Source organism: Lissotriton helveticus, chromosome 12 (assembly GCF_964261635.1).
Source record: "Lissotriton helveticus chromosome 12, aLisHel1.1, whole genome shotgun sequence".
Taxonomy (NCBI): Eukaryota; Metazoa; Chordata; class Amphibia; order Caudata; family Salamandridae; genus Lissotriton; species Lissotriton helveticus.
The window spans coordinates 153,616,592-153,760,770 of NC_136073.1; the positions used below are offsets into that span (position 1 = coordinate 153,616,592).

The window sequence follows — 144,179 nt, forward strand, 5'->3', positions numbered from 1 at the left end:
ACGCATTGCTTTTAGTACGCTGCTGTTACATCGCATGCACAGTAACGCCGCATGCGTAGGGGGCGGGCGGCGCACTTGGAGCTCGTCACGGCGGCCATTTGCTCCTGTGAGGGGTCTGCTGCTGCTTTTCCGGGTGCCACTCTCTGCGCCTGCACTCCTGCCTGCCAACAAGGGGGGAAGCCGGAAGGGGGAGAAGATTTGAACAACGCATGGTCAGAGGCAAGTGGGGCTGTGTAGGGGCTGTGTAGGGTCATGCAGGGGCTGTGTAGGGTCGTGCAGGGTTGTGTATTGTGTTAGTGTAGTGTAGAGTTGTGGGTTGTGTACTTGTATTAGTGTAGAGTAGAGTAGTGTCGGGGGTTGTACAGGGTAGTGTTTGGGAGTAGGGACAGGACTGGGGCTAGGGGCAGGGTCGTGATGGGGGTAGTGTTTTAGGGTTTAGGGTAGTGTTGTGGGGTTAGTGTAGTGTAGTCTTTTAGGGTTTAGGGTAGTGTTGGGGGTTGTGTAGGGTAGTGTTTGGGAGTAGGGATAAAACTGGGGCTAGAGGCAGGGTTGTGCTGGGGGTAGTGTTTTAAGGTTTAGGGTAGTGTTGTGGGGTTAGTGTAGTGTAGGGTTTTAGGGTTTAGGGTAGTGTTGTGGGGTTAGTGTAGTGTAGGGTTTTAGGGTTTAGGGTAGTGATGTGGGGTTAGTGTAGTGTAGGGTTTTAGGGTTTAGGGTAGTGTTGTGGGGTTAGTGTAGTGTAGGGTTTTATAGTTTAGGGTAGTGTTGTGGGGTTAGTGTAGTGTAGGGTTTAGGGTAGTGTTGGGGTTTGTGCATTGTAGTGTTTGGTGTTCGGGACAGGACTGGGGCTAGGGGCAGGGTGGTGCTGGGAGTAGTGTTTTAGGGTGTAATGTAGTGTTGTAGTGGTAGTGTAGTGTAGTTTACTGTTTTAGTGCTTAGTGTAGTGTCGGGGGTTGTGATGGGTAGTGAATGAGTGTAGGGAGCGTAGTAGGGGAATGTTTATGTTAGTGTAGGGGGTATTGATTTAGGGTTTTGGGTAGTGTAGTGGTGTTTCAGTAGTGTAGTGTAGGGTAGTGTAGTGTTTTAGATGTGTAGGGTAGTGTATGTTCTATGACATGTTATTCCGTGTACTATTTTTATTACCTGGCAAGTTTTTACTTAGCATACATTAACACTTTCAAAGTAATGGTGTGCGAAGTAAAAACGTGCATAGTAACGGTTATTGCTAAGTAATAACCACTTAGTAATGGCATGCGAAGTAATGGCATGCGAAATAACATGTCATATTCCCAGGCATCGATGCTGGGTCCGTGGAGGAACGCAAGCACAAAGGGCAATTGTCACCCCTTGGCCTCCCACTGGAGTCTGAATGTCTTTGTCATGACTCACTTGTACCTGCGATTCCACCCGGCCCGCTGGGACATTGAGTCCATGATGGGCGAGGATGAGCTGGTGAAGATGGCTTAAGCAGCCTTCTTGGTGCCTAGGTGCGGTGGGGGAGGTCAACTGACCATCTCATTGGAGGCCAGAATTGTTCTTCCCCCTGACCTCTACCCTGCTGGACTCTGAACATACTCAGGACCCTGCAGTGTCACTGCCTGCCTTTGCAAGCTCTACGGCCGTGGGGTCTCCTGCCGAGGAGAGAGGGGGGAAATGGGGGAGGGTGAAGGTGAGGGGGAAGGAGCAGAGAGTTTAAAGTAGGAAAAGGTAGAGAGGCAGAAGGGGTAAGCGCAGACAGAGATATGAAAGACATCCAGACGGTTATGGAAAGAGGTAGAGAGGCGAGGAGAGGGCAGATTAGAAATAGAAAGAGTGATGAGAGAGAGTGATATGATACAATTGGGGTAACGAGAGTGGGACAGAAGTAGCTACAAACGGGAGAGAAAGGTGTGTGCAGGAGGGATCTCGAGCTTAGAGATGTGAAAACAGAGAGTGTGTGTTTGAGAGAAACAGAATAAGGAGATATTTGAAAAGAAATGCGTGGGATGCTGGTTTGTGTGTGTGCACCCTTGAATATTGAAGGATTGCACCAAATGCAACCAAGTAGGAACATTAGGAATATTATGATATTAAGAAGCTGCAAATATTACAAAACAAGAAAACATGAACATTTGGTGTTTCACCTTCATTTTGTATAATGAGGTAACACATTTTGTTTGGGTTGATACATTTCTTACATGTTTTGTTCTGTTGCACAACCGGTGTAAGTGCCAGAGTCTCTCTCATCCTAGAGCACATTATTAGCCGGAAAGTGCTACAAGTACTGTTGATGGCTTGGCTCATTCAGGGTTTTAGTTGTTAATCTACACATATGGAAAGTTTGAGACCACTATCCAGGACAATGCAAAGACAACATGAATACTCAATGGAATTGTTTGTGTATCATGCTTAACTCCGCCTCTAACCCCGCCCACTAGCCACGCCCCTAGCTCAATTTAATGAGTGCCTGCACTTATTTTTTCCCATTTAACCCCTTAGCTGCGGCGGCTATTCCGCCGCAGTGCTAAGGGGGAGGGGGGGCAGCGCGCGCTCCCGTGCTCGTCACGGAACCGCTCCGTCACGAGCCTCTGGTGAGCTGTGCTTGTTACGGAACGGTTCCGTCACGGCCCCGCCCACCCAATAGAACCCTCAGCGCAGGCGCGGAATCCGTGCCGCGCAGGCGCGACGAGCGGGCCGTGACAGAACCGTTCCGTCACAAGCCTCGAGTGGGCTGTGCTGGTGACGGAACGGTTCCGTCACAAGCACGCAAGGGGTTAAAGCACTGTCTTAAAGTAAACACAAACAAGGTGTTATGACACTCCTCACCCCTGCCCTCCCGATAGCAGCTTCATCCAAGCTTCACCCTCCCTCCTTTTATGTATTGTGCTTAGGTATCCCTTTAAGTTGTACTGTATTTATCAGCCGTCTGCACTTAAGAAGAGTGTGTTTTTCACCACCCCCTTTCAATATGTGTACTGTGCAAAATATAAAAATGTAAATAAAAAACAAATTACAAAGCAATTGATTTTGTATAGACGAAACCTATTGGTTTTGCCAATGCTTGTTTTATTTTCTGCTTATAGCCGTGGCTGTGGGTGTGTGCGTTTTTTATTGGTTCAGCTGTTATGTCAACTTTTTCTACGTGACATTCTATGAAGCATTACAAACGTGCATACAATGTTTCATCAGTAAGCGGCCACGAGCTTTCACAATCCGTGCGAGTTAACCCACCTTTTCCACACTGTTTTCCTCCTGCTTACTGAATTCATTTATATTTCGTGTGCAGCAAATAATTATTAAGAGGCGCAATGGTTTAACAGAAATCAATGTTAGTGAAATACAGATATTTAGAAAAATATAATAAAAATCTGGAGATGCCGGGGATTGAACCCGGGGCCTCATACATGCGAAGCATGCGCTCTACCACTGAGCTACATCCCCTTACGTAGTGACGTGCTCAAGTTAGATGTATTGAGTAAACAGAAGCTGCAATAGTGTCATTGTTCAATGATAGTGAAAGAGACCTGGGATCAGAGACCAAGTACTAGATTAGAAACGGATCTCACTCTTCTTTTCTACCAAGCTGAACGAGAAGTGTATGTAGAATTAAACAACCATTAGAAAAGAGAGATAGCGCGCCCATACAATAGAATAATAGAAATACAGAGGGCGCCCTCTCCCGTCTGCTTAAGAACATGACATAATACTTGGTATCCTTCGAGATTTGGTTATCCCATCTCCTTCGCCCGTCTTTTGAAAATAAAGTTATATGAAGAGACACAGCAGCAGATCTCAGGGTTACATTTCTTTACAGAATGTTTTTAAATGTGTAGCTTTTACGGAGCTCCCTGGTTCCCGAGGTCTTTGCATGAGTAGTTTCGCCCAGACTTTTGCTTTGCGGTCTGTGACTTGTAATGAGAATGATTTCCACTCATGGATTTTCACTTGGAACGCTCGAATCAAAAGACACCCCGCTGGCTGATACTTGTCTAAGTATAGTGTAATTTGGAATATAGGGGCATATAATCAAGCACGGCGATACAATTATCGCCGCTTTAGTGGCAGAAAACTGCGCGATAATGGGTTTATCACAGCTTTAGCGGTCGTTTTCTGCCGCTAAAGCGGCGATAATTTTAACGCCTGTCCTTGATAATATGCCCCATAGTTTCTTACACACCGCGTTCCCTTCGGCACCTCCTTGAGTTGACACCATGGACATTCATAGTTCTGAACTTTAAAAAAAATACTCCAGGACGCAACCCATAAATTGGAGATCAAGAATTGGCAGGGTAAAAGGAGTGCTGTTATAAGGGGATGAGCATGAAAAGCATAGTCTATCAGTCAATTTACAAACATCTGCTGCAAAGAAATTGACAACAAGGACAAATGTTGCAGCAAATCTGTTCTAGATGACTTAATTGCCATAAATAGGCTACATTTTAAAATATTTTTTAGGGTCAAGACAACTGCTGCAAAGATCTTTGTGAGCTCTGTAATTTTGAGTGGATTATAATAGTGGTAAAATAACTCTGGTGCTTGATCCAGTTCTGGAAGAGTTCTGTGCTTTGTGCAGTCAGAGTTTTAACTCAAAGTAACATAGAGGGTTACTCTGTCTAATGCAAAGCACATCATGTAACATGCAAATCACAGATTTGTATTTTATTTAGATATGTAAATGGGCTGCTGCTTTTGACAATCAGATCATTTTGTTATTGCAATCCTAATATAGCACAGTGATCTATTTACGGGCATCAACGGGCTGCAAGACATGGGTTTACATCATATTGTTTTTTCCCAATCTGTTGCAAAGAAGGGTTGCCTTGGAACATGACAAAGAATTGCTAGTACAGACAACCACAATCACAACCTTACGTTTTATATCCTGATTTAATGTTTCTCCAGACCATTCACTCTTAGCATATCATTTTTACAACGTTGGACAATATTTGATTCCTACCCCTTATCACCATCATTATCCTATGTACTATTTCCATATGGACTTACACACTTGTATTATTTATTGTGCCTCTGTGTGCGATGTAAAGCGCTCTGACACCCTAGACTGGGATGAGAAGGTCTGTAAAAGAATTAAATAAAAACATTTGTAGGTACCATTCGAGGCATTAGTTGGGTAATTACTCATGCGCACAGATAAATCTTGCATTCTTACCATTGTAGGTGTTACTCAAGCCATTGAACCATTTTCATCTCGGCCCCCCCCTGGGGCCCAGGCAGCCCAGAAACAGTGTTTGCATTTGACATTTCGACCACAGCCCTTCTCATTCAGGGCATAGTGGGCGAGTAAGAATGGATCTCACTGTGGGGGCCAGGCAGGGCACCGGGTGCCAAGCGGGTGTGGGGCACTTATAACGCACATGATTTAGAGCTGGCAAGGTGCAGGCGGGCTGGCCCAGCTTGCTGTCCTTGAGCTTAGAGGCTGTGTGGGAGCGCTCATGCCACTCCTCACATCAGAAGAAAGATTATGACAGCAGCAACAGTTTGTTATTTAAAAAGACGACCCGCTTGCTTGTCTTTCTTTTGGTGCGCAGCAGGGCAGGCACATTCTGTGCAGAACAGGGCCACATATGTCATTGTGGCTCCACTTTTACTATGGAGGCCTTTTTTGCCTCAAGAGAAACAATCAGAAGAGCCACAGCATTTACTTTTACGTTTCTGACTGTGCTGTGTGCAGGTAAGTGCCCTGCCAGTGGTAAGCACTTTAAGTAAATACAGCCTGCCATTGAAATGTCATTCTATGTTGTCTGATATTAAAGTCTTTAACTTTTCAAATAAAAAACTCTGATCTGGTTCTCGGCAAAGACTGTAAGAACCCTTAAAGTAATTCAAGACAGTCATGAAGTCCTCTATTACATTTCACTCATCTCTCATCTCAAAATCTTTATTTCGGTTCTTTTAAACCATAAAAGATACATAAAAACACATACGATTCCAAGTACAAATACAAGTAGTGCAGTAAAGAACTTTACAAACAATTATACATAAGGAATATAATGGAAGGGGGCTTATGTGTTCCTATCGCCCTTTTGTTAAGAACATAAATACAGATTTAAATATGTTAAAAAGGGCATCAAAAGTTAAAAAGAGCATAACTCAGGGTTTAAACCCTATTTCAACAACCATTTAATTGTACTCCCATACTTAAATGATTTAAAAACAGTTAATAACGTTTTCTAAGTAATGGATTCTGCAATGGGATTCTCTACTTCATTCATTATACTCTGGAAAGTTTCTCGGAAATACACAACTTTGATCTGGTTCTCGGCAAAGACTGTAAGAATCCGTAAAGTAATTCAAGACAGCCACGCAGTCCTCTATTACATTTCACTCATTTTGGATCATGTTGCATAGAATGCTCCCCTAACCTGTAGAAGTATTTCCTTTTCTCTGATGAGTTTCTGTAGTTTTGGTTTTCATGTAATATGAGACTTGTAAAATGTGACTTTAAAGTGTGAATGGGTGTTAAGGATGAGACATGATTTAGAGCTGTGGATCTGAGACTGAAACCAGTGTATGTCCTTGTCAGTGATTGTCACAGGGGTCAGAAAAGTATCCAGATTGCATGACCATCTATTCATTGGCCTCTTTGCAAGTAGAGAGAGAGAGACGGAATTGGTTACATGTGGGCCAGTGGGTACCCCCTTTCCTGCGTGTTCCCCCATTCCATGTCCACTGCCCTCCCTCTTAGGGAGATCAGATGGAACACATGCCGACTGCACAGCTGACATCCCTGGAGACAGAATAATCACATATGGATCAAGTGAAATTGTGATTCTATCGAAATTATGCGGGCACACAGCTGTGAAGGCACAGACAGCACCAAAGGAAAAAAATGCATAGTTTTATGTGTGGGTAGAGGGGGCGCCAACCGTGGTTGTCGCCCAGGGCGCCACTATTTCTAAAGCAGGCCCTGAAGCCAGGTGATGTTGTGAACTCACACCATCTTCACCTCGAATGTGGACCATTTTTTTCTGCAGGGCCCAGTCCAAATTGTGATCCCAATCCGACCTTGACTGTATTAGTAGTAATAGATCATTTTAGCAAGATATTGGTTATAGCTCCTGCTCCAGTGTATCTCTGCTCCCTTTCTCGTCACCACATGTGATGCCACGGTCACCAATAGTGACCACCAGTCTATCTGCGTCCATCAGTACCTTAGCCAATGCTTTCTTTCACAGGACCTCATTCACTGTCATACCTTCAACTAAACACTGGGTGTCACTGTTTCACAGGGGCCTTGCGTTGTTCAGCAAAGGTCGTCGTACTCCTTGAAGAATTGTTGTCTCTGTTGCCCCAGATACGCCCACTCCATTGCTCCGCACACGGTTAGGCTGCTAAGAGCCGGGGCCAGGTGTGTTCTTAGTACTACTGCTTTACTTGGTGGATGTTTCCTTGTAAAGGGCAGCTCTCTTCATCAATATACTCTGGGATGTAGTAGCATAGCAGGGTTTGATCGGGTTTAAGGTTAACACTTTGGAGTAAACGTCCGCAACATAAGGACACTTTTATATATAGGAAAATATTTATTGGGTTCAGTACATCCTTGCGCTATTGTGGGCATCAGAGTGTTCAGCTTCGGGAAAACCTATAATAGGATTTTTGAAGGGGCATATTAGCAGGAGAGAGCTATAATTATCGCTGACCCCGCTTAGCGCGGTTTGTTTTATCGCTGGCTATCGCTGGAATGCATCGCCAAGCTAGCGCTGTAATATCAACGCTTAGCGCTATGGCGATAAATATTCCAGCGATAGCGGGATATCGCCGTTTTCCATGGAACAACACTGGTTTTCCAGAGATGTTTCACTGCGTCCTCCTTGCGACACCAATGATGCGTCATATTTACAGTATGACGCATCATGGCACAAGGAGTTACAGTTACGTCAGTATTTCTATTGTATCTGTATGGTGCAAAAGTGACGCATTGCTGGAGTGTGTAACAAAAGTGACTCAACTCCAGCAATGTGTCCTTTCACATGGGGCAAGCCCCATGTGAAAGGGCATGCGTCAGTCTTACGCCTGATGTGACGCATTTGTGTCCTAGAAGTGGCGCAGTGAAATCTTATAGATTTCACTGCGTCACTTCTATGAACCTTTCTTGCGTCGGAACACCCCCCTGCATACATTATACCTGGCGTAGGTATAATGTAGCGCAGGGGTTTACAAAGTGACGCATCTACCTAGATGCGTCACTTTATAAATATGGTGCAACAAGGCACATTTTTTACGCTGCTGGTGCGTCACAAAAAGTGACGCACCGGCAGCGTAAAAGTGACGCACGGCCTCATAAATGAGGCCCTAGGTTTCTAAGGAGGATTTGTTTGCATTGCCTGGCAACTATTAGTGAATGCTTCGATTACCGTACGTTGGAGCTTTGCTATTGCTAGAACTCTATGGTGTTTCTGAACAATCACTGAAGCCCCTCCACCAAAAAGAATTATTGAGGGCAAGGAACTGCCAAGGAATCTACAAATTGATCCTGCTTTAAACAGCATGCCAACACTTGATTCTTAAAGAGGGGACCATCACAGTCTGTGGCAGGAAGTGAGCAATGCTCTTACGGCTGGAAATGTGTATGCCACTTCCCAATGACAATCATTTTTTCCACCAGATTTCTTGTGTTATGTTATGTTATGTTAGTTGTGTTTGTAGTGCATGGCTGCCCTAGCAACAGGGCGTCCCAGCGCTTGCAGCGGGGTGCTATGGAGTATACAGTGAAGTGAGCCAGATTGGCAAGCTGAGCTGGGTAGCTTGTGCTAAATGGAGGCGAACAACCAGGTTTTTATTTTTTAACCGTGCATTGTTGTTACAGTGATTTTCACAGTCTGCATAATGTAAATGTTTCAGAAATTGCACTTTGAGCTTGACTTTTAAAGGAGAGTTGCCCATGCGTTCTCAGGCAAGGGTCAGGTATTGACCAGATTGTATCATATTGAGTTGCCAATGACAAGCATTGAATCTCCAAAGGTCTGGTGATCAGTATTTTTATAAGGTGAATGGATAAGGTACCGATTGATTCAGGGCCCAGGGCACACTTGAGCATTGCACAGTGAATTAATTAGGCTGAATAAAGGGCGTAATGGTGCCGTTAACATTTTGTCACAATTCAGAAGCGTCAAGATTATGGGTTGAGGGGCTATTTCATTCATGGCCAGGACAGCACATCAGGCAAAGTGGAAATGGGACCATGGGTTCTCTAACATTGACCTGTTCTGGAGAGTTTGTGGTGTGCATTTCTTCCCTTGTGATTCCTCTGCCCCAGAGCAGTTGACATTTGAATCAGCTGCTCGGGGGAAAAGGGATGGGAGTCACACACAACATTGGAGATGAGCAGCAGTTAAAGGTAGAGCTTTCCATCAAGAAACTCCAGTGATGTGATTGACAATTTCATTATCTTTATTGAGACTTAGCTAGAATGCTTGAAGTATATGAACTGAAGTGTGGCTCTTTAGGTGCATTGAAAAGCCTCTAAGTGCTTGTTAAAGTCTCACTACTTTATGCATGTGCTCCTGACCTGTTGTGTCATCATACCCACATTCCATGCAGGTGATATGCTTATTTTCAGATGTAGGTTATGTTCTGTTTAGAGTGTCTGTTAAAGTTTCTGTTTCATAAGGCAGTTACATCTGGACTTGTTGACTGAATGATGTACCACTGTGCTGCAGAAGAATAAAGTAAGAAAATCACATCTTGTTTGGATTTATTTGCTACAGTGCTCTTGTGGTATTTAGACCTAAAACGTAGTGGGTGTGTTATAAAGAAAATACAGATTCACCATCCGTTAAAAATGAGTTAAGGGTTAGTTGGACAGAAAACACATAGGAGCTTATGAAGAAGGTGGTTCATTTTCATTGTTTATTTGAAAAATATACAGCAAAGATCTGAAAAGAAAATATATAACAACTTCTGGTAACATAAAAAAATATAATTTTGAAGCGCTTTTTAGATTTGGTCGTTTTAAATATTTTCACAACACATGGGCTGGACATTTACTTGTCCTAAAAACATACGTCTGTTTCTTACACCTCCTAACTAGGATCATTGTCTGGTACTGATTATGATCTGCTTGCTGGGCTAGTATACTCTGCTTTTCATGATCAAACATAATGACTCCTGTCATGTCTACTTGGTAGGATGAAAATACATCAATAAGCTGTCCCTCAGGGTCTGGATTAGATTTGGGTTGTGATGGAACATCATTTGATTTCCTAGTAAAACAATGTTTTCATGCTTGAAGGCCAAGAGGCCAAGCACATGGCCAACTCTTCACTATGTAAGCATCCACTAGCGTAATATAACATTTCCGCTAAATTTTTGTACCTATAGTGGAGTGCATTCCATTTACCACCTCTGCCAGAATTGGACGGATTTTCCAATAGAGCCCTGTTTTATATCTGTCCCTGAACCTTAGCAACCTTGCCTCATACATTGCTTCGATGCACTAGAAAAATTCTAACTAAAGCATATATACTTGGCTCAAGATCTTCCTTCTAATTTTTTTAAATTAGGAATGAGTTGTGTTATGGGCTCTTCCCACATTAACGCAATTTTCTTGAGTTGTGTTATCTTCTGCTTCATAAAGAACCTTCCTATCTCAGGGGCTACTCCTAGCTTACCCTTTGGTATCCCTGGTTCTTCCCTTGCCACCCTTGGACTTAAGTAGCAAAGAAACAGAAAGCAGAGATCTCAGAGCTAAGTTTACCGCAGCATTTCCACTCGTTGTCCTCCCCCTGAACCTTCAGAGGATGCTGTTAAGCGTTTATGGACTGAATAAGTCTTGCCACTGGTTTGAAAGAACTTGTGATGTCACTTCCATTCCCCTGGTATTTTGGCGAAATAAAATGTCCATAACATGTTGTGCCCAGCCATTTTACAATAAAACTGCATAATTTAAACTGCAGAACGTTTGCATGGTTTGTACATGTTCTAAGGGGTGGTGAGGTTAAAACTGCTTTCCAGCTCTAAAGTTATTGCTTAAGCAATCTGATACAACCAATTGTTAAAGACTGCACTTCTTACACAGCACGTGTTTGCAGAACTCATGTTAAGACTGTAAACAGGGGTGTAATACAGACCCCTGCAACCCATATGGTGCACGGGTGTCTCCAGCCGAATCAGGGACCCCCAACCCAGCAGGGGTCCTCAATTTGCCAATGCACTAGGGCCCTACATCACATTCTGCAGGAGGCCCCATCGTTTTCTGCTATGCCATGGACTGTAAACTGTAGGGGGAAACGTGCAAGGAGTAAGATACCAAGAGATAGCAATAAGGAAACAGAAAAGTCTGGGAGTCAAAAATCAAGGATACACAAACACAGCATAAACAAAGCAGAATTTCAAGATCAGCACATGTATTAAAGATATACCAATAAACATTTGATAGGGAGGTTGTTCCAAACGGAAAGAGAGCAGCAATATAGATATATATTTACAGCAAATAATTTAATGTTAAATCGAGTGTTTTTGGTTAAGGCCAAGGTCTCCAGATTGGTTGTGGCACAGCTGGTTTCTCTGCAGCATCCACCATCTTTGGAGGAAGTCTCTGTTGACTGGGGCTACCAGCCGGAAGTGAAGAGCAAGTGTTTGCTGACAATCTTGCCTGCTCCGCCATTTGGTTCTGGGGAAGTGACGCAGGACCATCTGACTCAGACACAAAATTGTTCGTTGGGCAAGAGTGATGGACAGACCACGGTGGCGTCGACGAAGATTTGGAGATGGTCTCTGTGCACCAGCAATTCGCACCTTCAGTCCAATTAGGCATGCTACAACTGTCCGGAAGAGGCATGCACCAATCCTGGCCTGACAATCTGCCTTTGTTTGCCAGGTAATTGTGAAAATCTAGTACCACCTGGTTAGATGTCGATGGGCAGAGTTCCTTTATAGATCCCGTGGCTTGCTGGAAGCACTCCTTAAATCCTTCTTCATACCTCTTTCTTGCAGAGTCTTCCTTTGCTAAATAAAACATAACCATGGTTAGCAGTCACCAGAGGCCTCAAATCATATACAGAACCTAGATTTATCACTCACCTCAATCTTGCGCGAATCCTACTCAGCATGGGCTTACACTCATTAGAGGCATACATTTATTGTGCAAGCTCTTGTCTGCCTATTAGAGGTCAATGTACATTCTCTGAAGGCTTGCTTGGCTCTCAAAGTTCTACATTCATTGTATAGAAAGAGTGTTACATTAATGCATTATAGAAGACATGGGCAAGCACTCATTGGAGGCTATCATACATTACTATAGATGTCACAGGGGTCAAATATGAATCCTTGTAGGAACAGATATGTCAGCAAATAATTGATTAAGGCAACATTGATCATTTATTAAGTTAAAAAAGTATTTTTGGTGTCTCCTGTGCTCCTATCCATAGACTCACTCCATTAACCTTACTTGACACTGCAACCAATTGTTGGTGAGACCAGAAATTCCTTCTTAAGCTACATAATGTACTGCTCACCCAATGTTCAGCCTTTATACAAATGCATATATTTACAGGTGTAGGTGTAAATGTAAATGTAGGTGTACTTATATAGCGCAAACCTGTCACCCAAAGGGCATCCTGGCGCTTGCTTAGGGAACCCGTCCTGGTATTCCCCTGTGAGAAACCCCGGCAGGGTGTCCACAAGGTGAAAGTCAGGCATCCCACCGCGAGGGGCCGTTGTGGAGATTAAGCAAGCTATTGCCCAGAGTCGCAGAGTGTGAACCCGTGAGTCGAGGAGGCACCGGGGCGAGAATTATCGAGTCCGTGGAATTTTTAGCCCAAGACCCGCCGAGGCGGGGAATTGAACCCTGGTCCAGGGCCGATCTCACCTTCCAGGTCTGCCGCCTCTAACCCCTGAGCCACACTTCTCCACACTTGGCCACTCCCACTTCTGAAAGGAGCTTTAGCAACACCTCAGTTCTCTTGATAAGCCAATCATTTGGACGTATTGCGGAGGTTCTGTGGTCTAGCGGTTAGAGATGCGCTGAATTTAGTTGGGGGAGGGGAGGCAGGTTCAAATTCAGGCCTCGTTTAAACAGCCAGTGATTCTGGGCAATCGGATAATCTACCTGTGTCCATAAAACATTATATCATCCTCTGGTTCTCTTGTATAGTGTTCCAAGGCGCATGAGCTAAGTTCACACTATGTAAGTTTGCAAAAAAAAGTCAAATGATGAGGTCTTAGCCATAAAAAGAGGTAGTACAAAGATAACTAAGGGACTGTATGGTAGTATGCTGTTCCTCTGATGGTCATGTTCTCTACCAAGATGCAGGCTCCTAGCAAGCAAAGGTGGCAGCATCAGACAAAGATGTTCTTGAAAACATCTTGTCCAAACTGAGCATCATGAAAAAGATGGAGTAAAAACAACACCTTTTGAAGGAGAAAAGCCAGAAAGATGCCACAGTCAGTTTAGCTATGTTGCAGTGTAAACGTGTCTAAAGGCCACAGCTTTTGGTAAAACAGAGGATTTATATTTAAAAAGAGTTTGTCTGTACCACTATAAACATATAAAAAAAGGACCTGTTGGAAACGTTTGTTAAGAATAAAATGTCTATGGTGCAGGAGTTTGGGATTTTAATATAGCCTTATAGCCCGCCGTAGAGAGCTATACTGGCTATTAAAGGCCCTCTCCAGCGTTAAAGGCCCGAGCCGAAGGAGAGGGCCTTTAACAAGGGAGAGGGACTTTAACCACTTTAGTGCTGCCGTCGGCCGTTGGACGTTGCGAGCACTACCTCCATGGTGCTGCGCACGTCCAACGGCCGACGCGGCCCCACCCGTTTCTTAGAATGTTCAGCACTGGCGCTGAACGTTCGACGCACGAAACCGGTTAATAGCTGGTATAGCCCATCTACGAAGGGCTATAAGGCTATTAGAACATTCTGCCACTAGAGGGCAGAATGTTCTAACAAAAAAGAACACAGCTTTCTGGAAGCATGAGGGGATTGGAATCCCCTCAGGCTCCCTGAAGCCTTTGTTCACAGCCAGAGCTGTGAACAAAGAAACATTGGAATGTTGGAGCTCCGGGCTTATACCAGCCATTATAAGCCCGGAGCACTCCATTGTTTTCAATGGAGCTCCCAACATTCCAATGTTCTAATAAATGTTATTCTTTACAGGTTGAGGAAAACCGCTTTTTGCGACAGTTGCTGAGTCTACCACCATCCACCTCTAGTCTTATTACCCACTTCGAGGTAAACCAGGCATTTATAGCAGATAAGATTCATCTGGCACCACTTTTACTATGGGTTCGCATTTGGCTAAACCTAGCTGCTAAGCTTTTTTAGGACATTATACTCGACTGCCTAATGTTGGATAAGGCTTATTCTATACCTTGGTTGAGCTATATACGGGACACTTTTGGATGCTCAGGTTTATCCTCCTGGTTCACTGATCCCAGTCGTATACCAAAAAACGCTATGGAGGAGAGGAATACATTATTTAAGGACTAAAGTGCAAACACAAGATTGAAAATTGAGTTATCTAAACCATCGCTTCTGAATTACTGTAGTCTTTTACACACAGACAAAACCTCCCTTGTACTTATCTCTGGAATTGTCAAGATGGGAGCAGTCACTTCTCTTTCGCTTCAGAGCAAGGTTAATTCATTGGTCCTAACTTAAAAAAAAAATTAGATCCAAAGGGGAACATCGTATTCACTTGTCCCCGTGACAATCATTCTGCACAATCACCGTTGCACTTTATGTTATTTTGAAAATTGCACAATTCAGCACGAAAGCACTTTCTGTTACGGAGGCTAGGTTTCCCATGCTGTAGACCAACTCTCCTCCACTTACAATTCCTAAGTTTACCTGAAACTGTTTACTGTACCTGTGCCTTTTTGAAAGCAGCCATCAGGACTAGAAAATCAGGATTATTGGTCAGAAATTAATGTGCAATGTGGCTTAGATGGAGCTCGGTTGAGATGTTTCGGTTTAATTTTGGGGAATTGTAGGAGCGCAAAGCGGACCCGTTTCAAGGTGTTTGTTCTTTCTCCTTTCCCATCATTCTTTTCAAACCTCTGCCATTTTCAATACTAGTGCAATGGTGCTTTACAATTTATATATGACTTGCACTTTTTGCTTATTTTAAGTATGATTATTTGATGTACTGTGGAATTTTAAAGCTGTTCATGAATATATATCCTTAACTCTTTTTAATGTAAGATTATTTTTAAATTGTATGTGTGATCTTGGCTATGTGCAATATTTCTATGTACTTTTATGGTCTATTTCTAATCAGACCGAATAAAGATATTGATGATGATGATGGTGTTGTTCTGTCTGTTTTAAAATAGTGAACTGTCTCTTGAGCTGAGTATCCAACTATTTAAATGAGCAGGATAAAATCCCTACATGGAAGACAAATTCCTAAGTCTGGATGTGAAGCAGGGGGAATCTCACACAATCCAATAAAAACCATTACCATCAGAGGTGTGCCTATCTTCTTGCAGTTGGGAGCTTAAATACATGTGTGTATAAGTGTATGTCCTTCTAGTACGGACTGTTAGTTTAAGGAGCATTGTCCTTTCCCACCATGAAGTGATAACAAGTTATCATTAACTGATAAAGGAAAGAGACGGAAGTCAGTACTGAAAAGTCATTTTGGTGAATTTGTCTTTGGAATGGCTGCACCGCCTGCAGTGCTATAGACTGAAGAGAAAGTTGTGTTCATTCGTTTAACACTAACTTTGTGTTCCTCAAAGTCCAATCACTAAAGTACTTCTTTGTAGTGACAAACTTAAATTATTTGATAAGCTGTAAAGCAATGTAAATAACTGTAAATCATTTATACCATATGCTTCATTGAATCCCATCTGACAACGTATGACACTTCTTGTCCAAATCTATGCCCTGCCACACCTCAGGGAAAATGAGGAGACAGAAAAAAATCAGACAGTAACAGCATAAACTTGGGAGATATAGTAAGAGTGAAAATTGGGGCAGGTCATTGGAGCTATGGAAAGAAAGCCATGTGAGCCTTCTTTTCTAAAGTGTTTCCTGGAGGTTCAAAGAAACAGATCTATGGATGGGGGAACAAGATGGCGACCAAGCAGTGAGGTCGTAAGCAGCGCTGGCGAGACTGGGTCAAGTCTCTTCTGGTTGTGGTTGATATGCTTTATTTCGATACATAAAAATCTTAAAAGCAGTAAGTACAACAAATATTTCAAGAAAAAGGCATTCACCAACTGTACATTACAAAACATCCAAAACGATTAAAAAGGCGATAAAAACATTCGAATAAATACAATTAAAAAGGAATTAAATTGATACAGAAAGCCTTTTTGAACGGATCAACCAAGCCCATTTTAAAATTTTTGAGATGCCACAAACTACAAGGGCAGAAGTGTCTGTTAATAAAATCTGTAGGGCCACTGAATATTGGCGGGTGCCAAATGATCTGCACACTGGCTTAAGCCAACGCTTCCTTGGGTTACAATAGTCCGGGCATTCAAAAAGGATATATCCCAGACCACAACGATGCAAGGCTAATGTGTCGGTGCTGGTGTTGATGTAGCGAATATACAATTAAGAGTGAAGCAAGAAGGAGGAAAAGAAAGTATTATTCCCGTATGCTGCTGAAGCGAGGACCGCAGTACAGGCTCTGGGCTGTCTGTTCGAAGATAGCAGAGCGGGCGGTCAGGGATTGACATTCCTACCTGTTGACCAGTTTGGTGGATTCGGGAATGGTCCCAAAGCAGGCAGTGAGCTCCGGGCCAAAGGCGGCGGCGGCAGCGGCCGCTGCGGCCCGCAGATTACAGGGAGAAGTCGTGGCGGAGCGGAGATCAGCAGAGACTGTTTCAGAGTCCCGTCGGCCATCAATCACGGACCCGATGAGAAAAGGCAAAGGGGGGGCCATTGTTAAAAATCGTGTGAACGAGCAAACAGTTGTGGATTTGCTGCGGCGGGAAAAAGAGCAATCTGGACAAGTTAAATCTACCCGCGGTGAGGGAGCAGGCTCAGAAAAACCATTAACTTCAGAGATTAATGAGCAGACTTTAGAAATTGGCCCTGTGGTAGTTAAAGAATCTCAACCAGTGAAGGAAAGGGAACTGGTCTCCGCCAGCTCAGCCACTGTTTAAAACAAACCCGATATCACCGCAGAAATCCCCCCTGTGTCGAGTGTTGACCGTGTTTCGAGGGGAGCCCCCACAGAAGAACTCATATTGGAAAAAAATAATGCAGTAGGGGGTGAAAGCAGCAATGTGAATACTGGTGACTTTATGGCCCCGGATGCGGTTGTAACTAGGAGAGGTGTGGCGCAGCGGCCAGGGCGACTGACGCTGGAATCTGGGGACCACGGTTCGATCCCCGGCTCCGGCGGCAGGTTAGCCCAGCACCATGTGACTCTGGGCAATAGCTTGCTTAATCTTCCCGACGGCCCCCAGCGCCTAGAGACCCTTACGGGTGATTGTGCGCTTTACAAATGTGGACTTTACTTTAACTACAGCAATAAGGGCACCCCACCTACCGGTGGAGGCAAAGGCCCTGACAACAACTGCTGGCTCAATTTGTCTACCAGGGGGCAGCTTAGACTCAGATAAAGACAAAGATCCCAGTGATTGCTTCTTGTTAGTCTCGGAAGGGGCAGAATGGTCCGATGATCTGAGTTCCTCCCCAGGGAATAGTGAACTGGATTCAGACCCAGAAGGAAGCGACACGGACCCCCCAAATACTACCAAGAAGTCAGACTCTATGGCAAACTCATCGACATGAAATAGAAAGAATTTGAAATGTGACTATTCCTCAGCTATGCCTTTTGCAGGTAAAACTCCTTCGGATGCCCCTACTCCTATTCCCACAACCACATTAGAGGTCATACATCAGGCCATCCTCTCCCATAGGGAGGAGACACGCCAGGACAGTAGGAAGGCACAGGCAGCAATGAGGAAGATGCAGGGGGTGGTGAGGAAGCTATCCAAGGCCTGTACTCATATTGGCGAAATGGTGACCAATCTGGAAGAAAGGATCATCTCAACGGAGGCAGAGGCGTCCAATGCCTCTCAGCAAGCAGAAGCTCATAGTGCCCAAATCAGTGACATCCAATGGAAGCTGGAGGACTTCGAAAACAGGCATAGGAGGAACAATCTTAGAGTCTTAGGTATCCAGGTAGGGGCAGAAGGGTCAGATGCTAGGACCTTTATCAACGAGCTGTTTAAATCTGCCTTCCCTGAGATATCTGAGTGGAACTGAGTTGTCGAGGTTCAAAGAGCATACCGTACCCCGTTTAAAATACGAGACACTGCAAGGGGCGATGGAAAGCCGCGGGCTATCTTGGTCTTCCTAGGCTATTTCTTACTTCGTCAGGCAATCGCAGAGAAGGCCAGGCCTGAGTCCAAGAGATCAAGTGGGGGGGTCTCACTTTTTGTTCGCCCCGATTTCTGCCATGCCACGGTGGAAAGGCAATGGAGGCTAAGGCAACTAATTAGGCCCTTTCTGGAGAAGAAAGCTCAGGTGTACCTTATCAATCCAGCACAGCTAAAGGTGATACATGATGGACGGACCCAATATTTTTCTTCAGAAATCACAGCCAAAGACTTTTTGGGGACACTATGAGTTTGTTCATGTTTGTTTTTTCTCTTTCAGGAGTACTTATAGGCTCTGTCCAGCTTCTAGATAAATTGGATGTAGGGTTTCAGTGCGGGGGCGGAGGTGACGGCAACATGGTGGGGTGAACCTTCTTGAGACTTAGTGAGTCCTCTTGCACAGTATGAAATCTAACAATATGTGGGTTCTGGGGGGCAAAATGTCAAGTATTATAATATGACCCAGTCTATCACCGCTCTATCCATCACATGCACAGACCATGGTCTGAACGTTCTCAGAGGGTGTTGGGAGAGGGGGAAGTGGGGTGGGGGGGGAATGGGAGAGTGTAGGGCCGGGGGGAGAAACTCAGAAGAAAAGGAGAATATTGGGTACAATGTTGTGGTTATTTTTTCCAATGCGGAATCTTGTAAATCTTGTAAATCTGCATATTTGGTAGTGGTAAGGTACAATCAAGTCAGAAAAAGCACAATAAATAATGGTAAGTCTTAATATATGTACCCTTAATGTTGGGGGTTTAAATGATTGGGAAAAAAGGCAAAGATTGGCACAGTTTATAAGGACAACGCGGTTAGATATTTTATGCTTACAGGAGACACACCTACCATGGGGGAAAATACACTGGCTGAACATCAAAGGGTTCAAGATTTTGGCCTGCACCTCCCAGACTTCGATAATTAGAGGTGTGGCAATCCTGGGCAAAAATTCACTAGGAGGTGTAAAGCGGAGCAAGGCCGATTCACATGGAAGATGGGCGATGGTAGAACTGCACTGTGGGGTGACTATCTGTGGGATCTGTGGTTCCAACCAAGATGACCCCGAGGTTTTTAATATTCTAGAGAGTGAATTAACCAACTGGCCTACTCCCATCATTATCTGCGGGGATTTAAATATCTCGGCCGATCTTACCAACAAAACCACATATGTAGGGAGGAAACCCCAGGTTTTTAAAGCTTTGAGCTCCATGATCAATTCACATGGACTAGGGGACGTCTGGGGAAATAAAATGCCTAATAATCCAGGGTACACCTATTTTTCATGTTCTATCAAAGGTACACAAAACTAGACTACTTTTTAATGTCTCTGTCAGAGTGGAGGAAAGTGAGCATAAGGAAACTACCCAAAGTAATCTCTGATCATAGTCCTCTTATACTGAGCTATGATAAGGGCATGACGGCAATAAAGCAACCTAGATGGGCCTTTGATAGAAAGTTATTAGTGGATAATGGGTACCTAGAACATATAAGGGGATGGACTGTGGCTTTTTTCGACATGAATCGATATAGCACATCGAGAAATTATGTGTGGGACGCCTATAAAACTGCCCTGAGAGATGAAACAGTGAGCTATGCTGCCAGGCTCAGGAAACAAGAAATGTCAGAGAATGCTAGGATGCTGGGTCTATTGGTAGTTGCTGAGGAGGATCACGGGAACGACATCTTATATGGAAGGGATGGCAAAGGGAGTCAGCATAAAATTATGTCTATCAAGGCAGAGATTAATAAAGTAATGACAAAAAGGGCTGCTAGTGAATATCGGGTCCATAGGTGTAATATGTACGAAACAGGAGAGCAAGCAGGAAGAGCCTTGGCGCTGCGTATCAGACAAAGAGCTAACAAAAACATAATAGCGAGTATACATGAGAACGGTTGTGATTATGGGGAACCAACAGATATCCTGAAAGTATTAAAAAACTTTTATCAGGTACTCTACCAGGAAGAGGGGTTACCAGATGGGTCTAATGGGGAATGGGAGGAAGTAGGCCCTAAACTGAATGAGATTGATAAGGAATTTTTAGAGCACGATGTGTCTATGAATGAGATATATGAGGCACTACAAGAGCTTGCAAATTGTAAGGCAGCGGGGCCAGATAGCATACCGCTGGAAGTCTATAAAAACCTCTCACATGAATTAGCCCCGATACTTTTAGACCTATTTTATGGAATAATATATACTGGCTGTATCCCTGACACATGGAAGAAGACTAATATTGTCGTATTTCATAAAAAAGGTAAACCCAAAGAAAACCCTGGGTCATACAGACCGATTTCCTTGATAAATTCAGACATTAAGGTCTATGCCAAGATCCTGGTCAAGAGGCTGGGGAGGGTCATTGGCGGTCTTGTCTCCCCTTGGCAGCATGGATTCATCCCAGGCCGCGGAACAACTGACCACATAAGACGTGCCATCACTATGTTTGATTTCCATGCGGCCTCGGGGGGGGCAGATGGCCATGATCCTCCTTGACGCCGAAAAGGCTTTCGATCGAGTAAGGTGGGAATACATGTGGGGAGTGCTGGTCCGGATACTATGTGTAGCCAGCCAACAGCTAGGATACAGATAATGGGGGAGTGTTCGGAGAAGATAGTCATTACAAGGGGGACATGTCAGGGGGATGTCCCTGCTCATCCTTACTGTTCGCGCTATACATAGACCCACTGATCCGGCAGCTATTGGCATGCAGGGAAATAAAGCCGATAACAATTAATGGGTTTGACACAAAACTTTTGGCCTACGCGGACAATTTAGCAGTAATTACCCCTGAACCCGCTTTGGCAATGCTAGCAATTGTTGAGATTACCAGGAAGTTCGGTGAAAACTCAGGATACCGATTGAATGAGGGTAAAACTCAGATAATTTGTACCAACAATATTGTTAAAACGGATGTCAGATATGTCGAGTCTGCAACCTATCTTGGAGTTCTAACTAATACAGCTATTGAATCAATTATAGGAGACAATTTTACACCACTATTAAAAACTATCGCCACAGACCTTAAAAGAATTGACGTACTACACTTATCCCTAATTGGTAGAGCAAATGTTCTAAAAATGACGATGTTCCCAAAGATTTTGTATAACCTCCGAGCAATACAGTTTTTTATTGAGGAAGCCATGTTAAAATCAATGGAAGCAATTTTCATGAATTTCTTGTGGCAATATGGCAAGACTAGGAGGTCTATGAAATTCATGTCCTTACCTCAGGAACAGTGCGGGCTGGGTATTCCTAATCTAAGATATTACCATTGGACCTGCTTGATTTCCCAGATGGCGGTACTATATGATCCATCTACTGGAGGGGCCGACACGCCCATAAGAAGGCAAAGTCCACCATCAATATATGAGCTACTGCTTGGTAGGAAGGTGTTTGGGGTACTATTAAGGAAAACTGAGCGGTGCTATTTCAGGAAGACTAGATATAAGGTTATGCGTAGTGCCTGGGAGGTGTGGAAATCGGTACAAATGTTATGTGCAATTCCGAAAATCAATTATCATACACCGTTGTGGCAGTCTGGGACCTTTACGCAAATTAGCAGGGATGGTATGTGGAGACATTGGGAACAGTTGGGTATTAGAACTGTAGGAGATGTTATGCAGGACAACGCAGTGCTCAGCTTTGATTTAATGCAACAGAGATTTGGCATAACTGATAATCAAAGGTTTAAATATATACAGGTATCTCAGACACTAAAGGCCGTGAGACCTCAGATATCTCTGGTGAACAGGAGTATCCTACTGGACTACCTCTTAAAGGGAGGTAGTAGGATGAGAATAATCTAGGGGATCCTAATGAGTGGGCTACAGGACGACATTGAGAAATGCGAGGTCTACTGGGCCCAGAAACTGGGCAATCCAGATGTGGATCTGGATAAGGCGTTGCACCTGGACAAAAAAATACTCTGGTCCTCCAATTTAAGGGCCCAACACTACAAAACGCTATTCAATCTATATTACACACCGGATAAATTGTTTAAGTGGGGCAAAAGGGATGACAGTAACTGCCCAAGGTGCCAGGAAGGACCAGCCAACTTATTACACATGTTTTATGATTGTGAAAAACTGAAACCAATTTTTAGGGAAATAGGAATATTCTTGGAAGAAGTATTAGTTCAGAAGATCGAAATATCTCCTACACTAATGATACTTGGCTGTGACAGTAGGCTGAAGCTCCAGAAAGATGCTGAAGCTTTTGTGTTTATATGTACATCAGTCCTGCGGATCCTTATATCTTCAGGCTGGAAGGACACATCAGCACCGTCCATGCCAGTATGGTTGACGAGGCTTCTTGGGATACATAACATCGAGTCTTCTCTATATGAGGGTAAGGGATGGAGAACACGGGAGATGGGTCTAAAGATCTGGGCTCCATTAAATAACTGGAGGAACCAACACATTTTATTTAAAAATTGACGCTAATTGCGGGACTTATTGTAATCTATTGTATGCACCGAGTGCAAATGATATTATAGCATGAAAATGAAAGATATATGTAATGGATTTCTTTTTTGTAAAAAAAAAAAAGAAAAAAAAAGGGTAAAGATCTGGGCCCCATTAAATAACTGGAGGAACCAACAAATTTAATTTAAAAATTGACGCTAATTGCGGGACTTATTGTATCTATTGTATGCACCGAGTGCAAATGATATTATAGCAAGAAAATTTAAGATATATATATTGGATTTTCTTTTTTGTAAAAAAAAAAAGAAAAAAAAAGGGAAAGAAAGCCATGTGGTAAGTAAAAGACTAAGACATTAAAAGATTCAAAAGAAAGTTTAAAGGTGAAGAAGGGGTAGCATCAGGTGCGGAGGAGAGGAAAATGCAGCAGAAACTAAACATGCATTACAAGGAAAATATCTAACATGGGCCAGGAAGTTGTGCTTATACATAAAGGCAGAAGTATCAGCCTGTTTCTGCTATCACATTGTTCACTCAATGACTTTGCAGAGATGGAAATACAAATTGTTAAGCCCAGGGACTGCCTGAGGGCAGGTAGAATGATAAAATGCCACAAAAGCATGAACCCTGAATAATCCATTCACAACTTCTTCCGCCAACTGTTGCAGAATGCGCGTCTCGGGAGTCAGCAGAAATCACAGCTAGGGAGAAAGAAGAGAAACAGAAGCCAACAACAGCACAATAGAATGAAAGAAAAACAGGTACCAGAGCTAGTTGCAGCTTTGAGATGGATGGAGGAAAGGATGCACCCGGGTCTGACTGGTAAGGACATTCCTCATGGACAAAACCTTTTGTGCGAGAATTTGATTTAACAAGTGAATTTCATTGGGTTCTAAGGATTGGTTAATTCATGAAGGTATGGTAATAAACTAGACAGTTGAATGGAGTGTTGCTTAAAAGAAGCAAGGGTCTTATTTACAAGCCCCTTGCGCTGCCGGTGCATCATGTTTTCCCATATTAAAAGTAATGCACCAGCAACACAAGGGGGTTGTAAATAAGTCCATGAGTCTGGATGGTGTTTCTTAGAGGTTGTACTGAGTATTACCTGGGATAAGTCAAAAACTATTATGATCGTTGTGTACCGAGTGGACCATTGTTGGAGAGTGTGAAGACTAATTACATCTTGTGAGGGTCATGACATTTGAAGTGACCAGTGGTTATGTCTAGGGGTTAGGTAGCTAATATAATAAAAAGGTGAGGTCTAAGAAGGGTGCTTGCCATTGGAAAGTATAGGGTGGTCGTATCTTTGGGGATCTTTGTATCATGAGAAGTAACAAAAATTGGGCCACTAGAGAAGTTTAAAATGTGCGGGCTTAATCGGAAGAGGAAATTAGTTGCAGTGTGATGTTTGAGTTTTTGTCTGAAGTGGTCCTTATAATGGTTAGATATTGGGGTTACATAGGAGTAGTAGTAAGAGGAGTAGTTGCACTCTGGAAGTGGTAATGAATGGTTTAGTATTTTTGGTATTGGTCATAACTCTGGAGGAGCACTGTAAAAGATGAGGCATGTGATGTGAATGAGTGTGTGTGATTTGGGTTGTAGTTATCTCATAAATGGGAGAAATTATGATATTTGGAATCATAACTTTCTTGAAACAGGTAAAACTGCCTTCAGCATGGGCAGGGTTTACAGTTAGGTTTAATTTTGGAAGATGGTGTTACAGATGGAGTGTGTCCTCATCAGTTACAAATGTTTAAAGAAATAAAAATGCTGATTTAACCCTTATAGGATCAATTCTACCTTGAACAGTATTTAATTTATATTCAACACTGAAAAAGATTTCCTTATGTTAACCGATTTCCATCTCTTTAAGACTGATGTATTGTAGATCTTCCTTTATTTTTTGTTCACACATCTTTTATCGTGTCAGGATTTCCACAATCTATCTCAGGATGTTTTATGTTTTTGAAATGCATTTGTCATCTAATAATAATTCTAAGTAGCATCACCTTTCTTAACATTACCACAGCCTGGTCTGATTCCCCTCTCTCTATGGCAAGAATAGCCTAACAGGCACGTGTTGTACTTTTGTAGGCAGATTTCTTCCATTAATTTCCTTAAATATGTGTTTCACATTAAATGAAAGATCTTGCAAGATGGCACCTTGCTATTCATGTCCATCTGCCTTCTCACATCAGACCATGTCCCAAATTAATACAGAGATCATGGGGCTATATATATTAACGTAGAAAGAAAAGTGCCAAAGCCTTCTGGGGTGATCAAAACTGGTTTGTGGATTGAGATGGCTAAATACGTCTCAACTCACAGAAATCCATCTTTCTTGAATTTTTTGTGAGTCTGTCAAAGTCCTTCCCCCATTGCCTGTTTTGTACTTGTTGGTAATTTGGTGGTTCAAGCTGAGGGAGAACCCGTGCTTGCCAGGGGAAATTAATTTCCAGCAAAGATAGTTCTCCAGTGAGGATATTGTTGTCAGGCTCAAATGGGCGAAGTGATTCCTGCGACTTCATTTTAGGGATTGCTGTTCGTCAAATACATTTATTGAGATCACTTATTGAAGGGAATACCCATAGAGCAAAGCATTATGAAAATCATGCCTCAACAAATATCAGCGTATATCAGGGGCAGCGACATGCTTACGTTTGAATTAAAGGTTTAATGGAATCTACTTTACCAGCATTCTAAGTTTATATCTGAGTTTATAAATCAAAGGAAGGTGCCTATTCTGGTGAACCACTGTTGAAGGCAAGAGATATTTTAAGCCACAGGTCTAAATTGTAAATCCAATTTACATATATATCTAGTATTGTGCATTCTCTCACCCAATCTGCATGTTCAAGAGCTTTTTTCATGGAGGAATTCCCCCCGGATCCTGCCGCCCTCCCCTCACTCCCCCACCCCACCCACACACACACACACACACACACACACACAACACACAGAAATAAAAGCAATGAGATCTAAGAAGGCTACATTAAAATTTCACTGAGGAGAAAAGACAATTTAATTTCCAATCTCTGAAGGTAGATTAGAAGTATCTTCTCTTATAAGCGACTGACTGGGTTAAGGGTGTTCACTTTAGAATTGTTTAAACTGATACTAAACTTTCCAAATTCATTTTATAATTCTTTTTCACATTTTAGTTTTTTTGGGGGAGACTTGTCTTTTATTGGTGGAGGGGAATGAGAAGTTAGAAACTCAGTGGCCTCCTGATCACCTCCTATGTTGTGAATTCAAATATACTACATAAGGAAAAAGGTATCTCAAATATGGATTTGAATTATTGTGGTGCCTGCTAGAGAATAATGTGAAATTAGATAGATGCTAAGCATTAGGATCAACTATTAATGTACTTTAATCAGGACGTCATTGTTCACTACATAATTTCTGTCATAACGGGCTGTGGTAATCAAACTTGAGTCCATTAATGAACATTCAGGGAACAGGATGGTGGCTGTTTAGGTCGCAATTTATGGTTATAACCTGGAGACGATGCCCTGGTTGTTATACCCTCTGGAGTGCATCTTTATCCCTTTATATCGCCCACAAATATCAAACAGGTTGAGTAAGCTGCATGCACATTTTACACCCATGACCACTTTGGGACGTTGCAGGTCCGTCAGGGAGCTATATGACAGCTTCCTACTATTCATGCACTTTTGCTTCCCTGAGCCTGTACAGTGGTGAGTATCTCATAATCTTAAGGTAATAACCCCTAGAATTACATTTTTGGGTGGTCCTTCACCACTGCTGAAACCAGTGGCGGCTAGTAGATTTTGAAAGTAGTGAGGCATTATATAAAACACAGAATTTGCCTGTTCTTACAAGCACAGCAAAGGAGCGCCTAAAGGAGGCTCTGTGATTCTTCCTACTGAGAATGATTTTGAAAATGGAGTAAAGTGATTCATTTTCAAGCACAATTTCTAGAATAAATTGACACAAGTTATCTTTTGTATGTGCATTTCCAAAGGAAAGATACAGAAAGTATGATGAGCCTAATTGCGAGACAAGGGAAAACTATGGGAACTTGTTTTGCGTGGTCATGAGATGTAGGAGAATGGGGGTTCCTCCTCTTGGAATTTGGGGCCCTAACACCCAGTGGGTGTCTTGCTTCATCATAGGGCAGCTCCTCCTCAGGTGGAGGCTGCAATGCCTGATGGGCTCCCTCTGAGGGGCTCTTTGGTGTCGTGTGGGTGAGGGGCCTAACCAGTGTAGATGAGTGTAGATGAGTGAGTGGAGGTGTGTAACCTGAAGGAAAGAAAGATTCAAGCTGCAAAACAATTTTAATCAATAGGTCTCCCAACCTGATTAAAAGAGACAATGGCGCATGTCTGAGGCTATGTCTCAGGGAGGGTGCTCTATTGTGTGGTCAACATGTTTCTCACCTAGTAGACAATCAATCTGGTGGTGATTCGCCAGGACCGTATAAAATCAAATCTATCTACACATATGGTGTAAACTACCTCTTTAAACCAGCCTAACACATACTCTGAGTAGTACTTGATAGAACATGACCAACCTGGCGAAGGAATAAAAACAAATATTAAGATCTGAGACTTCAAGATAAAGAAAACACTTGTGTTCCCTCTGTGACAAGCTCACAGCACATTGTGGTGAAGGCTAAAAACATACACAACATGAGTGCCGTATGGGTGACTCTCACAGACCTTTTATCATGAAAATGACACAGGTTCGTTCTTTCTGCAACCATGGTGGTGTTCCACCATATGTGTCTGTGTAATTTTCATGATAAAAGGTCTGTGAGAGTCACCCATGTCCGGCATCCACAGTTCCTATTCTGCTTTGGAAGGACCTCTGGCGATTCCTGCAGTGACTAATCCTGCACCGCTCTGTACATGCAGAACTAGAAATTCAAATGTACAACCTTGAGTTGGGAAGCCCTGCATCAACACGTCCAGTGGAATGATTCTGTGCCAACAGCCATTGCACTGATGCTCTGTCACCAAACACCCTAGACCCACATGTTCTACACCCACAATTCCTCTGTCCACAGACCCTGCACTACCACATTCTATTGAAACATCCTGTGTCTACAGTTAGTGCACTAAGGTGCTGCACTCACATGTTCAGCACTAACCTAAAAACATCTACGGCACATAGTCTGAATTAATAATACATTTTCTGAGCCACATGAATAGTGTTTTGGGATCTGCCTCTGTGTATATTTAGGCAACTTCTGCTTACCTTGATACAGGCCCCTAAATCTTAGTTTACAGACCTATTAAATTCCTGTGAGTTTGGTAGCAGAGCGGTGTTGTAGGTCTTGGCCTAGAATGCTTAACTCAGAGCTTATAGTCAGATAGCAGACTTCCCAGCAGATAACTCCTGAGTATTCTTTGTTCGCAGTTTGTGATTAGACCACAGATTGGCCTAAGATCTAAGATGACCTTAGGCAGTGGTGTAGTGACCCCCCCTCATCCCCCCCTGCTTCTCACAGCTTAAGCAGGGTGGTGTTGACAATTATAGTTATTTATGACTCTGTCCTTCCTGGCTCTTCCCTGCAGACAAAAGATATTTTAAAAAATCAAAAGTAAATGAAAAGGATAAACAACACAGTGACCAGGAGTGAACCACAGCAAAGAATTTAAGAGAAAAGAGAGGGAATGAAAGTAAGAGTGGGAGAGAGGTTTGGAAGGGAAGAGAAAAAGGAAGGACATATAAAAAATAAGGAAGGGACTGTGGATGAATGCAAGGATAAAAGGGCTGATGGATGGAAGGGCAAAACAATATATACATGAAAGAAAGTGTCTGTAATTATAAAAGGCTAGATGAATGGGCTGATGGAAAGGTGAAAGGATGATTGATAAAAGGAGGGTGAATTGGTGTGTGGATGAAAATGGATAGATGAAAGAATGGGTAATAATATGGAGGAATGGTTCGAAGTGTGAGTAGAAGGATGGATGCCAGACTGTAATGATGGATGGAATGGTGAAAAGATAGATGTATGGAAACATGAAAACATGGATAGATGGATGGATGCATTACAGGCTAAAAATATGGAGAAATAGATGGACAGAAGGCTCGATTAAGGGACCTCATCTAGAGTGGGTAGAGTTTACCTGCTTTACTCACCTGACGGAGTTCGAGGCATGGATCAAAATGGGGGGTATTTTAATTTTCTGGCTACTCCCTTGTCCTCAAGTAACAGCACATTATGTTTTGGGACATAGGAGTAAGTTCTGCAGTGGTATCTTGTTAACCTCTCTTTCGAATGCCCCACCCAAAAAAAACAGATTTTGTGGGTGGGGAGGGGATTTTATTTGAACCTGGCTCCCTAGAGCATTGTCTTAGTTCGATACCTTTGTGAAATCACTCAATTGCAGACCTCTCCCCAGAGTGCAGTACACAGCTACACTAATAAGCCCCAAAAAGTTGAGAACTAGTAAAGCTGGGGTTGGCTAGCCAGAGACAATCTTCCTACTACACACCACAAGCTTAGAGTGAAAGTAATAGTGCATTTGAAAGTTATTGTCCAAAAAGTGCACCTGTGGGTGCAGCATAATACGTGCTCCAGAAAAAGTGTAAGCTAAACATCCCTCTAGGGCCCGCTTTAGGGGAGCGTGGCTGGTGTGTCTGCACTGGCCTCGGAGGGAGCTAGGGGGTGGGAGCGCAGGTGTTCCTGTGTTTAGTAATAACTTATTATTTAAAAGCAACTGCTGCAGAGTTCCTTGTTCTTCCGGCATTCAGGTACCAATAAAAATGTCAAGATAACTCTAGTGATTAATGTTCCTGCTAGAGAGAAAGAGAGAGAGAGATCCAAGTTTTGTCTAGTGCAGTATTGACTAGCCATAAAGTAGTGCAGAGGGCTAGTATGCCCGCTGCAAAGAACAGATATTTTTAGGGCTCGCCCCTCGTGATGCACTGCACAGAAGTGCTCACGCAGGGCAAAAGCCCTTTGTCTGGGGTCTGAAAACGGACCCTGGAATCGCACGCGTTCGTGCATGTGTGATTCCTTTTGGGTTCCGCTATTGGCCTTTGTGTGCCTGTATTTTTAAAACAGAGCACGCAGTAGGCCAAAGGCGGGCATATTGCTCCACCTATGGCCTATTGGTGTCAGTTACGCGCACACAAAGCCCATATGTTTTCAATTATAGTGCCCAGACGGGGGCGCGATCATTGAAAACATATGCTTCAGAGTGGCGCACACACCACTCGCGGGCGTAGGTTTTTTTTTTTTTTACAATAGCGATCGATTTTGCGATCGCTTAAAGTGCTGCTTGTTTATTATTCCAGGTAGATCTGCAAGCAATCTGTATCCTCGTGCTGCTAGGGCCTTTCTGTGTTGCCGACAGAATTGAAGTCAATATGTTGCAGAATGGCCTGCAGTAAACATTTCTCATGCATACCCCTCTAGCTAGGGTGACCAGGGCTCTCGAATTTACCAGGACAGTCCCGTTTTCCCACGAGGACTGGTCAGACATCCTGACACATTTCATTTAAAACATGTCCTGGTTTTTACAGAGAGTAAGTAAGTAAGTAAATTTATTATGTATAATTAATTAAAACCAGTACATTCGTTACATTTAAAACAATTTCTTAAAATATGATAAGAATATAGTCTGTGTAATCGTCTTTGTTGAAAGGCATGCGGTGAGAGACCGAGGGTAGTTGTCGGACAGTATTCCCTGAGCCAGGGCAGGCTAGACTTTTGTGGCCCAAAGTTCGTCAATTAGGTCCCAGAGCCAGAAGTTGCTGCCAGTTGTAAGTTTTGCAGGCTTTGCTCTATCGTAGTCAGAAATTTGATGTATCTACAGTTCAGTTTTATATTTACGGGGTTCAAGCATGCAAGCACAGCCTCCCTTCGCGTGCTGGTCCCTATCTGCTTGAACTGGTCCCTTAATAGCTGTCGACGGACTTGTCGGAACTCTTCACAGAGACAGGTCATGTGTAGTATGTCTCCGGTTGTTAGATTGCAGAGCGGACAGACTTCATGGCCATTGCTCCTGAGCCATGGTGGTTGATGCTCTCTGCTGGGCAGGATCCCTAATCTATATTTCAAAAACTTCAGTTTTGTAATTTTTGGGTAGCCCTGGCTGAAGTAAGATTGTGGTGTCAGGGATTTATACGTGTTTAATGTCATCCACGCATGGTTTCTTTTTGCAAAAGCGGCCTTATCCTCTATAAGGGATATAGTTTTTACGTTTTTCCAAACCACTTTTTTAAAGGGGTTTTGCCCCAGTTGCATGTCCCAGAGTGCGGTTGCCTTGACAGCCCCCAGAGCTGCCTTCAAGTAGGAGCGTGCCTGGGATTACAGAGAGCTGGGTGCTTTAATCCTCTTAAATACCACTGTCTGCATGATGAGGAAACTCCGTGCATCGGAAGAGTTAACCACGGACTGTTGTGATGCAGCAAGAGATGGCATGGTCGGTGAAAATGTGAGAGTGCATCACATTTTAACTAATGTGCAAGCTCGCGTGACCCCGTCTTGCACAATCACACCGTAGACATAAGTTAACTCTACTGATGCAACAAAACAGTATTTAGGAGGAGTGAGTTATGTGAATCTCAACCCCGCTGACGCCCAACAGCAACTCATATGTTGGCTTATCCAGCCTGGCTTTTGTAATTTTCTTTGTAGCATCATTGGCTTTGTTTTTAATAAGTTAAAAAAGGAAAGACTGCAAGTTCCAGGATTCAACACAACCCAGACAATGCTCTACTCCTGTGGCATAGAACAACTTGAAATATCCTTTATTCCTTCCAAGAGTTAGACCACACTTTGTGATTTCGAAGAAAGCCCACAGCCTTGGACTGTTATCCTCCTCGTGGTCCGTGCCTTCCTGTGCGAGTGAAAGATGTCACTAAATCCCCTCTGTGTCCACGAGTAACCACATCTAGTCCTACTTCTATGTCTGGGCCCGGTCCCGGTTTTTGGCTTTGACAATATAGCCACCCTATCTCTAGCTGTGCTGGTAGTAGGAGGCAGGCATCCCTCTTCCTGCACAGCTGCCTTTTTTATGTGGATAGCTGAGTGGATTAGCAAAGCCAGCCTTTACTAGCGCTTTAAAAAAAATAAGGAATATATTTGAGAGAAGGACTATGGAGAGATTAGGGTCCCTTTTGGTGGGTGATAGGGAGGGAATCCAAGGAGGAGGTCATGTGGGGGGGTGGGCCAAAAAAGATTGTCACACCGGGTGTCACCAGCGTTAAAAGGTGGCCCTGCCTCCCTGCTGGATGCAGCGCAGTCAGACCTAAACTTGCCACGGTGTAGCGCTTATCAATGACATGGCAGAGGGGGCTCAGAACTGGACAATTCTGCACACTTCCACACAATTCCTGCAAGCTCTCAAGTTTCCCTTTCCATCCGTGAGCAGCACTGCCAGACCACGTTTTCACCTTACATTCTGAGAGTCATAGTTGTGTTCATCCTATTAGGACTGCATGTCTGAGTGTAAAACAACAAATGTACCACTCAAGCGTGGATCGGGTATATTTGAGGGCACTGGCCCCACCACACCACAGCAAAAAAAAAAAAAATATGGGAAATAAGCACACCAAAATGTGGAAGATGTGATAATCAAAAATATCATAAGGCACAAATTGAAAAGAGAGTCGGCAAATTGCACAGTCAGAATAGGGAGGTTAGTGGTCCGTTAGGTTGGTATGGAAGATAGCGGGAGTGGAAGAAGTGGGGGGGTTGGAGGGGATGGGGGCTGAGGGTGGACAAGGGAAGGGGGGTGCAAGGAGGAGTGAAGGTGGTAAACAGGGAAGGGGAGGTGACGAGGAGGAAGGGCGAGTAAGGCTGAAAAAGGGAGGGCGGGTGCATCTAGGGTCAGACAGATGTGGCCGGTGGGAGAGAACGGATAGGGATTAGGGTCCCCAGGACTTATTGAGGAGATGTAGTTTGAGTTCTTTTTTGAAGCTAGCGTAGGAAGGGTTGCAGTGAAGGTCAGTTGGAAGGGCATTCCAAATGCAAGGTGCGTTGCCGGAAAAGGATTGTGACTGGGTGTTTTTCTTTTTTAGAAGGGGGGGGATAAGAAGGAGGGTGTTAGTACTTCTCAAGGAACAGGAGCAACCGGCTTTAGTGAGTTTGTTAGCGAGGTAGATCGGTGTGTTCTGATGGAGAATTTTGTGTGTAATGCAGGCTGTTTTGTAAGTTGACCTACCTTCAATGGGGAGCCATTTAAGGGTTTTAAGGGCAGGGGGGATGTGGTTGAATCGCTTGCAGTCTGAGGTAAGCCTAGCTGCAAGGTAGAGCACAGATTTAAGAGGTGCTAGGTGGATCTTGGGAATTCCGGTGAGAATGGCATTACCATAGTCGATGCGAAAAAGAACAAGGATTTAGACTGCTAGTTTGAAATCATCGATAGGGATGAAGGGCTTGATTTTCTTAAGGTGGCGGAGAGTGAAGAGGGATCCTTTGGCAGAATTGTTGATGTGTACCTTGAGGGTTAGGAGGTTGTCAAGGGATATCCCTAGTGATTTGACTGAGGAGGACAAAGATAAGGAGCAGATGAGGGCATTAAGGTCAGAGATCCAATTCTGAATGGGGAGCTGGTTATTTTTAGGGGTAAAAAGAATAATTTCAGTTTTTTTAGGGTTGAGTTTGAGGTGGTTAGTGTGGAACCAGGCTTGAATCTTGATGAGAGTGTTGTTGAGGTGAAGGATGTCAGCATGAGTTTTAATCTTATAATAGAGTTGGGTGCCGTCGGCGTAGAGATGGTAGTTGATCCCGGCTTGTTTAAGAATGAGTGTGAGGGGTTCCACGAAAAGGTTAAAGAGAGAGGGAGAGAGGATGGATCCTTGCGGAACTCCTAAGGAGATGGAGGTAGCGTTAGATAGGCAATTTTGGATTTTGATTTGTTGAGAACGGTGTTGTAGGTATGAGACGAACCATTTGTGTGTCGTACCATTCAGGCCGAATCGATCTCTAAGAACATTGAGTAGAGCAGAGTGGTTAACAGTATCAAACGCTGCAGAGAGATCAAGGAGGATCAGAAGGCTAGATTCACCATTGTCGAGTGAGTGGTGGATGTCGTCAACAATGTTTAGCATGGCGGTTTCAGTGCTGCATCCTTTCCTAAAGCCAGATTGGAAGGGGTCTAGTAAGTTAAAGTGTTCAATGTGTCTATCTAGTTGGAGAAGGACACATTTTTCCAGGGCTTTAGAAAGAAGGGGAAGGTTGGAGATGGGACGAAGGTTATTGAGGTCGTTTGGGTCTGCCAGAGGATTTTTGATAATGGGGGTGATTTGGCCAAGTTGCAATGAAGTGGGGACGTAGCCGGTGGCAAGGGAGCTGTTGATAATAGAGGTCCAGGAAGGGGTGATGATGTGTTTGAGGTTTTGGACAAGTTTGGAGGGGAGACGGTCTTTGGTGTGGGAGGAAGGCTTGAGTTTGGTAATGATGTTGAAGACGTCTCTTTCAGTGACTGTCTGGAAGTTAAGCCATGCAGCATTGTTTTTAGGATGAGAATTAGAATGATAGGAGTCCAGGAAATTGGAGGGCAAGGGGGGTTGAGGGAGATTAGAGTTATGATGGGCAGTAGTGGGTGTGGGGGAAGTATTGATAGAGGGTGGGATATTAAGAGAGTTGTTCGAATTGGTGGTAGGGTTCGCAGTAGAGAGGAAGGATTGCTCAATTAATTTTGTCTGAAAAAAAGAGAGCCATTTCTTCACATATAGTCGTCGAGGCCAGAGGGACAGGGGGAGCGGAGCGGAAGCGGTTTGATTGTGCACAAAGTTGAATAGTTTTCTTGGCCTATTCTGAGCTCGATCTAGTTGTGACCTGAAGAAGGAAGTTTTTTATCTAAAGATGTGTTTTTTGTAGGACGATCTAGCAAGTCTGAGGCGGGCCAGGTTAGAAGGAGAAGGGTGCTGTCTCCATAATCTTTCAGTCAGTCTGAGTCTGCCTCTTTCATTATTAAGATCTGTGTTAAACCATGATTTGGAGGGGATAAATCTTTGTTTTTTGAGTTTGAGAAGGGCTAGAAGGTCAAGGGTAGCAGTGACAGCTTTGTTATATTGTTCAGTAAGTTCATTCGTGTTAAGGGAGGGAGGGATAGCGAGAAGTTGGGCATGAAGTTTGGATTCAAGTAAGTCGGGAGGGATATGACTGAGATTTCTGATCAGTTTCATGGGTTTAATAGTTTTGGTAGGAGGGGGGGAGGCGGAGATAGTTATGGAGAATAGGGTGAGGTGATGGTCGGACCAGTCAATGGGAATGATGTTAGATAGGAGGGCTAGATCCTTGCTGGTAATGATAGCGTCAAGGTTGGCTCCTTTGGAGTTTAGCCCCTCTAAACCCGATCTCCACATCTTCTTAGACAAACATGTCTATATGTGTATTCGACTCCCCTCCGTCCCCCTACTTACACAAGTGTGTACAGGATGCCCTGTTGCCACCAGCATCCTTGGTGCCAGTTGTTTATAAAGTGAAATGCCCCATGGCTCTCAGAATTGCAATCTTGTAGATGGGTCATGAAAGAAACGGGTACATTTGGAAGGGGAATTATTGCTCACATTCTACGACATATTACATATACTTATATATTTTATGCAGGATATTACATGGAAACAGTTCCGAAAAGATTAATTGAGGAGAAACGCTTTACAGAAAAGTGTACATTTTTCCTAACCTGGTCCAGCACCTCCCTGTTCTCTTGCTTCCATACACTTAATTTCTCTTTCACTTTAATGGCAACATAGTTTGAAGCCCCCCCCCCACCCCTCTCAGTGACATAGCTAGGGGGTATCTTTTGGGGGGGTGGCGGGTGAGGTGAGTAATTTGCACTAGTTGAGTGTTTTTCTTTTTTTTTACCTCGTCGTTGTCTGTAAACATCCCCACCGCCCGCTCTTACCTGCACCGGTCTTTAGTGGACGGCAAAAGCAGGAACCGCCCCAGTACTGCAGAAAGCTATAGCTACGCCTTTGCCCTTCACAACTCATCACAGAGCTTTGTGGGTGTTTGAGGCTTTCTCATCCCACCCCATCCTGTGATGAAGTAGAAAAGGTGTACCCTCGCTGACTGACACCAGCTGGGGAAGGACAGGCTGAACCCTAAAGTGCCCGGCCTGTATTCAATTAGCAAGGCTTCTGTACATCATTGAGGGGTGTGGTTCTACACTAAAGGAGACCACAGAGAGTCAGGGCTGACAGCATACAAGCCCTGCGAAATATGCGACAGCTGGCACATGTAGCTCACATGCCATTCAAAAGTACTGTGATTGCCTGACTCTTAGGATTAGTGAGTGCCAGATAGACATGAACAGAACAGGGGCCCAGTTGGTGCAGTAAAATAAGAGAGGCAGGAGGCAGAAAATTAGGAGAGCGTAGGCCTGATGCTCCATTTTACCCACCGACCATGGTTGACACTGTTGGAAGAAGAGACAAACATCCACACACATCTGCTGCCTACCTCGAGTCCGCAGGAAGGTCTCGCCCTTCAGGTACTGGACAGTGAAATCAAGGATGTCTGCTTTCTCCATCCTCGGATTAAGGAGTCTCTGTGAAAGGAGGCAGAATACACAAAAACACACACTTTATTTCTGCTCTAAATCAAGAACAATCACTCTTAAAATAAAACCAACTCCATCCTTTCTGAAGGCACCCTCTATTTGAGGAACCTGAGTTTCTTAATTTCTTTCCTCATAGATCCTGAAGACATGTAAGTAACTGAACCTGATAAAAAAAGCTGAAGGTGCATTGTAATCTCATATCGGCACACCTAAGCCTGACTTACAAACACGTTGGGCCTAATTCCGATGTCGGGCGGACACCGTTGCGATTTGGAACTGCCCAACCTGAGATTGGCGGTTCCGACTGCCGTATTGCAAGGTGAAAGCCCATAGGGTGGTGACAAACATCCATTTGTCAATGGTAGCTGGTGCGGCGGCCAGGAAAAGCCTGCCGCACATGTTCCAGTGCATGGAGGCTTAGGGGCACCATAGGTGTCCCCAGGCGTGATAGTGGAGTGCCAGGGGGGAAAGGGAACCCTGCTAGGATCCCATAAAGACACTTTCAGACTGCCTTTTCATGTCCGAAATTCTGATATGAAAAGGCTGTCAAAAAGTGTCATCATAATCTCGACAGAGGAGCCAAGGCTGGCTCTTCCGTCATTCAAGGGATTAGGGTATTTTCCGATGCACCAACAGGCTCCTTTAGCCCCTCGGAAGTGCTGAAGACGGCCCTTCCGCCCGATGCCTCTGCCCACCACATCATAATGCGGCAGGTGGACCGCAATGTCAGATGTTGTGGGCCCTAAAATGACATCGTTATGAGCCCCTTTGTGTCAGGGTTATGTTACTTTCGCAAACCTTTTGCAAAGTGTTCAGTTGGGATTTACTATTCAGCCTAAAATGCGATTTGTGATGGATAGTAAAACTTGCACAATGCAAGGTTGCGCCTTACGGTACGTTGTTTGATGGGGCATTCCATGGGTGGTGCCTAGATGTTCCCATGCATCCACTCATGGGTTTTGAATCAAATCCATGTCTACAAAGAACTGTAGATCAGGCTTTGTGCTACAATCCTACTTGTCTTCGAGGCAGTCGCAACAAGGAGAAATATTTTCATTTCTCCTTGGTTTTCTCACTTTGCAGGTATGCTGCTTTGTACAGCACACATGCAAAGTGGGAAAAGCATGAAAGCATAGCTTTTGTACTGGAGGGGGCCCCTTATTAGTCTATAACCTCTGCTGCAGACAATGCAAACAACCTTGTATCATGGCACACGGATAGGATGACTGTGTTGGGTCATTGCTGTCTAAAGTAAATCAGCGCAGGGAAAGAGCGGGAACAGCGCCGCTTCTTGTAGATGTGGTGCTGCTCTCCCCCTTTCACGCAGCAGAGCAACTTTACCTGCTGCCCTGCAGTGTGTGACTTCTTGGTAATTTAGGGTCTAAATATTGTGAACCCGGTAGATGATTTATTTTGGAGTGTTTTTAACAAACGATTTTTGTTTGAAGTGTGAGAAAGCCAAATAAGGCTTGCAGTGCAGTATAAAAAAAGAAGAAAGCGGGCATTCTAAATGTGACAGAAATAAAACTAAGAAGACAGTAAATACTCAGATTTTTAAAAGGAAAAATGGAACAGTAGGCATAGGGCAAGAACCTTTATTTAACAATGTAAGTTGCAGCTTGGTGTTACTTTTAAGTATAATCATTGCAGGAAATTGTATACAGTGGTGGGAGAGGTGTGGTGCCGCGGCCAGGGCGACTGACGCTGGAATCTGGGGATCAGGGTTCGATCCCCGGCTCCGGCAGCAGGTTAGCCCAGCACCATGTGACTCTGGGCAATAGCTCGCTTAATCTTCCCGATGGCTACGGGTGATTGTGCGCTTTACAAATGTGGATTATTTATTTATTAATTTATTTAGGAAGACAGGTGCTCCATGACATGGGTGCAGCACAGGCTATGAAAGGCAGTGACATTAAGGTGTCCTATTACAATATTGACGATTTAATAATGAGTTGCTCTTATATAGACACCATAAAATTGACTACCAACATATTATCAAGGTAAGTGGATTTAAAGTGAAGAATAATAAATCAGCACTTTCTTATATATAGATACATTAATAGTTCATATTGTGGACTCAATATATGCACGGGACAATAATAGGGAGCTCTAAATTGTGACATAACACCAACTCTAGCATTGTTTTATGATAGTCTTGGGGGCAATCTCTCTATGGTGCATAACAGCCCGAAGTGCCACCCTTTGCAAGGCATCCTTCTGTCAAGTATTGTCTAACCAGGGCCCATAGTCACTGGGCATTGATTGAATGATATGGAGGAAATTCCTCTTCAGATGTAGTAAGTGCAATATAAATACAATTGCTATACAATATAAAATATAACATACAATAACCATAACACTTAGTGGTTGGACAGTGGCCAGTAGTTCATAAAGACTTTATAATAATTTCCCTATACTGATTGACACTCTCATACTCACATATGATAAAACTGCTATGGGTCCTGCCCATCATCCAGTACTGTACCAGTCCAGAGCAATAAACCGGCCATCAGACTGAACAGGCACGGAATACGTAAAGAGATCTGTCACATGCCACTGGCCAATGGTAGACTTTAATTTAGTTCAGTACTGCGGGTCACTGATAGTTATGTGCTATTACCACCTTTTGATATCTCACAATGATAGTCTGATTTGGGATGTGTTCTTCCAAGCGAGACCTGCTCAGGACCATAAACTTTAAATAAAATATCTCACAACGGACGACCCAGTGCAGTAACCAAATAAGTGCACTATGAATACAAGAAATATCATAAAATGACCTGCAGATCTGCTGGCTTACTGCCTGTCTCTTAGACTTTTTCATCCATCACACTACACACCGTGTCCCATAACACAATAACCGTACCTCATTGATCATCACACAAGACATGGAAACACATCCCACACAGGATCAAAATAAAGATAACACCCTTCCAACCCCACACCCCACATGGTATTGTGTGCTACCCATGTAGGCAAATGCTTCAGCACCCTACATCAGAATAGTAAGTGCTATACATATGTTCCAATACCAGAGATGTTTTAAGACTTGGGCAGAGTGAGCTCTGTTCTGGTGAGTGTCTTGCCCTGGTGACTTCGAATAATTCTTAAGCAGAGTGTAATAGTCTCTCACACATTACCCATATTCAAAAGAAATTAATGGAAAATTTGAAGAGAAATCTTGGGTTTTATGTTTCATTCTTTCAGATCAAAGCAGGACCCCACATATTCATATGTCACAGAGATTATTTGCAGTAATATTAGTGAGCAGCTGCTGTTTCAATATCAAAAACACACCTCACTTTCCTTAAATATTAGATGTAAACACAGAATATGGGCTGGTGTGCCTGTCCACTGTCAGTGGCCTGGTCGGAGAAGGCATGAAAGAGCTGAAAATGGATCATAAATTCAAAGCTGTTCCGAACAGGGGCCCCAAAAATATGTTTGGGACAGGGCTCCCAAAATCTGTAAGATGTCCCTGTCCAATACGAAGGAATGTTGACAGAGGCTACATTACAAGATGGGAGGCAATTGTACACTGTGTGCTGAAAGGCCAACATTTGCCTCGACTACTTAGACTGCATCTTTGAATTTTAACTGGGGCCCATCGGTTTCAATGCACCAGGCACTGGATAAGAGAAGCAAAGGCAAATATATTACAAAAGGACAACCATCTTTTTCGAAGATCACACAGAAAGCAGACAAAAGAAAATTGACTCAACAATATACATTGACAAAATGTAAACTTTTAAAGGGTAGGCACAAAATGGCCCATAGGAGAGCAAAATCTACCTGGCACATGTGCATTTCATATAAGCTGCCACGGGTGGTGGCCCAAACAAGTTTAAATTGCTGATTTATTTAACAAATAGAGTGCTTATTCCTGCAGGATATAGTCCTGGGTGGGATCTCCTCTCTAGCTCCCCATCTCTGCCATTCCCTTTTTCAGCTTCCAAGCAATTAATATCACAATTTCGAGCCCTTATTTGAATCCCCCCTTTCATCATTCAAGATGACCATGGACATTGGCAGTACCAGTGTGCCCAAATGTACTAAACATAAGCCAAGTCCTATTGTCTATTGAAGTATAGTAGCTATGCTGCAAGATGCAGAAAATGTTACAGGTAGGTCAGTCCCACCAAGAAGCATTACTATTGTGTTAGAACATGGGAATGCAGGGCACTCCATTGAATACAATGGAGTGCTCCGGGCATTGATGGGCCGGTAGAAGCCTGCAGAGCAACATTCCAATGCTGTTTTTGTTCACAGCTGCTGCTGTGAACAAAGGCCTCTCGGAGCCCAAGGGGATCTAAAGCCCTCGGGCTCCAAGAGCCCTTTATTTTTAGTAATTAGAACCTTCTGCCCTCTAGGGGTGGAATGTTCTAATAGCCTTAGAGTCCTCCTAGCGGGCTCAGCTGGCAATTATAGGGCCGCTAACTTTTTAAAGGCCCGAGCAGAGCGGGCCTTTAATGGCAGATAGAGCCCGCATGGTCAGGCTCTAAGGCTATATAAGAACATTGGAATGCTGAGAGCTCCATTGAAGACAATGGAGTGCTCCGGTCTTCTAATGGCTGGTAGAGGCCCGGAGTATCAACATTTCAATGTTTGTTCATAGCAACAGCTGTGAATAAAGCCCTCACAGAGCCCGAGGGTATTAGAACCCCCTTGAGCTCCTTTGGGCCTTTGTTTTAAAAAATTAGAACATTCTGTCGTCTTCGGGTGGAATGTTCTAATAGCCTTAGAGACCTCCGTAGCAGACTCTACTGGACATTAAAGGCCCACTCCCTTGTTTAAGCCTCTGGCTTGGGCCTTTAATGCCAGAGCAGACCTTTAAATGCCGGTAGAGCCCGCTATTGCGGGCTCTAAGGCTATACTAAATATGGCAGACATGCATAGAGATGCAGATCATTTTACACTAATGGTAGGTCAGTCCAGCCGATAAGTGCTTGTATTGCCTCATTGAAGGTATGCCAACTATGCTGAGAGGAGCAGATAATGCCCCACTAAAGGAAGGTTGGTCATGCTAAAAGTGCTCTGTAAGGGTGTATAACGTTTTAATAATGCAAGTCAAGTCTATCATAAATCTGAGTTATGGGCATCTGCACGGATATTGTGGCTCACAAGGATTTCCTATGTTTACATCTTCACATAACTTTCCTTGCCAAACTGGCAATATTTCCTCATGAATGTTAGTGGCGCTGAAAATGGACACTTTGTTGTGTCACAAGTTAACTTTAAAACTCCAATCACATGTTCTTGAAACAACTTTAAAAAGGCCCAAATGACATAAAAAAACATATTCAGAAAACTTTGAAAATTAGAGTTAGGATCCATTTGCAAACCCCTACAACTGGTCCATTAAAGGTCACAAAGTCATAATGACAAATGCTTGTATTGTCCCACTAAAGGTGCAGCTGTAAATGGAGACGTGTTTACATTGCTTCATTAACCAAGCTAATGCATTAATAAGAAGAACCACCAATCTCCACCTCATAGCGCATGTGCATAGGACGCCCTCCTTGACCAAGAGGCCGTTCACATGTGGACACGATGCCTGTGCTGTCTCTGCCAGGATGAAGGGAGGAACAGGAAGCATGTGCCTCTTTGTAGGATGGATGGAAACTAGCTGCAGCTCCTCCACAAGAGTGGAGGAGCATTGCTCCGCCTTCTGCGAGTGCAGTAGGCAAACACACAAAAATAAAATAGCCTAATAAAGCCATTTGATTGTAACCAGCTCGCACTGTGTACAGCGCAAGTGTGAGGCAGGGGACGGGGCTGTCCCTTTCTATGGCCATGTCGGATTGGCTGGCTGGCTGGCTACCTACTGCCAGCCCGTCATGCGCTCTGTAGACCCAGCAATCCCCCGACTGTGCTGGTACAGGTCTACAGCCTCAAAATGAGCGCTGGTTTAGCCTGCTACCACCAATCCTGGAGCCGCTCTCATGCTGATGAGATCAGCCCCAAGATTGGTTGATTTGCATTCCACCAAGCAGGAAGAGAGTCCTTACATTCCTGTTCATAGAACGCGGCGAGAAATGTGGCATGGCATATATGGTGAGTTTGGTGCTATCATGCTTCACCATATTTTTTCAACGGTAGCCGCCACTAATGTAAATGCACGAGTTTGCTTGTATAGTAGAACCTGAGCCCCCACCCCCACCCCTTACTTGCTTGTCGCCCCAGGAGGGTTGGCTGGTGATTAGCAGTCGAAGGAGCAGCAGAGATTTCAAGTTAACCGCATGTGTGCGGGCGGAATTCCGCTCGCACGCTGAGATTTGCGGAACCGCATGTTACGTGACGAGCTGGGCTCGTCATGAGCGTGCGAGGAGGCTACCTCATGACGAGCCCAACTCGTCATGAGCGTGGAAGGGGTTAAAATAGGTGATAATAAACGCTTTCTCCTGACCAGCAATTGTAAGACAGTAGACCCATAGCAAATGAACATACTGGACTTGAAGTAAGAATAAAAGTGCACGTTTTTTTAATCCTGTACACGCAAAGAAAGATTTATAAAAGGGCCCTCGATTTAGTCTGAAGGAGAGAATAGAATAGTGAAAAACATTATCAGAGAACATGCCGAGAAGCTGATTGTTTCAGTTTCTTAAAGCAACCATTGCGCCAACTTGGTAGGAGAGAATGGGAGCCCCAAGGATACAGCTCTACATTTACTGTGGTTGGGTATAGATTTGTTTTAGGAAATTATGTTAAACTGTTATTATTACTATCAATAATGCTATGTTAATATGAACAGAAACTGTATGTTTGACAGTACTAGCAATACAAACAAGCACTGGCGTTGCCAATAGGTCTCGCAGTAGGAAAGTTGGAGCTATTGGTTTTGTAAATGACAAAGCCCTTTAATTTTTTAAAAAGAAAACAAAAATAAAAGGCATTGTTATTTGCAATAGCTCCAACTTTCCTACTGCGAGACCTATTGGCAACGGCAGTGCTTGTTCTCTCTTGTGGTACAGGATGAATTCATGGAAAGAAATTGTGAATTGGAGCACCTCCATCGTAGCAAAATGTCAAAAATAAAACTCAGGAGATTAACAACATCCACGAAACCAACAGAGTCCTGAAAACTGTCTGAGCCCTCAGCTCATCCGGCCTCTGAGGCGTTAAATCAGATTTTGGGGAAAAACCTTGCAAGGAAAAACACCACATAGGAAAACAGTAGCACATAATAACACAATCCTGTGTATCAAAGAACAGTACACATGAATACAATAACCTCATGTAAGGAAAACCATAGTGCATAATCCCCAAATCCTGTAGGTTAAATAACACTACACATGAATACAATTTAATATGAGGGAGGTTGGGGGTCGTGGCTTGCGCAGCCATCATGGCGGGAGTGCTCTAAGTGAGCTATGCTATTTGCCCCGTTTATCCGGTGATTATTCTATGATGAGCCCTGCTGTGTGCCCGCAGAGTCCCTTCCCGTGCTTCCTGACTGCCCTGCTGTGCCTGAAGGAGAAGGCACCACTGCGAACAGCATTGTGGCAGGTCTGGGGGCCCAATCTACAATGGCTGGGAGTTAGGATACGGCCCGAGAGGCAAGGCTGCTGGCGCTAAGCTGCTGACATCCGGTGCTGGGGGGTGAGGAGGTGGAGCCGATTCCCGGCTGCAAACTGCAGAGTGGTGATCTAGTGGGCCATGGACTGTGATGCCCTGTGGTGCCGTGACACCCCTGCCAGCCCCCATGAAGCTGCGGGGTGGTGCGATAAGCGTGGTGGGAGCCAAGTGTGGAGCATTCGGACGCGCTGTGCTTCTACCCTCTAGTACAAACTGCCCGAGGGGCCTGACGTAGGTGCTGTTGGGGCTGCTTGTGCTGCTGTACCCATGGACACTGCATGACGCTGGGAAGCGGGCCCTTATCTTCTTGAGTGCCTTGACATTAGCTGTGCTGGTACTAGGTTGGCATGCTGACTTTAACTGGGATTGCCCACCCCACCTCCTGTGCCACTTGGCTCAAAGCAGCACCAGCCCTACTTTTATATGCACAGACCAATCCTGCGGGAAGAAAATAAAAGTGAGCGGCCGCGCTTGTGAGATAGCACGGAAAAAATGAAACTGAGGCGGCCACGGGAAAAAAAACAGAGGTAACAAACGATACGTTACAAAAGGAAACAAGCCATCTGTTATTCACTTACACGCGTATTCACAAACCATTACAGAATAAATAGGTGATTTAATGTTAGACAATGGCTAAAAAACGTTCGAGTAAAGAAAACATTTGCTATGCAAGCGAGCACTTGAAAAATACATTGCAAGCTTCCCAGGCGCAGGACTTACTTCCCGTCTTCTTGTGGAAATCTATAAATCCTATTGCCTCTGTTTCACTTCCGACTCGAAAAACATGACAGGACAAGCTTCTGTGATCTGCAACACGGCGGGCAGGGGAGGGGCGGAGCGGGGAGAGGGGAGAGGTGCGACACGGCAGGCAGGGGAGGAGAGTAGGAGGAGGAGGGGGGAGGAGAGGAGGGGAGGCACGGCCTAGCGGCCGTGCGCTTCAAAGTAGATAAACAAGATTCTGTGATCTGCGACACGGCGGGCAGGGGAGGGGGCGGAGCGGGGAGAGGGTGTGAAAACAGCAGGGGCCTGGAGTGCGGCTGAGGGAACTGATGTGCACGTGCTTTTAAGCTCAATGCACATGCGCATTGAGCTTAAAAGTCACGGGCACTGCAAGGAATCGCCACGATTCCTTGCAAGTTAGTTAAAGAGTGGTTAAGCCGCAATAGTCTCGCAAGCTCGATGCGCATGCGCATCGACAGGCGAGACCTAAAAATCAACAACAATAATACTGTCATTACTGGTAACAATAAAAATACTAATGCTGCCACGAAGAAGAAGAATAACATGGCATTAATAAAACAATAATTATAACAAATATAGTGGGAGCTGTTCCAGCAGAATGTAAAATGTTATGTATTACAATTGTTGAAAGTAGGCTGAGACCATGAATCATGAAAGGAGAATTCTCAAGTTATTCATGGTGCCTTTCCCCTCCCTCAACAATGTTAATAAATAGAATATTATACTCTGCTCATCTGTATACATGGTTTATGACATTTTATTAGTTTCAAGAAAAGCAGTTTCACCCAAAAAAGGATGCAAGGGCTAACTTTTTGCAGCAAGGTAAAAAAGCACCCTGAAGAGGTATTGTGGCTATTAGAAGAGCTGCAGTAAAAAATGTCAGCTTTGCTGTACTGTGGCAATAAACTTCAACTTGAATGTTGCAGTGTAGTAATAAATGTGTGAATATGTGTACATTATTACAATTGTTTCAAATGACTAGAGTTATTGATGCCCTGGCATAAATATATTTGTATTTTTACAAAGGGTGGAGGAGGAAAATCGAAAAGCAATGATGAACATCCTGATACATAGCATCACACACAAAAAGTACTCCTTGTTGGGGTGCGACAAGTTTGATAACTTATCAGCAAAGGGATCCCAAGGCTGTCGTCATTTACAGGACAGAAAGTCTTCAGCCACCCAATAGATAGCATGTTTTATCACTGGGCCCCTCCTTGCACTGGCTCAAAGGGATCCTAAGTTAGAGGAGTTCATGAGGTGTTGTTATTGGGGTTGGGTGGGTGCTTCCTGATGAGCACCCTTGGGTTTTTAGGGTATTGTGACAAGTTGCAGAGTGTGAATGACTTATTGTACTTATTGGTAGATAAAATTAATTTTACTGGGTCCAAAATGGTAGAGATAAAAGAGGGGGGGTAATACAACCCACTTCAATCAATCAAACAAGACACATATAACGCGCACTACATACCCGTGAGGGTCTCAAGGCGCAGCGGGGGGGATGCTGCTAGTGATCGAAGAAGAGCCAGGTCTTGAGGAGTCTTCTGAAGGTCAGTAGGTCTTGGGTCTGCCGTAGGTTAGTGGGGAGGGTGTTCCAGGTCTTGGCGGCGAGGTGGGAGAAGGATCTGCCACCGGCGGTCGTTCTTCAGATGCGGGGGACTGTGGCGAGGTCGGAGCTGGCGGGTGGGGGTGTAGAAGCTGAGTTGTCTGTTGAGGTATGCTGGGCCGGTGTTGTGGAGAGCTTTGTGTGCGTGGATGAGGAGCTTGAAGGTTATCCTCTTGTTGATGGGGAGCCTGTGCAGGTCTCTCAGGTGGGGTGTGATGTGGCTGCAGCCGGGGATGTCGAGGATCAGACGTGCTGGGGCATTCTGGATGCGTTGTAGTCGTCTCAGGAGATAGGCCGACGTTCCTGCGTACAGGGCGTTTCCGTAGTCCAGTCTGCTGGTGAGGAGGGCATGGGTGACTGTTCTTCTAGTTTTGGTGGGGATCCACGTGAAGATCCTGCGGAGCATTCAGAGGGTGTTGAAGAAGGATGAGGAGACGGCGTTGACCTGCTTAGTCATGGAGAGGGTGGAGTTGAGGATGATCCCTAGGTTGCGTGCATGGTCGGTGGGTGTCGGGGCTGTTCCTAATGTATTCGGCCACCAGGAGTCGTCCCAGGTTGAATGGGTGGAGCCGAGAATGAGGACCTCCATCTTGTCAGAGTTCAGCTTCAGTCGGCTGTTCCTCATCCAATCTGTGACGGCCTTCATTCCTTCGTGGAGGTTAGTTTTTGCGGTGTGAGGGTCTTTGGTGAGAGAGAGGATCAGCTGGGCGTAGGAGATGATATTGAGGTTGTGCTGTCGGGCGACATGGGCGAGGGGTGCCATGTAGATGTGGAGCAGCGCGGGGCTGAGGGAAGAGCCCTAGGGTAGCCGCAGATGATCTTGGTGGCATTGGAGCGGAAGGAGGGAGGCGGACGCTCCAAGTTCTCCACTTGGAGGGAGGTCAACATGTTTCTGTTTATAAGTACCCTCAATTGAAGTTTGAGGAATTCTTTGGGATGCATCGACCGGCTCCACCATTGGAATCTGTGTAGAAGGAGTATTTAGAAAAGTGTTCTAACCAGTGATGAAAAATAGATTAATGCCAAGGCAGCAAAAGAACTTGATTAATCAACATGTAATGTAAAGCACATGTACCAATGAACACATATTAACACATTTTTTTATCACAGTGTGAAGGTCGAATTTTAGTTTACCATCATCGAAGAGCAAAATGATCAGAAAAACAATGTTTCCTGCCTCACAGATTGCATGTTACAATAAGTCTCTTAGAAGTCATGAGGATTATTCGATGTGATTTTACCGTACTGCACACATTGAACACTGGGAATCTTGATTTTTGTTAGATGCGTTTCAGTATTACAAATATATATGAAAAAATGCCATGGCATAAACCATAATGCAGGTGTGCAGAGTGGAATATGCTATTAGCATTGTGAGGGAGGGAGGAGCATCCAGGCCAATTTGAGCCTTCACTTCTTGAGAGTCATGGCCTCTTCCCACCCTCAGCACTGGCAATAAATAGGATAGTATGCTCTGAGCACCTAAGTATATTTAATATATTGCAATTTGCCACTGTAGTTATAGTTAGGTCAGTGTTAAGATAGAAAATTAAAAAGGAGGGGGTAGTCCCAAAAATTGGTAATTTCCATTTTAATTCCCATAGAAAAGTTTGCTCTCCTAGACAGTAACATCTGCTAAATAGAATTACACCAAATTTGGCTCAGTGTCGCTTTGCGAACCCTCCTCCCTCCCTCCCAACCAAATGGGCTTGAAGATAATAACCCACTTATTTGTCATTTTAAGATTTTTTTTAGGATTCAAAACTGATCAGAATTAAGTATTTTTTTTTATTTTGGGTCTGAGAAGGTACCACTAGATATCTCTAATGTTTAACATAATCATGGCAACTGCAGGCCACAACTTTAAATGCTAATTTCTCTAAAACTAGTGAAATATAGTTTAGTGAACAAACTATAACTTGAAACATGTACATTGACTATTTCTTCACCTTTTATATCACTCATGATATGTTAAATGACATCAGTGATAACATGTTAAATGGCATCAATGATTACATCACTGATGACATTATCCATGATGCTCTAATTCACAAATCTCCATAAACCCATACATCATTGAAAACAAAAAAAGACAATTTTAGTAGAGTGTCATGCACAGGCAAAAATGACTGATTACACGTATGAGAGGTTACAATAGACATACAGTATATACTGAACCCACGTGTGGCTGTGTATGGCAGCGGTCATATGGTTGATGGTTTATCTACCAGTAAAATGTCATATGCAAGCAATACTGCTTCTTAAACAAGGTAAAGGCTGCATATACCTGGTGTAGGTAGCAAAACCACATTTAAAAGCAGACTATGCCTTATTAGCAGTTTGTTGCCAAATATATGTGAGAAAAGTACAAGTTTCTTGGCACAATAGTTTAACCACTTGTAAATGTCAGGCCACAAGATCCTGTGAAAATGTTGTCATATAGAGCTACAGACAAATGTTATTTTAAGTGAAGGGTTATTTGGAGTTTATGTTCAGATGTGGATCTTCGAATTTTTCAAGAATATACAATTTAATGGTGACCACTCACACATTTTTAACTGTCATCTTAAGCATGGCTCTAATATTGTATGTCATTCTGCTCAACTCAGCAATCAATGTAGTGTATTTTACAAAACAACTGAGGTTTGTCTATTGCACCTTGCCAAAGGTGGTTTATCATTGACTAATGCATACATATCAACCTTTCCACTGCAAATTTTGAGTCTTGAGACTTGTTTTGGTGGGTGTTCCAACAGTGAATTAATAATAATCACTTTTTGTCGGTGGTCAAATTTTAAAAAGTATGTAAATCCATTAAAATCTAAAGAGACTTTTTGTATCTTAAGTGAGTGAATACGACTTAAAGAAGGTTAATGTCCAGCAAAAGAGGGTGAGTTGAAATATATGCAGAGTCACGGGAATTATATGAATGTGCTGCTGTGGCGAAATTTGCATATTTATAGATTTGAAGCATTTGCCATATAATCCATTATCTTCTGCTTATTCTGCAGATTTTAACAAAAAAATACATTTGTTTCTAACTCAAATAGTTAAAACATTCCTAAAAATGCAGTGACAGGTGTAGACGAGCAGTGTAAAGCCAGTGGCAAAGCTGGACAGGTCACCTTTTTGTTGCTTACTGATATATTAGGATATTAAACTGGTATTAATATGGTGCAACCACTGCCCAGATGAAACATGAAGTAATACTACTACAAACTGTGCATGATTATACCACAAAAAGTGCCTTTTCTTGCCACATAATTTACTTATCCCTGCCACATAATCTGGCCCTCTCCTGCTGCATAATTTACATGGCCCTGCATATATGCAATCGCTATTGCACAATATCAAGAGTAATATCCATTCTCTGATTATTACTTGTAACGGATTGGTCTCATTTTTTACTTATTGAATTACTTCCAGCCTACACAGCATGCAGCACGCTTACACAATCAGTGGTGTAATCAATGATGTCATCAATGAAGTAATTTGAGATGTAATCAGTGATGTCATCAATTATGTAATTTAACGGTCATGAGTGCTGTAATATGTGAGGTCATAGGCAGGGCCATTGGAATTATGTGCATAATACAGCACATTATGGATAGTATTATTTTATTATTAGAAATTTTTGTCACTTGCTAACTCTCTCTCTCTGGACATAGGTTGCACCTCATTAGTACCAGTTTAACATTAAAATACAGGAATAAGTATTATAATGGTGACAAGCACATCTTTGCTAAGAGCCTTATAATGTGTGTCAAAACGCGTGGCAACGTTTTAGTAACTTTTGAACCCATCAAGCTAGAAAAAAATGTTGATTGTTAAAATCTGCAGATTCTGCAGCAGATGATGGATTATGTAGCAAATCCATATTTATACAAAAAAACGCTGTGGCCAAACACTCATAAGCTATGCATAATACGGGTGTCATTAACCCCCAACTATAACATACCTTTGTTTTTTCAGTGCATTTCTGTGTTTTTTAACATATGTTAAGATCGGATTACCAAACACAACCATAACATTGTATTGATCTTTGTTTTTTTCAGTGATTATACTATAATGTTTTAATCTTTGTTCTTTCCAATATATATATATATATATATATATATAACCGTGGCGGTCACCACTATAGTTAAATGTAAGTCATACTTTCAATAAGAAAAGTGCTTTTGTTGGCTAATAAATTTGCCTTCATTTGACAAATCTTCATGAAATTTCCCCAAAAATGTTTATCCACCTCGCCTTCTCCCTGAAAAATTACAGGTGACCCATCTAGGAGGTCGATAAGAAAGGGGGGTTCCTAAAACGTTTTTTCCCATGCAATTTCCATAGCATAAATTGAACAGCGATACTGAAACTGAACAGAATTACACCAAATTTGACAGAAAGATAGATCTTTACAGTGAAAAAGTGCTTTTTGTGATTTGGTGTACAGACGTTTTAAAGAAATTTAAATTTGGAAAATAGACAACATTTTTTGTTGTGGGAACCCCACACGAAAATCGGCAAAATAAGCATTTTGGTTGGCAGGGGCCGCAGAAACAAGAGCATTCCTCTGAGGTCAAGAGTGATCCCAAGGGACCAGGAACTCTGTTTAGTTGGTTGCAATGTTACAGCCACTGTTACAAGATTTAGGATTCAACCCCAGAGTGCCCCTCAAAAAAGCACATAGAATATGGCATGGTAGGAGGGTAGGGGTACCTTGACCTCATAGCCCCATTGGGGGGGGGGGCTGCGGGGTCTAATAAAGTAGAAAAATATATATTTTTGTTGTCATTGTGATGACAACATGGAAGGTAACATGGCTCCCTGTGTGACTCCAAGGAACCCAAGTGTGCTCCATCGCAAACCCCTTTGATGCTACTTGAACATCTTAAACTCAGGATGGGATTAGAAGGCACAGTCCTCGACTGGTTCAGATCCTACCTCCATAACCAAACTCAGAGATTTCTAGTCAATGGCGACCTGTCCGCTCCCTCCGTGGTCACGGTGGTAGTCCCTCAGGGATCAACATTGTCCCCAACCCTCTTCAATCTATATCTAGAACCCCTTACCGAAGTCCTGCGCAATGCAAATATCTCCTTCCATATGTACGCTGATGACACTCAGATCTACATAAAAAACTCATCTCTTGCAGTGATCCTCACCCTGAATGAAGCCCTGAAGCTGACCGTCAGATGGCTCTCCTTCAACCAACTAAAACTAAATGCCAAGAAAACTGAGTTCCTTCTAATCTCCCCACCCAAGAACAACCCCGACATCCAGACATGGATTAATGCCATCACAGCCTTAAACTGTTCCCCGACCATTGTGAATTCAGCCAAATCTCTGGGAATTACCTTGGATTATAACCTAAATATGCGAGATCACATCAACACAATGGCGAAATCGGCCAGATTCCACCTGAGCTACCTATGGAAATTGAAACCCTTTCTAGACGCTCCGGACCTAAAACTCGCTGTCCAATCATTAGTCATCTCTCGACTGGAATACGGTTGCTCCACCCTCTCTGGCTTACCTAAGATCTCGCTGGCACCCTTAAAAGCCTGCCTCAACGCAGCCGCCAGACTACTTACAGGCTCAAAAAATTTCGATCACATCACTCCTCACTTGAAAGCGTTAAACTGGCTCCCCTTCGAGGCGAGGATTCACCTCAAGCTGGCATGCATCACGCACAAGGCCCTTCACTCTAACTCTCCTGCGTATCTTGCACAGAAGCTTGTGTTATCTGGAGAAAACAGAAACTCAAGATCGACCAAGGCCCTCCTACTCCAGCCTGCACGCTTTAGGAAAATAAAAACCTACAATCGGGCTTTCATGGAACTGCACCAAGAATATGGAACTCCCTCCCTCCCGACATTAGAAAAATCCCTTCCTTTGCTCGCTTCAAAAAAGAGGCCAAGGCCTTTCTCATGGGTAAATTCCTTGGCTAATCTCGTTCCCTCAGCCACCTGAGAGACTATTGCCTTATCCTGCATCCTTGTACATTACCTTTCTTGTTCATTGTATTATATTTGTCCTGCTGTATAGCCTATCCTATCCCCCAGGTACAGTACCTGTTTGCTACCCTGTCCCACCTTCATCCCCCTGATTTCCTGTAAGCTCTCCTATGTACTAATTTTTATCGTTTTACCTATTTTTTTGTTGTGCTATGACCTGCCGTGTCCCTGTATTACTCTATTGTATCTGTAAAGCGCTCTGATACCCTCACGGGTCATGTTCGCGCTCTATAAAACCTTAAAATAAATAAATAAATAAATAAATCAAGCAGAAGTCACACAGGACTGGAAAAAAAAGAATGTGTGGTGGGCCACCCAAGGAGATTGACTCCCACTGGAGGATGAGAGTGGCGCCTGCAGTTGCTCTGTGTGGCAGTGGTGTCGGTAGCTACAAGTTTATTATAATGAACTATTACTTTATGTTAAAAAAAATAGAAATTCACTAAAAAAAATCAAAGGCTAAAGTGGACTTTTATGTAAAATAGGTAGCAAGATTTTACCGTACGTTTTTTTTTAATCACTACGAAAAACAAAGGTTAAAGTGGAGTTATACGTAGGTCTTCTAATAATAACATTTTAAAAAACTACAATTTTAAAAACAAACAAACAAACACTGAAATGTACAAGTTTTACATAAATTACCTAAATATTAATTGCATTGATGTGATGCACTGCTTATTACCTCACATATCACATCACTGATGACATGTCTAATGTCTAATCTATGGCCGTTCAAATTATACTTAGGCCATTTATGCATAGCTGGTGATTTTTTGTTTTTTTTATTGGTTTTAAAATGATTGTTTTATTAATATGAGAAGACTAATGTACAACACCACTTTCACCTTTGTTTTTTTCAGAGAATTCGTGAGTTTCTTTTAACGCATGTTAAAATATTTATACCTTACTTACGTATAGCTTCACTTTAACTTTTGAGTTTTCCAGTGAATTTATATTTATGTACATATATCACTAAAAAAACAAAGGTTACAGGGACGTTATTGTTAGTTTCAGATTGTACACACATAAAACCATAGAAATTAACCAATTATAGTTATCTCAAGAACAGGGGCGTAATACAGCCCCTGCAGCCCCCACAGTGCGGGGGGCCCCCTCAGCACAATACTCAGGCCCAATAGCTCCAAGTTTAATCTGGAGCAGGGGCCCCTTCATGTGCGTGGCAGGGGGCCTCCCTCAACTTTCGTTACGCCACTGCTCAAGAAACTATACCTTGTGCTCTAAGGTAACTATAACTCTTGGGCCAACCATGCACACTTTTCTCATCAACAATTTTATTGCAAATGTTGCAGTGATATTATCAATTTTGTCTTAGATGCCATGACTGATGTAATATGTGGGGTAATTAGCAGTGCATGACATGGCGAGGGCAAGAGTTATAGTTACCTTAGGTCACACGTTATAGTTTCTGATAGTGAATTTCTAGCTTTTTTATTCTATTTCCTAATTATTATGTCCCTGTAACCTTTGTTTATTTTTTGTGAATTCCTACAGTTTTGTAATGCTATTTCCTAATTATACTGTCCCTTTAACCTTTGTTTTTTTCAGTGAATTTCAAGTTTTCTTTTACATAATGAAATATTTTATTACTTGACATTAATACAACAGCTGCCGCACACAGCCTCCAGCCAATCCCCCACATGCAGTCAACCCCACGCTGCCCATGTCCTTTGATCACAGTAGGGGGGGTTGGCCAAAAGCCCTGTCCCACCCCCCAAAGGCAGCCAACCCACGGGCCCCTCCCTGGGCAGCTTGTGGCCCCAGGGACCACATCATCCAGGGCTGGCTCATTTTTTAGGGATTGGGGTATGCGCCTCTCCTCTCATCAAGCCAATTTTGGCTCCAGAGACCCCATCTCTTGGGGCACGGCAAACAACACCCACAACACTACGATTGGGGGCCTTTGGGAGGAGCCTTGAGATCCCCTGCCAACATTGGCCTGGGGAGGGGGACCACATGCAATATCCCCCCCAAAAAATAAATATATGGATTGGTTCCCCGGGACCTGGCCCACCCATGGGGTTGTACAAAAAAATGTGCAGTAGACCATGCTTGTTTGGCTTTTTACATTTTGCTGTGGAGCCTCTGTGAATTTGGAGCAAAATCTATACTACTATTATAAAGCGAGAACTGGAAACCTTTGAGGCGGGTAAACTCGAAAAGTACACCACCAATCACAACACCCAATACAGCGTTGGAAAGGGGAGGTCCAGGAGATGGACATAGGCAATACAGCACCACACCATATACATTTAGGGGGGAAGAATGTTAGGGGAAAAGTAGTCCGGGCGTATGCATACAGTGATATGCACGCGGCGTTCCAGAGGCGCAATGGCGTGTGGGCATGGCGTTACGTAAACGCGGCATTAGGTGTCCGGACAGAGCGCTGGAAGGAGCACGGGACCGACACAAGTGCCCAGCTGATGGAGTGCCCAGCGCGGGAAGGAGCGGCGGGGAGGAGCTGCGATGCTGGTCAGTACTGTCGCGCTAAATGTTTGAAAGGAAACCCATGCGTTATGAGGCTGTGGAGTCATTCGCTGCAGCGGGCTGCAGGCTGCATATTTTCCAATAGCTGGAGTGCCCAGCGCGTGGAGGAGCAGCGATGCAGGTGGGGGAGGAGCGGCGATGCGGGTCAGTACTGTCGCACTAAATGTTTGAAAGGAAACCCATGCGTTATGAGGATGTGGAGTCAATCGCTGCAGCGGCCTGCAGGCTGCACATTGTCCAATAGCTGGTACACCTGAGCTCCTTCAGGGTGTAATTGAGGGGACTTGGGTTTCAAAAAGGCATAATTTAAGCCCACGGTGTGAACTTGACAGGCTGTAATCAAACACACACTGTCTGCTCAGGAGGCAGCCCGGCTCCCTCCATCCGATCATATGCACACCGCAGTATGACAGGCAGCTGGGAAATATGTGGGGTTCTCATGGAGCGAATTTAGGATCCGAAGAAGCCAGTGGGCCGTGGTTCACGGAAATTGTAGCTGTGTGTTGTGTGCACGTGTTTTCTATCACGCAGTACTGGCTGAACCCAATATCCTGAATGGACGTGGTTTGTGACGATGTTTAATAAATCCACATTTGTAAAGCGCACAATCACCCGTAAGGGTCTCTAGGCGCTGGGGGCCGTCGGGAAGATTAAGCAAGCTATTGCCCAGAGTCATATGGTGCTGGGCTAATCTGCCGCCGGTGCCGGGGATCGAACCGTGATCCCCAGATTCCGGAGTCAGTCGCCCTGGCCGCGGCGCCACACCTCTTCTCTGCTCTACTTTTACATAAACTACATTTTGCACAGATTTTAAAATGCGTGATGTTGGTGAGAAGTTTACGATTGGGATTTTTTTGCGGCGGGGAGGAGCGGCGAGGCTGGTGGGGGAGGAGCGGCGATGCTGCTGAGTACTCTTGCAAAGCCTACCCGGACAACGTCGGGACGGGCTGCTAGTTTAAAAATAAAGGAAAACATTTTTGCCCCAAGTAAGGTGGTCCCTGTGGGACCCCACTACCAGGCCTAGTGGGTCTGGGAATTCCTACCCGGCCCCCTTATAAGGGTTTTTTCATTTTTTTTGGGAACTCGGATGAATCCATGCCCCAAGATGGCTGCCACTGCTTCCTGGTTGAAGCGGTGACAGCCAATCACTGCATTTCTGTTGGTGCATGGCTCCATGGATCATCCGCAGAGGATCTGCATCTCTAGATATACATAAATCATTTTTTCTTCAATAACTCCAAAACTACTGAACAGATTTACACCAAATGACAAAAGCTCTATTTCTAGACCACGATCTAGCTTTCTGCCAAATTTGGTTTAATTTCATTCAGCAGTTCGGGCTGTAGTTGTGTCTAAAATACCTATGGGAAATTGCATGGGGAAAACAAAATTTTGGGACACCCTTTTCCTAGGCTCCCGTTAGATGAATCATCCCGAAACTTCCAAGACAGCCGCTGAAGTGGGCTGCAGGCTGCATATTTTCCAATAGCTGGAGTGCCCAGCGCGTGGAGGAGCAGCGATGCAGGTGGGGGAGGAGCGGCGATGCGGGTCAGTACTGTCGCACTAAATGTTTGAAAGGAAACCCATGCGTTATGAGGATGTGGAGTCAATCGCTGCAGCGGCCTGCAGGCTGCACATTGTCCAATAGCTGGTACACCTGAGCTCCTTCAGGGTGTAATTGAGGGGACTTGGGTTTCAAAAAGGCATAATTTAAGCCCACGGTGTGAACTTGACAGGCTGTAATCAAACACACACTGTCTGCTCAGGAGGCAGCCCGGCTCCCTCCATCCGATCATATGCACACCGCAGTATGACAGGCAGCTGGGAAATATGTGGGGTTCTCATGGAGCGAATTTAGGATCCGAAGAAGCCAGTGGGCCGTGGTTCACGGAAATTGTAGCTGTGTGTTGTGTGCACGTGTTTTCTATCACGCAGTACTGGCTGAACCCAATATCCTGAATGGACGTGGTTTGTGACGATGTTTAATAAATCCACATTTGTAAAGCGCACAATCACCCGTAAGGGTCTCTAGGCGCTGGGGGCCGTCGGGAAGATTAAGCAAGCTATTGCCCAGAGTCATATGGTGCTGGGCTAATCTGCCGCCGGTGCCGGGGATCGAACCGTGATCCCCAGATTCCGGAGTCAGTCGCCCTGGCCGCGGCGCCACACCTCTTCTCTGCTCTACTTTTACATAAACTACATTTTGCACAGATTTTAAAATGCGTGATGTTGGTGAGAAGTTTACGATTGGGATTTTTTTGCGGCGGGGAGGAGCGGCGAGGCTGGTGGGGGAGGAGCGGCGATGCTGCTGAGTACTCTTGCAAAGCCTACCCGGACAACGTCGGGACGGGCTGCTAGTTTAAAAATAAAGGAAAACATTTTTGCCCCAAGTAAGGTGGTCCCTGTGGGACCCCACTACCAGGCCTAGTGGGTCTGGGAATTCCTACCCGGCCCCCTTATAAGGGTTTTTTCATTTTTTTTGGGAACTCGGATGAATCCATGCCCCAAGATGGCTGCCACTGCTTCCTGGTTGAAGCGGTGACAGCCAATCACTGCATTTCTGTTGGTGCATGGCTCCATGGATCATCCGCAGAGGATCTGCATCTCTAGATATACATAAATCATTTTTTCTTCAATAACTCCAAAACTACTGAACAGATTTACACCAAATGACAAAAGCTCTATTTCTAGACCACGATCTAGCTTTCTGCCAAATTTGGTTTAATTTCATTCAGCAGTTCGGGCTGTAGTTGTGTCTAAAATACCTATGGGAAATTGCATGGGGAAAACAAAATTTTGGGACACCCTTTTCCTAGGCTCCCGTTAGATGAATCATCCCGAAACTTCCAAGACAGCCGCTGAAGTGGGCTGCACACTCGTTTTGAAAAGTTTGTGAAGATTCGTCAAACAGCACCAAGGTATTAGCAAAACAACAAATTAGTACAATTTTAGCCGACTGTGTATTGAAGCGTGTAATCATACATATAGGTTCAGATGTTCCACACTTGTGTTACCCTTTTCCTATTTAAAAATAAATTGATAGGTCTTTTTTAAATCGTTTGACCTTGTCATTCCTGTCATTGTATTTATCGTGACAGTAAGAGGGGTTGACGCACAGGGAGGTTGCTTGGTACATTGTTACTTTAGCCTCAACCCTATACATAATTCACATGCTCAATTGTTTTATTTACAACGTTAGGCCTGTGTTCCCTGTTGTGCTGTTTTAAAGAGTGACTATTTGCATTTGACATGGTATTCACAATGAATTGTGCTACATGCTAAGATGGCCGACAAAGTAACAATGCATTGAAGCACTCATTACCCTTCTTTCATGTCTACTATGGTTTTTAACTTTCACGTGCATTTTTCACTTTATATTGGTGGAACTTTATCAAAGGTATTGACATTGACAAAGCCAGAGCGGCGAAAAGCATCTGTCAAACGCTTGGAGGGGGATTTTTCATTCATGAAATAAACACATTTTTGTACAGACTTGCTGTTTGCTCCTTTTTGTGTCGGCTGACACGATTTCAGCGTACTGTGCTGTAAAGTTTACGCGGCTCACCACCGGGTTTTGGAGGCACCCGAGGTGTGTGGAGCGACAACGGTACACATATATACATATATATATACACACACACACACAATCGGAGGCACTAGCCGAAACGTGTCTGTGTATACATAAATATACATGTATGTATATAGTGCTTTAAATTGGCCAGTACTCATCGGTACTGAGTACCACCACTTCTCAGTGTTCTACCCTTGAGTACCGGAACTTCTCCTTGTGCTAGAAGAGTACCGGTACTCCTAGTAGCAGCTGGGCTCCAGCTCTGTGGTATGGATTGGGTAGCTCAGATACTGCAACAAATGAAGCACTACTCTGACAGTTGACAGACAGTTTATTCCAGTGCTAGGTTCCTGCTGCAGCCTTCCATTCTTACTGACAACGCAAATGAATTGAGATGTGGCCCGACAGCTAGCATTCCAGATAATGAAATTGTTGTGCTGTCAGTTACAATGTAATGCTGTAGCTGCAACCTAGCACTGGAATACTGTCAGAGCGCCCATCGTACTACGGGCAAGTTCAGCTCATATGTGCAGGAAGTACTTGGTTTTTTTTTTATTTTAAAAAGCACAAACTTACCCAGAGGGCATTAAAGTGATTTTCATGAGAAGCACAAGTTCTAAATGAAAGCATAATTTTATTGTTTTTATGGCACAGGGAGGTCAAATACCAGCGTCGGCTCAACATCCTGTGACTCTGGGCAAATCACTTAATCACCCAGTGCCATAAAAACAAAAAAGTATGCTTTCATGTAAAACTCCAGTTTCTCATGTAAATCGCTTTAATGTCCATGGGCCAAGTGCCTGCTTTATAAAGGTGTAAAAAATACCTATGTCCTAAACATATGAGCCGAACATGGCTGATGGGCACTTGTGTGCTTTACATGAAAGGCGAAAATTATGACTCTACAGCCACGCCCCCATCAGACCCACCTCAATCAATTTGGTGAATGCCAGCACTTCTCTTTTTCCATTTAAAGCAGGTTGTATATATATATATATATATATATATATATATATATATATATATATATATATATATATATATATATATATATATTACCTACTGGCGGTCGCCAGTAGGTATATATAGTTAGGATTTTTTCTCTATGGGATTTTTGGAAATTCTATGTCGAATAACTTTGGCGTTTGAGGACGGAATTGGCTGAAAGTTTCAGGAAAATGGCACATTTTGTTTCTGAGCAGCCCCTGAAAATTTGGGGGGGTTTCGTCAAGGGGGGGCCGAGAAAAAAGGGGGGTCCCAAAACGCGTTTTTCCCATGCAATTTTCCATAGGGCGGTTGGCCTCACTTTTAGCTCAAACGGCTGAATGGATTTCCACGAAACTTGGCAAAATTGTAGGGACTGGTAGCCCGATGTGCCTTTGCTAGGTCTCAATATATGTGTTCCAGTGGATTTTGAGAAATTAACGTTCAAAAAAATATATATATCTGTAAGCGCGCTCCGGGCAGCGCCCCGGTTCGCGTACCTGACGTGTAACGGAACTTCGCGAAGCGAAGCTGATTGGCTCTCTGGTGTCTGTCAACATTCTAAACAGTCCAGAGCGGCCGCCATCTTGTCTCTCGGTAGATCGAGAGACAAGATGCGGTGAAAAACGAAGGGGGAAATGAAGGAAAGGGGGCAAGGTAGACCCCTCCTGACCCCCTAGGATTGATGAGGGGGATATTAAAGTGCCCCGTGGGGCAAAAACATTTTTTTGCGAATTTTCGCCATAGAGGCGCGTCCCGGTACGCGAACCGGGCAGCTAACTGGCAGCGTAACAGGAGTCCGCCATCTTGTGTTTTTGGAGCGTCCGGTTCGCGTACCGGGTAGCGTCCCGGTAAGCGTAACAAGAGAAACAGTAAAAAAAAATAATAATGGAATAGATTATCAAGAAAACTTTGAAAAATTGTAGGGACTGTTTGTTTGATGTGCCTTTGCAAGGCCTCAAGATATGTGCACGTGTGGATTTTGTCTAATTAAGGTTAAAAAAAATATATATATCTGTAAGCGTGCTCCTGCGCGCTTACGTTACGGGTTTTGTTTGCGCTGCAGAGCCGATACATCACGGTTATGCGACGCGTCATGAGGCGTCTCACGTGGCTACGTGATACGTCACGTAATAAAGAATATATTTTACAGATATAGATATTAGCTTTTAAAAAACCATTGAAATTCACTGAAAAAACCATAGGTTATAGACCATATATAGTTAGGAATTAGCATTTACAAAACCTTGAAAATTCACTGAAAAAACCATAGGTTATAGACCATATATAGTTAGGAATTAGCATTTACAAAACCTTATTTTACTCACACAAAACCATTGAAATTCCATATATAGTTAGTTGCACTAACTATATATCGCGCACCCGCAATCCACTGCTGATGATGTCACATATTACATCATTCATGACATGGTCAGTGACATCACTGATGACATCACTGATGACATCTCAAATGACATCACTGATGACATCACTGATGACATCTCAATTGACATCACTGATGACATCACTGATAACAACATCCAGTGACTGTATGTTTCTGTAAAGTTAAAATATGTCTTACATATTGAAGAATGAGTGGATTTATAAGTGTCTGGATGAAGGATTTAGTAGGTGCATGACTGACTGTATGAGTGAGTGATTAAATGTGTCTTACTGAGTGCATGGGTTAGTGACTAAACTGTCTTAATTTGTGCATCATTATATCTGTTGTTCTGTAAACTGCTGCATGTGTTGATCAGTAGCTATATGAGTAACTATATGGGTTATTGATTGGTTGCCCATGTATTTGTATGGGAGACTGAGTGTGTGTGTGGGTGTCTGGGAGGTGTATGACTCTGTGCATAGATGTGTGAGCAGTTGATTCACTAGATGTATGGGTTCAAAAGTGCATGTGGAAACAGCTGTATGGGCGGTTGACTGTGTGCATGAGTGTATTGGTGAGTGAATGGATATCTCAGTGCTACATGTCAAGGTAAGTACATATGTAAGACACAGTACATGTGAGAGTTGACATATATAAATAACTGTGCATAAGAGCCAGTGAATGTGTGAGTGGCTGTATGGATCATTGTGAACTTGTATCCGGGATTGTATAAGAGAGTAAATATGTGTTAGTATGTGTTTGAATAAGTAAGGTGTGTATAACTGTATAGTTGAGAAAATGGAGGTGTGATTGATTCTTTGCATGACTGACTAGGTGTGTGTGTAACTTCATGGATGAGTGACAGTCTGTGAGTGTCTGTTTACACTGAGTGTATCTAAGGTTATATTAGAGTCTGAAGAAGTTCATCGTATTATCACATGAATGATGTCATCAGTGATGTGATCAGTAATGTCAAATGAGATGTCATCAGTGATGTCATCAGTGATGTCATTTGAGATGTCATCAGTGATGTCATCAGTGATGTCATTTGAGATGTCATCAGTGATGTCATGAATGATGTAATATGTGACATCATCAGCAGTGGATTGCGGGTGCGCGATATATAGTTAGTGCAACTAACTATATATGGAATTTCAATGGTTTTGTGTGAGTAAAATAAGGTTTTGTAAATGCTAATTCCTAACTGTATATGGTCTATAACCTATGGTTTTTTCAGTGAATATATATATATATATATATATATATATATATATATAAATTCACTGAAAAAACCATAGGTTTCAGGAGTTATATAGTTAGGAATTAGCTTTTACAAAACCTTTGAAATTCACTCAAAAAACGATAAGTTTTAGTGGTGTTATAGTTAGCTGGACATTTTACTCATACAAAACCATTGAAATTGCTCCTATATAGTTAGTTGTACTAAGTATATATCGCGCACCCGCAATCCACTGCTGATGATGTCACATATTAGATCATTCATGACATGGTCAGTGACATCACTGATGACATCTCAAATGACATCACTGATGACATCACTGATGACATCATCCACGTGACAATCACATACACCTTTTCATACACTATTACAATTTTTCATCACTCTTTGTAAAATACAGAGTATCATATTTAAATCCATTGTCACAGCAATACAAGTATCTAAAAATCCACTCAGTGATTCATACATGTATACACACATCTAATCCCTTACCTGTGGATTCACTCATACATGCTGTCAATGAACAATAGAACACTATCAAAATACTTATACATCTATATCGACATTAAACAACAGCACGCATCCTATTCACATATGAAGTCATCCTACTCACTTAAGCAAACAATGGATCATACTTACATATTTACTTAGCAAAACACTTATACAAACACCACTTCTTCTATTCCTTTAGATAGTAAGTCATACTTAGTGAATTATAAAATCATTATTACAAGTATACAGTTATCCATACAGTCACTCACACAATCATTGTGTCTTATGTATACTTATTTATATACAACAACTGACACATACACTGCCTTTTATTTTTCTAGTTTGTTGGACCTGTATCTTTGAGAAATATATTTGCTCATCACCACACCCATAAAGAGATTCCCTCACCCAAACTGTTAGAACATGTAGTTTTAACTTCATATATCTACTGAATAAACTATTCACACATCTTTGGACAGTCACACACCCTCCACCGAACCACACACACTTTCACACTCCCATACAAATACTCAGTTAACTAATCAATAACCAATATAGACTTTCGCATAGCTAGTAACCAACTGTAGAATCAGTTTACACAACAACTGACAAAGTGATACAGATATTCACACAGTTTAGTTACTATCCACTATATTTAGTGAGACATTATAAATTGGTCAAGTAAACAGTCAATTACACTGCTACTAAATCCTCCATCCAAATATTTATTTATATATCCACTCATTCTTCAATGCAAATTGCTATATATATAATGCATATTTAAATAACGAAGCAAACCACATTCACTGGATGATGTCATCAGTGATGTCATCAGTGATGTCATTTGAGATGTCATCAGTGATGTCACTGACCATGTCATGAATGATCTAATATGTGACATCATCAGCAGTGGATTGCGGGTGCGCGATATATACTTAGTACAACTAACTATATAGGAGCAATTTCAATGGTTTTGTATGAGTAAAATGTCCAGCTAACTATAACACCACTAAAACTTATAGTTTTTTGAGTGAATTTCAAAGGTTTTGTAAAAGCTAATTCCTAACTATATAACTCCTGAAACCTATGGTTTTTTCAGTGAATTTCAAAGGTTTTTTTAAATGCTAATTCCTAACTATATAAGGTCTGAAACCTATGGTTTTTTCAGTGAATTTCAAAGGTTTTTTAAATGCTAATTCCTAACTATATAAGGCCTGAAACCTATGGTTTTTTCAGTGAATTTCAAAGGTTTTTTAAATGCTAATTCTATTAGCGGATAACGTTTAAATATATTAATATCCTAGTGGGGCCACCTGAGCAGCCCTAGGGGGTCAGGGTGTTTCTACCCTGCCCCCTTTTTGTGTTCTACACGTTTGTTTTTCTGCTTTCTTTTGCCTAATTCCTAACTATATAAGGCCTGAAACCTATGTTTTTTTCAGTGGATTTGCAAAGTTTTTTAAATGCTAATTCCTAATTATATAAGGTCTGAAACCTGTGGTTTTTTCATTGAATTGGCAAGGTTTTTTAAATGCTAATTCCTAACTATATAAGGCCTGAAACCTATGTTTTTTTCAGTGAATTTGCAAGGTTTTTTTAAATGCTAATTCCTAACTATATATGGCCTGAAACCTATGTTTTTTTCAGTTAATTTCAAAGTTTTTTTTAATGCTGATTTCTAACTATATAAGACCTGAAAGCCCACCAGGAATCTCCAGTATGCACCAGGGGACTGCATTGCAGAGAGGTGTAACTAAGCCACGGCCCTTTTTACACCTCTCTGCAACGCAGCCCCCGTGCATGTTTGAAGAGGGGGAACACATTCCCCCTGCATACTGGGGGCCCCTGGGGGCCAACTAGCCCACCTGGAACCTCCAGTATGCACCAGGGGGCTGCATTGCAGAGGTGTAATGAGGCTATGCCCCTTGTTACACCTCTCTGCAACGCAGCCGCCTGGCGCGTTTGCAGAGGGGGAACTAATTCCCCTTGCATAATGGGGGTCCCTGGGGGCCAACTAGCCCACCAGGAGCCTCCAGTATGCGCCAGATGGCTGCATTGCATAGAGGTGTAATGAGGCCACACCCTTTTTTACACCTCTCTGCAACACAGCCCCCGTGCATGTTTGAAGAGGGGGAACTAATTCCCCTTGCATACTGGGTGTCCCTGGCAGCCATATTGTGCCTTGTTCGAACCAAGGCACAAGAAAGCAGTGAAACAAAGGTGTGAAACTCTCAAAGGGGCCAGAGTAGAAACACCCTGACCCCCTAGGCCTGCTCAGGGGGTCCCACAAGGACCCCCAAGGCAATTTTTTTTTTTTTTTTAAAGTCGCGGGGTACAAAAAAACAATAAAAAAATATAAAACAACAATAAAAATAAAAAAACAGTTCTTTTCTCCAGGGTACGCGTACCGGTACGTGTACCGATACGTGTACCGGGGCGCGCACCCCCTCAAAAAAATAAAAAAAAATAATGAGTGTGTGTGTGAGTGGTGTGTGTGTTTGTTTTTTTCAGTGAACTCGCAAGGTTTTTTAAATGCCAATTCTATTAGCGGATAACATTTATATATGTTAATATCCGCATGGGACCACCTGAACAGCCCTAGGGGGGTCAGAGTATTTCTACAAGGCCCCCAAATCTTTTTTTTTTCTTGTAAAAAAATGAGGTACGCGTACCGGTACGCTTACCGTAAGCGTACCGCGCGATTTTCTGATTTTTTTTTTTTTGGGCCTTTGGGGTCCTTGTGGGACCCCCTGACCAGGCCTAGGGGGTCAGGATGCTTCTACCCTGCCCCCTTTTTGACTTCTACACGTTTGTTTTTCTGCTTTCCTGTGCCTCAGTCTACCGAGGCACAAGATGGCTGCCAACAGTTTCTGTTTTGGAGTGTTGACAGACATTGGCAGCCAATCAGAATGCAGCTCGCGCACTAGAGGTACGCTTACGGTACGCGCACGTACACGTACCGTAAGCATACGGGTAAGCTCACGGGTAAGCTGCTATAGATATATAAAAAAAATTTGAACCTAAATTACTCAAAATCCACTGGAGCACATATCTTGAGACATAGCAAAGGCACATCGGTCTACCAGTCCCTACAATTTTGCCAAGTTTGGTGAAAATCCATTCAGCCGTTCGAGCTAAAAGTGCGACCGACCGCCCTATGGAAATTAACATGGGGAAAACACGTTTTGGGACCCCCCTTTTATCTCGGCCCCCGCTTGACGAATCCCCCCCAAACTTTCAGGGAAGGACCCGAGCGCCGCGAGGCAAAGTTGCTGAAAAATTCAGGCAGATTCCTCAAGCGGGGCCAAAGTTATTCCCAATAGAATGTTGCGATTTCCCTATGGAAATCAATCCTAACTATATATACCTACTGGCTATCGCCAGTAGGTAATATATATATATATATACATATATATATATATACCAATGAAGACACTACGCACAATGTTGATAGTAGTATTCATCAGTGTTATAAGCTGCATTTCATTGTAGTTCTTCCTTTGACTCCGCATGTAAATGTTAATACACCAATAGACCATTATTTCTGTACTTCGTCTTGAGCTATCGGTTATGGGAATTATTGCCAGAGTAATTTGTAATATTATAAGGTGGGCATACAATCTGCTACATGCAGCCCCAGACACCTTAAGACATTTGTTAAAATTGGAGTTTTTTAGAGAGGGGTCTGGGTACACCTTTAATAAGAATATGGTAAAAGCCTTGGAGGTCTCACAATGCACGGTTGCAATTTTACAGGAGTGGACTCCAGGACATCTGAAACTGTTTTTAAAACATTTGGCCCCTAGAATTAGTTTTGAATCTGATAAAGATCACTGTTGTCAATTGAAGCACTATAAACGGTTCGCTGAACAAAAGGAATTTAAAACTTCTGTCCCTTACTTGCTTTTTCAATTAGAGCATGGCGTAAGGCGGTGTATTTTACTTTTACGTTTGGGCATACTCTCTTTAGCCACTTTCTCATCTAGCTGGGATGGTACTAATAACCCTAAAGGTATATGTGAACTTTGTAAATGTGGGCAACAAGATTTGCTCCACGTTCTATTAATTTGTCCTAATGAGAGCATAGTTAAGGCCCGCCGACGTTACCTAACCCCAATTCAACTAAAGTATAACGCTCTCTCTGCTCAAGATTTGATTACATTGTGTAACTCTCCGGTTAACGAATATGTTTGTCATAACCTGTTTAAGTTTTTAGAAAGCTTCTTGAAGCTGTTTTAAACAAGAAGTACAATCCAAAGATTTTATTCTATTCTATCAAATTCACTCTAATGTTGTCTGAGTTGGTGGCTGAACATCACCACTGTACCATCTTGTAGTGAGTTTAAAAAAGCAAAAGTGTTTATCTAAGCATTTTTATGAGTATTTGAAATTATTTTAATTTTGTATTTGTTGACCTCAGTTGAGGTCTGGTTCAAATAAAGTTTTACTTTACTACTTTCTGTACTTCACAGTCTGTACACATGACACGGAAACAAACCCTTACACAACAACAATATATTGAGTCATGCAACAAGTTAGACCGAAAAGAAGCAGAGAAATGTCTGATAAACAATAAGGTGACAGATTGGTCACTGTTATTCAATATTTGGAATCGAGGTGGTGAGGCGGGTGTAATGCAAGCGAGGACACATGTTCAGCATGACAATGGCTGGGTAACAAAATGGCAAATGCTTACTGAAAGAAAAATCGAATAGCAAGGAACTACTAAATAAAGATTTTAAAAACCATATGTTGTGTACCTCTCAGGAAAGGAACACTACTATATTCGTTTTCACCTACATGCCTATTCTCTCTAGACACACACCTAATACAAGCATAATAACATGCATACTGACATGCAAACCCATTGACACCCCTACTCACAAATCCAATACCCACATGCCTTTATATATACACATTAACAGGCTTACCAACATACATGCCAACCAACAACGCACACACATACCTACTCACTGGCATCTCTAGCGAGGGGCCCAATGCGGACTGTTGCCTAGCTCTATGTGTCCTGCCTTCCTCCCCTCCCCTGTGCCCCCCCCCACCCCCCCCCCCCCTCCGGGTTGCTATTTTTTCCAGGAGGCCACACAGAAAAAAAATAAGACACTGTACCTTGCCACGCACATTAATTTCTCCTACTGCACTCTATTGAAAGCAGAGATGCTTGTTTTAAATGTTTACATTTGAGGTTGCATGATTGTTTATAAATCTAGTCCAATTGTAAATATGCACACACATAACATGTTAGATTTAAAATGTAAGTGTGTGTGTGCATATCTCCTGTGTAGATGGCCACACCTGTTTTATATGTGGCCCAATATGTTACCAGCCTTAAAATAAACGTCAAGAGATACTAAGGGTACCCGCATGCATACACACTAATACACATACCTACATATATGCTAATACATTACAATGTGCAAATCTACAATATAGTAATATGCATACTTACATATGCACATATATAAATCATACATATACCTACTCAGTCACTAATATGCAAACCTACATACTTGATGAAGCACATATCCACACGCACTAAAGCGAGCACAGACCACACATACAAATACATACTAACACACAGAAACCCAAACACTCACGCAGTTACTGAAACACACATACTCATACATATTCTCGCCTGCACACCTGCATCAATACCGACACATATACACATACACCAACACACATACCCACATTTTCACTCATACAAACACTTCCCGACACATTGGCGCACACATACCCCAGCCACATACACACTCATTCACACACATGCCTCCTTAGTAGCACACACAGACACACCCATGGCCGAGGGGGCCGGCCCTTCTCTAAATAAGTATTCTGGCCTTTGATCCTGGCAGGTCTCCTGTGATGACGAGGGACCGAGCAGAAACGACACACACACAAATACACACAGTGTCTGGGGGATCCTGCTGCACAGCGCCACCTCTCGGCTGGATCTGGGCCGCTTCACTAGAGAAACCGCTCACCTACTTCCGTCAGAAACACCCCTCTAGAGAGCGCTCTCCATGGGACCTGCTGCCCAGCCTCCGACACAGATGGAAACAGCGGAGGTGGGGGGGGGGGAGCGAGGGGGAAATAGAAGGGCGAGAGGAGGAAGATGTGGCAGAGAGAGGGAAATGAAGAGAGTGTGTGCGAGAGAAAGAGGAGGGGAGCGGGGGAGAAAGAGAGGGAAGGAGAGCAATACAGGAGAGGGGAAAGTAGAGGGGGGGCGAGAGAGGCAGAGAAAAAAGGCGCAGAGAGAAAAAATAGCTGGAGATCGAAAGAGGGGGCTCCCCTATATAGGCATCCCCTACAGCAGCATGCCAACCCCCCCCCCCCCCTCTTCCGCCTGGACACTCTATCTTAAAGGAACGATGGGAGGTGAGCCAGGGTTTGCGCCTATATGTTGACTGTCATCCCTAAGGACACCACGGAAGGCGAATCCCTCAGCCCTCTCAACCTACACAACACCTGTGATAATTCAGACTCTTTCAGGCCCAAAGCTATAAGAACAGCTGGGACGGCAGGTATTAGTCACTTGTAATGTATTTTGAATTGTTAAATAACTGTTGATGTTCTCATCTCTAAATCAGGCACACAGCCACCATGTGGCAGACAGTATAGGTGCCGGTGCTGAGCACCGGCACGAATTAAGCACTGGGCCCCCGCCACACCCCAGTACAAAGGTCCCCTCAAGGGACGCCATGTCGTGGCCTCTCTAGCAGCAGGGTCCGCGTCCTCTCGTGCTCCTTGAACCCACCCCATGACGGAGGCTGAGAAGGGCCCCTTCACTCACGTCGTTGCGCGTGCTCTCCAGCAGCAGGGTCCGCAGCTCCTCGAGGCTGTGGTTTATGCGCTCGCGCCGCTTCTTCTCCACCACGACCTTCAGCGTCTGCCCGGAGGAAACAAAAGAAAAGGGTTACCCTCGGTCCGCCGGGCCCTGCTCGGAGCAGCTACAGGTCATCACCCCCTCAGAGCAGAACCACGATCTGAGTGACTAACATAACATACAGAGTGCAACCACTCTCCCCAGAGACGTTTAGATAACAGGGCGCAGACGGAGCCCCCAGGTAGATTCATGGAATGGCTGTCTGGAGCATCAGAAATAGAAACAGCAGGAGCTGGGCAGGAGGGCCATTACTGGGCAGAGGGAAAGGGCACGGTGAGCTCGGGGTGGCGCTGGTCACCCTCACACCAGCACCAACCCACCCACAGCAGACGCACACAGCCCGGGCTGCTCCCGCCTCCAGCCCACTGAAAGCCCCCAGGGGAGGGCTGGAGGTCTGCCTGTCACTGGGGACGCCACCGATAAACTGGTGACTCCAACTGGGGCCCGTCCCTCCCCTCTCGAAGCACATCCGCGGGGTGCAGTCTCCGGAGCTCAGCCCGCTGCCATCCCCTGAAACTCTCGTAGAGACAGGGCTGGGGGACACAGGCAGGGCCCACGGAGGTCTGGTGATCACCCCGCTCCCCAGTTCAGGGTGCACCCAGAGCAGACAGCCAGGTTATTTAAGCGACACAAACGTATGCCTCCCCTCCAGAATGGGGCGAAGGGCTCCTGACACATATCTCACTAATCTGCAAAGGCCTCGGTCTCAAAGAGGGTCCCCTGAAGGGTGGAGGATTTACCGGTCCCGAGCAGGGCTCCAGGGGTCTGGGTGATTCCTGTAGACCATGGGCAGCTCCGGCCCATAGGAACCCTTCAGAAATGGAAGGCCCGGGGCCTACGGGCCGCTTGGAGAGACCCCGATGCGCCTGGGACTCATGTTAATAAACCGGACCTCTGCAGCCCTTCTTCACTGAGGGGTCGGTGAACCCGTGAGCTCTAGGGAAGTCACATGTGTGTGTGTGGGGGGAGGGGGGGTCCCTGCCCCAGTGCGGATCTCCAGTGACCCGTTAGGCCCCCCCAGTCCGTCTTCTGTGATGGGCTCTGTGGCTAGGAGCCGTCCGGCCTCTGCTCCACGCTCGCCCTGGTCTTGCGCTCCTGTGAGGGGAGATGTTCAGAGCGGCAGCCCGGCCCACCGAGCGCGCTGCCCAGGTTCAGCACCCCCCCCCCCCCCTCCCTCACTCAACGGGTTCCTGAGGGGATTCTGGAGTTGGGACCAGACGGAGCTCTGGAAAAGTGGATGTGGTGTGAAAGGATGAGGGTGGTTCTATTACTGGGGCCTGGTTTCAGGGTTGCGGGGATGACAAATCCCCATAGTAGGCAGCCCAGAAAAAGAGCCCCGGGGGCAGCACACACATTTAATGGGCATCTTTATAAGTTGTTGTTGCGGAGGAATAACGCTCCTGCGCGCTGTGCCAGGCCCTAGGTATGGCATTTTTTTTTACTGAAAATTGGGCTTACATACGATCACGCAACCCCTACCACGTCCCCCCATCCCGCCAGCCTTGTTCATTGCTGCGTGAGGCTTGTATTAAGAATTCCCCTGCGGTATTAGCATCCCAGCAGAAAGGACCCCTTACCCACTAGAACCCGAGCCCACCCCCGAGGGGACCTTCCAGCACCCACCTTTTTCGATTGCTTGGGGCCCTCCGATTCCGCAATCTTCATGGCGCCGGCGAGGGTCCGTCCTATCGAGGGTCAGTCCAACATGAACAGCTTTAGTCTGCCCCGCGGAGGGCAGCGGGGGCTATATAGAGTAGGGGGGCCGAGTCCCTCCTCCCACTTCCTGGCTATCCGCCAATCCCATGCGCCCCTTGCTGCCCCTGCCCCTCTCACTTCAGCACACCCGCTCCTAATGCCTCGAGGTGTTTCCCATTCACACCTCTTCAGGGTTTGGGGGCTCCAGCAGCACCCCCTCCGCCGCCGCATCTGTCCCAGGCGCACTTCACACCTACTTGTAAAGTGCTCTCTCTGCACCGCTGGGCTTTGAAGAGAGCGCCAGGGGTGGAGGAGAAATGAATATTCCTGCGGGGAGAGTGTGTGGGAATGGGAGACATCCAGGGGGCAGGATGTACTGTGTGAAGAACACGTGGAAAGACGTGCGCCCGGGGGCGGCAGAGTTCCTTGGAGGACTGCGTCTTTTCATCAGCGCGTGCCACACTTCCGGCCCGCGCTCTCCTCACTGGGCCGAGCGACACATTCCATATTAAAAGCGTGACGTGTGCGCGCGACATAGTCATGCCCTTTCCAGAATTTAAGCGTGTGACCTTTCATTAAGAGTCACCACCACCTAACACCATTAAATGCGTCACACCTTCCTCAGATGTAGGCTTTGATGAGAAAAGCGAGAGCCTGTGCTGGGAAAGCGCCCGCTCGACGCTTCGGAGCGCCATAAAGTGATTGACAGGGAGGTGGCAACTTACTTTCTCGCCCCCACACCTCGCGCCCCTACGCCCAAAGAAGGCCGTATATGTGTGTCCTTTCACTGAACGCATGGGAACCTGCACTTTAACCTACATTTGGGGACCGGCTGCTACTAATTCAATTTAAAATGAAAATGCCTGTTTGCCCTGGCTGGAGGGGCAGGGCCGGAGGCATCAGGGCATTTTAGAATACACCACCTCCCTTACTCATCAATTGCTTCGTCATAGCGTTTTTTTAATTTGCCATCCGTGTAATTAACAGCTGCTCGTGTTCCTTGTTACGATATTTTAATTAGAGGGCTGCAACCCTAGATTGAATGACTTATTTATTGATGGATAGAGAGACTGCAGTAGAGAGAGAGAGGGGCAGAGACTGCCAGGGAGAAGGCAAAACACGAGAGAGAAAATCAAGAAGAGGTCGAGCCAGGGAGGGCAGAAGAGAGAAACAAACTGACCTACAACAGAAAGCTGGGTGCGGGGTGGGGAGGGGAGTCAGGGAGGGGGTAATCCTTTAGGGAAGGGAGGCCAAGAGAAACAGAGCGAGAGAGACCAGCTTGGCTGGAGAGAGGCTACCACGGATATAGTTAGATGTAGGGAACTAGATTGATAACGGAAGAGTAGAGAGATACGTAGTTACTAAATAGGCAGATGCTGATCACTCTACACTACTCCCTTTTCTGACTTCCCTAAGCCTACAACAGGAAGCTCTCAGTCGGTCTGGGCCCTCTCTCTCCAGTCAATCCAACACGTCTCCTGGATGAATTAGGCCTCAGCTCCCATCTCCCTCCCAGTAAGTGTGCCTCAAGGATCCGTTTGGGTCCCCTCCTCGCCCTATTCCTTCCTCTCAGTGACAGTGTGCCCTCCTTCTGCTTCTCCTGCCGCCTCTATGCCGCTGATACTCAAACCTCTCATGTCGCTCGTGCGTCTCGGGCTGCCTTACCACAATTGGACACTGGGTGGCGCTGCGATGTTGATACTTAACTCTTCTAAAGCTGTGGTCCCCTATTTTTCAATCTCTAAGGCGCACTGCACTCTCTCTTCACCAATTCTATTGACTTGTCTCACAAATTACTGCAATTGGTTCCATACACTAAGAGACAACCCCGATGTCTTGCTCAATACATCCATGATGGTGGAGGAGTTCACCCTGAGGTCTTTAGTTGGTTAATATATGCAAGATTCGCCAACTTCTGCCTTTTTTATGTTTGAAGAGCTTTATTAATATAATAAAATGTAACAACTGACAAAAGGAAGGGAGATACAAAATATATGGGAAAGTAAAAAATCATAACATTCCTAATGTCAAAATTAGAGCACAAAAAGGCCCACTTCTGCCTTTAAGTCCTCCCAAATCTCGTGCCCACTCCCTGTGGTTCACAGAGTTAAGGATTGCATCCGCCTCATATCTGGCCTACCCAACGGCTCCTCTGCCTTGGACAGGGTTAGGGTTGGACTGGCCTTTTATTCCACCGCGTCTCCCCACTGGGCTGGAGCCCTCGGAGGCCGGTTCTGAAGGCTCAGGGCTGCTCTTGATGCCTCTGCGCTTTCCTCAATTCCCTGAGATTAACTGCAGCCGGCACCAGAAGCTTCCAGTGACGGAGAAGATACAGAGAAAGCAGACAGGGAGAAGAGAGAGAGAGGATAGATGGGAAGAGAGAGACTTTGTGTAGATTGGAAGGGCGTGCAAGTAGTTTGGGCACTTTTGCCAGGGCTACGTTTGGTTCCCCAGTCCAGTTCTGGAGTGCTCACTCTCTCTTCAAGCCTCCCAGGCAAGCACCCACCCTCGAATACCAGCAGCAGGCGAGGAGGCTCAGCACAAGAACGGGGCCGTTTAGAAGATGTTTCTCTCAGGACCTCATTATGAGGGGCACAGTATTTTGATGTGAAAATTATCGATTGGAAGAATCGGATGCACTCATTTTTGCACATTTCGAGTTTTTGGGAAATAACGTGGGGATTTTGGTGCTGACTGCAATAAAAACACAGGCGTTTTCCTCTTGTTAAATCCCCACCAGGTGCAACCTGTTCAAGAATGGTAGGATGTTTACAGCACCTGGGAATTGCCAAGTGCAGTACACATCACACACTTGTAATCTTGATCTATGCTCAAGCAAGTGTTTGTGAATGAATCCGTTTAATGGACAATGAGGGCCTTAGTGTTTTCATCTAATGAGGATTGTGCCTCCAGGTATCTCTATAACGCTCTTTCTTGCTACACAACTCACACTCTAGCATCAGCCAACCAAAATCTTCTGGCCTCTCCTACACCCCCTTCTGAAAGTTTCTGGCACTATACTTCCCAGAACCCCTTTCACCCAACATATAGGATTCCAACTCTTTGATTGCCTTTACGCCCACTCTGATGAGTGAGTATTCCTGAGACCCAGCACAGAGGAAAACGAGGTGTACAATAAGAGCATTTCCGCAGCGTGGACTTATTTGCGCGCGCGCTCTCTAGCAAAAATCCCCTCAAATCATATTCAATAAAAGTACTGCTTAAGAGCATCCCTCGGGCGCACGTACGTAATTGCGTGGGACGAGACGTGCGCGGCATAATCGTGCGCTCACTTCCACTGGCAAATGAAATGTGCACGTGCACACACAGACAGAATAACACCTACGCGGAGATACCTGCACACCGACACATACGAGTTCAGATGCGCACACAAGTTTATACACAAACACCCGAGCGCGTTCCCACAGGTAGAACTGGGCCTGTGAATGTCTCACCGAAACTAGTGGGGTTGAAGCTGTGTCAGGCTTAGCTATAATAACAGTCACTAATAGGGTTTCCACGCCACTAAATCCCCCATTCACTTGCCAATTCGCAAATCCCCTTAAACATTTAATCCAATTCCACTTTTTTTTAATGATCCGAACTGTTGATTCTGAGGCAATTTAATCCGACACCGAACACCTGGGGGCGCTGTCTCGCTCCTGGACTACAATGTTTCCAACTTGCTCGCCACACTCAGGCGTTGAGGGCAAAACCCTGAACGAATGGAATTTGGTTTGGAATCCGAACTGATTCTTTAAATGTTAGGCACGAAGGAGTACTCCCAGAACTTATTTAAATGACTGAGGTCGATGAAAAAGCAAAACAGATAAATAATAATGGGATCAGAAAAAAAAATATTTGACTTGGACCAAAAATAGCCATTCTAAATTTGAGAGTGATTATATTTTTTGTGGAGATTTTTTTTTAGGAGGGAGATTTATAAAGCGCGAACTCGACCCGAAGGTATGGGAGCGCTTTACATGCGCACCAGTTACATTACACAAGGACACATTGCACACTCACTCATCCTTGCCTGCAATTAGACCGCCCAATGTTATGGTCTTTCAAGATAGATTTCGATTGTATTGTATTGTATTGTAATTGCATTTATATAGCGCTTACTACCCCTGACGAGGCGTCAAAGCGCTTTTTCGGCAGGTAGCACGCTACTCCGGGACCCACAGAGGATTAGTGTTGAATTAGTATAGTGAAACATGCAAGTACATTTTAAGTGGTGGATAGGTTAGTCAGTTATTTGGATTTTGAAATATAGCAGAAGGATAGATGAAATATGAGGTAATCGCTATGAGGCTTCTCTTCTCACTCTCAAGCCCTGATATATGTTTTTTTACTGCCACTTTTATTTTGAAATCTATTAGAGCTAGACTTAGTATGGTTTTCGTGTAAATTTATGTGCAGCAACCCGCACACCTTGCGACAAGGTTATTCCTGTATATTTTTTTCATGAATCATGTATATGTAATGTTTTTTAACTGTACACTTTTATGATGTTTTTTAAACATTCGAATAAAGTTATAAACTGAACTGAACTGAGGTAATTTCAGTGGTGTATATTAGTCTGTTACTTGGAGTGAGAAGGATAGCGGATGGATAAAAGGAGAAGAAAGATTTGCATTCATATAGCACTTGTTACCCCTGATGGGTGTTGAAGCGCTTTTTGGCGAGTAGCACGCCACTCCGGAACCCATAAAGGATTAGTGTTGAAAATTAGTATAGTATAACTATGAAGTAATTTGAGTAGTAGATATGTTATTCAGTTATTTGGGCAGTATATTAGTATAGTTGAATATGGAACATGGAATTTGAGAAGTGAACATGTTAGTCTGTTAATTTTTATAGAAAACAAGCATTTGCAATGCAATAGGTCTCGCATTATGAAAGTTTGAGCTATTGGTCTTGTAAATGACAATTTTTTTATTTATGTGTTGATTTTGAAAATAGCTAAATTAATAGCTTTGTCATTTTCAATGCCAATAGTTATAACTTTCGCACATGTGACGACTATAGCATTTGTAATGCAACATGTTTTGTATTTACGTGACTTAGATGTATTGATATTACAAATAGCAACGGCTTTTAATTTTGTAAAATAATTAATACTTAAATAAAAGTGATTGTAATTTATATTGGCAATAGCTTAAACTTTTGCAAATAACGTTTGTGAAAATTATGTTCAGTGTATTTTATTGCGATGAAAATCCAAGAACAGAAGTGAAATAACATCTTTTTGTGACATTTGTAATAAAGCTTGAAACATTGAGAGAACATAATTGAACCAGTTGTTGTTGAATGGTTGCGCTGAGTGATGCTGTGGTGGCGCTGAGTGATGCTGTGGTGGCGCTGAGTGATGCTGTAGTGGCGCTGAGTGATGCTGTGGTGGCGCTGAGTGATGCTGTGGTGGTGCTGCTGAGTTCACTCTGAATCTGCACTCTGAATCTGCACTCTGAATCTGCACTCTGAATCTGCACTCAATCTGCACTCTGAATCTGCACGAACGAGCGAAGGATCCTGTACGCAGAGCGGGGGTGCTGCAAGCGACTGAGTCACTTCATGTACATCGGACAGGGTGAGTGATGCACGTGTACCCTAATTGTGCTCTCACTGTCTTTTCGTGCGCCTGTCACTCTTGGGAATGTCTGCTACTATCAATCAATGAAACGCAATAGCAGAGGTGGACTGGCTCGTAAATGAAGGCCAGTGGCTCTGAAAGGCTGTTCTGCTGGAAGAAAAGTCAGACGAATATCAGAAGGCAAATGAAAGGTGCTCTCCTTTTATTGCTCAAAACGCTAGAAGGCCTTCACGCCGGGCAGGCTAGATAGAATGGAAAGGAGTCTCTTAATCTAATATCAGAGGAGAGTCGAGGGGACTAGAACACACTCGCCTAATGCAGAGGAGAGTTTGGGGCCTGGCGCGAACCAGCATGAGAGTGAGGAACCAGCTCACGAGAAACTATGTGGATGAGTGCTGCGTCATCGTCAAACACTCGTCTTTCTAATTCAGATTTAAAAAAAAAAAATATAGCACATGTGTCAGGGTTGTTCATGTGGCAGAAGTATAGGTGACAGTAGTTGGTGCTGCAGTGTTGGTTTGTGAGTGCTAAGGTGTTTTCTACTTCTGCATCGAATGGGAAAATGGCAGGAGTGAGGAAATGCTGGAGGTAGGGGGCGAAGAGGGGGGTGGGTAATAAATATCCGAAAGCAAAGGAGGCAGGTCCCTAGAACGGAGGAGAAATACGGCTGAAGTGAAAGTGAAATAATACGTGCGAGACGAGACCTGGAGAAGCAGACGGACTGCAGGACGAGGGAGAAAGGCAGAGGACGAGAAGACTGACAGAGGAAGGAGGCAGAGAAAGGGTGACTATCGGAAGCAGCATCGGAAGCAGCAACGAGGGACGGGGAAAGGCACCAACCCAAACAAGGCGCACAATGCCCTGTGACCGCAGCTCTGTAGTAATGCTGACCAGCATTTTACAGCCATCGCGCGAGATGTTTTATGTACGCGGAGGTAAGCCGGATGGGGGTGGGAGAGCCTGGGGCGTGAATGCGAGCGAGGAGGGAAGCCGGATGGGGGTGGGAGAGCCTGGGGCGTGAATGCGAGCGAGGAGGGAAGCCGGATGGGGGTGGGAGAGCCTGGGGCGTGAATGCGAGCGAGGGGAGGCAGGCAGATTAGGGAGATGCACGTGCTTGTGTGGTCACGTGACCCGCTTTTGTGGCCACGTGACCTCACATGCACTGTGAAGAAACCGCAGTGGTTTCACTAGACGATCGAGCAGTTGAATTCTCGATCCCTCAATGCGCTTGCGCGCATTGTAGGTCACGAGACCTAAAAAGGATAGTGGAGGGATAAAAGAGTGAAGGGTTTGTTTTTTTTATGAGAAAAAGGCAGCATTTCTGTCCCTAGTCCCGATCAGTCTCGAACTGGCCCAAACAGGCAAACAGGCCCAAACAGGCAACTACCCTTGTCCTCTCCACCCTTAGCCTCGACGCCCGGGCTGAGACACCCTAAGCCTGGCCTTTTTTGTAGCCCTAGTAATCAGGTGACCCCTTCAGCCAATGGGAACCCTAGCCCTAACATTATCCAATCACAACATTAGCCCTAACTTCTAGAACCAATAGGAGACAAGGACCTTGCAGCCAATCTTAACCCTAGTCCAAGCACCCAATCAGTTCAAAAACCATGATCTCTACGTCCAGTAAAGGCCCTAGCCCTACCACTAGTCCCAATCCAAGTCCAAGCAGCCAATGGTACAGGTAGCCCTAGTCCCTACTTCCAATAGCAAGCCTAATCCTACTCTTAGTCCCACACCTGGTCCAACAACCAATCACACCAGAAGCACTAAATAGCTACTTCCGATTGAAGGTCTAACCCTAGCCCTAGTCCCAACCTACTCCCAACAACCAATAACATAGGAAGCCCTAGTCCCTACTTCCTATAGAAATCCGAACCCTAGCCCTAGTCCCAACCCTGCAATGATTGAATCACAGACCGAGAAACCAGTCAGAACCCTCAAATACCCAACCAATGAGGACATTAACCCTAACCCAATAGAAACACCAGATACAACCACCAATCAGTGTACACATGTGCCAACCACCAGCACACCATATAAGGCCCCAGCAACCTCAGACAAGGTTTGCTGGCCAGGGAGTTGGAAGCTGCTTGCTCCTGTTCAGAATCTCCTAGGAGACAGACAGGCTCAATTCACAACTTTGGACTTCAGCAGGTAAAGGCTTCACTAACTCGAAATCTAACAATACCGTTTGAATAAAGCTTTACTCCCCCTGCTGGCCAAAAAACGAAGTGCACAGGCCCCAGTAAATACAGCTCACAGAAGCACCCTCTGATGTAGAAAATCCCTGTAGCTAGGGGGGGGGGGGCAGGGGGGCTGGCCTCACTGGCTTGCGAACACAAAATGGTGGCGGGGGGTGCACTGTTTGAGCACACAGGCCTAAGCACAGAGAAAAGGAGAAATTTGGAGGGAAAACAGATTTGTCACCAAGGAATTAGAGGGACAAACTACAGAGGTTGGACTGCAAATCCCACAATTCAACACACTAAATGAAGGCAATCATGGGCAGGGAAAACCACACATTTAAAACACAACACAGGTGATAAAATATGCAATTACAGGCAGGATAAAACTACAATTTGTAACTGTAACAACCACTGGCATAGACAGTAAACACAGGAAGTGAAAATCGTTTTTTAAACAACTTTTTGTCTTGGGAAGAGACAGCACTAGTCTGTCTCCTTACCACTTCCTGGACTCTGCTCAAAGCAATCTGGGGCACATGTGGGCTGCAACTCACAAGATGTTTCCATATTTATTTTGATCATTTATCTATCCAGGCTTTTTTAAATTCGTTTCTCAGGCTCAGATCCAATTGTGAATGAATGCTCGGGGTATTCAGGGTGACTGCCGTTTCTGTAACATCCCATTAAAAAAAAACTGTAATTGTATATTTTTAACTAGTTTTTAACCGTTGTGGTTAATTCATAATTAACGTTACTGTACATATCCTGAGGATAGCTTTTTTATATGTCTAACACGTATCAATTTGTTGTACTTTTATTGTTTTTATTTCAAAAGACGAATAACGTTGTTTGGTTGATTGATATCCAGATTTATATTTTGTTTGATGAACAAGTGAAACTAGCTAGTATATTACTACCTTTAGTTAACTATAGTGAACTGCTGAATGTACATTCACACTTCGATATCTGAAAGGGGTAGTGTGCCCAGCAGTCATTTTCAGTGAAACACGACAGTCCATGAACACGTTAGCATTGTATTGGTAGTGTCTGAGCACACCAACAGCTCTTTAAGCTTCATTACGAAATCATATTCCTTTTTTTAACTCACTTTGCTGTGAATATGCTACAATTATCCCATTATGATTTCATTTATTTCTGGACATTTCCCATTCAACTTAAAAATAGTTAAAAACGCCACCATGTATTCTTACAGAGCTATTACGCAAGATAAATAAACATAACAACATCCAATGAAAACATGATTATCCAAGCATACCATAACCTATTGCTAAAAACAGAAAATATACTATGGTTTTTAAATAAAAAGCATTGTCTGATTTTCCTGGCATTGAGTAAAAAACGAGAGACAGCAACCAGTACAGTCCTTGACACGTCCGACTTAATCACAAGTACAGGGGCACCTACATTAAGAATACACATATTTGTAAGCATCTGCTTGACCCATTTTTCTCTAGTATGGGTGTACATCCGGCATAAAAATAGAAAATGGGTGGTCTTGGACACTTGCACTTGCAACAGTGGCTTATTTGCCCATAGGCCTCTCCCCTCTTATAAATAAAATGATTAATTGGCAATGTACCAAAGCTAGGCTAAATCTGCATTGTTTTGTTAAATGCTGGTTCCACCTCATCTAAATCAATCTCAAATGAAGGTAAGCATTTTCTTGTGAGAAAAGCCTTACAGAAAGCACTTTAGGAAAGTATGAAATGCAACACCGCCATAAGCCACTTTTTATTTGAGTTGAACCTCACTAGTACTTCCTCGGGTATTGCCACGGGGATGGTCTGAATGACTAACTAATAAAGGAATACCTTGGAGTAGGTGAGAGACTTTTAATCTATAGTTAAGCCCCCTGGTCACCCTTTACCTTTAAGCGCTCTCTGAAATATGGTCGAGCCCACCCTGACCTTTAGGAGTCGGGGTGAACCCGATGATGAAGCATGACACTATTAGAGTGTGTGAGGGTTATATATTAAAAAGGAATATTTTCCTTTCCCTCACCAGCAATGCAGAGATAGCTTTCCCACAAGTGGTGTACTAGATAGCCACCCCAACCGTGCCTCATACTATCTTCCTTGTAACCACAGGCGGGATACTTTTTTGTAGTTTCTGGATAACTAACATACATATCTTTCTTAGTAGAATGCGGACATGCTTAAACCATTCAAGTGAACCACTGCCGATGAGGCCCAGTATATCTGGTTGTGCTTTCTTACATTGCTCCACCACCCGGATTGAGTACAGTACAGGTCTAAACTTGTATAGCATAGAAATGTGCAGCCTACCAAAGTCTATAAGCAACAGGACTGTTATGATGCCAGAGGGTAGGCTTGATAATAGTTTTAAAAGGAGGCCTATTACCCCTGAAACATCGGGGTAATCCCAGATTCCAGCTCCATGCAGTGCAGTATTATGGGCTAGTAGATTATACACCTCATGAGAGGGAAAGCCAAAGCACCTGTCTTTCTCCCTGGCAAAGCACAGGGTTGCTCCTCCACATTCTGTTAGGTTACAGCTCCTGGGTATGTTTCTTGCATTTTGCATTATGTTTCAAATGAAAATCTCACACCTGCTCTTGCCTGCAGCACTTGCCAAACTTAAATAAATTCTGCAGGCCTGTTGAAATTTAGCGCTCAGCCATCGTACCAAAATTGTGAATTCTAATTGTCATTGTATGCACAACTTAATTAGAACATGATATTTATCTAATTGTATTATTCATGAATATATAAAGCAAGAATACCACATCTTCTTCTTTTTCCAGTGTAAACGTTCTTAAATTCCCACATATTGATCTAATTGTATTATTCAGGAATATATAAATCAAGAATACCACATCTTCTTCTTTTTCCAGTGTAATCGTTCTTAAATTCCCACATTAGCATTTACATAGTCTTTAGGTCCGAATTAAGTGACATGTTGTGGTGAAACATGTGTTGGCCTATACAGTACAACTTGAATCAATAATAATGAAAAGCTTTTGATTTATTTATGAATCTCTGATCATTGAATCTTACTTGTTGAGCTTAAAGACCTCAAAAAACAATCTGTGTTTAACGAATATTGCATGCAAGACTGGAGGGTGTTGAAGAAATCTGAACTCCTTCTCAGGGGTATCACTGATACTTAGTCCATTCAAAACAATGATAAAGAATTTGGGCATGAAGCTGAAATATAAAAGAACATTTTTATTAACCTTAAATGAGGTGAGACTACGTCACACAGAAGCCTTAGCAACTGAATGAGGCAGTCTGCTAGAATGGTCTTACTTCACGTCTTATATACTCTTTATCCTGCCCCAGGCGTGTAAGGGAGTTGTACCAATTACATTCCTAAACAAATGGAAAATCTGGAGGGTCAGCAGGTGAGTAGCCTTTGGGGTTTTAGCAGGATATGGGCAAAACATTATAATTACATAGTTCACAAAGGTTAATCTGATTTAGATGGCACTGCAGGGCATGGCATGATTACATGTACAGTATCCCAACCCAAAAGTTAATCAATAGGAATGTCCCAAATTCAATCTCCAAAAGCCGGACAACCCTATAATTGAAAGCATATCCCATGTAATGAAGAAACATAAAAAGAAACAGTAACAGATGATGAACAAGATAAGGCACGTGCAAGGAAACTAAAAGTTAACGATGTCCTGAACATTGATTGGCAATCTCAGACAAAGATCGATCAGGGAAATTGGCTTTGCGAGGTCAGTTTCAGGTGAAGAGGTCAGTTTCTTACAGTTCATTCCAGAGTCAGAAAGAAACCTAGTTAATGTATACATGGACTAAGAAGGCCAGGCCACTTTGTTCTCCAGGCTACCTTCACAGGCCTACGTGAGGGCAACACAAAATGGTGACACAATATAAAATGGAGTCAGTCTCGAGAATTACAGAACCTCAGACCCTCCTTTTGCCATTACGTAGGCAATAACCTAAGACTCATGTTATTCTGAATCTAGGTCTATATCGATATTTATTAGGTCGTCAAGGTGTTGCTGTAACATCATCTTATTATTCTCTACTTCTCTCGGGACAGGTCTCCGAACACACATAGTAGCACAAAGACTCACTTCTGGTGGACCATTTTTGGATGCTAGAGGCGGAGCCACTTCCTCTTCCATGGCAAATCAGTCAAATGAGAATTTAATTAACATTTACTTTATACAATTGCACTGGAATCGCTTGTGCAATTGTGCCCAAAGTCCGTTCAAAGCCTCTCTGGCAGGCTTCTATCGTCCATCAAATCTGCTTTCATTGTCTTCTTCCGCATTGGGCCTCTCGATTCAGGCCTCTTCATGAAAATAGTACTGCTTAGTTGGAGTGCCCTCCTGGCAAACACCCACAGCTCACTCCAAAGTCTCAATGTCTCAAGGCAGTGCAACAGTGTCTCTCCTCTGCGGCAGACACTACAAATAATGTGCTCTTCATTGGTCATGGGCACAGATCATCTCGTGCAGACCCGGGTCTACATTCTCAGGCTGCAACACTCATTATTCAGTGTCAGAGGACGCTCAGGCTGCTCTTTCATGGGCACCACAATGTAGTGCCTTTTGTAAATCTTGGATCCTCTGGTTCACTGCCCTTCCATTGGAGCAAAGAATAATTATTTATTTATTTATTTATTTGCTTATATAGCGCAGGAATTCGACCCCCGAAGGGGTATCTCCGCGCTTATGTTCTTCCCAGAGGCCACGACCAAATCATGAATAATGCAGGGTTTAAGCTGTCGAAAACAGGTATGTCTTTAAGGATTTCCTGAAGGCTCGATGGTTGGTGTTTTGCCTAAGGGTAAGGGGCAGAGTGTTCCACAAAGTAGGGCCCCTCTAAGACAATGCTCGATCACCCTGCCTTTCCCTTTTGATATGGGGAACCTGGAGCAACAATTGGTTCCTACAACGCAAGGAACGACCTGGCTCATAAAGTGTGAATTTTTCAGTCAGGTATTTAGGGCCTGTGCCATACAGACATTTGGGAATTACGCAGCATACCTTGAACTTAACCCGCTGGCGGATAGGTAGCCAGTGAAGTTTGTCCAAAAGAGGACGAGAAGGGGATCTGGCTGGGGCATTAAGGACCAGTCTAGCTGCCGTGTTCAGGGCTACCTGTAATCTTCCAAGCTGCTCTTCATTGGCAGATATAAGAAGCCCATTACAGTAATCTAATCTGCTGATTACAAGCGTTTGAACCAGAGTTTTCCTATGGCTGTCTGCCAGATACGGGAACACACGCCTCAGGAGTCCAATGACCCTAAGACAGGATCCCGTTATCTGATTAGTATGGTCTTTTAGTAACAGTGCCTGGTCAAGCCATACCCCTAAGTTCTTTACTACCTGCTTAGGGCAGGGAGCTGATCCTAAGTCCAGAGGCCACCATTCAGGTGACCAGAGGAGGGGGACCTCCCCAAAAAGCATGACCTCCGTCTTGCCCACATTACATTGTAGGCAATTGGAGGCCATCCTGTTGGAGACTGCTCGCATACCCGCAGCAAAAGCATTTTTGACTGCTAGCGTAAGAGCCTTGAAAGGAATCAGAAGCTGGGTGTCGTCAGCGTACGATATTAGCGTGAACCCATATTCTCTCACAATGTCAGCCAAGGGGGCCACATACACATTGAAAAGTGTGGGGCTTAAATATGAGCCCTGAGGAACCCCCTTGGTGAGCTCCCTAAAGGTGGAATAGTGGGAGCCCAATCTGACACTTTGTGAGCGGCCTGAGAGAAAACTCTCAAGCCAGGACAGAGCAGATCCGCCTATCCCCACCCTTTGCAGACGACCGAGAAGAATATCATGTGACACCATGTCAAAGGCAGAGGATAAATCCAACAGCACCAGAATCATAGAACCCCCTCTATCCTGTGCCATCCTGATGGTATAGGTCACGGATAGAAGGGCTGATTCGGTGCTGTGATTAGGTCTGAACCCAGATTGTGAATGGTCCAGATCACCCGCTGCCTCGATGAAATTAGACAGGTGGGTGTTCACATGTTTCTCGGTCATCTTGCTAAGGTAGGGTAAAAGGGAGATAGGACGGAGATTGGAAAGGTCTGACCATGGCAACACTGCGTTCTTCCGAATAGGGTTCACTATCGCTTTTTTCCATTCTTTAGGCACCTGCCCTTCCTTAAGGGAGAGGTTAATGATAGTTTGGATACCTGGTAAGAGTAAATTACCTAAAGGAGCAATCATTTTGGCTGCATAAGATCCGTTGGGGACCCTGTCTTAATTTGGCTATACAAGGAAATGACATCAGATAGGCTAACCTCTGGAAACATAGTGAGTGGAGAACTTTCACACATGGGTGGCAAAAGAGGCGGGCTTTGAGCATTGCTCCTGGAATTAGCGGCCTTTGTAATTTTTTTCATATATTAACTCTATCTTATTCTCAAAGAACAAAGAAATATCATCACACAAAGCTTGAGAGAAGTCATCAGGGCTTTCACAGGCCGCAGGTTTTACAAAAGATTGCAGGATTTTGTAAAGTTCTCTGGAAGAGTTGACAGCTTCAATCAACTGTAAAGCAAGACAATTCTTCCTGGCCAATTTTATGCTTTTTATGATAAATGGCCAAAGCCTCCGAGTACGACTTCCTGCTGTGTAATGTGTGTGATTTCCTCCAAATGTTTTCAAGCCTTCTACACCCTTGCTAATCCACTCTAAGCTTTTCCGTGTACCATACCTCTTGTTTGGATCTAGGGTACTGTTTGTGTAGTTTCAAGGGCGCTAATAGATCAACCGCCTCTGAAAGAGCCTTGATGAACTTAGTGAGGCCAATCTTACATTATCATTCTTTAGGATAATGGGTTCCTTCCATACCTTCTGTAGCCCATCTAGTGTCACTTTATGCCACTGTCTTCGCCAAACTGCTGGGAGAGATTTTTGGTGTGGCAGATGGAAGCCTAGAAAGGAAAATTCGATCATAGAATGGTCAGACCAACTTACTTGAGTTGGTGGTTGACATTTTATTTTAGGGCAGTTGGCAAAAATTAAATCCAGGGTATGTCCACCTATATGTGTTGGACCACTATTCTGAATTTCTAATCCTAAAATAGAGAGATCGGAAAGCAGGGATGTTGTATCTGGGTGACTAGGGAGATCTGCATATATGTTAAAGTCTCCAAGCAAGATAAAATCTTCCTTGGCCTTGAGGTATGGAGCTAATAATTCCATTAGGGAGAGCGAAAAGCCCGCACTCGGCCCCGGGGGGCGATAGACTAATGCTCCCTTCCAGTGTGTTTTCGAGGTGGAGCTGATCTTAAAGATCATAACCTCCATCATGGAACAGCCTCTCTGATCCAATAGGGAGACCTTCAAACCCTCTTTGTAGACCACAGCAATGCCGCCACCGGTTTTAATGGGGCGATCTAATTTAAGAACCTTATATCCAATAGGAACCCCCAGTGTAATGGCGGGCACTGTATGAGGCTTCAACCAGGTTTCCGTAAGAAAGCAAATATCTGGTGTGACTGAGTTTACCAGGTCCCATAATTCCTGGTGGTGTTTAGGTAGGGAGCGAATGTTTAAAAGGAAACTTGTTAACCCAATTTGAGATGAGGATTCTCCGATGTTACTAGAAGTGGGGAGATTAAATAATAATTTCGGAGAGCATGGCCCTTTAGGTGCTGAGGTGTAGCTACCAGTGGGGGGATAAGTGAGGGATGCCTGATAGCGGCAATGAATACAGGAGAAAGGGCCTTCAGGGGATGGCCAGGAATCTCGCATACAGCCTACTAACAAGACTGGTTGTAGATCTTTCAATACCTGGGCTGAATAGCGGGTGATATTATTTCCATTAAAGTCCAAGGACTTAGGAGTACAGGCCATGGCCCCTAGCCCCGTTCGGTCATGGACGGGCGCAGACGGGCTTCTCTTTGGCTTGTCTTAGGCGCGTCCTTAGGCGCACCCCTGCGCGCGATCGCTGCGTGCTCAAACCGAAGGTAGGGCTAAATAGCCCTTTCTGAGGGAAGACTAGAGCGCTAACCGCTGATACAAGCAGAAGTGACTGGCTCTTACCTGTCCGCCCTCCGCTCAACGGCTCTAATTGCCGAGTCGGACCAGGGCGGGCAGGCTGTATTATCGAGCGCAACCTTCCCTATGCAACAATTGGCCCCTGTTAGCCCCGTAGCAAAGGGGAATGGCCAAAACTCAGGCCAAGGGGCTCAAGGGACTGCACACTGTCAGAGGTTACCAGCACATGACAGGTAGAAAACTCAAGCCTCAAACTAATCCTGCCATCAACAGCAGGGAACATTCTCTTTCGCTCTTTTGCACTGAACCAGCTCCTCCTTCTTTTCTGATGTTCAACGCCTTCTGATGAAGCAAGCACAATACTTTGGAGATACCATTGATGGCACGCTGGCGATCGCTGTCCAGCCTTGCTACTTTCTGGGTGCTGGGACTGTAGGGCCAAGACGTCTGCCATTCATCTGTAGCTGTCACTGATGGAAATTAGGCTCAAATAAATGTTCTGCAGGTTATTATGACTTGATACCGCAGAACCTAGTGATGTAGGAAATGTGGCACAGTTGTTAGTTTCCTTCAATTTAGTACAAAAACAGTTCATTGTATTTAACAAGGGGACTGCAAGCAGGTGGCCTGCAATCTTCAAAGGAGTGGCCATACGACATGGGACTATTTTTATCAAAAATACATTGTCATTCTCATAGAATACAAAGACAAAGGCAGTAGGCAAAACAGTGCCTCTAGCCTCTTCAATTGGGTTCTCTTCATTATTCTCTGCCATCTAAGGGTAGATAGCTACATGGGAATTCTATCTGAATAGATGTCCTCACACATAGTGGCATTGTCTAATGGCGTAAACATTTTTTTCCTCAATTATTACCTCTAGGTGTTCCTAAATTCCTTATCTAAAACACCTCAAAAGAGAAATCACATGATACAGATTATCAGGGACATGTAGATACCTCCCTTTAATATTTGTGCATCAATTGGACTATGCAATACAAAGGCTAATGATCAAAAAGTAGAAACAAAAGACAAGAACTAGAGAGTCCTAGTATTTCCATGTTTAGAACACATCTGATCCCACCAAAAATTAAAGCAGCAGGAACAAAAGGGAACTGAAAACCAAATTAAAATAGGCATTGAATTTGTCATGTTCAAAAAATAAACATAAGGTATCTCCTATTGAGGTGGAAAACTTGTCTTACTATAGTATCAAGTCAGTTAACCAGTCCATTACTACCCTGACAGTCAGACTGGAAAACATCAAAGTAGGCCTGAAGAAAATTCTTGAAAACCAGTCTGGTCATACAAAAGGGAATTATACATAATATGGGGGTCCCTGGTACATTACTGCAGTCTGGAAGTGTGAACCTGAACAATACACCAATAATAATAAATGGGCTGACTGATGAAAGGAATATGGAAAAGGGAAATGGGACTAGGACACAGCTAAAATCGCCAATAACTAGGCACAATGCGACATCGATCAAGGGGAGAAGCGGCAAAAGAAAAATCTATAGTAAGAACAAGAAATTACTCAGGTGATAGTCAAGTTTGTGACACAACACCAAGAGTATGGGTGATACATAAAAGTCAAAATAGTACACAAATGTTAACTCTACCGCTGGCCGCTACACCATATACGGTAATCTCAGCTAATGTTCCAGTTCCTTCTTCAGGGAAAAATGAAACCTGGTTTCCTTTGAGGAACAAAGCCATACACTACTTAGGACGCAGACTAATGCAATATAGAAATTAGGTCACCTTGTACAAGAGTCACAGATCTATAATTTCATCCTTAGGTCCAATCAAGGAAACATAAATCTAGGGCTGCCTGTTCCTTGAGGGAAGGGGCAGTAACGTGACTAACTGCAGGTGACACACTTTGATCCTGGATATCTCTTTTTATTTTTCTTCAATATTATTATAGCTAAATTTGACATACACTGGTGAAGTGTTGTCTGTCTTGTTCACCGCATGAAAATATCACATCTGTGAAATTTAGTATCAGAGCAAATCCACCCAACTGTTGTGCAGCGATACACATCGTCATGCAAATCCCTTCACAACACAGGGGAACTTGTAATAGTATCAAAAGCAGCAACATAAAACAAAAACATACATAAAATAAAAAACACACATGTCAAGCCATCGGATATACGTGCTGTATGCCAAGCACAAAAAGCATAGACAAATTACAATAGCACATGTAAATGAGCGGTGACGCACGCACTTCATGCAGCCCAAAACCCAATATTCGGGCCTGCTTAATTTGTCAGGCTTAAAATTAAAATTACACTTTGTTTTACTTTACACACCCTCTTTTTGACAGCAGATCACCAGTTAGTGGAGATCGGGTGTCAAATACGACTTACTGTGTCGCTTATGACACACAGGACCAACAGGAACAATTCATAGAAGGACAAAATGCAAAAACGTGAAAAACACACAAACATTTCTTTTCAAAGGAGTCATACAAAAACCACATCTTGCTTCAACATACTGCTGACACTTCACATAACACATAAAATATCAACTGTAACCAACCATCTTCTAAAACTAATGCAGCATTTCTTGTTCTGTTAAATGAAAGCAACTTACATGGACATAATTTTTCAAAAACAGAAATACAAATGTATCACCCCATTTTAGGCCCTGCTTTGAGCGAGGCCGCTCAGGAATGCACTTCTCAGAGACAAGGCCCTGATTTAATAGGCTGCAGATGTCGACATGCATGAAAGCCTAGCACAGACCTCCAAGAGCTAAGAATAAAACCTCATCAGAACATCTGTTTTCACTTATTCCTAACCCCCACCTGACAGACCTTAAGGTCAAAATCTGCCTCGCGCACTCTGCGGCTCCTCACTCTGAAGCTGTCAAAGGAAAAAAAAACCTTCCCAACTCTTTCTAACCTGCAATAACCAACCCTATCCAAAACCACATACCGTATATATTACTCTCTTTAGGTGCCAAAATCCACTCCTATTCCCAGACTCAAAAACATCTACTATGAATAATTCGCAGAACACAACAACACAGCATACCAGTTTTAGAACAAATGCTTGTTATCACCCTATGCAATGGTACTCATTTCATCAACCTTAAATGGATGAACGTCTTAGTAGGTCCAGCTAGAGTTAAAACCTTCAACCCTGATATTAAACTCAAACCTCTGCACCGGGCAAATTGGCTCACTGAGCCATTAAGAGCAACCCCAAATGAAAACAACCTGCAAATTTGTATCATACCTAAATGTATGCATTTACTGAAGCCTAAGGCACTTTAAAAGCTACTCTAAATGAAAAAAAATGCTGTTTAAATAGTCTATTTACCCAAATTCGACTTTGATATTTGTGGCACTTAAAAATAAATATTCTATAATTGTGCTACATATTAATCATCCTCAGAATGTTCTTTACAGATTGCAGAGATTGGACATTAGACATATCTCATGTAAATCCTTAGAAAAATGAGTTTTTTATGCCTGCGCCAAGTGAAATTCCATATGCAAATGTTCTCATTTTTGCGGTTCAACACAACTTAAATTACATTTTAATGCTAGGAGGTCATAGTATAAGTATTAAGCTTTATAAATATTAAAAAACGATTTTAAAAGCACATATTTAAAAAAAAAAAGAATTTTCCCTAATTAGTAATTTTTCTTTTAATAAAACCATTTTTAATAATTCCACATATAATAGCAAGCCGCATCCCTTGCCTATCTTATTTAGACGCATTCATTCACAAGCCTAAGCACATAAGCCTAACTTGAAACATGACACATTTTTGTGTCACTTTTATTTAAAAGGACAGTTATTTTAATATTTGAACCAAAAATGTGCTTACAAAAAATGCTTAAAGAAAGGAAACCCTTAATTGAAATGTTTTCCTGTAATACAAAATAATGATCCTTATTTTTGTTACCTTTTTAAAACACTATTCTGAAATGCAAAGGTTCACCTGTGTTTAACTGGGAAAGTCCTGACTGAGTAAACATTCCTGTCTATTCGTGATTGCTTCGTGTTGCTTGCTTAGCGGCAGCAACAGCTGTTTCTTAGTGTTGAAAACGTGGGCACGGTAGCTGTCTATTTAAAACTAAAACTAAGACATTTCAAGTTTCAAAATGCGTGTGCAATACAGCAAAATCAATGTATTCAGGTGATGTGTTTGCCTGTTAATATCTAACACAATGTATCTAAGGAAAATGCTGTAAGTTTTTTTTTGCAAAACACACAATTTAGTTTTTGAGGGCTTTTTTATTCCTAGTGAATGTGAATTTTAATTTTTATCTTTAAAGCATTGTACATGTGCATAATTGCTTACTCTATAAATTAAATAGCAACATATAGCTATTTTAGTATATCACATGGTTCATTTCTGGATTTTTATTTCATTTCTGATTAATATTAATTAACTAACATATTGCATAACAGACTGAAAACATCAAGAAAAAAACACAAACACACAGTGAGCTCATTTCAGACATAAACAGAAAGGGGTCAAACACTCAGGACACACAATACAGTGCGCTTTTAGTCATTTATTTCATAAATAGCGCCATCGCTATTTACTTACAGAAGTTGCACTAATGGGAAAACCACATAGACATTTAAACACACATTTAACCCACAGATCAATACTCAAGACAGAAACAAAGGACAGCCCACAGACTGTACTCAAACCAAACCATTTGTAAATACTAGTTGTAAGTCATATTTACAAGAAGCGCTTCTCAATAGTGTTCCAAAAAAATGCAAAAAACAGCCCCACAGACCTTTATTTCCAAGAAGCCAAGATACACTCAATTCACTAGCTTTGGCTGGCAGAACACCAAAAATCGCTCTGCATATCTCCATTCATAAAATTGCACAGAAAAAGAATCCTTGTATGTATTATGTCTATATTTTAATTCCCTGGGGATACAAAATCACCAAGGAAGAAATATGTTTTTATACCTAAACCTATTTAGGTATGCCCTCTAGGGGAGCCAGCTAATTTACTTCACATCACACTATGGTACCTTCCAAAAAAAGCAACACATTCTCTGATGTGAGCTTGAAAACAGGTATGCCAAAAATACTGCAGAATATGCAAATATTATAATCAAAATAGTGCTTAAGGTACTTTCCGTACGTTGCACCGTTCAAATCTTATACAAAGTAGAAAAAAGTCTCCTCATTACCTGCCTACAAGAAATGCAATTCGCATATACAAACCTATACAAATCCAAAGTTGGCCAACACATATTCCACAATTCCAAAGCTATACCAAACAAATAGTTGTCCAAATTCTAACTGCCAAGTTCTAAATGACCTAACGGTCTTTTTTTAAAACTACTCACGCCAAAAAGGTTCTCAGTCAGGAGTGACATCATGTGGAGGATCAAAATCAGGAAGATCAGAAATATACTGGGCTGCAGAGACAAAGAATCCCCAGAACCTCCGTTCACAGAGTACCTCCTTAGTAGAGTCCTGTTGTGTCCTCCTCAGTAGATTTCTGTCTTCTGACAAGATCACTCCCTCAGATAGCCACTTCTCTGATGAGGCCCGCCTTGGCCGCGCCATTTGAAGAAATCTGAACTCCTTCTCAGGGGTCTCACTGATACTTAGTCCATTCAAACCAATAATAAAGAATTTGGGCAGGAAGCTGAAATATAAAATAATTTTTTTTAAATGAGGTGAGACTACGTCACACAGAAGCCTTAGCAACTGAATGAGGCAGTCTGCTAGAATGGTCTTACTTCACATCTTATATACTCTTTATCCTGCCCCAGGCATGTAAGGGAGTTGTACCAATTACATTCCTAAACAAATGGAAAATCTGGAGGGTCAGCAGGTGAGTAGCCTTTGGGGTTTTAGCAGGATATGGGCAAAACATTATAATTACATAGTTCACAAAGGTTAATCTGATTTAGATGGCACTGATGGGCATGGCATGATTGCATGTAAAGTATCCCAACCCAAAAGTTAATCATTAGGAATGTCCTAAATTCAATCTCCAAAAGCCGGACAAACCTATAATTGAAAGCATAACCCATGTAATGAAGAAACATAAAAAAGAAACAGTAACAGACGATGAACAAGATAAGGCACGTTCAAGGAAACTAAAAGTTAACGATGTCCTGAACATTGATTGGCAATCTCAGACAAAGATCGATCAGGGAAATTGGCTTTGTGAGGTCAGTTTCAGGTGAAGAGGTCAGTTTCTTACAGTTCATTCCAGAGTCAGAAAGAAACCTAGTTAATGTATACATGGACTAAGAAGGCCAGGCCACTTTGTTCGCCAGGCTACCTTCACAGGCCTACGTGAGGGCAACACAAAATGGTGACACAATATAAAATGGAGTCAGTCTCAAGAATTACAGAACGTCAGTGTTGTCCTGTAATCCTTTTTGAGGCCAGCGTCTAACAATTTTGGAGAGTTTCTGTTCTCCTCCCTTTCCTGCCATACGCATCTTTACATGATAGCATCTTTATATACCCTTACTTTTTGATCATCATTCATGCATGCTTTACTAGCATCTACTATTCAACTCATATACAAGGAAAACTATAGAGAAGCCACAAAGCAACTCTGACAAATGCATATGTTAACTGGATTAAGGGCTGTCATTTCATTTGCTGGTCTTCCTCATACTCTAGCAGAATTTTCTTTATGTAACCTAATCAATATCTGTGACAGCTGTAACGGATTGCCCTGTACAAGCATTGACGACTGTAGAAGGCTCCTTGTGACATTATCAAAGAAGTACCACAACTCTACAAATACCATGTGTAGGGTTTCCTACCTAAGCACCACATATTTCTGAAGGAGTAAATACAATCTAAGTAACTGGTCTAGCATACTTGTTTTCTTCCCAACACCTTTCCCGCAATAGAACAGGATCTTATTATTTTCATCTTAATATTCTATTCTTTAGTGAAGGATACACGAAAGCTATTTTGGATGTTATCCAGAAGATTTATTGGGTGGCAATTGGCTGGGTCATTTCTATCTCCCTTCTTTCTAGGGCTATTATTCCCACATCATGCCTGGTTGAGAGGACAGATCTGTGATTCATACTACATTGATCAAGCATTCAATATATTTTCCACATGGCATAGTATTAGATCGCATACATCCACTGGGATTTTATCTGGGCCTGGTGCATTTGCCTGAATAACTTTGTTTGGTGATATCTCTGTGCATTCGCCTACTGCTCCCACATGATGTGTAGCTCTGGTTTGGGTGCATGTTGCAAAATAAAGTGAAGAAAAGTATTCCTACCAGTGATCTTCTATATGATGTAGTTTTAGCCTGGAGGTGCTCTCCCAACATAGCCAGGAGCCCCCATCTCTGAATTATTTGAGGATTCAACATATTTTATTTCATTCAAAGCAATGTCATTAAGTCCTTCAAGAAGCCTCAATAAGTGCAACAGTTTCCCCTGTTTAAAATACCACGTTGACCATCAAATCTATAGGTGGGAGTATGTTACTATCTATGCTTTTCAAATGGCCCCCATATATCGCTTTTCCAGATGGGTTGGGCTTTTTTGTCACTGTTTAACTTGACTGGTGAAAGCATTTTTCTATGCATGTTTAGAATAGGAGCTTTGACATTATAGATCGTATTTGAACACATGCTGTTTGGATTTTGCTGGCTGCAATAAAATAAGCAGGCCATTCTTGCTTCCCCTGCGTAACTCCATCGCCCCATTCCAGTATTTGTGTCTTAAATTTTCCATTGCATTTATACAGGGCCGGATTGGGAACCCAAAGCAGCCCTGGCATTTTTGTCGGACCAGCCCCTGGGGGGGAGGGGGATGCAAGGGTGAGGCACTGCTGCTTTTGGAACTGGGGACCGATATTACAGCACCCCTGCAAACTGACCCCCCCACTAACAAAACTACCCTCACCACTGCCAAACCAGCCCCCACCCTACAGCCTCCCTGGGAAACACCCGATGCCCGCTGCCGCCAGTCCGGGCCTGCATTTATAACTACTTTTCAGACCTGTGGTGTGGGACTGTCTGTGGGCTTTGGCATTGGAACCTGAGTTGTAGTCCCCCCTCCTTCTGATGGAGCGTGATTATTGGTTGTGTTACTAATACCTACTTAAGAAAACTGACTAACAGAAATGTCTCATGAATACGTGTAAGTTTGAAACTGGATCGTAACACTGTCAGGACTCCGCTGACAATAGCAAGATGGAAGCACCCCCGGACTCTAACGCCACTGTATTGCCTTACCTGCAGGCAGGGCTGGAGCCCTTTAATGAAAGATTCTCGGCGGAATTCCCGGAGGCATGGCCTGTGACGTGTCCCTCCACCAGTCAATCCCACGACGAGAAGGACGGAACAAGAGAGGTGAGCGCCCCGACGTACCCGGAAGGAGAATCCTGAGAGAGGAGAGAGTCGTCAGACGCGTGGAGACCGAAGCCAAAAAAGAAGCCAAGAAGAAGACCGCTGCAGGAGAGGAAGATTGCAAGGCAGGAGGCCCACAAGACTGTGCTCCACCCCGCCACCCTTCCAGAGGGGGGTGGCTTAACAAGGTACGGGCGAAACTACAGGGGTTTACTGGGCACGGGTAGGGGTGGGACAGCGAGGGAGGACACAGCCGGGGCACACATGGTGTCGGCGTTTTGGTGATTCGTCCCTCATGTAGTGTCCTGCGAGACACGTTCTAGTGTCTCGACAGGCACTGGTCTAGTAGCCACTCCCTCTATGGGAGTGAGCACACTGCACCCCACACCCATCCATTACAGGCGCCACGAGTGAAGTGAGCCTGTTAATAAAAGGGCCCGAGGACTCGTGCTTGAGGCCAGTTGAGTAATCATAAACACGGTGTCTGTGTCTTTCTTTAAGCAGCATGTGGACCTAGACCCACAACGCTACATTGGCGACGAGGCGGGTAGTCAACCCGGCATGCACGCTGCTCTGCGCTGCATCGTCCCTCGTGGGGGAGAAAATGAGCCCGGCAGGCAGCACCTCCCACTGAACTATCCACGGCCACCCATGACTGCAGTGATCTCTGCATGCACGAAGCAATGATCGGAGACCAGCGTGCCTCATCCCCGCCGGCGTCTGAGGTGGAGGAAAAGACACGCGACCCTGGTGAGAGTGAAGGCCCTGCAATGCCAATAATGCATCCGCTGCCCAGCTCACTTGTGCGTCCACAGAGCCCAGTGACCCAGCAACTGCCCATGTTCCAGGAGGGTGCCCAAACCCCCACTAGAATGCCTGCAATGCACCTGCTGATGTGTCCAGACTGCCGCCTCTGCAAGTAAGAGATCCATGAACTGCAACGGGCGGCGAGAAGGAGACTTATCAGCTCCCGCCTGCTCCCTCCCGCTCCCTCTTACTGCACAGCCTGAGGCGCCGGATGGTTCTCGCACACCGACGGCTGCCCGGAGCGATACTGCCACAAACAGAGTAGGACTCAATGTCATGGGAGGCCCTGCGCGGCTGGTCGCAGAGCGCCTTGAAGTCCGCGAGTGTAAGGGAGGCCGCCGCAGCCAGTGAGGAGACTGCTGTTCAGCAGCCCAGCATGCAGTAAGCCAGAGAACTGTGCACAAGGGTAGTAGAGATCACCCCCACCACGAAGGTGTGCCCCAGCCACAGTCCCATGCCTTCATAACACTCACCCGGTGGAGGGTGAGGAGCCATGCCTACCAAGCCTTTGGTTCCTCTCTGCAGCTGCTCCCGTGAGGCCCATAGGGGCCAGACAACCTGCGGCATCTGAGTAGCCGTTGCTCGCTGAAAAAGAGGGCCCAGAAAACTCAGTGCCCACAGCGCGAGGCCCATGGCATCAGGAGCGCTGAGGAGGACTCCGTTCCACAAGACAGTGCCACCTAGCGTTCAACTGTAGATATCGCACCCCCATGCTCGTGTCAAGTCCGGCTGCCCAGCCTCCCTGCATGCAGAAACGCAGAGGCTGTCCTGGACATCAAGTAGAGTGAAGGAGAACTTGTGCTGCTCCTGCATGGGTAAAGTACCCTGCGCCAGCATAGATTTACCTGTAAACGCCCGATTACAGCCAGAGGGGCTGCATAATTGCACAACACGTGAGAAGTGTCCCTGGAGTTGGAAAACAGCACAAATACAAAAGAGCCATCCCCAAAAGGAAAAGGAGTGATTGTACTGCCACACAGTGGCCACCAGTGATACGGCAGCCAACCTCACCAGCACAACAGCACAAAGGAAAGCACTACCCAGACTCAATCAGCAGTGCAACGACCCAGACTGTCACTTATGGCCAGCGTGACACACTCATGCAGCAGACAAACACATGTATGATAGGAAGGAACGCCAACAGAGAAGTGCAGCGCTCCACCCACATGAGAGGTGAGACCCTTCATCTCTGTCCCATGTCTACTGATCCAGCCCGGCCTGGGAGTAGGAACACAAGGACTCCCTTACACAGCACAGGTGGTGAGAGACTGTAGACGGCCTGCAATGTATGGAAAGTGGCTGCAACGCCACCTAGTGCCATGAGGATAGTGCGCATGCGTTGAGCAAAACCCTGCACCAGCGTCTTCAGTCCTGCCCTATCCCAGGCGAAAGCAAGCACAGGAAGGCCCCTGATGGTCGTCACCCCAGGGAAGAGACAGCCCGCTCCAGGAACACTGAATCAACCGGTTGCTACTACAAGCGTGTTGGGGCAAGGCATGCCCGCTGTGAAGTACACCATTGCTGCCAATTGTCAGGCAGCAGGAGAATGACCCCAAGGAAAGACAACCCACATTGCTGGCAGACTGCACACCCTGGTGTCTCCTGGTGTACACCGATACACCTGCAACCCACAAAGATGGCCTGTAGCAGAAGGAATGCCCGAAGTTGCCCAACCAATGACACTGCCAATAGTCCAGCGAAAGGAGGACTGAAAGCAGCCAAGCCCGTCACGGTGCAAGGAGGAACGTGCACCATGCACGCAAACCCCATTAGCAAGAGTTAACAACCAGACGCATAGCAACGTATCGAGGGGGCCATCCCCACTGAGCGCGCACAAAAGAATGGTGCAGAGAGCATGCCTCCAGCGCTGCCCAACAACACCCCAAGGAAGAAGAGCAGGCACACAAGGTGCCTGAAGAGGGTGTCCTGGCAATAAAGACGCATGCACCGCCTGAGGTACATGACACGTGTGCCCAGAAGATTGCCAGTAGAAGTGAACGCCCAGGAGGAAAAAAAAAAAGACCTCTCCGAAGGAAAGAAGCACTGCTGAAGCCAGCAAGAGGATCCCACACATCTCCATAGCAGCAACAGCCATGGAACCCAGACGGGGCCAATACGCAGCAGAGTGTCCTCCCTCACACTGCCACAAGCTGGAGTCGTCAGTGACCCAACGTTGACAAGAGGAGAGTCGCACACCACAAGTGGCAAGCCGCCACCACAGCTTACCTCTATCCGTGGAAGCTATTCCCTGGAGAGGGAACACAGAACACCCGAAGGTGAAGCAGCCGAGAAGAGCGACTGAAGGTTCACCGGAACAGTTCAGAGACTATTGAAGTTAATAGGCCCGTTGGCCTTGTTAGAACATGATGCAAGTCACTGCCTCAGAAGAGGAAGAGTAACAATTGTGTCACCCAGAAGAGCAGGACACCCGGAGGTGCGCCAAAGACAACCGGAGGAGAAGCCCAAGGACTGGTAGCACCACAACCCAAAGACACCAGACAGACACCAAGGCGGGCCAACGGCACTGGCAACAGCACCAAGGGATAACCACACGTGAGCCGCAGCAAGTGCAAATCGAGTCTCATCCCACCGCTTCCCCAGGTGAGCGTCAATCGGCGTCCCTGGATACAGGCTCAAGGGAGAACCGAGAGTAAGCCGCAGCCTGCGCAAACTGAGTCTCCTCCCAACGCGTCCCCAGGAGAGCGTCAGTCGGCGTCCCTGGATACAGCCTCAAGGGAGAGCCAAGAGTAAGCCGCAGCAAGCGCAAACCGAGTATCATCCCAACGTTTCTCAAGGCAAGCGTCAACCGGCGTCCCTGGATACAGCCGCACGGGAGAGCCAAACATAAGCTGCAGCAAACGCACACTGTGGATCATCCCAAAGCTTCCCCAGGCGACCGTCCACCCGAGAGTGTCAGCAGTCTCAGTCAAATGGCATCCCTGTTCCTGACTGCAGATGCCATGGGTGAAGATTGATATCAAGAGTCTTTTCCTCACACCGCCTCAAGACGGAGTCTGCAGTGGCCCCAAGCCAGGCGAGAGAGGGTCCACACACTCTACGCGTCACGCCATCCCTGAAACTCAACCTCAGCAAGGCGGAGGCACAGAGCTGCCAAGTCCCTTCGGACATCCAACTCTACAGCAAGTCACCACCACCTGTCATCCTGATTCACCACATGGCTAGCAACTGCCATCACGCCAGCCATCAGCACCCGCATCAAACACCCCTCCCAGAGTATCGATGGACTGGAGTCACAAGCTGTTGCCACGCTAGCCAAGAAAAGAGACCAGAGGCTACCTGTGACCCGGGCACACCCTAGAACCGCGGTACCGAGAGCAAGCATCAGCCAAGACACCGCCACCCTAGAGGGTTGTGCGTGCGACCAAGGAACGGCTCCTAGGTGGTCCTGCAGCTGCCCACAGCAGGCACCCAAGCGGCCCCAGCGTAGCCATCCTGCAGCCCCGCAGCAACTCCGGCAATGGGTATCACCAGTTGGAAAGAGACTTTGCCCCACTGACGGTTCCTTGGGGACAGCCAAAAGGTTCCACAGAGACATGTGATCAAGCAACACCTCCACGAGCCGTCACCCTGAACTCCGTCCATGCTCATGACGCATCCCAGTGAAAGAACTGGTTGAATTCACCACAGGCCATCACCGACGTCAGCAAAATGGAAGTCGTGCAAGGCATGTCATCACAAGTGAACTGTTGTTATACAGTGGGCGTCTTCCAGCCAGCGATCGTGTCCTGAACCATTCAGGTTAAACTACGAGTGCCAACCGAGAAGGTCCTGCTGCAGACACAGTCATCAGCCTAGGTCTAACGTCTTCCTGACATCTGCCTTAGAAGACTGATGGATCCTGTGATGTTTTAGTTAATTGTTTTGTCCCCACAGGGTGGACCAACATTTTTGTTTGTTCTTTAATAAAGTTGGAAGGGAATGTAGTGTACTTCGAGACACGTTCTAGTGTCTCGACAGGCACTGGTCTAGTAGCCACTCCCCCTACGGGAGTGGGCACACTGCACCCCACACCCATCCATTACAGGAGTCACAAGTGATTTTAGCCTGTTAATAAAAGGGCCCGAGGACTCGTGCTCGAGGCCAGTTGAGTAATCATAAACACGGTGTCTGTGTCTTTTTTTAAGCAGCATGTGGGCCTAGAGCCCACAACGCTACACCTCACTTCCCGCTACCTTCTTAGGAAACGTGCTATTTCCCCACTATTTACACCGCTTATTCTTTGTTTATTATTATTATTTTTTAACTGGTCCATTCCCACTATCGGAGCCCAGAAGATGTTCTAAAGGCCAAGACCAGCTCGCAGGAGTAGAAGACCAGGCATACAACTGAGAATCAATATTGCACCCGACTCTAAATAAAGAGACAATAAAGAACTATTTTGTGTACTGACCTCTAAATGAAGAAGCAATAAAGAAGATGCACCAACTCTTTGGTCCTAGTATATCTTAATATCTCTCCCAAGTAGCGACCCCCTTATAAACACATACAGAAGTAAGTTTAAAACTGCATCGTAAAAGAATGCAGAAGTGTCACAAACTGGTTTGAGATTTAGTCATTCATGACAGAGAGAGAAACCTATTAATGTGATGTGATAATATTGTGAAAAATATTAATAAAGACAATTTGTAGAAATCAAAAATCCACTTCTCAGGGGTCTCACTGATACTTAGTCCATTCAAACCAATAATAAAGTATTTGGGCATGAAGCTGAAATATAAAAGAACATTTTTATTAACCATAAATGAGGTGAGACTACGTCACACAGAAGCCTTAGCAACTGAATGAGACAGTCTGCCAGAATGGTCTTACTTCACGTATTATATACTCTTTATCCTGCCCCAGGTATGTAAGGGAGTTGTACCAATTACATTCCTAAACAAATGGAAAATCTGGAGAGTCAGCAGGTGAGTAGCCTTTGGGGTTTTAGCAGGATATGGGCAAAACATTATAATTACATAGTTCACAAAGGTTAATCTGATTTAGATGGCACTGCAGGGCATGGCATTATTACATGTACAGTATCCCAACCAAAACGTTAATCATTAGGAATGTCCCAATTTCAACCTCCAAAAGCCGGACAAACCTATAATTGAAAGCATAACCCATGTAATGAAGAAACTTAAAAAGAAACAGTAACAGATGATGAACAAGATAAGGCATGTGCAAGGAAACTAAAAGTTAACGATGTCCTGAACATTGATTGGCAATCTCAGACAAAGATCGAACAGGGAAATTGGCTTTGCGAGGTCAGTTTCTTAAGGTTAATTTCAGAGTCAAAAAGAAGCCTTAGTTAATGTATACATGAACTAAGAAGGCCAGGCCACTTTATTCGCCAGGCTACCTTCACAGGCCTACGTGAGGGCAACACAAAATGGTGACACAGAACAAAATGGAGTCAGACTCGAGAATTACAGAACCTCAGTCCCTCCTTTTGCCATTACGTAGGCAATAACCTAAACTCATGTTAATCTGAATCTAGGTCCATATCAATCTTCATTAGGTCATCTAAGTGTTGCTGTAGCATCATCCTATTATTCTCTACTTCTCTCGGGACTGGTATCCGAACACACATAGAAGCACAAAGACTCACTTCTGGTGGACCATTTTTGGATGCTAGAGGCGGAGCCACTTCCTCTTCCATGGCAATTCAGTCAAATGAGAACTTAATTAACATTTACTTTATACAATTGCACTGGAATCGCTTGTGCAACTGTGCCCAAAGTCCGTTCAAAGCCTCTCTGGCAGGCTTCTATCGTCCATCAAATCTGCTTCCATTGTCTTCTTTCGCATTGGGCCTCTCGATTCAGGCCTCTTCATGAAAATAGTACTGTTTAGTTGGAGTGCCCTCCTGGCAAACACTCACTGCTCACTCGAAAGTCTCAATGTCTCAAGGCAGTGCACCAATATCTCTCCTCTGCGGCAGGCACTACAGATAGTGTGCTCTTCATTGATCATGGGCACAGATCATCTCGTGCAGACCCCAAGTACTATTAATTTGAAAAGAGCAACAGACTTTCACGCTCCGCAGCACTTTCAGGCTCCAACACTCATTATTCAGTGTCAGAGGACGCTCAAGCTGCTCTTTCATGGACACCATAATGTAGTGCCGTAGATCCTTCGGTGCACTGCCCTTCCGTTGGAGCAAAGAAAAAGAGGTGGTAGCCAAAAACTCAGGCCAAGGAGCTCAAGGGACCGCACACTGTCAGAGGTTACCAGCAAATGACAGGTAGAAGACTCGAGCCTCAATTCTTTCACTCTTTTGCACTGAAACTCTGGTTCTGTGGCAAAACCAGCTCCTCCTTCTTTTCTGATGTTCAACGCCTTCTGATGAAGCAAGCACAATACTTTGAAGATACCACTGATGGAACGCTGGCGATCGCTGTCCAGCCTTGCTACTTTCTGGGTGCTGGGACTGTAGGGCCAAGACGTCTGCCATTCATCTGCAGCTGTCACTGATAGGAATTAGGCTTATCAGCATTCTGCAGGTCATGACTCGATCCCGCAGAACCTAGTGACGTAGGAAATATAAAACAGTTGTTAGTTTCCTTCAATTAAGTACAAAAACAGTTCAGTGTTTTAACAAGGGGACTGCAAGCATGTGGCCTGCCATCTTCAAAGGAATGGCCATACGCCATGGGACTATTGTGATCTAAAATACACTGTCATTCTCATAGAATACAAAGACAAAGGCACTAGGCAAAACAGTGCCTCTAGCCTCTTCAATTGGGTTTCCATGTGAGAGCATATCCTCTACCATCTAAGGATAGATAGCTACATCGGAATTCTATCTGAATGGATGTTCTCGCACATAGTGGCATCGTCTAATGGGGTAAACACATTTTTTTCTCTAAATGATTACATATAGGTGTTCCTAAATTCCTTATCTAGAACACCTCAAAAGAGAAATCACATAATACAGATTATCAGGGACATGTAGATACCTCCCTTTAATAATTGTTCATCAGGTCGACTATGCGATACAAAAGCTAATGATCAAAAATGTGGAAATAAAAGACAAGAACTAGAGAGTCCTAGTATTTCCATGATTAGAACACATCTGATCCACCAAAAATTAAAGCAGCAGAAAAAAAGAAACTAAAAACCAAATTAGAATAGGCATTGAACCTGTCATATTAAAAACAAAAACCGTAAGTTGTCTCCTATTGAGGTGGAAAACTTGTCTTACTATAGTATTGAGTCAGCTAACCAGTCTATCACTACCCTGACAGTCAGACTGGAAAACTTCGAAGTAGGCCTAAAGAAAATTCTTGAAAACCAGTCTGGTCATACAAAAGGGAATTATACATAATATGGGGGTCCCCGGTACATCACTGCAGTCTGGAAGTATGAACCTGAACAATACACCAATAATATTAATAAATGGGCGGACTAGTAAAAGGAATATGGAAAAAGGGAAATGGGACTAGGACACAGCTAAAATCCCCAATAACTAGACACAATGCGACATTGATCAAGGGGAGAAGCGGCAAAATAAAAATCTATAAGAAGAACAAGAAATTACTCGGGTGATAGTCAAGTTTGTGACATAATACCAAGAGTATGGGTGATGCACAAAAGTCAAAATAGTAAACAAATTTTAACTCTACCGCTGGCCCCTACACCATATACGTTAATCTCAGCTAATGTTCCACTTCCTTTTTCAGGGAAAAAATGAAGCTTGGTTCCCTTTGAGGAACAAAGCCATACACTATTTAGGAAGCAGAACATGATTAACTAATGCAATATAGAAATTAGGTCACCTTGTACAAGAGTCACAAATCTATAATTTCATCCTTAGGTCCAATCAAGGAAACATAAATCTAGGGCTGCCTGCTCCTTAAGGGAAGGGGGCAGTAATGTGACTAACTGCAGGTGACACACTTTGATCCTGTATATCTCTTTTATTTTACTTCAATACTATTATGGCCAAATTTGACATACACTGGTGAAGTGTTGTCTGTCTTGTTCACAGCATGAAAATATCATATCTGTGAAATTTAGTGTCAGAGCAAATTCACCCAACTGTTGTGCAGCGATACGCATCGTCATGCAAATCCCTTCACAACACAGGGGAACTTGTAATAGTATCAAAAGCAGCAACATAAAACAAAAACATACATAAAATAAAAAACACCCATGTCAAGCCATCAGATATACGTGCTGTATACCAAGCACAAAAAGCATAGACAAATTACAATAGCACATGCAAATGAGCGGTGACGCACGCACTTCATGCAGCCCAAAACCCACCTGCTTAATTTGTCAGGATTAAAATTAAAATTACACTTTGTTTTACTTTACACACCCTCCTTTTGACAGCAGATCACCAGTTAGTGGAGATCGGCTGTCAAATACGACTTACTGTGTCGCTTCTGACACACAGGACCAACAGGAACAATTCATAGAAGGACAAAATGCAAAAACGTGAAAAACACACAAACATTTCTTTTCAAAGGAGTCATACAAAAACCACATCTTGCTTCAACATACTGCTGACACTTCACATAACACACAAAATATCAACTGTAACCAACCATCTTCTAAAACTAATGCAACATTTCTTGTTCTGTTAAATGAAAGCAACTTACATGGACATAATTTTTCAAAAACAGAAATACAAATGTATCACCCCCTTTTAGGCCCTGCTTTGAGTGAGGCTGCTCAGGAATGCACTTCTCGGAGACAAGGCCCTGATTTAATAGGCTGCAGATGTCGACATACATGAAAGCCTAGCACAGTCCTCCAAGAGCTAAGAATAACACCTCAGCAGAACATCTGTTTTCACTTACTCCTAACCCCCACCTGACAGACCTTAAGGTCAAAATCTGCTCGCGCACTCCGCGGCTCCTCACTCTGAAGCTGTCAAAGAAAAAAAGCCTTCCCAACTCTTTCTAACCTGCAATAACCAACCCTATCCAAAACCACATACCATATGTATTACTCCCTTTAGGTGCCACAATCCACTCCTATTCCCAGACTCAAAAACATCTACTATGAATAATTCACAGAACACAACAACACAACATACCAGCTTTAGAACAAATGCTTGTTACCACCCTATGCAATGGTACTCATTTCATCAACCTTAAATGGATGAACGTCTCAGTAGGTCCAGCTAGAGTTAAAACCTTCAACCCTGATATTAAACTCAAACCTCTGCACCGGGCACATTGGCTCACTAAGTCATTAAAAGCAACCCCAAATAAGAACAACCTGGAAACTTGTATTATACCTAAATGTATGCATTTACTGAAGCTTAAGGCACCTTAAAAGCTACTCTAAATGGCAAGAATACTGTTTAAATAGTCTATTTTACCCAATTTTGACTTTGGTATTTGGGGCACTTAAAAATTAATATCCTATGATTGTGTTACATATTAATCATCTTCAGAAAGTTCTTCACACATTGCAGAGATTGGACATTGGACATCTCTCATGTAAATCCTTAGAAAAATGAGTTTTTTACGCCTGCGCCAAGTGAAATTCCATGTGCAAATGTTCTCATTTTTGCTGTTCAACACAACTTAAATTAAATTTTAATGCTAGGAGGTCATAGTATGAGTAGTAATCTTTATGAATATTAAAAAACGATTTTATAAGCACTTATTATTTTTTTTTTAAATATATTTTTTATAGAATTAATAATAATTCCTTCTTCTTCAATAAAACCAATCATTTTTGATAATTCCACATGAAAAGCAAGTTGCATCCCTTGCCTATCATTTTTAGACGCATTCATTCACAAGCCTAAACACAGAAGCCTAGCTTAAAACATGGCAAATGTTTGCGCCACTTTTTTTTAAAAGGACAATTATTTTAACATTAAAACCGAGAATATGTTTACAGAAAATGCTTAAAGAGAAGAAAACCGCACGTGAAATGTCTTCCTGTGATACAAAATAATGAACCTTATTTTTGTAACCTTTTTCAAAACAGCATTCTGAAATGCAAAGGTTCACCCGTGTTTAACTGGGAAAGTCCTTACTGAGTAAACATTCCTGTCAATTCGTAATTGCTTCATGTTGCTTACTTAGTTACCCTAGCGGTCGTACATGGGCGCGGCCATCTTGTTTGCGTGACGTAATTCCGTTTCCGGCCGCTATGTGTAATCTCGCAAAGTATGCGGCTTGCTAGTACAATTTCGCGCGTGATCGCGAGGAAAATCTCGCGCGAACTTACCCACGCGGTCGTGAACGGGCGCGGCCATCTTGTTTCTCATTCATTGCTATGGTTCTGGGCATGCTCTCTGTATCCTTTCTTAATCTCTGCCATCCTTTGCTTTTTTGAAGTTTTTTTTAATCTATTTTACTTATTATCTATCCCTCTATTTTTCTAGCTCTATATTTTTGTGTTTTCTGCTACTTTTTGTTAATTTTGAACTACTTTTTTAAACGCTTTTCTTTTCTTCTTCCCTGTTCTATTTCTTCTTTCTTTTTTTGCTTCCTTTCTGCCCAGACCATGGCAAAGCGAGGAACCGGGAAGTAGCCCGCAAAGGGGAAGGGTCCTGCACCCCGTGCCCGGCTCCCGTGCGGGCGTTTGAGGGGGGAGACAGTGATAGCTCGGGAGATTTTTAGTGCGGAGGAGGTGGCCGCACTAATATTTCACGTCCAGCGCCGCCTCCCCAAGACCATCATGGGAGGCGGCAAGATTGCAACCGGCTACGGCATCCGGGAGCGCCGGAAGCGGTGGGAGAAGGTGTGCCGGGCCATGTTTAAACTCTCTGGGGTCCGGTGCACTTATAACCAGGCCACCCACCGCTGGACGGATGTCATGGACCGGGAACGCGACTTGCTGGACGTGCTTGGTGTAGAGATCCCCGGGCTTGGTGAGTAGTAGTAGCTATTTCTAGCTATTTCATCACTACTCTGTTTTATCCGGCTCTGTTATTTGCAAATGTTTGTTTTTTACCAAGAGCAATAATGCTGCCGATTACATTGTAGCTAAATTATATTTCAAAATCTTCTATGCATTTCAGGTGCACTGCTCTCCTTCTCAGTAGCCTTGCTACTATGCTTATTTGTTTTGTATTTTGTGTTCATTTCATTGGCCTGAGAAATTATGTATGAGTGTAGTGTAAAGAACTGCGTAATGCTAGACACTAAGGGTCATATTTTCAATTACCGGCGCATCCCTGCAAAGTAGCAGGGATGCGCCAGTAATTGTGCGCCATGCCACCACCACCCATGGGCCCAAAACGTCACAGAAGCCTTACGCATCTGTGCCGTAAAGGCGGCGCATTGCTGGAGTTATGTGCCAACGATGGCGCAGCTCCAGCAATGCTCTGGGGTGCCCTATCTCCCCAATGCTGCATCAAGCCGTACGTCGGCTTCAAGCAGGCGCAGGGTTTGAGTCACGCATCATTGTCCTAAAAGTGACTGATTGACATCTTGTAGATTTCCCTCAGCCACTTTTAGGATTCGTTCCTGCGCAGGAACGCCCTCCCTTGCGCCGGAACGCCCCCTGATGGCGCAGGGCTTTACAACGTGATGCATCTCCCATATGCGTCACTTTGTTAATATACGCCGCACCATGGTGCCTCTTTTGTTCTGCCGCTGCGTCACAAAAGTCACGCAACAATGGAGCAAAAGAGCCGCAAGGGGCTTCAAAATCAGCCCCTACAGACTCAAGTCCAGTCCTTCCTTTAGACACATGGCTATAAGAAGAAATAGTGGTGGTGGTCGGTGGATTTATAGTTTGAGTATTCACTGATCTGCAAGCACGATGGACTTTGTCTGTCACTTCGCGTGCTGCGGACTGCTGCCTGCCAGGCCAAGGTAAACCTTTTTAGTAGTCTGTTTAGTGAGTTACATAGGAACTTTCAAAGTCAACGGTCCGCAAATCAAGCAATACTAATAACGTAGTATACCACATGAGATCGGTCAATATATCCCGTGGAATAGTTGTCTATCGATTTGCTATTTCGCCAAAATATTTTGTATTGTTATTTTGAAATGTTTGATTTGGTTGACAAATATCATCCATGTTTTCTGGTCTTTCTTTCTTTCATGTTGTACATCAGCTCCCCCCAGGGGCAAGAGGACACAGGAGGAGGAAGAGGGTGCTGTTCAGGATGCAGGCCAGGATCGAGCAGGCGAGGGCTCCTTTGCTGGCCCCAGTAAGTTTTAATTTTAATATAGAGTACCTATTTTTTCCTAGCGTTCCTCATTCGATTTTTTCTAAATCGTCTTTGATCTTCTTGTAGACTGGATCTAAATTCTTATCCTGCCTCGACTATGACTCCCTGTGGTATTACTAGATTATTCTTATTAGTCTGTCGGTGTAGCTAACTAAGATTGCACATTTGGCAATTCCATTGGACTCCCATTCTAGTCAGCAATAGCTCTATGCACTGAGTGCAGTCCTCTGGGATTGTCCATAATGTCTTTTCAAGTCTTCGAAATGTTTATGCTTTGACAATTGCCAACAATAAAAAGATGAATGACCACCAAGAAAGAATAAAATACTACTTTACTTTTGGTTTGGATACTAGGACAATCCATTCTACTACTGTTGCAGGGACAAATCTGCACAAACAGAACTATGGACACGAAATAATGCAATAAATTATTACATTGTATTTAGTTTTTTTCACATTTCTTTATTCCTCCTAGACCAAATATTATATAGTAGTGAGTGGTGTATTCTAACATTCTTAAATGTACTTTGTAGGTGGAACATCTGGTGGCGGGGCCAGCGCGGAGGTGGTGGTGTTGGACGAGGACTCTGGGGAGGGACGGTGCAAGTGCCGGACGTTCCTGTGAGGGTTCACACGGTGGTGGCGGGAAGAGGTAAGCTATATATTCCTTACTTATTGAGATTGAAGACTGCATAGTGTGCTTTCTGCACGGGTGTATTATAAATCAACCAGGTAGTAGCCTCCTCTAAATGTACTTCGACTTAGCTGTGAAGTTTTTGGCGAGAAGAATCCCAATAAGATCTGAGATGAACTTGATGGATGGGATGAACGAAAAGCGAAAGAAGGGTGTAAGTAAGTGTGGAAGGACGAGAAATGTAATGATGGCTGGCAAAGAAGAATGATATGTGTTTGCTTGGTCCCCGAGGTGGCTGGGAAGGAAAGAAAATGGTATGGTGCATGGCTGGGTGAATGATGAAGCAAGGCTGGGTGGAAGGAGAACAGCCTGGGTGGGTGAAACAGAAACTGTATGTGTGCATATACTTTGAATGGATGGATGCCTGGATCATGGTATTATCTGACTCTTAGATAGCATATGTGTATCTAGAGAGAGTAGACGGTCACTGGATGAACTAAGTGTTACCTTGAAGAGCATGTAACACCGCACCCGCACGTCCGTTCCAGTGTAGGAAAGGCAAGGAAAAGAAGTTGTAATTTTGTCCAAATACTACCATGAATAGTAGCAGTAGTTTGTATTGCAACTGCAAGCACAGCATATATCTGGTTCTTACGGTGGACACTCCCTACCTCTCTTTATAACTTTAGTTTAGTAGTAGCACGTCATTCGTGTGTGGGTGTATCACTGTTCACTCAATAATAAGCAAAGCACCTAAAGTCATCCCATATGTCATCAAATACATCCCATGTGAAGTGATAGATAATCAAATTATTTAGCTTCTTCATTTTCCTTTTCTAGTACTCATTTGCACTGTAGGGTGAAAGCTAAATTAATTAAGCAGTAGCCCTTGTAACAGAGTATTCTCAGTGCCACCCGTAATAGAAAAGGAAGAGCTTCACCACCTGCATGTACTGGACCGGTACAGTAACGCAAGTCTGTCTCACTCATCATGGTGTGCGTCTGTTTTTCTCGGGTGCAAGTTCACTGCGCTGGCATTATGCCGGCTTGCATAAGATAACGTACCAATTTTCCTAAACAAGAGAGAAGAAGAAGAATAAGACTGGTGGACTGTCATAGTCGACTGTAATGGAAGTCCATAGTGCTCGTAGAATTAGTTCCTTAAACTCCCACTAATGTTAGAGCAAGGATGAAGAAGTGGGAGGTTAGATAGATACTGTCCTCAATAGTTATGTACTGTGCTTTCAATTTGCTACTTGTGCTGTGACACAACGTTGTGCTCAATCACTTTGTGTTATTAATCTTAAGGAGCATTGGTTACAGACTATGTCTTTCTTTCTTCATATAGTTGCTCCTTCCAAATCAACTAGACCATCACGGAGGGAGCAGGCTCGAGTGGCCCGGCAACGGAGGCTGGATGCCACTGTCGCCGAATATCGGCGGCTGGTGGCCCTGGAGGAGGAGGACACGCAGTCAACCGGTACGACAACAACAACATCTACTGGGACAGCTGCATCCTCCTCCGTGCCCCCACGGGCTGCCAGCCAGCGCAGTGCTCCAGCGGTACGGAGCCGGGCTACCAAAGCCAACCGCCACCGCCGAGCAGCAAAGACACCAGCTGCCCCCCACAGGAGTTGCAAGGCACGCCAGTGCCGCTTATCCCTAAGAGTGTCCTACCTGGAGCAGGAGGTCCATACCTACAAGAACTTGGTGGAGGGCCTCCGCTTCGACCATGCCACCCTCCGCAAGGAGTATGATGCCCTGGCCGCTAAAGTCAACAGCACCCTCCCGTAGTGTAGTGTCCCTTGCCCCTTTTTTAGAGACTTTTGGGGGGTAGGAATTGGGATTTGGGTTGTGGGACTTTTGAAGGACAATCGTTGGGGTTAGGGAGGGTCTTGCGGGAGACTATTTTGTTAGGGCTACTAAAATATACTTTTTGAAACTTTATCTGACCATACCTGTTTTTTACTGCTTTTGAGTCTGGTGGGTGGGGGTTTAACAGTAAGTTTGTTTTCCTGAGGAGTCCTAGGACTTTAGTAGTACTACCGTCAATCTCTCGTCTATTCCTAATACTCCATTATACTACCTCCCACCAAACGCTTATCTTACCTGTAATTTGTGTTTGAAAGTAGGGCTGGTCCCAGGGCTGGCTCCAGAGGAAATGGCGATTAAGGTTGGCAATCCTGGGCGGATTAAATGTCCTCATTGCGGTGGTACTAGTGGTGTGACACAGTGGCAGTTGCATGCATATGGAAAAAAAGAAAATGAAACCTGGTTTGTCCTTACTATAGCATTACAACGGTACGATAGAGAATATAGGAGGTGACAGTTCACTAGAACAGTGCCACACAGAGCCTAACAAATGGTAAAGTAGAAAGTATACCTAGTACTTGTGTTGAATTTCTTTGACATTGGCTACTACTACAAGAAATAGTACTGAAGCTAGCGGAGTAAGTCTAGAATATATCCTCGGATTCCTTCACCAGCCTGTTGCTATGACCTTATCCCCCCAGCAAGTGTGTGGAATTATTGATGTCATTTAGTCACACATCAAGCAAAACCACACAGCCCGGGGGGAGACGGTTAGGGTTTTGAAAATGGATGGGAATGGGGGTTTCTTTTTGGGTAGGTTTTGTTGAGAGAAAAAAAAGCACAGCATTGACAAACAAGAATTGAAGATAAAGAAATCTTTGGGTACATGGCTAAATCTTTTGAACACTAAGTGCCTCTCACAGAGTAAGTGATCCCCCCTTTCCCACCATGGATTTTCTTCAAGTCGCTTGCAACAAAAATTACACATTCCCACGAGTGCTCTAAAACCCCAGAACTCAGTTGCAAAAACCAAGAACACCCCGAAACACATGCAATCCTGCTGCTAGGGCTAACCCTAACGAACCCTAAGTTACAAAAAGTACCAAAACCTTTTTCATCATGGATGTTGTTAAAAGCAGTTTTATCCGGTATTAGACCTTCCCAGCAATGGCCCCAGAGCCATCAACCCAGGCGAAAACAAGTAGAAGACCCCCAAACTGCCAAAAAGCAAAAGTACAAAAATGTGGACTTTTTCACTTTTGTGAAAATTTGCCAAATCACTCTGCGCACGCTCTGCAGCTAGGCCCTAACTCCCCTCTGCCTCCATGGATTTCCTTCAAACCTCTTGCTATCTAAACTATCCATACCCAGTAGTGCTCCCAGGCCCCGAAACCCACCCACAAACACGAGGAAGCCCCCCAAACAGACCCCTGAAAACGCTACATTGAGCAAAAAGTCAGAAATGGCAAAACCTTTTTTCCTCATGAATGTTGTTTAAACCAGTTTTATCCGGTATTAGACCTTCCCAGCAATGGCCCCAGAGCTGTCAACCCAGGCGAAAACAAGTAGAAGACCCCCAAACTGCCAAAAAGCAAAAGTACAAAAATGTGGACTTTGTCACTTTTGTGAAAATTTGCCAAATCACTCCGCGCGCGCTCTGCAGCTAGGCCCTAACTCCCCTCTGCCTCCATGGATTTCCTTCAAACCTCTTGCTATCTAAACTATCCATACCCTGTAGTGCTCCCAGGCCCCGAAACCCACCCACAAACACCAGGAAGCCCCCCAAGCAGACCCCTGAAAACGCTACATTGAGCAAAAAGTCAGAAAAGGCAAAACCTTTTTTCCTCATGAATGTTGTTTAAACCAGTTTTATCCGGTATTAGACCTTCCCAGCAATGGCCCCAGAGCCGTCAACCCAGGCGAAAACAAGTAGAAGACCCCCAAACTGCCAAAAAGCAAAAGTACAAAAATGTGGACTTCTTCACTTTTGTGAAAATTTGCCAAATCAATCCGCGCGCGCTCTGCAGCTAGGCCCTAACTCCCCTCTGCCTCCATGGATTTCCTTCAAACCTCTTGCTATCTAAACTATCCATACCCAGTAGTGCTCCCAGGCCCCGAAACCCACCCACAAGCACCAGGAAGCCCCCCAAACAGACCCCTGAAAACGCTACATTGAGCAAAAAGTCAGAAAAGGCAAAACCTTTTTTCCTCATGAATGTTGTTTAAACCAGTTTTATCCGGTATTAGACCTTCCCAGCAATGGCCCCAGAGCCGTCAACCCAGGCGAAAACAAGTAGAAGACCCCCAAACTGCCAAAAAGCAAAAGTACAAAAATGTGGACTTTGTCACTTTTGTGAAAATTTGCCAAATCACTCCGCGCGCGCTCTGCAGCTAGGCCCTAACTCCCCTCTGCCTCCATGGATTTCCTTCAAACCTCTTGCTATCTAAACTATCCATACCCAGTAGTGCTCCCAGGCCCCGAAACCCACCCACAAACACCAGGAAGCCCCCCAAACAGACCCCTGAAAACGCTACATTGAGCAAAAAGTCAGAAAAGGCAAAACCTTTTTTCCTCATGAATGTTGTTTAAACCAGTTTTATCCGGTATTAGACCTTCCCAGCAATGGCCCCAGAGCCGTCAACCCAGGCAAAAACAAGTAGAAGACCCATAAACTGCCAAAAAGCAAAAGTACAAAAATGTGGACTTTGTCACTTTTGTGAAAATTTGCCAAATCACTCCGTGCGCGCTCTGCAGCTAGGCCCTAACTCCCCTCTGCCTCCATGGATTTCCTTCAAACCTCTTGCTATCTAAACTATCCATACCCAGTAGTGCTCCCAGGCCCCGAAACCCACCCACAAACACCAGGAAGCCCCCCAAACAGACCCCTGAAAACGCTACATTGAGCAAAAAGTCAGAAAAGGCAAAACCTTTTTTCCTCATGAATGTTGTTTAAACCAGTTTTATCCGGTATTAGACCTTCCCAGCAATGGCCCCAGAGCCGTCAACACAGGCGAAAACAAGTAGAAGACCCCCCAAACAGCCAAAAAGCAAAAGTACAGGTTATTAAAGTTTTAATTATATTACCTTGTGCAAAACAAAGAAAGACAGAAACACAGGAATAAAAGTCAATAAGTGCGAAAAAGAAAATGTCTGAATTCATTGGCTCATTTTCAGGCCTCGGTGTCAGGGAAGAAGAGTTCATCCTCATACTCTGCGAAATCATCAGGCAGGAGTAGGTCAGTGTCACCTAACACAGAAGAAATTCCCTCATCTAAGTTGCTGTCCTCCTCGTCTTCTTCCAACGTGCGAACTGGTACTTTGAAATCTGGTGGTATGAGGTGCTCATTCATCTTGATCATTGTCAATATCTCCACATTTTTGGGCGAGAGGCGGGTCCGTTTGCAAGTTACAATGCCACCAGCAGCACTGAAAACACGTTCAGAAGACACGCTTGCGAGTGGGCAAGACAAGTAATGTATAGCCAGGCGGGAGATCTCTGGCCACAATTCTTTTTTCCCATGCCAATACGCCAATGGGTCAGCATTAACATAGACCTCTGTTGAGTCATTCAGATAGTCCTGCACCATCGACTCAAAGTTCTCCACGTTTCCTCCACTTTGCTGAATTTTCGCTCGGACCTTTTCAGAACCATATCCAATCTCAGCTAGCCAATCCTCTTCATCACCCGATATTTCTGTTGTGTCTGGTGCAGATGATGCGGTTGCCGGTGTCTTTAACGGCTGAGAGGTCACTTCTGCCACAGCCACAGGTGCAGAAGTGGAGTCTTGTGACTGGTGATGGCCTGCTGATGCTGATGTACGGCCTTTTCCTTCAATTTGCTTCCGTTCTCTTTCAAACCTGATGGCTGACCAGGCTACCCAACGTTTGTACTTTGTAGCATCTTCATCACTAAAAGGAAATAATGCAGAGCCTGCCAGCGCCTTTTTGTAGCGTGGATGCAGAATAGTAGCACAAATGTAATGCTGTTCTGAGTGGATCTTTTGAAGACGTTCATCGCCACGTAGACGCTCTAATAATTTCTCCGCCAAAAGAAAAGCTTGTTGCTTTTCTTCATCGTTTTGAAACTTTGAAGACACCGCCTTCAGTTTGTGCTCCAGCATGCGCAACAATGGGATAGCTTTTCCCAAATTACAGTCCTCCCTGCTGACTGTACGCGTGAAGAACTCAAAAGGACGAAGCATGTCTGTCAGGCTTTTAACTAGCTCCCATTGCGCCGCATTTAACCTCAGGTCCTCCTTCACAGCTGTACCCATTGTTAAGAAATACTGATCGAGTACCGTAAACTGCTCATACAGACGCTCAAGCATGTAGAACGTTGAGTTCCAACGTGTTGGCACCTCCTGGATGAGTGCTTTCACTGGCATTCGACGTTCATATAGCAGGCTCCTCAGATGCTTCCGGGCCTTAAAAGAATGGCTGAAATGGTTGCACATTTTTCGGCAGGTGACCACTAACTGGCATGCTGGACTTTCTTTCTCCAAGAATTTTTTAACAACCAGGTTTATACAGTGCGCCAAACACGGCACTCTGAAATGGTCACCCAGTTCCATGGCCTTAACTACATTGGCGCCATTATCCGTGGAAACATAACCAATGCCGCGTTTTTGGGAGACAGCCAGTGAAAGACCTTTGTATGGAACTCATTCAAAATGTTTTCTGCTGTATGACGTTTCTCCAAGCCAAACATGGCTAGTGTTGCATGTTTCCGAGCAGCTTTAAAAACTTGGTCCAGGTCAGCACCTGCGTTTAGCTTTGCTTTAACCCCTGAAAAAGAGACCCAGTGTGCAGTGATGCACATGTAATCAGTGCCTGCGCCACTGGTCCACATGTCTGTTGTGAGATGTATAGTGTGAACAGCACTCTTCTGCAAAGCTGCCCCAATCACCTCCAGCACATCTTCATGTAGTGCTGGAACCGCAACTCGGGCAAAATAGTACCGGCTAGGAACCTTCCATTTAGGGCAGAGCGCTGCCACTAATTCGAGAAAACCAACCCCTTCTACAAAAGAAAAAGGTAGAAGATCCAGTGCTAGCATTTTAGCCAGCTTAGTGTTATACAGACGCACCATTGGGTGGTTGCGGTCATATGGCGCGTCTGAAAACAACATTGTTTTAATGTTGCCCTGGACCATTTTACGGGATGATGATAATGACTTCTTCGACCCAGTTACGCTCGCTGATGAACTTTTTCGCATTGGTGTCTCACTCTGTCCCACACTCTTAGTGTGGCTCCCAGGGGGTACTGGGTGTAAGTGAAGTGTGTGACACTTCTTCTTCCTCGTCATCATCAGATGGAACATCCACGTTTTCTCGACTTGCAATTCGGGCTTCCTTGATCTGCTTTAGGTGCTCCAACCATTGGACAGTGTGCTGTCTCTTAAGATGACCTCTCTGCCCTCCAGTCCCATAGTTGGTACCAAGCTTACCACGACTAACTGCAAGCTTACAAATGCTACAAATGGCTATGTTTTCCCTTTTTGTGGAAACACTAAAGAAGTCCCAAACTGCGGACTTGAAATGTCTATGGGGGCCGGAGGAGGCGATACTGGTGGTGGCCGTGCTGCTAATGCCAGATGAAGTGGAGGATGTGTATTGCTGAACTTTACTATGTTGTGCACTTTCACCACCACTAATTGAGGTCGAGGTGGATGGAGGTCCCTTCTGGCGAGTAAGAAATATGGAAGCGTCACGTTGTGGTGTACTAGTTAACATCAATGATTCTGGTGTTCCCATTGACTCCTCGTCGACTTCATCATCACGCTCAGCAGCTTGTCGGGCTAGGGTCAAAATGTCTGTTTGCTGCATGTCCGCTGGGGCTACAGTGACGTTAGTGATGATGACTGCGTCGTCGTCGTGAGAGTCTTCAGCAGCAGGAGTATCCGCCACTTCTTGTTGAGCGTCATCACACTCCATAACTTTGAGAGTTTCGACGACCTTCCTTTTACGCTTTGCTACCTTTGTCAGATCATGGTGTGCCTCCTCAACCTCACTCTCAGACGGCAGTGGTGCTGGTTCCCAAGTAAGATCCATATCATCAGAAGGAGGTGGGCTTGAAGAAGATGTAGACACCAACACCCTTGATCTTTTCCTTGCTCGGGATGTGGACGACAATGAATGATCATCAGGAGGAGTGGCTTCCTCGAATGATACCTCGGCTTGATTGTCGATTTCCAGATGTGCCCCTACTTCTGGAGGAACAACTTTTGTGGCCACTTGTTGTGCCCCTCCATGCACCTCTGCTTGCTCCTCTCCTTGCGCCGCCTCCTCTCCTTCCACATGTACTTGGGCTTGTACTACTTGCACATGTGATTGTTGTTGCGGCTGTGGTTGTTCAACACTCGTCAGATGAGTTACAACAACCTGTGTTGATTCTTGAGGGACATTGCTGCTACTTTATTGCGATGAGCCAACATCACTGGTCGATGGTGATTGAACAACTATACTGGCTTCCTCTGAAGCACTCAAGGGCTTGGACCTAAGTTGGCGTGGTGGTGGCGGCACTGAGCCCAATGGAGCGGAGGTGCTGCTCCCAGCTTGGTCCCCAGCAGACCCCGCTGCTGCAGCAGGCGTACTTTTTTTTCCCAAAAAAATGTGGCGGTCGTCATCACACCAGTCTCCTTGGCAAGTGGCGCCACTTGCTTCTTCTGCTCCTTACTGGCAACTTTCTTGCTAGAGGAGCTACGGGCAATTTTTTTTGCGGCCATCTTCTTCAGATGTAACTCTGAACAGCAGGCCGCAGTTGCACAAGTTGCAGAGTTGTCTGTGGCCACACGTGACGTTGTGCTGCACACACCGCAGCAGGACTTCTTCCTGGCACTGGTGGTTCTCTTGTGCACCTACAAGCAATGGAAGACAGAGGAACATCAGTTATACACCCCAAAAAGTAAAAAAAACACACAAAAATCAGCACAATCCCAGCCCATCCATGGCCTCAATGGTGTTTAAATTCAAGAAGACAACCCACAGAAAGACTAGGCCCATGCACCACTCACTACCCCTGGCCAAAAGGCCCCACCAGCAGCCCCAAAAAAACGAAAAAAACACAAAATTCAGCACAATCCCAGCCCATCCATGGCCTCAATGGTGTTTAAATCCAAGAAGACACCCCACAGAAAGACTAGGCCCATGCACCACTCACTACCCCTGGGCATAATGGATGAAAGCTAGGCAAAATAAGTGCAGGCCTCAGACACTGCCTCTCTTCAAAATTGCCCCTTGCACCCCAAGCACATGTTGCCTGTACCAGCACTCAAGATGGCCACCACCACCACCCACATGGCCAGTCCAAATCAACAGTAGCACCCCCAAAAAAAGGAAAAACACACAAAAATCACCACAATCCAATGCCATCCAGGATGTTTACATTAAAGACAGTGAGACCACCACACAGCCAGACTCAGTCCATGCACCACTCACTACCCCTGGGCAAAAGGCCCCAATAGCAGCCCCAAAAAATCGTCAAAAAACACAAAATTAAGCACAATCCCAGCCCATCCATGGCCTCAATGATGTTTAAATTCACAAAACAGTTGTATAATGCATGCACCCATAACCAACCCTGGTCCTACTGGATACTGTGGCTACCCCAATATATTTTATTTAATGTTCTGAAAAAGTTCCAAAATTGTAGTTGCAGCAACTGTAATGCCCCAACAAACTTACTTGTGAAAGTTGATTTCTAATCCAAAAGTGATCCAAAGAAAGTCAAAAAGGCCTCAAATCCAAATATTCAGCAGCACCCACAAAAAGTAATCCTTCCAGGTCAAGGTCCAAATGAAAGTGACCAGCACATGAACAAAGCACTGGGAGGAGCCTGCTGGACAGGAACAGGAAGTTGGAGACTGTGGGGCACTTCCTTCCTCTTCCCCCCCCAAAAAAAATTGACTCCTTGCAACAAAAAAGTGCAGGCAAATGTCAACCTGAGGAGTGATTCTGATAAAAATCATCATTTTCTGAAGGTTTATGCTGTTTGCTGGTGGATTTCTTGTGCAGAATTGCAAAATCTCTATTTCGCGAGTGCGAGATTGTTCCTGCCCGCCGCACCTACGTGTTCGCAATTGCGAACTCTCGCGATGCGTGCTGTGCAAGGTAAGGTGGCAAGCCGCGATTACGTATTCGCGGGCGCCAACTCCCGCGGGATCCCGCAGCAAGATCCAAAATGGCGCAGCACTCGCAAAATATCGAGAAAAACAACTCAGCAAAGGCTGAATGACGGAAAGTGAACGCCGTGCGCCACGCCGCGCGTAGCAATATTGTATCACCAAGCAAAAAAATCCGCCGCGTGCGAATTGACGGATTTTCGGCAAATTCGCTAGAGTTCACGGATTGCGAATTTACCGAAAATCCGCAAATTCCGCGAGCGGAACGGATTTTACGCCCATGCTTAAAACACACGCTTTCTGTCACAGTTATATAATCACAAAAAACGCCAATGCTGCCATTCATATTTAACCATCAATTTGAACAACTCACTTTTGACTTGAACATGAAGTGAGAGGGTCTGGTTCCCTTGAATGAATCTGAGTTTTTTATTTCTTTTTTACTTCATAAGATTATTTGATCATCTTTTTATGCAAAACATTTATCAAGTTCAAATACAATAAGTACCATACAAAATTTCAAAAACATTTCAATATATTAAAACACTCCCCTTTCTTTTCTCATTCACCCAACCACTCATATGTGAATCACTTACATACACTCTCATACACTCAGCAAAACCTACAAACTATTTAAATAAATCAGAGAATAATCATGCACTGTATTTCCAATGCTGCCATAGATCTGTACTTCATGTATATTTTAAGGTGTTTACACAGAATCTCATATCTTGAACAGTATTCTTATGGCATAACAAACATCAGGTCTACGCGTTTCGAACTCTTTTTCAATCTCGAGTTCTCATCAGGACCAAACTGTGGGGTAAAGAAGTGGGAGACCTTCGTTAGAGATGGGTTCTCTGCCATATTAGAAGCCACTAGGTAGCTCAACAGCCACTATTTGACATCTTACCTCATTCTTGTATCACAATTAATTGTAACATCAATATCGAAACGCGTAGACCTGATGTTTGTTATGCCATAAGAATACTGTTCGAGATATGAGATTCTGTGTAAACACCTTAAAATATACATGAAGTACAGATCTATGGCAGCATTGGAAATACAGTGCATGATTATTCTCTGATTTATTTAAATAGTTTGTAGGTTTTGCTGAGTGTATGAGAGTGTATGTAAGTGATTCACATATGAGTGGTTGGGTGAATGAGAAAAGAAAGGGGAGTGTTTTAATATATTGAAATGTTTTCGAAATTTTGTATGGTACTTATTGTATTTGAACTTGATAAATGTTTTGCATAAAAAGATGATCAAATAATCTTATGAAGTAAAAAAGAAATAAAAAACTCAGATTCATTCAAGGGAACCAGACCCTCTTACTTCATGTTCAAGTCAAAAGTGAGTTGTTCAAATTGATGGTTAAATATGAATGGCAGCATTGGCGTTTTTTGTGATTATATTACTTTAGGCTGTGGCTTGGCCTTGCTGCTTGGGAGCCCGTACCCAGTGGTGTTTTCTGTCACAGTTAGTCCAAATTTTTCTTCATCGTTTTACTGATACATGCAATTGAAAAAGATTCTCAGTTCGGTAATGGATCTGAGATGATGCTCTCGTCAGACTTCAGCCCATCGTTTACGTGTTGTGCTTGCATGTAGATGAAGTGTCACTGATTGACACTTGAATCAGGGCGCTTCAGGGTTTGAAACTGAAGCACCCAGTTGCGAAGCACTTTAGTGATGCTACTCCTTGTCATTAAGGGGAGGGCCTTAGGACCTTTGTTGAGCGGATGAGGTCACGCCCACAGAAGCTGTGACATTCTCAGCCTAGCACAGTTCAGCTCAGGCAGCCAGGAGCCTGCGCATGTCTGGTTCTTGGCTGCCTGACCTGAAAATGAACAGTGTCTGTCAGGTTGACCATTCCTCACCCTGACAGACACTGTTTGTGAGGGGCAATAGGTGAGGGGCGTGGACCCTCAGCCCAAATGGACTGGTCGCGGCTGGGAGCAAGGGTGGTTATCAAAGCACATACCCTCTACTTCTCCAGGATTATAACTGTATGAATCCCAGGATGACTTTCAGGATGCCTAACAACTATATCTTCATTTGTGGCATTTCCAGGTAAAGTCCTATATCCTGTCCTGCCATGGTGAACAAGTGATCGTGGCTGTGGGGATCCAGGGTGCTGGACCACCATGAAGGATGCCTCAGTTACTATATGTGGCCATGCAACAATTGAGGCCTCATTGACTCTCTCAAGGCATTTGGGTAATTTGGGTAGTAATGGTCTCCTCATTGATATCATCAGCCCTTGAGTGTGTAATGTAAGTTCTTTTAGCATTTGAGAAAAAGTTGTTATTGAGATCAGTTCTGTTGAGACGTCACGCTTTACCAATAGATAGGCTATTTTGCTCAGGATTCCTAAGTGTATATCGTTCATCTCTGCTTGGGCAATCACAGACATATAGTCTAGAGATTTTGCTATGGCGCTCATTGCCTCAAGCACTGGAAAGACCAGGGAAGTACCATTGGGAACCTGAGTCCCAGTAATAGCACTCTCAAATATATTGTTTCTTGCAGGGCCGCTTTGCCAGCCTCAACCCAGATGGGCTTTGACACTTCTGACGCTGTGCAACCTACCAATGCAACACCTTGAACCACCATGCCTTCCAGATCTTGCTGGACTTGCAAGACTTCTGTCCGTTATTATCATTTCTACAATAGTTTGCCAAGTACCATAGGAAGAGCTGTCGATAAGGCCGCTAGGTTCCTCGCTGCCATACAAGGGGTCCACCTGAACCTCCAGATAATTGAAACTTTTTCACAAGACAACTGGTGTTGTTGTGGGTTAAACTTTATTGTAAAATAGTTTTCGTTTTCCAATCTGCACCGATAAGTAGCCATCTGATGAGTCTATAGAAGGAGTAGTATATTAATTGCTTGTACTCTATAGGAGTCTAACTGAAGTGTGAAAGAGAGCTCCAATGGCACAAGGACATTTATGGAAAGTCCATTGAAGAGAACCAAGCTATAGTCTAAGTGGGATTTTTCAAGCGCCTCATTTGTTAAGCATAGGTCTTAGGGTTTTGAGATTTTGAAGATAATATCTTAATGATTTAGTCTTTGCTTGAATGTGGTCTTTGTCATCAAGGAGGAAGCTGAGAGATTTAGCAGAGGTGGCAGTGTTAGAAGTAATGTTCACCATTTGGATGACACCAGATCATGCTAGGTTGTTGTCTGGGGTACCTTTTGCAGCGAGTAAAAAAAGTTCAATCTTCATAGCATTATAATTTTAAGTGTTTCTGTTCCATTTATTTATGTATGCATTTGAAGGACGAATTGAACATGAAGCTGGGTCCAGTTGTGATGCACCAGATTTTGGGGGGATCTTTAACAGAATGGGAATGCCAGAAATAAGTAGATATTGTTAAGAAATTGAGAAGTCTAGGTCAGTTTGAAGGAACCAAAAAAATTTATCTTGACAAACTTGCAACCAGCAAAAACTCTTTTCCAGGGCTGATATTAAAATAAAATCTTGCCAAAGGCTGGGAATCAAAAATAAATTAAAAGAATTGACATCTAGACTAACTTTTTATGGACTTAAGTAATCCTCTGCTGGTCCAATTCTTGATCGATTTTTTCACCTCGGTGCTGGATGGAATATGTGCTTGAGTGTGTTCATTTATGAAAATAAGTCTCACTCTTTGCTATGTAGCATTTTTATCTTCAACCACAGCATTCCTATGTTTGGGAAACTGGATTCTTGTTGCAGTACCACTCCCCTACTTTTCGCCTGGTTTTCGATGCAAATTTGACTGAGGTGAACTAGGCCCCTGCTAACTAGGTTCCCAGTACCAGTGTTCTTTACCTAAAACTGTGCCACAATTGGCACAACTTCAGCAACCCATAAAAGTCCCTAGTAGATGGTACCCGAGTACCTAGGGCATTGGGATTGAAGTGGGTCCCTTAGGGCTGCTCAAAAATTGTGCCACACTAGGGACTCCTCACCAAGATAATGCAAACTACCATTGCAGGCTGTGTGTCTTGGTGCACAAAAAAACAGAAGAGTTACCATAGCACACATCCCTGTGTGCCATGCCCACAGACACTGCATGAGGTATAGGTAAGTCACACCTACTGCAGGCCTTACTGCCCTAAGGCAGGGCACACTATATCACATGTGTGGTCATATCTGCCTGAACAGATATGACCCTACAATATCTGAGTCCATTCTTTGATCTTGTAAGTGCACAGGGAAGCCATATAGAGTATATGGGCTAAACACCAGTCATTACGAGTTGCCCAGCACCATGATGACTTCACTGTACCCAGGGATATTTGGTACCAAACATCTTGTCTCTATAACTCCACACTCATGCCAGTGCTGAATGTATTCACACAATCCGCAACCACTCCTGGTGACAAAAACCTAACACTTAAGGACACCTCTGCGACTGTCGCCCCTGTGCCCCGGATAAGGAAACCCAAGTTTCCCCAATGTCTCTGAACATTGCAAGAATTGAGCCTCCTTGTTGGTTCAGATCAGCTGGTCCCCCAGTCCAAGCCTGTAGCTTCTTTGTGACCGGAATGATCCTCCATTGAAGTGAAGGGGGGGCCAGATGCTGTAATGCACCAATGCACCCTATTGCCCCAGAAGTGAACTGTTGGTGCTGCCTTGGACCTTTCCCATACTCACCTTAAGTCCAGAAGATTGTTCAAGTAAGTCACTGCTAAGTACCTGTATGCTGCGTGTATTTTTCCCGAAGATCGTAACATTACACAGAAGACATTAAATTCTGATATAAAGTATCAATATCTCTCAAAATCTCCTGATGCTGAAAAACATACCTATGCACCAGGACGCCCCAGTGCCTCCTGAGGTGACTTATTGGTGCTGCCTTTGACCTGGCCCCATACTCACCTCAAGTCCTGGCAAAGGGTCCGTAAGTCCTTTTTAAGTGGCCATACGCAGCGTATGTTTTCTCCACACCTGAACATTGCTGCAAAGTGCTTTAATCACAATTGAAAGTATCAAACAGCTGTTTACTACAAACCTGCTATTGTAAACAGTTCTTACGTTTGAACAGCGTTCTTGGTTTTGCAAAATATATATAAAGAATTCTTTTTTCCTAATTTGGTCTCAGATTTATTCTTTGAGTGTGTCTCTCATGTTTTGCCTCTTTGAGTACAACAAATGCTTAGCACTACCTGCTGATAAGCTTAACTGCTCCCCACACTACCACAAATAGAGCAATAGGATTATCTACTTTTGCCTCTGTATACCAATCTGGGACTCACTGGACTCGCTGCACAGTGTACTTCTTTTTAGTGCACTATATAGAGAGCCAGCTTCCTACACTTGCTGAACTCTTAGAGTGTCTGTTAGGATATTTCCAAAAAGCAAACCCCACATTGCCCCTCATATGGTTTGCAATCAATGAACAGTAGTCATTTGTTTCCATCTATTTCTCTAAACACTACATCATTCATGACCCTTATCCGAAAAACAAATATATACAAAGAGAGGTGGAAGTAAATAGTAAAACCAATTTTTGTCAACAAAGACTGCAATGCTAAATGCTAAATACCGACTATAAAAATCTTCCTAAACAAGAGTTCAGTACCTGAAGCTTGAGACAGAATTTTGTCAGATGCCTGACTCTGGTACAGCTCGAAGTTCTCTTGGGCCCTCGAGCCCAAAACAAGCTGAGCTTTCAGATAGCTTCCATCTGCTATCCATGCTCTCTCATCACCAAGAGTGAAAAAGAAAGCAGTAACATTTAATGTAGAAAGAAAAGATGTACAATGTGAAGCAAACAACGTGGGATTAATCTTGGCTTCATTAATCGCAACAAGAAACCTCTGGGTCTACAATAAACAGAGTTTACGGGACTTAGCAATGGTGGAGTTTCCCTTTTAAAGGATGGTTTCCCTCACCCACCAGAGCTGGCATGCTTTATCATAGGGTAACCTCCTCACACCGTGAAACCTAGTCATGGTGCGGTCTGCAACACACTCTCTGAGAGGGAGGAGCTCAGGGATGTTTTGAAAAGAAGTACAATAAATACCTTAGAAGAACTAGGTGTGATGAGGGCAGCAGAGCAAATCAAAAAATCAAAAAGTGATAGCTCAAACTAGCTCCAGGTAAGCAAACAACTTTATTGGTGCATCTCTGGCCCGGGATTAAAAACAAATAAGGAGCAAGAGGGGATTCAACCTGCGTTTGGGTTAAGGAGTAATAAGTTAAAGATAGGCCAACATGTTTCAGACTATTGCCCTCAACAGAGGTGTGGCAGTCTTCTTCAGGACACATTATCAAAGCTTCTGAGTACTAAGGTGCTCATGTACAACAATTAAATTAACTGAGGTTTATACAAAGCCAGTGGCAGTCCACATAATCAGGGATCCACTGACGGTTTACTTGGAAAAAATAAATATGTATAACTTCTTCATTAAATCCACCGATTCCATAATCAGAACCATACTAGATCTACTATCCGTGTGTCCATTCCAAATCCTACTATAAGGTCTGGATCTTTAGCAAGGCTTCACATTGCTAGCGATAGTCAGTCTGTACACAAAAAACACCCACCATAATTTCAAATTAGGCATCATCATGACTATTTTTCTACACATCAAAAAACATTGCTCTTAGAAAAAGAATGAGAAAGTTAGGCTTACCTGCTAATGTCGAGCATCATGCTTCAACTTTACTCTGGTGTGGTGCCAAAGACAATATCTGTCCTAAGTAGTGTTGAGAGGACAGAAACAAAACAAAAGATTGGCAAAAGAACCAAAGACAAGACAAGAGAATCATTGTATTTCATAATTCCTTAAAGAATCTGTGGCCTATATATATGTTCACATCGTTTTTCCCCAGTGAGTATATTTTATAGTCAACCACTGTCTGAATAGAAAAGGGGTAGGTGACTCCTAGGTGACCAAGATAACTTGTGCTGATGGAAACATCAGTATGAAAACAAAATGCTCATAGGCAGTGAAGTCTCTGTCTTAAACCAAGGAATAGATTACCTTTGACTAGACAAGATAACATGTATTGTTAGAAATGGCTGTTTGGGTTGTGGTTCCACTCCTCTATGCATTCATATAATGTAAGGGTATGTAGGGACAACAAACAAAAAGGTTTAGTTTAGGAAGACCAGTATACATACCTGTCCTCCAGCACATTTTAATTAAGTATGCACTGCCGGTTAATTGTCTACATAAAACGTGATAGAGGGACTCTAGGTGCATGGACTCTTGTAAGAGAGGTACACAATATTGTAATATCATGATCCCATAGGAAACAATAGTTCTAGTACAATTAAAATTGGCTTCCAGCCATGTTAATTGTAAAGGGAAAGGAGCGCAACTAGCCATGCCGGGGGGTGAGGTCCAACCAGAGGAAAAATGCTGGGCATTCCTCACAAAGCATGCAGTTTGGTACGATCTTTAATGAACATGTTATACATATTTATTTTTGCCAGGAAAACCGCCATTGGATCCCTAATTACATGGACTGCCACAAAAACCTCTGGTTTTGTATAAACCTCAGTTCATTTAATTGTTGTACATGAGGATGTTAGTATGCAGAAGCTTTGATAATAGGTCCTGAACAAGGCCACCACACCTATGTTGAGAGTAATAGGCTGAAACATGTTGACCGACCATTAACTTATTACTTCTTGACCCAAGAGCAGGTTGAATCACCTCCTGCTTCTTCTTTTACCTCTCGCCTAGAGATGCACTGATAACATTATTTGGGTACCCTGGAGCTAGTTTTAGCAATCACTTTTTCATCTTTTGATTTGCTCTGCTGCCCTCATCACAACTAGTTCTTCTAAGTTTTTTATTATACCTCTTTTCAAAAACATCCCTGAGCTCCTCCCTTTCAGAGAGGGAGTTGTAGCCCGCACCACGACTAGGGTTACTGGCGTGAGGAGGTTACCCTGTAATGAAGCATTCCCCCTCTGCAGGGTGAGGGACACCTTCCTCTAAAAGGGACGCTCCACCATTCCTAGGTTCTGTACACTCTGTTCATTGTAGACCCTGGGTTTCCTTTTTGTGATTAATATAGTCTTATTAGAGGAGTCAACCTGTGAAGGTTTTAAAATCTCCTCTAGCCCTCTGTTGTGTTTTGAATAATCTTGGCTTCCCCACTTAAACAAATTGTCTGATCCTAGGAAAATATTTTATTTCACCGAGCTTCCTTTTTCTTCATGATCTCACAGGAGAGCACCTTCAAATATATGAGTTCAGGAAGTGTACAACATATGTTGCGTTTAATTTAATAGACACTAATGTCACTCCATCTATAATAAGTATAAAGACCACATATTGGGTTAACGTGACAACTTACTAGCCTTTTAGTTTGCTAATGACATTGGCATCAGGGCCAGCATAGGATGTTTTTCAGGAATGTAGTTTCCTTAATGTTAAAAAAAACATCATTTTTAATAAATAGATGGAGATAGTAGTTTTGGGCAAGCATAGTAACATCTGGTCTAACGCCTTGTGGCCTGACGATCTAGGCCTGATAAGGTGATCAAGGGTAATGTTACAAATCTAGGCATCTGGTTTGATGCTAAGTTGTCCTTTGATGCTCAGATCACCACCCTTGCTGGGAAATGTTTCGGGATATTGAAATCCCTGAGGAAAATTCTTCATTTTCTTCCAGAGGCCGCCCAGAAAACCATAATCCAAGCACTGGTGATTTCCAGTCTGGCTTATTGCAGTAACTCTTACCTGGGTTTGGCTCAGACACGTCTTCATAGATTACAACGGGTCCTTAATGCAGCTGCTCAGACACTATGGAAGCTTCCCAGGCGGGCTTCTATAAAATCTGCATTGCGGAAATTACACTGGCTCCCATTAAGGTACAGAGTTCTTTTTGAAGCACTGTGTTATTGCTTCAGGCCTCTCTCTTCTCAAGGCCCTCACTACCTTCAGTCCATGGTGAACTTATATATGCCTGCTAGAAATCTGAGATTTGGGGCAGCCAAATTAGCCACTGTTACAAAATTCAAAAGGATGAGAGCAGGTGGGAGTTTTTTTTCCTATCTGGCTCCTAGTGCAAGGAATGCCTTTCCTCTGGAAACCCACCAGATGTCGACTGAACTTCAGTTTAGAAAGAAACTAAAAACCTGGGGGCATATTATCAAGAAACAGCGTTAAAATTATTGCCGCTTTAGCGGCAGGAAACTGCCGCTAAAGCGGTGATAATGGGCTTGATAATATGCCCTTGTGAATTCCCATAGTAGCCCATGTTCTGGTGTGAACATGGGCTGTTATGGGAATTCTCAACGGCATATATTATCAAGCCCATTATCGCCGCTTTAGCAGCAGTTTCCTGCCGCTAAAGCAGCGATAATTTTAACGCTCTTCTTGATAATATGCCCCTGGTTCTTCTGCAAAGAGTAAATTCACCCTTATCTGGGTTTTATTGCTTTTGTGTCAGCCCCCTAGCGCTGGGACACTCTGCTTCAGATTAGCCATGCGCTTTAGAAATACATATCTTTCAATGTAGTTATATAATCTCATGTACTAAGAGATTTTATAATATTTTTATATACTGTTTGTAGTATGATTTGCCTGCCAAATATTTTCAGGTCTTGTTCGTTCATGGTCTCTTAGAGCCAAGCCAGACTCCTGCTTATTTGTTAACTCTCCTCCCTCTATAATAACCTAAAACCACATGACTGAAATGTTGTAAACTCCTTTTCATCATAAACTATGAATATGGCATATTTTGATGCATTTAAGATTAAGTTGGGTGAAAACAGATAGAATAACAATAATAATTTAAAAAAAACATTGTCAAAGCCACTAAGTCTCACCTTTGGGAACTATTGGCGTTGCCAATGATTTTTGCAATGTACCATTTATTTTCACTCATTTTGTCCCTCCTCTCTTCTGTTTTTGGTTATGGTTTTTTTCACTTGGGGGTTTCTCAAAAACCTCTACCACCTGTCACTTAACCGTGTGATCTTGTTTATGCATTTTATATTTTGTGTTTAAAATACATTTCAATTTGGTCGAATTGATTGCTACAATGTCATAGTGGTTGTCACTCGTATGTTTTGTTTTAGATTGATTCTTGACTATTATTTTCCAACCCATTACATTGTTTTTTTGCATGAGTTCCATGTGAACGCTTGTTCAAAGTTTAAGAATGCCCACCATATCATGGCAGGGGCAGCCAATAGCTTGCTCTTTCTGCCAGCATTCACAACCCACCGTCCCTGGACAACTATTGAATTATGTCAAATTGAGACATACAAATGCACACTAGTACAAGGCCATTTGAAGATGTGTGCATAGTCACACATGCACCTAAACAGTCAGTCACACAAACCCTGCCCCCGCCTCCCTGTCAGGTTAATCTAATCTGATGAGTTCTAATGCTAATTTAATTTGTCATCCATCACATGTCCTGTTACTTTCTGTAGACTTTTCATCAGCTCTTCTACTGCCAAACTCTGGAATGTAAGAGCACCAGGATATGTTGCTAGTTTTACTGTTATATGCAATATCTACTGTTTCTAAAGTCAAAATGTTGATGCATTAAACAAAATGTAAAAACACTTGGCAAGTTTTAAACACTTTCCTAGACTTCTGCGAATGTTGCAAATATATTCCATACGCCTACTCGAGATACAAAGGCCTGAATCCATTCTTTTCATAAATGAAAGCAGAGATATGTACACGTAGCCCCACTAATATTCCGCTTAACCTATGCCACTACAACACGTCTTAAGAATTAGCTCATGAAAATTGTGACTGCACAGTTGTATGCATATTATAACTAAGGCTCTTAGTTTTCCCATTTTAACTGCTTTTCACATATAAATACAGACAGAAAACAAGATTTGCCCTAACTGTTTCTAGTTTTAAAAAAAGAAAAATACATATAAATGCATCTTCGTTTCAATGACTCGCCATGCTGTCAGTCAAGACTTGTAGGCCAATACCTGGGCGAAATGACAGTGTGAGAATTAAAGCAGTGGTGATATGTTCTGTAATAACTTTGTGTGTACTGTGCACCTGTTTGTACTACACTGATATGCAATATATTCTGATGAGAGCATTCGGTGCTTTTGATGGAAATACAGAAGTGCTGGTACTCACCATCCAGCGTACTTCTTTTCTCCTGTGATGCTCCGATACTCTCCCAATAAATGTATATCAGCAGTGCATGGAAGTGCAGATACTGCTTCACTCTAAAGTGCAGGTACTCAGTACCAGAGAATACTTGCCCATTTAAAGCACTGATATGGATATATTATGATTATGTGGGGCTGCTTAAAGTGCTAAAAGTCAACAGGCATTAACAATTCCTACACACACACACACACTTCCAGTGTGTGCATCCTTTCACTACACACATGCTGGCCTTATGCCATAGAGAGGAAGCAGCCTCCCGCCGCATCTCCCTCCCACATTCACCAGTCTCGCGCCATTTCCTGCCTCGTTTCTGTGGGCCCGGAATCTGGGCCCGGATGAAAAGCCGAGCGCTAATAAGTGTAATTCCCTTTTAAACCTTAAATCTGTGCCGTGGGTGTAATTAAACGGGGGCAGAGCCCGATGCTAAACCCTTCATCAAAGTATCTTTGAAAAACCTGGAAAGAAAGGGGGGATTACCAGCAACTTTTTCATGCAAAGAAAGGCGCTAATCCTAAAGTCATAGCGCCTTTCTTTGCGTACATCCACTCACTGGATCCGTTTCCTCGTCGTGTGTATGTTTGAAGAGGAAAAGGGGGTGGGCGCGGTCATGCGCGAGCGCCATTTCAGGGCAGGTCTTTGAGCTTCAGGGGGTGGTGGGGGTTACGCGTCAGTGCTAAAGGGCCAATGTGGACTTTAGACGCCTGATGTCCAAGCCAACAGGTGGCTGCAGCCTTCTCACAACCCCACCCTCCCACCAGCAACACGTGCCTGTCCTGCTGGCAACGGATTCGTGGTTTCTGAAGGCAATCTTTCATTATTTTATTGCACGTGTGTGCTGTGAGCACACGGATGGCAGGCGGATCCTTGTTAAGTGACACCTTCAGTCCTTCAGGCAGCCTGACTTTTTAATCGATGTGTTCACTGACAATCTGGTACTGCAAAATGGCCTCGCGGCGGCCGCGAGGCCATTTTCCTAGGGTGACCAACCGTCCGTAAATTTCACGGACAGTCCGTAATTTTGGCCGTCTGTCCGTTGTCCGTGAAGGATTCTTTAACGGACGCCATTTGTCCGTAATTTTAACCAGGCACAGCTTCCACCCCCCTCCCTTCTTGACACAGATGCTGTTCCAAAGCTCAGATACCCCGCAGCATTGGAGAGGCACAGCGGGATGGCAACCCTCACACCTTCAGCCCTTGATGAGCTGTTAAGAGGTGCTTGAAGGTGACAAAGGGGGGCTGCAGCTTAAGGAGCAGGGGCATCTATTCAGATGCAAACAGCCCTGAATGCGCCATGTCTCTGCAATTTAGAGGGGCCTCACACATTCCATTTCTACCCAGGGCCCCACACATCCTAGACTCGGCCAGATTACACAGAGGCAGCACGTGGTTCTCTCTCGTCACAGAGCTTAATTACTGTCACTAAATTGTAAGCAAATCTCGGTTCTTCAAACATGCAGTCTATAATGTAATAAAATTTAGAAATAGCACAATCGCACCCACACTGATTAACAAAGTATGGAGGACAATCAGTTAAATCAGTTCTCTTGGAGTATCTCCTGTAAGTACTGTACATCAAAGTGGGGGATGGCATTTTGGACAGAGAGCCTGTCATCTCGTTGTCTTGTGAAGGAGGGGGCGAGGAGCCCAAGATGATACTAGAATACTGCATGCCCACCCCAGTGTCCACCCTGGTGGATCCTGTTCCCCCTCCTGTGATGGCTCCTGTCCCCCCTCCCCTCCGCCTGTAATGGCTCCTGTCCCCCCCCTGTGAATGCTTCTGTCCCCCCACTGTGGTTGATCCTGTCCCACTCCCCCGCCCCTGCCTGTGATGGCTCCTGTCCCCCCTGTGGTGGATCCTGTCTCCGCCCTGGGTGGCTTCTGTCCCAGTGCTGGAACGGCCCCTGCAGCAAGGGTGAAGTTCTTGATGGGCCTCTTTTCAAAAGGGCTCAGCTCAAATTAATATGGAAAGGTGGGCGAGTAAGTAAGTGAAGGGATGGCTGGATGGCTGGATGAATTAGTGAAAGGGTGAATGGATGGATGAAAGATTGAATAAATGGATAATGAGAGGATTGATGGATTGATGAGTGAGGGGAAGGATGGATGAGAGAAAATGTAAATAGCTGGATGTATGGGTGGAAGGGTAGCTGGATGATGGATGAGGAGAACGATGGATGAGTGGATGGATGGATGAGGGGGATGGATGGATGGATGAAAGGAAGGATAGATGAGGGGAAGGATGGATGGATGAGGGGAGGAATGGATGGATGGATGGAGGGCAAGAATGGATGGATGAGGGGAAGGAAGGATGGATGGATGAGGGGAAGGATGGATAAGGGGATTGATGGATGGAGGGGAAGGATGGATGGATAGGTGGGTGAGGGGTAGGATGGATGATGGATGAAAGGAAGGATGGATAAGGGGAAGGATGGATGGATGAGGGGAAGGATGGATGGATGATGAGGGGATGGATGGATGATGAGGGGGTGGGTGAAAGGATGGATGGATGATGAGGGGAAGGATGGATGGATGATGAGGGGAAGGATGGATGGATGGATGATGAGTGGGTGGGTGAAAGGATGGATGAGTGGGTTGGATGGTGGGTGGGTGGTTGAAAGGATGGATGGGTGGGTGGGTGGATGGTTGGGTGGAGGATGGGTGGGTGGGTGGATGAGTGAAATGATGGATGGATTGATGGATTGATAAGTGCAAGGGTGAATTAATGTACGTATAAGTGAAAGGGTGGATGTAAGGATGAGTGAGTGAAAGGGAGGGTAGATGGACAAAAGGATGAAAAGATGTGTGAAGGAGTGAAATGATAGATGGATGAGTGATAGGGTCAATGGATGGATTCATGAGTGGATGAGTAGATGGATGGATGGGTGGGTGGGTGGATGGATGGATGGAAGAAAGGATGGCTAAGTGAAAGGGTCGATGGAGAGAGAAAGGGAGGATGGATGGATGACTAAAAGAGTGGATGGGTAGAAGGATTAGTAAGTGAAAGGATGGCTGGATTGGTGAAAGGGTAAATGGCTGGATGGATGAGTTAATGGATGGATGGGATGAGGAGTGGATGGATAAGTTTACAGATGGATTCGGTGAAAGGGTGGATGGATGGATAATGGATGGATGAGTGAAAGGATGGATGAAGGGATGGATGAGTGAAATGATAGATGGAAGGATACATGATGGATAGGTTTGCAAATGGTTGAATATGTTTGGAAATGGCTGGGCTTAATTATATACTATTGCGCGACCTCTGATGTGTCTGTAAAACTTACCTATTGTCCTGAAGTTTTGTCCTGAATTTTGACCTCCTGTCCTGAATTTGTGTCCTGAATTTTGACCCTTTGTCCTGAATTTTTACACTCACCGTCCTGAATTTGCACCAATGCCAGTTGGTCACCCTCGCCGCCAGCCATATTAGGAGAGCCGTGCCCAGTCCATGCCACCCACCTTGCGTGGCCAATCAGCACACGAATACACCACAGTTAAAGACACATTGAAAGAAACTATGAGGCATATTAGCAAGAAATTGCGATATTTATCACTAAATGCGCTTAGCGCATTTTTATTTATAGCTGCCTTTCGCTGGATATGTTAGCAGAGAAAACCTGCTATTAGCAACGTATATCTCCATTTTGCTAAAATATCCAGCGATAGTGGCGAAATGCGTGAATATCGCTGGAAATCCAGCGATATTAACGCCAATGGGGACTTAACCTGAAAATCCACCTCCCATTGGATAAACAGGTAAGTCATGTTTTTAGCAGGCGTTAGAATATAACGAAAATCGCGCTAAGCGCAATTTTTTTATCGCTATGCCTGCCTTGCTAATAGGCGATAGCTGTGTTAGCGGCTGCTTTCAGTCGCTAACAGTTTGGGTACGCCCACTTTGCATGTCATTAGCGATAAATATCGCTGACATGCAAAGCGAGCCCATAACCGGTCGCTATCGCCTAAAAGCTGTCGCTAACTGCTGTTAGCGACGGCAACAGTTTGCTAATAGGGCGATAAAAATATCGCCGCTTTAGCTGCAAAAAGTGCAGCTAAAGCAGAGATAAGGCCCTGCTAATATGCCCCATATGTATGTCTTTAAATGTAACCAGTGCTTAATTCGATGCAGTGACGCAGGTAGGACCCATGCCACTTACATTTGTGGGCCAGCCCTTATTTTTCTTCACCCGACTTTGATCCACAATATCAGGGAGAAACACATGAAAAGGGGAAACTAGAAGGAGAAAGATGACAACATAGTAACAAAGTGAGAAAGCAGTGATTGAAAACAACCAGAAAGAGAGAGGTAAGGAGACAGGAAGTGTTTGATTATAGAGGCATGAGGTGGAATCAAGACTATGCAGCCTTGGTATTCATCACCCACTTTCAATAGTGACAGCCACTGATTTCCGCCAGTAGCCTTGGGCCCCGAGGATTTATTTATTTTTGTTTTGCAAATCCAGCAATGCATGTATCCGTTTTCAAGTGATGGCCTTTAATCAAGCCCAAAACAGCAAAGCAAGAGCTGGAGATTATGGTCCAATTCTTTGGGGGAAAAAATGAAAGTGGTGTTAAACTATTCAACCAGAGATCTCTTCCTGAAACACCCACATCTTGCCAGTATAACACCTATATGTAGGGTGTCCTGGGACATTTTTTATGAGAAAATGTAATGTTTTTGGTAATGTAAATGAATACATAATCTTAGTAGAGAGTTTTTTTTCAGGGCACTTCTTGGATAATGCTTGGAGGTCATGTCCTTTGGCAAGGACCTGTGCACGGTACCCTGATCTTCAATACCCCTATGGGATGGCCTTAGACTATGCCTTCTGGGTTCTGAGCAAAAGGCATGACCATCTCTCATGCACTCTATACAGTGCCCTTGCTCCCAATACCCAGAGGACAGGCCCTGTGTCTAAGTCATCAGGTAAGCACACATTGGCATTGCCTTTCAGCCCTCTCCTGTACTGAGTATCCTCGCTTCACAGTAAAATCAGTGCTCGCAGACATGTCTTATGGCAATGGAATAGAACGTGAGCATGGCTGCATGGCCACTGGACTTGTAATAGCCAGTGAATTTTGGAACAGGATATGGCCCTGACACATATTTCCTTTTTAGAAATGTTTTTGTTCTGTGGTCTGCAGCCTTGCAGAAACCTTTTTTTTGGCGGTGTGTTTTATCGACACAAAAACATATTTGGACAAGACACTACTAATGGAGATTCTCTATTTTGGACTGCCTGACTTGGCCCTCTCTGCAGGTTCATCCCTAAACCTTTTTTACCTTCACTCTTTCTGTTTTCTGAACATGTTTTTATTAACTTTTAGGACTGTGTGCACTAAACCACTGCTAACCAATGCTAAAATGGTTACACTCTCTCCTTTAAACATGATAAAATTGGCTTACACCCAATTACTTGAAAGTTCCTTGTGAAATGGTACTCCATGTACCCTGGGACTGTTAATTAAATGCTACTAATGGGTCTGAAGCACTTATTGTGCTACCCACTTAAGCATCCCATTAAAAACCTGTCTCAGGCTTGTGTGTGAAGTTTTAAAGTGCCACTTTAACCTGGAAAAATAAACCTTTTGCCAGACCTAAACCTTCCTTTTAAATACATATAAGCCACCTCTATGGTGGGCCCTACACAATCCATGGGGAGGATGTGTTCTATTTAAAGAGGAGGGAATGTACTTTTAAGTTTGTCATGTCCTGGTAATGAACAACTCAAATTCATGTTTCACTATTGTAAGGTCTGCCTCTCCCATTGGATAACCTACCACACTTGCACTTCAAAGGCACTGGCCCAGCTCACACAAAAAAGGATTCACACTAGCCTAGTCTGCCCCTAGACAGACTGGGACCAGGGAAGGGTGCCAGGACATTCCAGACACCTATGTAGGGCGACACTCCAGATGCTTCTCACACTTCAAAGTGGGTGCCAGTTATAAAAAGGGGACCCTCAGATTAACTTTTCGGTACACTCCTGTGCACGTAGATACTACAGAAGAAGGACAGCCTGCTGCCCTGCTTCTTGAGGCCTACACTGCTTGCTGAGAAGAAAGACTGTGTCTGCTCCCTTCACACCAGACTGAATGACTCCAAAGGTCATCTGACTGATCTGCTCTTCAAAGCTACAGGGATATAACAAGCTCCAGAGACCTCACTGCAACTGCCCAGCTGACCTGCTGCGCTGCGCCTGCCTGGATCTGCAACTGGATCTGCCTGAGTCCTGCTGGCCTCTGCTGAAGTGAGGTCTTGACTCCCCAAGTGGTGCCTTCTTAGGTCCTGGGCCCTTGCTGGTATCAGAGAGACCACCTCCTGGCCTAACTGAAGATTCCACCAAATTCAGCACAAAGCCTCGCCACACAGCTGCAAGCTTCATCACAACCGACGTTGAGCAACATGAAGCACCACAAAGTCTTGCCTCACGGCTATCAGCCTCATATTAATCAATGCCAAGCAAAGCAAAGCTCCCCCTTACAGCTGCCAGCTTCATCAGAATGAATACCAAGCAATGTGAATTCAAGCAAAGCCTCACTACCAAGTTTCATTGGAACCGCCATAGCATGACGCAAGTCAACGCAGGATCTCACATCGCAACCCTCACAGCTCCTTATCCGAAACAACACAGTGTGATGCAACTCGATGCAGGATATCGCAATGCAGCCCTCACAGCTCCTCATCGGAAATGACGTAGCATGATGCAGCTCATCACAGGACCTAACATTGCCCTTCTTGGTTTTGCCTACTACCCCCCCCCCCCCCCAACAACCTACTAACCGTCTTCCCTCCCGGGTAGTGGCTACGCCACAGCAACCCAATCCATCAGAGCATTGGGAGATTTTAACCACCTAAGCTGACATTAGGCAACGCCCCAAGGAATCCCCTCTACAGCAGCTACCAAACACCTTGGCAGCAGCTTCTGTGGGTGACCAGCCCTTGTTAGGCACCCCAGCTCTTCCCATGCTACTCTCTCAGCATGAGCCTCTCACTTAAGGTCAGTTACCAAACTCACAGGATGCTACGGCTGGGTTCCTGTGTTCAGTGCCCTGATTGCATGCAAAGTTAGCTAGCCTAGGAAAAAAGTCGATTGCGGGCTCCTCCCTGACTTTCCTGTGGGCTCCATCTGATGCGTATTTTATGCTATCACAGATATTGAGAAACAGGTTGAGGTAATCAGCAAAACCTGTGCTGGCTTAGAGGGGGGACCGCATGAGGAGAACAGCAGCAAAGCTAAATCCTCTAGGGCCAAGGACACAATAATTATTAATCAGGAAAATTGATGGCTGAGAGTGTGGCTAAAGGGGTTTCTACATATGCCAAGGCTATTAGGGGCCAGGACACATTACTGTCTAGGCTGGGCAAGATGGCCTCCCATGTACCCGCAGATGTCAAAGAAAATATTTTGAAAAGGGATTATGTAGATGTTTTTTCATTAATTAGGGCAAAGCGAAGTACTGTGCGCACAAAGACAAGGAACGAAAAGACACATCAGCAAAAGATAAGAAACCTAAAGTTGTGGAGTCCATTACAAATTAGTTATTTGTCTTCAATGTTTACATGTCAGTAATGCTAGAGAAGAAACCAGAGATTGCTACCTCTATGATATTCTATTCTAACAATGTATACAGGGACACTTTGTGCTAGATTCTGATACGCAATTTTAGATAGGCAAAAGTGGAGGATTCCGACATAGGGTGCAGGACGATTAATGTATTCATCAGGCGACTGAAGTCATAGATGTCTAAGATATGCCCTGGCATGGGCCAACTTTGAAATGTCCAGCATAAGTTGCTGAGGGGTGTTAGTATGTTTCACCAAGGTGGTGTGCATCTCTCAAGTGAGGGAACGGATCTGTGTATAGATGACATATGGATGTTTACTCAATCTCTCTTTTGCAGTGGGGTGGGCAAAGGACCTCATTGCCTGGTCACCCATTGTGGCAGGAACTCTATTCCCAAGGTTATTTCTAGTCAGCAGAGGGGTCCTCTGGAACATACTTTGCAGAACAGCGCTGAGGGTAGGATGCAACAATCCTGATCCAAACAAAGGATGTACTCACTGACCTAGGGGCTGGGGCTCATGGTTTACTTTTGTTGTGCATGGGGCTGTAGCTGCTGGTCACACTAATCTCTGCTCCTCAGGCAGCCTGGTGTTCAAGGGGCGGGACTTTGGTATGTGTACAAGGGTACCGTGAGGCATGAACCCTCACGGATGCAGGTGGTTCCACCTGTGTGGGCCAAAGTTATGAAGAATTGCCAAGAGCCTCAGAGTTGGAATGTTCATTGTGGGGGCATCTTGTGTGTATGGTATATTCTTACCTTTAGATCCTAGGCCATGCAAAGGTACAGTGAGGCATGAACCTTCACGGATGCAGGTGGTTCCACCTGTGTGGTCCAAAGGTATGAAGGATTGCCAAAAGGTCTGGTGTTGTAATGTTCATTGTGGGGACCTCTTTTGTGTTTGGTGTATTCTTACCTTTAGATCCCAGACCTGTTAAGATTCTGTCACATTTATCCTTTATATTGACAAAAATGTACTTCTTAGCCTACTGTTTGTTGTAATCTCACATTTGTTTTGAGTATTCACGATGTTAAGCCAAACTTTGTTGTTCACTTAGTAATAAATTGGACTCTCCCACAAAATGTTGTGTGTTCTGTCAGTGTCTCGTTTGGGCTTTGGGAGGGGCACTGATCAGACTGGAGGTATCCGGGTCCCATGGAAGTGGGAAACCATCTTGAATCAATGGAGGCCAGTTAATTTGTCATGAAGCATGCCAATCACCAAGTTGGTATGGAAAACTGCTTCATTAGATATATTTGTTGCAAGGCAAATTTTAGCATTCTGAATTTCACTGAGAACACATAGGATCTTTGTTTTGTTCTGTAGAATTTTTTTCTGTCTACCATAAATATGAGAGAGTGGTTCATTTGCCCTCATCATGTTATCTGGAGCCTCAAGACATATAGAAAAACACAACCAAACTTTGACTTTTTCCTATATGACCGCATTTTGCTGCCCCTCTCACATACTCGAGTGCGGTGGGGATGTGGCCTCTACACCCTGCTTCTCATCATGGATAAATTATTTTTATAGCAAAAGGACAGTGGACCTGGAACCCTTGTACGCAGACCTCAAGATTGCTGCTCAATCAGAACTGACTGCACTTAGACTCAAGTGTATACCTACCATACCCGCAACCCCCATACACCAATGCAATTGAAACAATTTCTGTATTTCTTTGGGATAGGGGGTCGTCAGACCCCCAGGCCGTATTTAATAAACAAAATTAAAACCACACATTTATAACTTTTTACACAGTAACTACATTATTTACAAATTTTGTTACATCTTTGGTATCCTAGCCTTAACATCAATTCTAATACATGTAATCACCTCGATTAACTAGTCTGTTCCTGTGCAACCAAGCAAATAATTACGTGAAGTTGCCGAGTGAGATCAAGACTGCCTCTGCCCCTTATTTGACCCCTGCGGGGCCCTCCCTATGGGAGGAGTCTCCTTTCCCTCCCTGTTCGTCCCCATGGGGAGGGGTTCAATGTCACTAAAGAAGCTCATGCAGGAGTCCCGGCTGCCCTTAGTATACCAACAGCAGGGCACTCCCGACACTCAGGTTTGTCACCCCCAAGGGCCAGTGCTAGGTTATGCCCAACTGCGCATGCATGGGTGGGTTTTATTTGAAGGACCGCATCAGCGACCGCCAAGAAACCCCCTGCGCCCGTGCCCCCTCCATCCTACCTGATGGCAACCCCCCTTGTAGGGTCCATAAATGCTGTCAAATTTTTAAATCAGGATGGCGAGAAAAGGAGCCTAAGTGTCCCCCCAGTCTTGACCTCACCCGCCACAATAAATACAATTTACAAAGGGAAATAAGAAAATGTCAGTCAAACAAAATAGTACATTAGTAACAGTATCGACCAGGGAGAAAAACCTCATTAAATTCAAAATCATACAATGATAACACACAATGGAAAATAATAACACGCCTCAGCAAAACAAATGCTCAATTCCTTAATATAACCTTCAGAAACCTATATTTTTTGAGATGGTGGGTGGGTAAACTCCGTTACCTAAGTGGCTCCCAGGGAGGTTCCTAATAAGATCCGGGATGGGGGGGGCCCCAACAGTTCCGCGATAGATGGTGCGACGCCGAGAGTCCGTGACGACCATGTACTGGGGCAGGCAGGAAGAAGAGACCCGACTGCCCAGAGACAGCCGCTTAAGTAGGGGGGTGTTCCAGGAACACATCCACCGGAAGCACTAAAGGCGGGAGTGTGGCCGACCAATCCACGCGGCCCGCACCCGGAAGGATGGGGTGACCCCCGTTTGCCCCCAGCTCCCCGCCATATCACCGGCTCCCGCCATGGAGGGGAGAGCCTCTGTTAGTAAATGTATTTTTATCATTGTTTGGATAGCAGTGAGATTACAACCACACCCAGTGGGAACCCCCTCCTCTGTGCCTGCAGGACATGGACAGTGGGCACGCCCAGTGGTAATGTGCATTGAGTGTGGTCTATACCATGCCCTACACCTTGCCATCTGCTCTTAGTGTTTTCCGTGCATGGCTTTCTGCGGTGCCCAGTGGGCACCTAGCATTGGTTTTGACCCAGGCTGGCTGCTTTGCAGAGCCTGCAGCTTTCAGCCACTCCATATAGCCAATGCGCTTTCCCTTAGTGCTGTTATGGGACATGTAGTGTCTTGTGCCATGTCATGCCATTTGACCACACCTTACACCCATTAGCCCTTCCAAAGTATCAAATGGACGCAGAACATCTTTCTTTCTTTCTTTCTTTACAAAATGTCAATATAGGGTATTAATGGAAAAAAGACATTTCCCATTGGCCACTCTGCGCACCACTTTTCAAGTCAAATTTCATTTTTTTAACTTTTGGTGCGGATTCATCATGTTGTTAGAAGATTTGCTGCACTTGTGATAAATAAATAAAAAATCCTCAGCTGTTTTTATTGTAGAGTTCAGAAAACACACACCAGGCCTGGAAATACTCATCAACACAAACCTACTACTGTGAACCAAATGCTGTAAAGCAAGCTTGGTGAATTTGCACTAAACTTAAAAGAACAGTTTTGCACGATTTAGAAATCTTTTGAGAAATTCCATACAGATTAGCCAAGGGAGGCAAAAGTTCTGAGCAAGGTTCCAATGCATTTCGGGTTGTAAACCCTTTGTCAGGGAAAATGGGACTTTCTAGTCAAGTTGGTAACACTGTAGAAAATCGTACAATACATTTAGTTCGCGGGATTCCCATTTTCCCTGACGAAGGGTTTACAACCCGAAATGCATTGGAATAATGGAATGGGACAATATTACAATATGAAGAAATGAATATCCATGAATAAGTGAAGAAAACTTGTTACAAGGAAACGGATCAGATGTCAATGAAGTTTATTCTTTAAAACTGTATGCCTTAAAATACTCATCTAATGAACTTGGCTAAAAATTGAAACCTCAGTCTAGAGGTCCAGGTTGTGCCCAGGGAGACACACTCACAGTCGTGAGGTGCAGCCTTTCGCTTTACACTGAACGTACCTGACCGGTATACGTTGCCCTAAAAGCACATCAGAAATGTTCATCCTTCTAGACTCCAACTAAACTGCAGGTAGTAGCGCGTACTACCCTACCCTTGTCTATCTAACGCAAGTGCACTGCTGTTGGCTCTGCCAAAGTGTGAACCCTGAGGAACGAAACCACAATATCGGGGGGACGGAATATCGAAGACAAAATATTGGAAAAAATATTGGCAGGTAAGTCAGTCTAGATGTTCTATACCTAACTATATTATATATTCAGTTGAAATGTCAGACGCATTTCGACAACAATATGTCTTTCTCAATGCCCTTAGTGTGGATTCACTTGAAGCACACGTTCTGTAGGGTTTCTTCTGCTCCCATTGTTTGAAATACTGTCCACTACAATTCAAACAAAGGTCTGTCAGCATGGACATTTCACTAATCACGTGAAGTCAAACACAATGTTATGAACTTAGTAAGTCTTTAGTATATGTATTTTGCCACATTGGGCCCTGTAAAGTAGCTGAGAGGGTATCATCGCACTGTAGGCCTTTATCAGCGGTCTATAGGACATATCTCCATAGACCCGATTCAATTGCTTCAACCCACACACTGATGTCAGGGCTTTTGCTTACAACTCCTCTAAATGCATGTGCCACTTAGGGTCCTACCGAACTAGATGCCAAGGTATTTGTACTAATTCACGATTTCTAGTTTTAATGGACCCAAGTACCAATTGCACTTAGGATCTCATTTTCCAAAGCATAGGGTTTTTGTTTTATCCAAATTTCAATTAAATGCTTTGCCACACAATATTCTCTAAATGCTTTTAATTTCCTTTGCAGGCCCTGCTCTGTCTGGTCAAGGATTACAAAATCATCTGCATACAATAAACACAATAGTTGTTACCCGTTCATTTTTGGGCTTGCACTTCGATCTATCTCCAGCACAGATGGCAGATCGGCTACGAATATGGCAAAGAGTAAAGGGGCCAGCACACAGCCCTGTCTTAGGCCATTATTGATTGCTATTTTCGATGTTAAAGTCCCCACCATATTCTTAATGATCTGCTCCCAATTCTTTCTATGTAACTCCATTATTATGACCAGAAGTCCTTCTGGGGTGTCATATTTTTTCAAGGTCTCCCATAGGCACTTCCGATCTACTAGGTCAAACGCTGCCCCAAAGTCCCCAAAACAGCAATACAGCTTCCCTCTTTGCTCAATTGACTTCCGTGCAGCCACCCGTAGGGCAAAACAGTGGTCCGTCGTGGAGTGGCCTTCCTCGAAGCCACCCTGTTCCACAGGCACAATTGACCGCTGCTCCACTTAGTCCTTCAATCTACCCAGAATTATTTTGGCAAAGACTTTCTCACCAACATCCAGCAAATTAATTAGTATATAATTTTTCGGGACTTTCATATCTCCCTTCCTATGTACTGGACTAATTACGGGTCTTCTCCTGTTAGTTTGAATTTTGCCAGAATCTAATAAAGCCAAGAACATATGTAATAGGAATTCAGCCCACAAATTTAGCTGTGTCTTTATTATAATAGCAGGAAGGTTATTTGGTCCTGCTGCTCGGGTTAACTTTAGCTTCTTTATGGTACGCTTCACATTCTCTACTGTGAAGTCCATTCTTATATCTTCACTACCCCTCCCCACTGCAATTTTTCTTTAACTTTAGGCACTTTACATGTACCATAGAATTCACCTAAATATTCCTCCCAGACTGCTTCTTCTACCACACAGCTCATAGCCCCTTGGAGTTGTTCTGAAGTTTCCTGTATCAGCTTCCAGAACGCCCATACAGTTTTTGCTTCAATGGTTTCCAGCAGATTTTCCCAGCATTTCTCTTTTTGAATACTTTTCTGGTTCCTTGCTAACATTTTGTATTCTCTCCTCAGCTTATTAAACGTTGTATATCTACACAGATATTATTTAACTCTGAGGTTTCTTTCTTGTCTCCTTATCACCCTTTTCTTTTTCATACATTCCGCAATGAACCACTTTCCTCGCCTTACCAGGATTGTTGGATGATTGATCGAGCTTGATTTATTATTATTTCGTTTTACTCTTAGGCATTGTACTACCTGTTCAATTTTCCCTTCAAATCAATCCAATTTCTGACCCCTGGCACTTTCCAGATTTAGCTCCTGTTGAAAGTTCGTTAGTTTTACCATATATTCATCAGTTAGTCTCGCTGCCAAACGCTTGGGGTACCCTAATTGTTGAGGAATTACTATATCACGTGGCCTTAAGTCATCACTAAGCAGTTTTAGTTGCAAAGGGTTATGATCGCTACCTTCTCTTTGGCTTATCCGAAACCCCTTTATTAATGCAAAGTTCCATGCATGAACAAAGACATAATCAATTGGACAATATTGAATACCTATCTTAAATGTTTGCTTGGCGGGGCACTCAGTTTCAATCCTACAAATCTGCTGAATAACCCCTTTGTCCCCAAAAACTTCCCTAAAGCTATATCTTGTCTGGAGGAGATACAGTCTGGGAAGCCGACTGACATTAATTATATACTCCCAATATTTCTTTAAACCTTTTCAGATTCAATTTATGGTTAAAGTCTCCCATTACAAAAACCATATCAGTACCATGCTTTTCACACAGAGTGTCCACATCTTCCTTAAAATTCCCCATCCCTGTCCCATATTCCTTGGGGCACCCCCACTGCGTGTAGGCATTTATAAGTACCACATTTTCACACATTTTATTTGAAGATGACAAGGATACCCTGCAGACAAGCAACCATTTGCATTGTACGTTTATGAGAGTCACCTTTTTCGCAATCCTAGTTGAAATTAATGTCATAATCCCTCCTGCTGGGCACCCAAACCTTTTTTTCTTCGCTGGTCTCTGGATTTGAGAGAATCCTTTATTTTACGGGTTTTGTCGCATAGCCAAGTTTCTTCTAAACATATAATCTCAATGCTTTGGGCTAGCTCTTTTATCCTTTCTATTTTACTGGTCCTCCAAGCC

The 144,179-nt window shown here is 44.1% G+C and overlaps 1 protein-coding gene and 1 non-coding gene across 2 annotated transcripts; both read right to left on the reverse strand.

Annotated features, from left to right (window-relative positions):
* Positions 1-3,345: 3,345 nt before the first annotated feature.
* Positions 3,346-3,417, reverse strand: TRNAA-CGC (transfer RNA alanine (anticodon CGC)). Its single transcript has one exon. It is a non-coding gene; the product is annotated as a tRNA-Ala (tRNA).
* Positions 3,418-11,458: 8,041 nt separating this feature from the next.
* Positions 11,459-70,858, reverse strand: LOC144799655 (transcription factor HES-7.1-like). Its single transcript, XM_078671109.1, has 4 exons — positions 70,817-70,858; positions 69,101-69,196; positions 36,087-36,174; positions 11,459-11,943 (listed from the first exon to the last, which is right to left on the reverse strand). The coding sequence occupies exons 1-4, from the start codon at positions 70,856-70,858 to the stop codon at positions 11,459-11,461; spliced, it is 711 nt and encodes a 236-aa protein (XP_078527235.1).
* Between the last annotated feature and the right edge of the window lie 73,321 nt (positions 70,859-144,179).

What these genes read in the sequence shown, in the direction of transcription:
- LOC144799655 (XM_078671109.1), bottom strand. Translation starts at nt 70,858, where the DNA reads ATGAAGATTGCGGAATCGGAGGGCCCCAAGCAATCGAAAAAG. An exon ending in GCCCCAAGCAATCGAAAAAG is followed by an intron (nt 69,197 to 70,816) that starts GTGGGTGCTGGA and finishes TCCTCCGGGCAG; the next exon opens with ACGCTGAAGGTCGTGGTGGA. An exon ending in GACCTTCCTGCGGACTCGAG is followed by an intron (nt 11,944 to 36,086) that starts GTAGGCAGCAGA and finishes TGTTTTATTTAG; the next exon opens with CAAAGGAAGACTCTGCAAGA.